This window comes from Gopherus flavomarginatus, chromosome 2, assembly GCF_025201925.1.
Source record: "Gopherus flavomarginatus isolate rGopFla2 chromosome 2, rGopFla2.mat.asm, whole genome shotgun sequence".
Taxonomy (NCBI): Eukaryota; Metazoa; Chordata; order Testudines; family Testudinidae; genus Gopherus; species Gopherus flavomarginatus.
This window is the reverse complement of record NC_066618.1, coordinates 68,227,537-68,371,715: the sequence shown is the minus strand read 5'-3', so window position 1 is coordinate 68,371,715 and position 144,179 is coordinate 68,227,537. Positions and strand designations below refer to the sequence as shown.

Genomic DNA, 144,179 nt, shown 5'->3' with positions numbered 1-144,179 from the left:
ACCCAGTACGAGTGGTTCCTGTAGGGACTCTTGGTCAGGAGGTACGTCAGGGTCCAGGAGGACCTGAGGGTCCGGTGCCTGAGGAGATTGATCTGTGCCTGCTGGAGGGGGGCGGCTAACAGTGGCCTCTGGTGCGCGATGTTCCGACGGGGCGGAACATGATGGTACCGTGGGTTCGCCTTGGGCCTGGTGATATGCCCAAGGCGTCCAAAAGGACCACTGATGAGGACCTTGGTCTGGACCTTGAGCCTCATGGAGAACATGGCTGTGTCTCTGAATCGGCATAGGCGGCACTATCAGCGTGCGATGACTCAGATGTGTGCTGCCATGGCGGGGCGGACACCGTTTGAGGATGAGCCCCGTCTCTGGGATACTGCATTTTGTGCCGCATCAGAGAGCGGAACCGGGATCCGTACCGGTACCGAGTGTGTGATCGGGACCTGCGACCGGGGCTGTGCTGGGAGGTCGACCGGGATCTTGACGCCCTATGATGAGAGCGGCTGTGGTGCCAGGAGCTGGACCAGTGCCTGGAGTATCAGTCTGGAGTATCAGTCTGGTGAGCGGGATCTCGAGTGGTGCCTCGAGTACGAACGGTACCGAAGAGGAGATCGGTACCGGGACTGCGAGCGGCGCCTGGATCTAGAGCGGTGACGAGATTGAGAACATTGGCGGGACCTCAATCTTGAGTGCTGTCTGCCTGTGGTGCCAATGGAAGGTGGTCTTACCATGGAAGGCTTGCCTGTCGATTGAATAACCCTCACCGGGGGTTGAGGCAGGGCGGGCTCCGTTAACGCAATCAGTTCCCTCGCCATAGCAAATGTCTCTGGTGTAGTGGGAACGATAAGCTCTACCGAGGCATGTGCTGGGGAGCTGTCATACACCGGACTTGACGGCTCTTGCACGGCTGGAATCAATGGTGTGGAGATTGTCGGTGCCTTGGCAGTTACTAGTGCTGGGCGGCTTGACTTAGATTGCCGCTCAGACTGCGGTGCAGATAGTGGGGTCACAGGAGCTTTGAGCTTTTTGGCACGCACGGAGAGGGAGCGGTGCCGGGCCGGTTTCTGGGCCGGTGATGGCTGGTGCTGAGATGTCTTCGCGGTGCTGGCGCTCTCTGGTGCCAATGAGGCACTTCTTCCCGGCGCAGACTGTCCAGCAGCCGGTGCCGAAGGTGGAGGAGCGAGGGCTGCCTCCATTAGGAGCTGCTTAAGGCGAATGGCTTGAACGAGATGCAGATCCGGCACTTGTCTGCAAGGTGGGATTCTCCCAAGCACTTGAGGCAGGATTCGTGAGGGTCTCCCATGGGCATCGGCAGGCTGAGCACAGTTGGAAACCAGGTGAGCCAGGCATGGGCCTGGGCAGCGGGTGAGGGGAAGGGCTAATCCCCAACCCTCTGAACTATATACACTAACTACGTTTACGAAAATCTATTAACTAGAACTATAGAGAATAAACTATATACACAATAAGTATTAGAATGAGTGAAAAGCTAGGGAGGTGGAGATCAGCTAAGCTGCGCTCCACTGTTCCAACGACTGACACGGCCGGTAAGAAGGAACTGAGGAGCAGACGGGTCAGCAGGAGTATATATTCGGTGCCATAGCGGCGCCACACCAGGGGGCGCCCAGCTGACCCACCGAGTGTTGCTAGGGTAAAACTCTTCCGACTGACGTGCACGCGGCGCACACACACCTAATTGGAATGGATATGAGCAACACATCTCGAAAAACAACAGTTACAAAGGTGAGTAACCGTCTTTTTTGTCATAGCAGAGCATCACTTTCAGTATATGATGCTTTCCTTTGGCCTCTTTTCTGCCCCTCACGTTTTTACCAAATTTATGGTCATGGGGATTAGGTATCTCAGAAAGGAATCCACATCTTCTCATACCTGGATGATTAGTTACCGAGGGGAAGTCTTTTCCCCCGTTGACATTGTACTGTGTTTGCTCGGCCATCTGGGTCTAATCCTGAACACTGGAAAGTCAACTTTGGTTCCCACTCAGAAAAGTGAGTTCTTTGGGACCCTAATAGACTCTGTTTGAGAACACTTTTCTTGATCAACCATTTTCAGTCAATTTGGCGCCATTGGCTCAGTTTGCAGCTTGGATATATCTGAGACTTTTGGGCCATATGTCTGCTTGCATGCCGGTGGTCCAGTTTGCAAGGTATCCAAACTGGTCTGTAGATATCTCCAATGGGATTTCAATTTGCCATACAATAGAGTAGTACCCTTTTCTGTTTATGTATTCGTGTACCTTGAAGAGGGCACATGAGTCCCATCAGTGGCCCCAGCACAGTTTGGAAACCCCATTCTCTAACATCCATTCACAGATCCTGCTCTTTAGTAGTTGAAAACATCCTGTCTTCCAGCAGAAAGGACTCCACCAGTCTGCTAAATGGAAGAGGATATCTGAGCATTCAAGAATCATTTTGCTTCTTCAGAAGCACCACTGCTGCCTTCTTGGACTTCTGCCTTGTCTTGAAGGCATTCAGACCTTTTCCTCAGCCTGTTCAGAGTACACCTGGCAGCCAGCTCCACCCATCATCCTTTGGCCACACTGTTTTCTCTCATCTGACAGTGCTTCGGTTTCCCAAGGCTCTCTTCCACATCATTCCACCAGTCAGGGAAACTCTGCCCTCCTGGGACCTTCTTTTGAGCCCTTGGTACCAGATATCAACTGGACACAGAACTTGCTTATATATGCCAGATATGTTCATCATAAGATCATTTAATGCTCTTCCAGATGTGGCTGTGTTTAGCTTAAATAAGGTATTTTACATAAGTGCCACCTAGTGGCAAACAGTATAATACAGTTGAGCATTCTGTTACATTTGGCGACCTGTTCATTGTACTGTTCTATGAAGACTTTATTCCTAGTGGCCATAACCTCAGCCGGAAAATTAGGAGAGGTTTGGTTCCTTATGACAGCACCACCATATATCGTATTCCACAAGGACAAAGTGTGTTTAAAACCTCACACAACATTTTTACCCAAAGTGGTTTCTGACTTGCATCTTAACCAGCTGAGATCCACCAATTTGCCTTCTTTCCCAAGCCTCACATTACCTGGGGAAAGGCTTAACTCCCCACGTGTTGGACGTTGTCAGTTATCTTTCCTACTATCCGAACAAAACAAAATTGTTTTTAGGAACTCTCCTAGATTGTTCCCAGCATTTTCCAGCAGAATGAAGGGTCAACCTATCTCTACGCAAAGACTGTTAAAATGGGTCTTGGACGATATTTAAAGCCACACTATGCAGAGGCCTATTTAGACTCAGTTGGCCTCATTAAGATCCATTGTACCAGAGCTCAAGAAAGAACGGTTACTTACCCTACAATATCTGTAGTTCTTTGAGATATTGTCTACATATATTCTATGATCCATCCTTCTTCCCCACTACTGCAGAGTCCCTGCCTATTTGGATTCAATATGAGTGAAGGAACTGGAAAGTGGTAGCAGCCACCCTGCTTTTTATGCCCTCTGCTATGGGGCACCAGAGGACATATGGGGTGTAAGCTTGGCCCCAGTGGAAAGTGCTGTTCATAAAGATTCTGCTCTCATGTTAATGGGGTGCATGTGTGTCAGAAGTGGAATGTATGTGGACAACATATCTCAAAGAATCACTGTTACTGTAGGGTACGTAACCATTTTTTCATCTATACACAAAGTACTGCACCCAGCCAGGCATCACATCTTCCACACAGAGTTCTCTGAGTTGCCGTCAGCATATTGCTACCTAGAGGTATTAGAATAATAGGCACATGACTTCCTTTGGTAGGAGCAATGAAGAAATTTAATAATCAGCCAGCAGATGGGGCTTTAAGCTAACAAAAACCTAATATAGTAACTTTGGAAACTTAATATTCTGTTTTCCTAATAGGACTCTAGAGCGACTGCCTTTCATAATATGAATCTTGCAGCACAGTGTGCTGCAACTCTTGAGCTAGTCTGACTCTTTTTATTAAAAGTACAGAAATATCAGTTTAGCTTTGTGAAATGAGTTGTCTTTCATTACCGTTCCTAAGGTCCAAATGATCACACCACAATAGATATTTTTAGCAATGTAAACTGAAAGGCATAGGATCTGTTCTTGTTGTCTCCTCCTTTACTAGGTGGAGTTAGGATTTAAATGGATAAGAATGTTGTTCGACTCTTCAGAATTTTCACTAGTTCCTCTGGTCCATTCATATGAGCAGGTAGAGGTCTGATACTGACATGTGCCCACTCATTTAAAGTGCAATGAGCTGTTGCTAAATGTGTCAGATATAGGGCCTGATATTGAGAAGTGCTAAGTCTTTGCAACTGAAGCCAATGGGAGCTGCACATGTCCAGCATCTCACAAGATCAGTCCCCTATGCCCTGACTTGATTGGGGGATTGCCCAGCTGAGGATCAGGGATTTTTTCAGTGTTTCAGCTTCTATGGCTGATTCTACACTAAAAAATTTCTTCTGAAATATTCATTCTGGAATTAACACTGTCCAATGACAAAGTCCATTTCTTAGAAAAATAATTAATTATGTAGTTATTGTAAATAACTTTGACCATGTAAGCTTCAAAAAAAAAAAAACCTTAAGGTTCATTTATACATATGTATACCTTGCTGATTATGAATTTAAATGTGCACCATTCACAGTAAACAAAAATACAGCAGTCTTGCTAATCCATGCATTTGATACCACACAAGATACCAGCAGTTTCTTTCCATTTCTTAGTAAATACTTAATGCCGGAGAAGTATTGTGAGGCCTGTATTTCTAAGATAGCATTATAGAATAATTACTACAATATTATGAAGTACTGTCAAAGTGAATGACACTCTTCAGATAAATGAACAAAGTACACTTCTGATGAATCCTTCATTTGCTTGCTTGATAATTCACAAAATTCAGTAAATTGTAATAGTAGGGGAAAATCCTTTAAAATTCCCAAGGTAAACTGTTTGTTTTATTCTATAGGTCAATGATAGTTGTTTATGAACAAATTGTTTTCTACTGCTTCCAGTATTTTGAAAGGTCATACTGTTTACAGCATAAAGATCTGATACCAGATCTTTATAAAAGGAAAGTAATTCCATATATGATCCTGAAGGAGGCCCTATATCGTGTGTGTGTGTGTACGTACACAAAATGCCATTTGCAAATAGTGTATATTATATGTACACATCATATATAAGGCATTCTCCAGGGATCCTGCATGGGATTTAAATTTTTGTAACAAATATGCTTTTTATAACCTGAACATCTTGTGTCGTTTGTAATTTCATGTTTAGGGCCCTACCAAATTAATGGCCTTGAAAATGCATCACGGACGGTGAAATCTGGTGTGTGCCGCCCCTTTCCTCTTCCTTCTCCTGCCCCCCACCCCATGAGATCTGTATAGTATAGGGTAAAATCACACAAAAGACCAGATTTCATGGGGAAGACCAGTGTTTCTCAAATTGTGTCCTGGCCCAAAAAGGAGTTGCAGAAGAGTCCCAAGGTTGTTTTAGGGGGGTCATGGTGTTGCCACCTTTACTTTTGCACTGCCTTCAGAACTGGGCAGCTGGAGAGTGGTGACTATTAGCAGGGTGCCCAGCTCTGAAGGCAACACCGCACCAGTAGCAGTGTAGAAGTAAGGGTGGCAATACCATACCATGCTACCCTTACTTCTGTGCTGCTGCTTGCAGAACTGGGCCCTCAGTCAGCAGCTGCCACTCTTCGGCTGCCCAGCTGTGAAGGCAACGCTGCCACCAGCAGCAGTGCAGAAGTAAGGGTAGTAGTATTGCAACCCCTTCTACAGTAACCTTGCAACCTCCCCACAACTCCTTTTTGGGACAGGACGCCTACAATTACAACACTGAAATTTCAGATTTAAATACCTGAAATCATGAAATTTATTGTTTTTAAAATCCTAAAACTGTGAAATTGACCAAAATGAACCATGAATTTGGTAGGGCCCTATTCGTGTTGCTTAGTTATCATGTGATACATTGACTAGTGTCTTGATGCCCTATGGAATATCAGGCATCCTTAAGTTTGTGTGATGCATGCTGCCCTCTAGTGCCTGATCCACATAGTACAAAACTATAAGGCTGCTACTGGACATGTTTTTTTTAGGGTAACTCAACACTGCAGTTGGGAGGTAGGACTGCAACAGTGTTGACATATACAAGCTAGCTTTGACCTAGATCAAAGTTAGCTTGAATAACAATATCCATGAAACCACAGAAGTGGCATGATGTCGCTGTTTTGGAAGAAGAGGATTTATTTCTTCCTTGTCCTCTAAAGCCAGCCTGTGTGGCTGCCACGTGTGGTAGAGGAGTGTGAATTCTGAACACTCCAACAATGCTCTCTCCCACAAGCAGATCCTTAGCTAGAGCTGGCTCTCGGAGAATGACCATTCCATTTCACAGCAACTTTTGCGGTGTTGGAATTTGCAATTCTCATTGAAACAAAAATCTTTCAAACATCTTTGCAAAAAACAGTATTGTGTCAAAATATCCATTTTTGTTTGAAATCTGAGCTTTAATTGGGGAAGGGACATGTGCGTGTCTGTCCATTGACCCCATCTGAGTGGCTAGAGCACTTATGGGAGACGCAGCTTTGAGTCCCTGTTCTAAATCGAGCAGAACAGGAAATTGAACTTGTCTCCCACTCTCAGGCCAGTGTCCTAACCATAGGCATCTCTCTCTCTTTCTTCCCATCCTCCATTTCTCTCCCTGCACCCCCACATTTGTTGAAATCTGTCAGAACTGATATTTCCTTTTAGCTTGACAATTCTTTTTGTCAGAAATGTTCCATCCAGCTCTGTCTTTAGCACTGTGGAGTGCACTCTGTGTGCAGGGGAAAGAATGAGCCCCATCCCTTTTGTGTACATAGGGGAAATCTGAACAGACAGTAGGGCTACTACCTAGCCCTATAATTTTGCCTATGTTATCTGCTATTTTATATATACTGCCTATATGATCCAATTGCATTTTAGGCGCTTCACAGATATAACAGTTCAGTTATGGCAACAGGGACTGAAATTCTCACAAGCTTAAAAACAGATCAAACAAAATCAATTACAGTGCTAAGGGCAAACTTCTTACCAAGTTCTATACCCTTTTAAAGAGGAGCCAAAAATATAGCCCATGGCACTCATCACGTTAGGGGAACAGGTGTTCTAAAAATTTGGAGCAGGAAGGACACTTAGATGAGATGTACCATTTGTGTCCCCAATCCCACAGAGCAAAGGTAGGGTGCAGAAACTTGAACAACAACTTACAGTAGAAACCCACCCATTAAGGGCTTTGGAAATCAAAACTAAAATATTAACTACATTTATATGCCAAAAAGCAGCTGATGCAGAAAGTAAAGCCGCTGCTATGTAGAATCCATTTTTGCCATTTCCAGAAGAGAGGAAATGTACAATGTCTGTTCCAAAACAAAGTAAAATTGCGTATCTTCATCTCAAAGCCCTAGATTGCATCTAATTCTACTGAAAATATTTTCTTTTTTTCTTTACATTTCTAAAACACAGAAAATCTGTTCTGTATTGTTATTCCATGTGCCTTCGTATAGAAATTAATCACTTAAAAAACGGAGGTCAAAGCCACCCTAACTCTATTTTACTATAAATATACAGTATTTCTATCTGCCTTGGGGTTTATGCTGCTACCTATTACTGTAGTATCTACCATATAAAATCAGTTTCAATAGAATCATAGAACTGGAAGGGACCTTGAGAAGACATCTAGTCCAGTCCCCTGCACTCAAGGCAGGACTAAGTATTATCTAGACCAGTGGTCCCCAACCTTTTTGTGGCCAGTAGCATATTCATATTTTCAGAAGAGTGGTGGGCGCCAACAATTTTTCAAGGCTTATTTTGTATTTGTACATTAAATAATACAAAAAAATCATATTTAATATTACATAATATATGAATCCATAAGATAAAAAGGGTAATTTTACATGTAAAAGGTATTAATTAAATTATTCGGCAATTACTCTTTCATCTTACCATGTGACTTTGCACTTTTTTATCTACCTGTAAGAAAAGTTAAGGAGTTTTTACAAAATAAATATCATAAACAGTTTTCATCTTACTTGTTTTAAAAAAGTAAAATATATTTGGACCAGCAGTTCAACATTTATTATTCTTTCTTTAACATAGAATGAAGCCTGGAGCCCCGGAGTTCTCTGTCCGCTGCCAGGGGCGGGACCACAGCTTCTCTCCGGCTTCGAAGCCGTAGCCCGACGCCTGCCGGGGACAGAGAACACTGGCGCCTGCAGCCCTGGAGAAAAGCCGTGGCCCTGCGCCTGCCATTGACAGAGAACTCCGGGGCTGCAGGTTGCAGGCACCAGTGTTCTCTGTCCCTGGCAGGCATGGGGCCCGCCTAGTGCCCAGCAGGGGAGAGAAGCTGTGGCCCCGCGCCTGCTGGGGACAGAGTACTCTGGGGCTGCAGGCTGCGGGCGCTGGCATTCTCTGTCCCTGGCAGGCACAGGGCTACGGCTTCTCTCCGGCTTCTCCGGGGCTACAGGCACCGATGTTCTCAGTCCCCAGCAGGCGCCGGGCCGCGGCTTCTCTCCGGCTTAAGCCGTGGCCCCGCGCCTGCCTTGACCGAGAACACCGGTGCCCGCAGCCTGCAGCCCCAGAGTTCTCTGTCCCAGGCAGGCGCAGGGCTGCGGTTTCTCTCCGGCTTAAGCCGTGGCCCTGCACCTGCTGAGGACCAAGAACACCGGTGCCCACAGCCTGCAGTCCCGGAGAGAAGCCAAAGCCCCGCCCCTGCCAGGGACAGAGAACTGTGCCCGCAGCCTGCAGCCCTGGAGAAGCCGCAGCCTCATGCCTGCCAGGGACAGAGAACACTGGTGCCTGCAGCTCCGGAGTTTTCTGTCCCCAGCAGGTGCTGAGCCACGGCTTCTCTCCCCTGCTGGGCACTAAGCGGGCGCACATAAATGCTCTGGCAGGCGCCATGGCGCCTGCGGGCACAGCGTCGGGGACTACTGATCTAGATGGTCACTGACATGCGTTTGTCCAACCTGCTCTTAAAACTCCCCAGTGATAGAGATTCCACAACCTCCCTGGGCAATTTATTCTAGTGCTTAACCACCCTGACAGGAAGTTTTTTCCTAATGTCCAACCTAAACTGTCCTTGCTGCATTTTAAGCCTATTGCTTCTTGTCCTAGCCTCAGAGGTTAGTGAAGTTCCTTCTGGACTTCATACAATCTCTGGCACTTCTTTTTTAAGACTTCTGGGGATGGGAGTTTTGTTTTGGTGTTTTAAAATACTTTTAATTTGTTGCTGACTGCAGCTGGTGTTTTGTCATCTGTACTGGACAGTCTCCTTAAGGAGTTGCCAACATACTGTTTATGTACTGCTTTAATTATATCTATTTAGAAACAGATATAAAGTGGTGCAACCCCCTAGTGTGAATACAGTTATATCAATTGTCATGGTATAATTCCCCACTCCGAACCTTAGCGTCCAAAAGATGGGGTACCGGCATGAATTCCTCTAAGCTCAGTTACCAGCTCAGAACCTGTAGCGCTGCCACCAACCAGGAATTCCAGTGTCTGGTACACTCTGGTCCCCCCAAAACCTTGCCTGGGGACCCCCAAGACCCAGACCCTCTGGATCTTAACACAAGGAAAGTAAACCCTTTCCCTCACCGTTGCCTCTCCCAGACTTCCCCTCCCTGGGTTACCCTGGAAGATCACTGTGATTCAAACTCCTTGAATCTTAAAAAAGAGAGGAAAATTCACCTTCCCCCCTCCTTCTCTCTCCCCCTCCCAGACTCTCCCTGAGAGAGAAAGTAATTCTAACACAGAGAGAAATTAACCTCTCTCTCCCCCTTCCCTCCTTTCTCCCCACCAATTCCCTGGTGAATCCAGACCCAGTCCCCTGGGGTCTCACCAGAATAAAAAAAACAATCAGGTTCTTAAACAAGAAAAGCTTTCAATTAAAGAAAGTAAAAATTATCTTTGTAAATTTAAGATGGAATATGTCACAGGGTCTTTCAGCTATAGACACTGGGAATACCCTCCCAGCCTAAGTATACAAGTACAAATTAAAATCCTTTCAGCAAAATACAAATGTGAACTCCTTCCAGCCAAACACACATTTGCAAATAAAGAAAACAAACATAAGCCTAACTCGTCTTACATACCTAGTACTTACAATTCAGAGCACATCAGAGCCTGTATCAGAGAGATTGGAGAGAAACCTGATTGCATGTCTGGTCCTTCTGAGCCCCCAGAGTGAATAACAACCAAAAACTAACAGCACACACAAAAACTCCCCTCCCTCAAGATTTGAAAGTATTCTGTCTCCTGATTGGTCCTCTAGTCAGGTGCCAGCCAGGCTCACTGAACTTGTTAACCCTTTACAGTCAAAAGAGACATGAAGTACTCCTGTTCTATTAACCCTTAACCATCTGTTTATGACACCAGTATATAAGTGTTTATGTCGCTAGAGCTTATTCCCCCTCAATTCACAGAAATAAGCTTTATCTTTGTAAGCATATGTGTACTGATAAACTCTGTCCCCCCAAGTGGGCTATACCATTTTAACCAAGAATGGCACCTCATCATGTTAGGCACTGCACAAACACAGAGTAGTAGATGGTCCTTGTCCCAAACAACTTACTGTCTAAAAGACAAGGTAGACATAGTGCAAGAATAGGGGTATAACACACAAATGGTACAAAATCTGTGCATAAACATCTTAATATTTTGTCCTGTTATGATATAAACAATCTGAAACTTATTGCCAGCTTTTATGTGTTCTGAGCAGAAGCAGTGGAAAGAATGGAGTCAGACATTTTTAATGGTGGTAGTTCAGAGGTTCATCACATATTTTTAGTGATTCTTTCTCTAGCCTCTAATACTCATGGTACTTACGTTTTACTTCTGGATTTATTTTCAATCCATGGGCTCTTCCCCCACCCCTTAGAATTTTTCACTATTTTCAGGTCGCTCAGTCTAAGCAACTCCTCTCATCAGAAGCCTGTAGTGCATTTTAGCATCACTTTTTGGGGGGTAAGATTGGATGGCCTCATCCAAGAAATCTAGTTCTTTCTATTAAATGCCTATACTTGCAACAAATTGAAAAACTGTCAGAAATACTGTCTGGACTTAATTATGACTGGAAGTGCCCTTTGCTATTCGTTTTCTTTGGAAATATCCTTCTTTGGGAATCACTGATGGGTCTTTGGCCTCGGAAGACTTATGCAGTCACTAAGTAGGGCCCCTGTCCACATATCCTCCCCAGCTTACTAGTTACAAGACTGTAGCCCCACTTACGGAGGGAGAGGCAAAGTCCTGTGTGTCTTCATTTGCACAGGATCTCACAATTTGAGGAAGAATTTATTTTTAGATACCATGAGCATTAAAAATGTTACTGATTATTAAAGCAAGACTATCAACATTATAAATCTGATGTATAAAATAGAACTAGTATGTTACCAATTTTGTTCATGGCTTTCTGGGACCCTCAATTTTCACTTCTTGATACAGCCTTTCTAATGACCTTTGCCTAGTCATTTAACCATCCTGTACCTTACTTTCTTCTATGAGTGCTTGCTCAGATTGATTCCAAGTAGGTGTGTGCGTGCTGCGTGCACTGTCGCCGGAAGGTTTTTCCCCTTGCAACACCCGTCAGGTCGGCTCAGGTGCCCTCTGGAGTCGCGCCTTCATGGCTCTGCATCTAGGGCCCTGCCGACCCACCGTCTCTTCAGTTCCTTCTTACCGCCAGTGATGGTTGTTGGAGCATTCTCTTCTTTTGTTTTCAAGGTATGAGAACTCCTCTGCATCAGACTCGGAGGTGGAGTCCTATGTCTAGGAGGAGCCAACACTGAGCATAGTGACATCCCCAGAGACTGGAAATGGCACAATCCTTTCCCCTTGAGCCATGGCCAGCGTAGTGGCAGATGCTAGTGCAGTGGCCCTTTTGGACCCTGTGGGCATACCACCAATCACAGGGGTCCTTTTCAGAGCAATCCCTCTCTGTCGCATCAGATGGACGAGCCCCGTCAAGGACCAGAGAGCTCTCTCATAGTGCCACTACCGGCACCGCGGTTGGCACCGCAACCAGAACTGCAGATGACACCAGCGTCAACACTGCAGTAGGCACAGAGATGGGCACTGACACCGATTACTAGGTGCACATCAAGGAAGTGGTGGAGCAAGAAGGCCCCTTACCAGCCTGGGCCTCTTCATCATCCTCACTCAATGAGGCAGTAGCAGAAACATCTTCAGCACCTGCCCCACTGGATAGTAGAGCCCACCTGGAGTTCCTAAGAAGGGGGCACAGACTCTGGGTATCCAGATGGAGGAGGTCACTGAGGTGTCGAACCCTATGGTGGACATATTATCCCCTACAGGCCCCACCAGGGTGGCACTCCCTTTTATTAAATCAATTCAGGAGACCGCTAAGACCCTGTGGCAGACACCAGTGCCTCTGACTCCCAGAGCAAAAGGGGTTGAAAGAAAATATGTTGTGCCATCAAAGGGGTATGAATATCTGCTTATGCACCCACTACTGGACTTGGTGGTGATGGCAGCTGTTAATGAGCAGGAGAGACAGGGGCAGCAGGGCCCCACTCCTGGGCAAAGGATGTGAAGAAGCTGGATCTCTTCAGGAGGAAAGTGTACTCTACCAGAGGGCTCCAGCTTTGTATTCTGAACCAGCAGGTGATCTCAATTGCTATAACTTTAAATCCTGGGATGCAATGTCAAATTTAAGCACTTTGTGCCGGCAGACTCCAAGTCTGAGTTCTCTGCTTTGGTTGATGAGGGCAAGGTGGTGGTGAGGACCTCATTGCAGGCCTCGCTGGACTCGGCGGACTTAGCAACCCGCACCATATCTTCGGGGATTGTGATGCGTGATAGCTCCTGACTTCAGGCCTCCCAGAGGAGGTTCAACAGGCTATTCACGATTTCCTATTCAAGGACTCCACTTTGTTTTCAGAAAAAATGGTCTCAAAGCTGCATAGCTTAAAAGACTCTTGAGCCACTTTAAAATCTCTGGGGTTGCACACACCCGCCACCCAGCACAAGCATTTTAAGCCTCAGCCTATGCCACGCCAGTATCAGGGCACTCTAGGCAGAACTTCAGTAGAAGAAGGGGCAGAAACTATTGGGATTGCCAATCTCAACCCCCTAACAACCAGGGGTTGGTGTCATCAAGACAACCCCCAGGTCCCAGGCAGGCTTTTTGAAAATGGCCCAGAGGTGATGCACCAGCCCGAATCCTGGATCTGTTACTACTGTGACAGACCCAAACCAGTGGGGTACAGGAGTCTGGTAGAGGTCAAATATACTGGTCACTGGATGAGTAGTTTTCTGTTCCCTGAGTGATCAGAGCAGGGGCTGCACTAGAGTAATCAGGAACCTGCTAGAACCAATTAAGGCAGACAGGCTGATTAGAACACCTGCAGCCAATCAAGGCAGGCTAATCAAGGCACCTGGGTTTAAAAAGGAGCTCACTCCAGTCAGGCCAGAGGGAGCCAGAGGAGAGGAAGTGCGTGTGAGGAGCTGGGAGCAAGAGGCGCAAGGAGCTGAGAGTGAGAGGGTGTGCTGCTGGAGGACTAAGGAGTACAGGCGTTATCAGACACCAGGAGGAAGGTCCTGTGGTGAGGATCAAGAAGGTGGTTGGAGGAGGCCATGGGGAAGTAGCCCAGGGAGTTGTAACTGTCATGCAGCTGTTACAGGAGGCACTATAGACAGCTGCAATCCACAGGACCCTGGGCTGGAACCCGGAGTAGAGAGCAGGCCCGGGTTCCCCTCAAACCTCCCAACTCCTGATCAGACAGAGGAGGAGTTGACCCAGACTGTGGGGAAGAGCACTGAGGTGAGAAAATCTGCCAATAAGTGCAGGACCCACCAAGGTAGAGGAGGAACTTTGTCATACTACCCTTTTTGGACTGTCTATCCCATTTCTACCATGTGTGGTCCCAAATTACCTCAGACCGTTGGGTACTACGCACGGTAGAACTGGGATATTCCCTCCAATTCAATTCAACCCCTCCCTTCCACCTCCCTTCCCCGTCCCTCTTCAGGGACCCCTCTCATGAGCAACTCCTAATAAAGGAGGTGCAAATCCACCTATTGGCAGGAACAGTAGAGGAGGTTCCACAGGAACTAAGGGGCAGGGGGTTTTACTCCTAGTACTTCCTCATACTGAAAGCCAAAGGGGTCTCAGACCCATCCTAGACCTGTGCAATCTCAACAGGTTCATGGAGAAACTGAAGTTCCGTATGATCTCTTTGGCCACCATCATCGTGTCCCTGGATCGAGGGGATTGGTATACTGCCATCTACTTGAAAGACACATACGTATACATTTCCATAATCCCACCCCACAGAAGGTTTCTAAGATTCCCAGTGGGGCACACTCACTACCAATTTTCAGTCCTCCCCTTCGGCCTGTCTTCGGCTCCTCAGGTATTCCCAAACGCGTGTCAATCGTAGCCGCCTTCCTGAGGAAAAGGCAGTTACTGATATTCCAGTACTTCGATGACTGGTCAAGGGCTGTTCCAAGACGCAAGTGGAACAACAGGTCAAATTGATAAGGTCCACATTCGACAGTGGGTCTCTTGGTGAGCTCAAATGCTCAGATCCCATTAGGGAGGTTCTCCTTGGCAGTAGGAAATCATCCATCAGGGCTACCTAGTTAGCCAGGTGGAAGAGATTCTCAACCTGGTGTTCCTACAGCCATACCTCTGACATAATCATCAATACCCTTTATCTTGGACTACCTGCTACATTTAAAGCAGCAGGGCTTGTCGTTCTTGTCACCTGGCCCCCATTTTGGCATTCCACGCAGGAGACGCAGGCTGCTCGGTCTTCACTAACCCAGTGATGCGGTGTTTTCTTGAAGGACTGGATAGGTTATACCCACAGGTTCAGCAACTGACCTTGGCTTGGGACCTTAATCTGGTTCTTTCAAGGCTGATGAGGCCTTCAGTTGAGCTCTTAGCAACATGCTCAGTGCTCTACCTGTCATGGAAGGTGGCTTTCCTGGTCACTGTAACTTCAGCTAGAAGGGTGTCTGCGCTCAAGGCCCTCACATCTGAACCTCCTTATTCCTTCTTTTACAAGGATAAGGTGCAGCCTCGGCCACACTTGACCTTTCTTCCTAAGGTCATCTCACATTTTCATGCCAAGCAAGACATTTTTCTCCCAGTTTTTTTCCTGAAGCCTCACACTAATGGCTGAGAGCAGAAGCTCTACTCCCTGGATGCTCGGTGGTCATTGGCTTTTTATATTGAACGAACAAAGCAGTTTCGTAAATTGAATCAGCTGTTTGTCATGGTGGTGGACAGGATCAAGGGCCTTCCCTGTATCCTCCCAAAGGATAGAATTGTGGATCACATCTTGTATCCAGTCATGCTATGATCTAGCAATGATACCTGCCCCTGTGCTGATGGCACATTCCACTAGCGCACAGGCCTCCTCGGCGGCTTTCCTGGCCCAGGTCCCAATCCAGGAGATCTGTAGAGCGGCAACGTGGTCCTCAGTCGACACTTTCACTTCTCATGCCATTACCCAGCATGCTGGGGACAATGCAGCATTCAGCAGAGCACTGCTTCAGTGAGTGATTCCATGAACTCCGATCCCACCGCTTAGGTGAGACTTGGGAGTGACCTAATTGGAATTGACATGAGCAAGCACTCAAAGAATAACTCGGTTAATAAAACTGGGATCTTTCAGCTTGGAAAAGAGATGACTAAGGAGAGATATGATAGAGGTCTATAAAATCATGACTGGTGTGAAGAAAGTAAATATGGAAGTGTTATTTACTCCTTGTAACACAAGAACTAGGGATCACCAAATGAAATTAAGAGGCAGCAGGTTTAAAACAAATAAAAGGAAGTATTTTTTCACACAACTCCTTGCTAGAGGATGTTGTGAAGGCCAAGACTATAACAGGGTTCAAAAACGAACTATGGCTGTTCCATCAATGGTTGTTAGCCAGGATGGGCAGGGATGGTGTCCCTAGCCTTGTTTGCCAGAAGCCAGGAATGGGCGACAGGGGATGGATCACTTGATGATAACCTGTTTCGTTTGTTCCCTCTGGGGCACCTGGCATTGGCCACTGTCAGAAGACAGGATACTGGGCTAGATGGACTTTTGGTCTGACCCAGTACGGTCGTTCTTGTGTCACATCATAGAATGAAATGTACATGTACGGGAGGTGAATTGCCATGCATTGTCATTATGAATGATGTGACCGCTTATGAAATGTTGGGGGGCAGGGGCTGTGGATTGTCATGCATTGTAGTTGTGAATGACATGACTGTTTATGACAGAAGAGTGGACGGCGAGTGGCAAAGACTGTACATTTACATTTATGGCTTGACGTAGAGAAATGTATTGAGTAAAAGTATTTGCATACTACTTCCAAGTTATCCCTTATCATGTGTTTACCTTTTATTATTTGAAATACAAATTATATGAAGTGATGCAGTGATGGCAATGAAATTTCTTAATAAAATAGAAATCTTTGTTTTTGAACATATATTAGAAAAGCACAATATTAAACCATTGTCAGGCAGGCCAGCTACCATTAGCACACCAGCAAAAAATCAACTCTAAACTTTTAACATGAATAAAGTTCATGTAAAATGCAAACATTGAAACCAGTTCCAAACAATAAATCCCTACCGTTGCATGTCCCCTGGCCTCTCATTCTCCTTTCTGGGCCTTTCATATTTAATGTTCACTTGGCACTGCCTCAGGGGGTGGCAATGTTCACAGGAGTGCAGGCCTGCAAGGGAGATGGGGGGTCAGCATGGGGCTGATAGCTACATGGGATAGATTTGCCCTGGCTAGCTGCTCTTAAGTCCCAAGTGCATGGGTCTGCCAACCATGAAATTGTCCAATGTGGTTGTGGTCTGCATCACATGGTACTACAGAGGGAATTCAGGACATGCTGGTGGCCATAAGCCTAAGCAGTTTGTTTGTTTTTTTTCATATTGTGGCAGTTTCACCAAGCATCAGATTTCTCTTTTGAGAAAAATGTTGCTCTCAGTCCTCTTTCCCACTTACAAGCAGGGCTGGGTTTACAATAGCGACATGGAGCCAGGCCCATGCTCAGAAGGGGCCCCAGCCTGCTCTGCTTGGACTGTGCCCTGAGACCACACCAGCACGTTGGCTTCCCCTTCCCCCCCCCCCCCGACTTGCTCCTCTCAACCCGCCCGCTCACTGGCTGAGGGCTCCTCTCTGCCCCCTGGCCCCACCTGCCGGCTTTTCTTTGCCTCCTGACCGGACCCCAGTGCACCTCTGGCTCCAGGCAGTCTTTGCTTCCCACCACTTGTGCGGCCCCATCTGTGTCCCTGGAGCTGAGCCGCCTGGGACTGGTGCAGAAGCCTGGTCAGTCTCGGCCAGTTGGGAGGTGGGGTACAGTGCGTGTGTGGGTGGCGTGGTTGGTTGGGCTTCTCCAGGCAAGTGGGTCCTGAGGGAACATGGACGGGGCAGGCCCTGGCCTGGCTGATCGCGCCACTTCCAAGGAGCCAGAGCGATTCCCCGACCTGGGACCAGCCCTGGCTGCACTGGCAGCTCAGCCGAGCACATACATTCACTTCTTAGCAGGGCCACTGTGTGCAGCCAGGAAGCAGGGAGTGGGGGAGTGGGTCTCTGGAGAGCCTGGGGGGTGCTGTTGGACTGTGAGTTGGTGGGGAAGATCTCTGTGTGTGGGGGTTCTGTGGGAGGTGCTGGGCAGTTGGGCTGTGGGCAGGGGGTCACTGGGCAGGGGTGGTGTGCCAGGTGCTGTGCATTTGTGGCAGGGTCTGGGGAGTTCTGGGCATAGCAGGTCCAGGAAGGCTCTGGCCATAGAGAATTGGAGGGGTATTCCGGTGTTGGGCGGGGTGGGGGATGTGTGACATGGCATGGTCCCACCCCTGAGGGGAAGCAGCATGCTGGCAGCATAGGGCCAGTTTGTAAATAGTGCCCTCGCACTGGGCTGGGTGGAGCGGGGCCCCCTCTGACATGCCATGCCCCTGGCCTGCCCCTCACTCTGGGGACCAACCCCCCCGCACCATGTGCCATTGTCCCCATGGAGGCCCACAAATATATTTGGTGTCGGGCCCACAAAAGGTTAATCCAGCCCTCCTTACAAGATGGGCTTTTCTTAGTGTCCTAAATTTGTTCTAGACTCACCTCCATGGGGCAGTGTTTGTGTTCTCTGTTTGCATACCACCTAGCACCATGGAACCCTGGTCCATGACTCGGTTTCCTAGGACCTACAGTAGTATACATAATAATCTTTATGTCGGTTTTGCTTTGCCTATCAAAGTGGTTTTCAGACTAAGGCCGTATACCTCTTGTGGGTCACAGAGTACTTTCAGGTGCATAGTTATTTCTGCCACAAAGCTTGAAGCCTCTGTCTTTTGTTCATTATAACTCAGTCCAGGACTCTTTCTAGCATCTCCAGAGATTTTTGTGAAAAAATTGGAACTTCTTTGCATTGGATTGTTGATGTTGACATTGACTTCCATAGGGCCAGGAGTGCAAAGGTGGGTTAAAGCAGTTCATTAGGTCACTGTTGGAAAGGAGCTGAGCCAGTGAGGCTAGACAGCTTAGTTTTAATGTTCGCCCTCAGTTTTCAAAGTAGCTAGCAGCTCCTAGTATAAAAAAAATTTATATATAGTGGCTGGCAAAACTATGGTCTGGTCTGTAGGCTTGAAAAAGATGATCCAGTGGAAATTTTAAAAGAAATTAGAAAACAAACAGTTTTTTTTTCCTTTTCTCAAGTAAAAATTGCTTCATGGCAGGAATGGAGTACAGCAGTGTATTCTGGACTCATTTTGGTTGGATACCTTCTCTTTTTGGCTGGAGTCCCTTCCTCTGACAGAGGAAATATTTGCATAGCAATAGCCCCTAATCGCTTTGAAACAAGGTATTTTTCAAGTTAAATCTGTGATGTGCAGTTCACCAATCCTGTGGCATCAGCAACCCACTGCCTAGCACCCAGGACCTGGGTTCTGGAGCCATTCATGACCTGACTTGCTTATTATGCTACTGGGAAAGCTGTACTTTCACTCCTTGCCCACAAATTCTTCCCCATATGCTTTAACATCAGTATCAGAAAAACAGCCTAATTACACGGCCCCCTGATGTGACTGCGTGCTGCTTTCTCACGCAGTCAGAAAGCCAGACAAGCCATTGAGTGGGGGGGAATGATAAGGTACAGAAAGAGGGAGAGAGAGGAAAAACACTGCAAATAATAAAGGGAAAACTCCAAGGAAAGAGCGAGAATAAGGAAGGAGAGAGAAGAAGAGCAGAAGGAAGGAGAAAGAGGAGGGACTGAAAGACAAGGTAAAGCTACTGGAAAGCTTACACAAAAATGTATGGTAGGTGGTTGCTTTATAGTTAAGAGTAGGTAAGAAGCATTTTATACTATTGATGTTGTCTTTAATCTTCTGTGTTTGTCCCTCTGCTTTAATCTTTTCTCTATTTTGTGCATCTTCTTTACACAATATACTTTAGAATAATATTTATGTTTACATCTCACACCTTTTTACCCTTAATTAGCCCACTCTGTGGACTGTGCATTGAGAGCTTGTATGCAGTAAAAAAGCTGTGCCGCTCTCCACTAACAATGGTTATATTCCGTAGCACCTGACAGAAAAGTGGTAGGAGGACAGTTCAGTCTAGAGTTGTAAGTGTGACTAGGGGTATGTCTACACTACAGGATCATTCCAATTTTACATAAACTGATTTTGTAAAACAGATTGTATAAAGTCAAGTGCATGCGGCCCCACAAAGCACAATAATTCGGTGGTTCAGGTACCGAGGCTAGCGTCGATTTCTGGAGCATTGCACTGTGGGTAGCTATCCTGTAGCTATCCCATAGTTCCCACAGTCTCCCCCACCCATTGGAATTCTGGGTTGAGATCCCAATGCTTGATGGTGCAAAAACAGTGTCGTGGGTGATTCTGGGTAAATGTCATCACTCATTCCTTCCTCTGTGAAAGCAACGGCAGACAATCATTTCGTGCCCTTTTTCCCTGGATTGCCCTGGCAGACGCCATAGCATGGCAACCATGGAGCCCGTTTTGCCTTTTGTCACTGTCACCGTATGTGTACTGGATGTTGCTGACAGAGGCGATACTGCAGTGCTACAGAGCAGCATTCATTTGCCTTTGCAAGGTAGCAGAGACGGTTACCATCCCTATTGTACCATCTGCCACGCCATTGTAAACTGGCAATGAGATGACGGTTAGTCGTTCTGTACCGTCTGCTGCTGTCATGGGTGCTCCTGGCTGGCCTTCGCTGAGGTTGGCTGGGAGCGCAAAGACAAAAATGGGAATGACTCTCCGGGTCATTCCCTCCTTTATATTTTGTCTAAAAATAGAGTCAGTCCTGCCTAGAATATGGGGCAAGTGTACTAGAGAACCAGTGTACCAGAGAACCAGAGAGCACAGCCGCTCCATGTCAGATCTCGCAGAAATGATGAGTTGCATGCCATTCTAGGGGGTGCCCCTGCAACAACCCCACCCGTTGCTTCCCTCCTCCCCCAACCCTCCTGGGCTACCATTGCAGTGTCCCCCCATTTGTGTGATGAAGTAATAAAGAATGCAGGAATAAGAAACACTGACTTTTTAGTGAGATAAAATGAGGGGGAGGCAGCCTCCAGCTGCTGTGATAGTCCAGGCAGGACATTAAATGGTGGCGGGGGAGATGAGCCCAGCCTCCTGCTGCTATGATAGTCCAGGCAGTACAGAATCTTTTCTTTAGACATGGAAGTGGGGGGCTGATGGAGCTCAGCCCCCAAGTGCTATGATGAAGACGGTTACCAGCCATTTTGTACCATCTGCCAGGAATGACCAGGAGTCATTCCTATTTTTACTCAGGCGCTCCCGGCCGACCTCACCGAGGCCAGCCAGGAGCACTCACAGGATGATGAGGACAGCTATCAGTCATTTTGTACTGTACCATCTGCCACCGGGGAGGGGAGGGAAGAGGATGCTGCTGTTCAGTGCCGCAGCACCGCGTTTACCAGCAGCATGCAGTAGATATACGGTGACATTGAAAAAAGTCAAGAAACGATTTTTTCCCTTTTCTTTCATGGGGGGGAGGAGGGTAAATTGACAAGATATACCCTGAACCACCCCGGACAATGTGTTTGACCCTACAAGCATTGGGACCTCAGCCAAGAATTCAAATGCTTTTTGGAGACTGCGGGGACTGTGGGATAGCTGGAGTCCTCAGTACTCCCTCCCTCCCTCCATGAGCATCCATTTGATTCTTTGGCTTTCCGTTACGCTTGTCACACAGCACTGTGCTGTGGACTCTGTCTATCACAGCCTGGAGATTTTTTCGAATGCTTTCTCATTTCGTCTTCTGTAAGGGAGCTGTGATAGAACAGATTTGTCTCCCCATACAGCGATCAGATCCAGTATCTCCTGTATGGTACATGCAGGAGCTCTTTTTGGATTTGGGACTGCATCACCACCCGTGCTGATCAGAGCTCCATGCTAGGCAAACAGGAAATGAAATTCAAAAGTTCGTGGGGCTTTTTCTGTCTACCTGGCCCATGCATCCGAGTTCAGATTGCTTTCCAGAGTGGTCACAATGGTGCACTGTGGGATACTGCCTGGAAGCCAATACTGTCGATTTGCGGCCACACTAACCCTAATTCGACATGGCAATACCGATTTCAGCGCTACTCCTCTCGGCGGGGAGGAGTACAGAAATCGGTTTAAAGAGCCCTCTATATCGATATAAAGGGCCTCGTTGTGTGGATGGGTGCAGAGTTAAATCGGTTTAATGCTGATAAATTCGGTTTAAACACGTAGTGTAGACCAGGACTAGATCTCATGTATGCACATTACCAGCCTTAAATACTTTTAGTATTCTGCAGTCATGGTCACAATATTGCAGCTTTCAGTACTGTTACTGCAGTGTTTTTCTATTAATACACAATAGATTTTGTTTTTAATAATGGCAACTGGATTCCTACACTTTACTTATAGTCTCCTCTCTTACCTGTTGAGGCACAATGTGCCTCTAAGAAACCACAAAGAGCATCGCAGGGAGGAAGGCATTTGTAAGCCTGGGTTGCAAAAAGACTTCCAATGACATTAAGGGTTAAAGTGGGGCAGTGCACTTGAAAGTGTGCAATAGTGTAGTTGAGGGTAATTTGAGTAAAGAGAGTTTACCGACTTCTCTGGAGGAATATAGAGTTTAGTTCAGGTACATTTAATCACTTATTTTTTTTGACGATTACACCACTGGTTGTGTGTCTCGAAGGTGAGACTAAACTAATAATGGGAGAAGTTCGAGACTTAGGCAAAGGCATTGGGCTTCATTGTGAGAGAAGTAGGGTGGCTAAGGAGAGCAGGGTTTGAGGATGAGGGTTTGAGGAAGCAGCAGTTCTAGAGCTCATCAACGGGAGCAGGGGGTGCGTGTGATGAGGGGGAAGTTCTAGGCTGGCCAAGGGGAGCAGGATTTCAGTTTGATGATGATGGGGCAGTTCTGAACAGGCTGAGGGGAGCAGGGTTTCAGTGTGATGATAGATGAGCAATTCTAGACTGGCCAAAGGGAGTGGGGCTTCGGTGTCCCTTTCAACCCTGATATCCTATGATTCTAATGAGGAGGCAGTTCTAGAGCTGGCTATGGGAAGCAGGGTTTGGGTGTGATGATGGGGAGAGCAGTTCTAGACTGGTTAAGGGGAGCAGGGTTTGAGTGTGCTGAGGGGGAGGGCCATTCTAGAGCAGGCCAAGAGGAGTGCGGTTTGGGGAAGGTAGTTCTAGACTAGACAAGGAGAGTGGGGTTTGAGTGTGATGATGGGGAGGGCAGTTCTAGAGCGGGGTATGGGTGTGATGTTGGGGAGGATAGTTCTAGAGTGGGTCAAGGGGAGTGCAGTGTGGGTGTGATGATTAGGAGGGCAGTTCTAGAGTGGGCCAAGGGGAGTAGGCTTTGGGTGTGATGATGGGGAGGCAGTTCTAGACTGGTCAAGGCAAGCGGGGCTTGGGTGTGATGATGGGGCAGCAGTTCTAGAGCGGGGTTTGGGTGTGATGATCATGAGGGCAGTTTTAGAGTGGGCCAAGGGGAGCAGAATTTGGGTGTGATGATGGGGAGGGCAGTTCTAGAGTGGCCAAGGGGAGTGGGGTTTGAGTGTGATGATGGGGAGGGCAGTTCTAGAGTGGGGTTTGAGTGTGATGATGGAGAGGCAGTTCTACAGTAGGCCAAAGGGAGCAGAGTTGGATTGTGATGATGGGGAGGGCAGTTCCAGACTGGCCACGGCGAGCAGGGTTTGGGTGTGATGATGGGGAGGGCAGTTCTAAAGTGGCCCCGGGGATGGGGTTTGGGTGTGATGATGGGGAGGGCAGTTCTAGACTGGCCAAGGGGAGCGGGGTTTGGGTGTGATGATCGGGAGGGCAGTTCTAGAGTGGCCAAGGGGAGCGGGGTTTGGGTGCGGTGACGGGGAGGCAGTTCTAGACTGGCCAAGGGGAGCGGGGTTTGGGTGCGGTGACGGGGAGGGCAGTTCTAGAGTGGCCCCAGGGAGCGGGGTTTGGGTGTGATGATCGGGAGGGCAGTTCTAGAGTGGCCAAGGGGAGCGGGGTTTGGGTGTGGTGATGGGGAGGCAGTTCTAGACTGGCCAAGGGGAGCGGGGTTTGGGTGCGGTGACGGGGAGGGCAGTTCTAGACTGGCCATGGGGAGCGGGGTTTGGGTGCGGTGACGGGGAGGCAGTTCTAGACTGGCCAAGGGGAGCAGGGTTTGGGTGTGATGATCGGGAGGGCAGTTCTAGAGTGGCCAAGAGGAGCGGGGTTTGGGTGTGGTGATGGGGAGACAGTTCTAGACTGGCCAAGGGGAGCGGGGTTTGGGTGCGGTGATAGGGAGGCAGTTCTAGAGTGGCCCCGGGGAGCGGGCAGTTCTAGGCCTGGTAGGTGGGTGGTGCCTTTCACAGGCAGGGGTGCCGAGGGAGGGCAGGAGCCGCTCTCCTACGCCCCGCGGCCCGTGCGCTCTGGCGCGCGGCTGCGGAGCGGAGCAGCGTGTGCCGCCGGCTTGAGAGGAAGAGGAAGTGCTACGGCTGCGGCTCGGGCTCTGAGCGGAGCTGCCTGTCCCCGCCGAGGCGCCTCCCAGTCCCAGAAGCGCTGCCTCCCCCGGGCAGCGGCCGCCCGTTGGTCTCCGGTCCCCACCTCCCCGGCCGGGCTGCGCGGCACAAACTTTCTGCCCTGCTATAAGCCGGGCTGCGAGCGGCGGCAACAGCATGTCCCTGCCCGGGCGCTGAGCGCGGGAGGTGGAGCGAGCCAGCCAGCCAGCGAGAGGAGCCCGCCCTAGGTAAGGGATCCGCTACCTCCGCCCGCCGGGCACCTTTCACCCCCGCGGGGCTCCGGCTGGCTCCAAGCCCTGCTCGCCCGGCAGACCTGCCTGGGTCTCCCGCCGCCCCCAGGACGTAGGTGCGAGGGCGCGGGGCGCGGCAGGCACCGCCCCAGCCATCGCCAGGGCTGGGGAATGCGCTGCGGCTGGGCAGGAGGGGAGCCCGCTCTTCTGTCCTGCAGCTCCTGGGGCAGTGGGGAGCAGCCCCTCGGGGCAGCGGCGCTCAGGCTTTTCCTGTGCGTCTTCTTGAAGTTTGACAAAGGATCCCCGGGCACCCGCCTCTTCTGAACGGGGAGCTGAGTTATAGGCGGCAGCAATGGGATAACGGGGTTTTACTGCGTGTTGTTTTAATGCGCCGCTGGATGCCCTCAGTTCCCCAGGGCACTTCTGGGGTTGGGGTGGGTTATGAACTGTAGCTGGGCAGAAAAAGACCAGCTTTCCCTTTGTTTCCGTGTTGTTCCAGGGCCTGATCCAAAGCCCGGTGAAGACAGCTGGGCTTTCCAAAGACTTTCATGGGCTTTGGATCAGGCCCCACATAAATAGCCAGGCACATGCCTTGATTCATCTCTGACAAGCAGCTCTGTACACCTTAATGGTGATGTTGGGACTAAACTGGCAGCTCATTCAAAATACTCTTAGCTGAAAACTGACACGTTAGTTCATGGCTAACTCTTCTGATTCTTTGATGCTGTGTGTCCTTGATTTCAGGACATTGCAGTTATACCCCTAGGGCTGCTAATTAAGGTCATGGTTACCACCTTGGTGGAGATGTTGTCTCCAGAACTTAATATATATGATAAGGGCCGAATTGAGGAAGGAATTAGAGAATTTTTTTTCCATTAGGTAATAACAATGACCAAAACCATGTACATAATCTAAGCTCTGTAGTACAGCTTCACTCTGGTTTCAGACAGAGGAAGATGCTATTGCATGATGCCTGAGGACCAGTGTGGTAATGGCTTGTTAGTCTTTCTGGCTTGAAATTCCTCAGAAATTAATTGAGACTCAAGAACAGTGACACACTGATGTGATATGGTTCACAGAGATCATGGATATCAGTGACATTTTGGCAATGTAGGACAACAGTTATTATATGTGTGTGTACAGGAATGTGTTTACATGTGTGTGAATATGAACTTGGTTAATCTAGAAAATGGGAATGATGTACTTTTTTTCTAGCATTGTTTAATCTGCATTCTTGTAAGAGCTATGAGTTTCTCTGCTTGTCATTGTCCCAGTAACCCAGTAATACTCTTGGAAAAGGGGAACTGGATGAGGTGGTACGGAATGAGAATTGAATGAGCTCATCTGTAATGTTTGCAACTTGGCCAAAGGCTTCCTGTAGGGCTTAGTATGCTCTTCCTATTGCACTCATAGCGTTGGTGGGGAAAACAAGTGGAACTAGAGGCTGCTGTATGGCAGTACAATGCACCAACTAAGCCAAGCCACCAAGCTGGACTGATAGATGTGTTTTATCCTAAAAATTATTTATTGGGAGTAAAACTGTAAATATTCCATGTTTCCAAACTGATATTTTATCTGTTTAAAATAAACTGCCAGTTGTTTATTTGGAACGGCAGTAGTACTCAGTTAACTTTTTTTGACTTAACAGAAAAATAATTAACATTGCTAAGACATAAATGATCTTTAATTTACAAGGGGAAAATGTTGTTAATCTTTTACATTTCCTTTATAGTGCTTCTAATCTATTAGTTTCAGTTTTTGCAATTAGTAATAAATTATGTGAATAATGTTTTTTTTCACAATACCAGTGGTCGCATTTATGACTTTATTTAAGTCTACCTTCCCTGCGTTTTTAGAGGAACATTTAACTGGGCCTCATAAATTTGTTACATCAGGCATGGGGTTTTCCACTCCTTGAACATTGGTATTCCCCTGGACTGAGAGTGAAAATGTAGTGCAGAGCAAGTATGTATAAATATTACTAAATACTTACAGCAGCCCTGAGTTGTGCTGGGAAACATAAATAATTTGCTCCTTCAAATCATTTGAAAACCTAAGTTACATAAACTTGTAGTTCTCAACCATGGGTACATGTACCCCTGGGGGGAATGCAGAGGTCTTCCAGGGGGTACATCAACTCATCAAGGTATTTGCCTACTTTTACAACAGGCTACATAAAAGCACTAGCAAAGTCAGTACAGACAATGACTTGTTTATACTTCTCTATATATTATACATTGAAATGTAAGTACAATATTTATATTCCAACTGATTTATTTTATAATTATATGGTAAAAATGACAAAGTAAGCAATTTTTCAGTAATAGTGTGCTGTGACACTTTTGTATTTCTGTGTCTCATTTTGTAAGCAATTTTAAGTGAGGTGAAACTTGAGGTTACTCAAGACAACTCAAACTCTTGAAAAGGATACAGTAGTCTGGAACAGTTGAGTGCCACTGACTAAACAACCATTGTCTACCTGTGTGTAACAAAGTGATGTCACCTACTATTCTTTTATATTTACATACAAAGTTATATGTAAACACACATAAAACACATGTAGATAGTTCAGGACAGTTTCACTTTTTTCATGGCAAAGGAAGTCCTTAAAACTCCTACAAAGTGTGTGAGAGATTACAAAGTGTGAAAGAAGGATGAATTCAAATGCTTTGTGAGAGCTTGGCAGGAGTCAACTGTCCCTTCTGTATGCCCACTTTCAGCATAATGAGCTCCCTGCTTTTGTTGGTTGTTTCCAAAATCTGGTGCTGTCCATCATCTTCCCCAGTCTTGGTTTTCTCCCTGGTACTTCTTGCCCCCATTGTCACTCTTCTGCTTCACACTGAACCACTTTTGTTTAACTGTGGTGGAGGGAGGACTGAGCTTTCAAGCAACTCCTGTCCTCAGGATTTAGCTTAAAAAGGCTGAGTGGGTTTGGGGCTGAGAACTTCTTTATGTTTCTGCAGTCAGTGTAGGGAGGAGGGAGCTGAGGCCGTGCCCATCTGCCCTAGACTGGCAGTAACTGAGCTAAGCGAAAACTTCTGCAGAGCAAAGCTGCTTTCACCAATTCCCTCCATAAGAGCCATTCTGTAACTGAGTAACATACTTGGGGAGGAGCTTTGATGCTTCCTTCTCCAGTGATGTATTAGGCCAATGGCTGGCCAAAGCACTGAGCAGAGTCAGAGCCAAAACCCTTTTCAGTATTGAGTCCATCAGTTCAGGGGTGGCTCTAGGAATTCTGCCGCCCCAAGCATGGCAGGCAGGCTGCCTTCCGCGGCTTGCCTCCCCAAGCACGTGCTTGGCTTGCTGGGGCCTGGAGCTGCCCCTGCATGAGTTGATCCTCTCCAAAATGGGAGGATTAAAGTTGTGGGAGCTTTAAAAAATGTGTGATCCCCTGACTGCCTAGCAAATCTAAAGCCCTATAGTTATTTTTTAAAAAGCCTTCCAGCGTCCCTGTAAGGTAGGTAAATATTGTCCTTGTCTTACGGAACGGGAAACTGAGGCAGTAGGCAGTTGTGACTTATTCAAAGTCAGAGAGCAGGTCACAGAGAGACCTGTAAATAGAAAGAATTGTCCTGGCTCCTAGCCCTTACAATTGCCACTAAAAACACAGTCTTCCAAAATGTTGTGAAACAAACTTTCAAGAGATTTTATTAAAAGATGTATTTCTTACAACTCTAAGAAACCATGAAAAGTCTTCATTTCTAATATTTAGCAATCTTCATTAGATTTTGCCATTAAAAAATCATTAAATAATTCTAGAAACATGAAGCTGTTGTATTGATAATTAAGATGCAGTCTCAATGAAACACAGTTGTTTGAAAACTTAGAACAGACAAATATTTACTATTCTCATTTTCATGTTAAATGTAATGGGTTGAAAAATAATAATTTTTCCCCTTATACTAACAAGTAAATAAGGATCAATAATCAAATTCGTCATGTTGAATTGTGAATAAGAGCATGTTGTTACTTTAAAATTAACTCTCTCTTAAAAAGCTGGTGTAATGGAAATTGTAGAAAATTTGAAAAACGCTCTTAAAAATTCTAGTGATTTATAGATATCCAGGTTTTTAAAAATCTTTTTCTATTACTAAGAATTTTCATGTGAATGCAGGTTCTTTTATTTTTTAATAATTTGTTTCTTCTGTCACCACACTTGAATCATCATCATTTCCATAGCAATTGATTATGCTGTCACTGTGGAACCCATTTCTGTTGCTTATTTATCCTTTTAACTCCAGAGAAAAGATCCTGTTTTCATACCCTTACCCCAGGCATTTAAAAAATATCTAATTAAAAGAAAGGTGGAACTTCCTGTCTCAGAGATTAGATATGGGTTATGGCATCTTTCACCATTAGGTCATTAATTGAAGTTAGGTGATTAATTGAAGTTAATTGAAAGTTATAGCCATTGGGTAAATAATTATTCAGTGCATCAGTATGAAAATAGTTGGTGGTCTCAATGCAGTCCCACATGCAAAGGGGTCCACATCTTAAAACTCACCATTCTCAGCAGAGACCCCACCATCTGGGAGGGGATAGCTCAGTGGTCTGAGCATTGGCCTGCTAAACCCAGCCTAGTGAGTTCAATCCTTGAGGGGGCTATTTTGGGATCTAGGGTAAAAAACTGGGGATTAGTCCTGCTTTGAGCAAGGGGTTGGACTAGATGACTTCTCTTCCTGAGGTCCTTTCTAACCCTGATATTCTATGATCTGTATGAGCACGAAGACACAAAGGATTGTTGTCTCAAAATTGGATAGAGAAACGTTGCTGGGGAAGCTTGTGTTGCTATACTGTTCTGTGGTAAGCAGAGGCTTTAATTCTCTAGGGCTGTCAAGCTAAGTCAGAAAAAACATAAAATTGAACAACATTTTTAGTAATTTCTCACAAGTCATCACCGAGCCTTTAAAGACTTCCTCCTGCATCCCTACTCATATGAGGAATCCTATGGATTTCACAGGGACTCCTCACATGAAGAAGGGCTGCAGGCCCTGAACTAGTAATACTAACAACTTACATAGCAGTTTTCACCCAGAGCACTTTATAAACATTTGCATACTTATTAGGGTTGCTGTTTCGCCGGGAGTCTCTCGGAATAAAGGCTACTGAAGACAAACCAGGAGATTTTTAGGCACTAAAAGTCTGGCAGTGCAGAGAAACTAAGGAAGGCTCCCTGCCTGCCTTGGCTCTGTGCTGCTCCTGAAAGCCGCCAGCACGTTCCTGCAGCCCCTGGGAGGGTCAGAGGGCTCAGCGCGCTGCCCCTGCCCCGAGTGCCGCCTCCGCAGCTCCCATTGGCCGGGAACTGCACAGAGCTCCCTGCCCCACCCTCTCCCCTGCCCTCCAGGAGCCGCAGGAACATGCGCTGACTCCAGAGCATCCTTTGGCTGGGAACTGCAGCCAGTGGGAACTGCAGTGACGGTGCCTGCTGGCAGAGGCAGTGCGCAGAGACCCTCTGCCCCCCTCGCTTAGGAGCTGCTGCCAGAGGGATGTTTCAGTTGCTTTTGGGAGCCACCCGTGGTAAGCACTGCCCCCTAACCCCCTTCCGCACCCCTTCCACCTCTCTCTCACACTCCCTCTGCCCCACCCCCCAGCCCACAGCTTGCACTCTCTCCCGCACCCTAACCCCCTGCCCCAGCCCGGTGAAAGTGAGTGAGGGTGGAGGAGGGCGAGTGACTGAGGGAAGGGGGCTGGAGTGAGTGGGGGGCAGGGCCTCAGAGAAGGGGCAGGGAAGGGGCATGGCCTTGGGGAAAGGGCAGGGCACTGGTGTTTGGGTTTGTGCAATTAGACAGTTGGCAACCCTAATACTTATACACACTCTACATAGAGATTATCTCATCCACCACTGAAATATAGCCAAATATTGATTTGCTTGATAAGACTTCTTGCGGCCTTTGGTCCTGATTCAGCAAGGAACTTAAGCATATGGTTAAAGTAATCCTGTTAAAGTCAGTTGGACTTCTCTCATGCTTAAAGGTAAGCATATGCTTTAAGTACCTTATCAAATCAGTACCTTAAAGTATAGGCTGCTTTGTCACATTGTTTTAACATATTGTTTTCTTTGTGCTAGCCATATTACCAAGATCCTTTGTTGTACTGTGAATGGATGTAGCTAAAGAAGCAAAGCAAAGGAATTCTTATTTGTAAAAGGAAGCATAGTTATTACATAACTCTGTTAAATATTTTTGGCTACTAAACATTTTTGCAATGTTGATTTTCATCATTGATCGCAGACTGTATGATGTCTAAAATAGAAAAACACATTAGCAGTGCCTAGCTTTTAATTCACTAAGTAAAATATCTAACTCCAGCTTTATAGAAATGATTTAAAATAATGAAGTTTGTTTAATTCTGCCAAAATAAACAGAGAAGCATTATTTTTTCCATAGGGTAAGTGGCAAAACACTTAAAGCTTGGCACAACATATAACACACATTTGTGTAACGTTTCTCTGGACACTTTCATACTGAAGCAACAAATCTTCTTTTTAGCACATGTTGATTTCTGTTTCCAATTTGTGTTAGGCTATCAGTAGTGTTCAGCCAGCTTTCATTCTGTTCTAAAGCTGACTTCCTAAGGTAACTATTATTTCCCGTAGCTTACCCTGAAAAAGACAGGAGGGATAGGATGAATACAGGATTTTTATCTAAAATCCCATAAAAGCTGAAACATTTAGTTACAGATACATATTTTTTTTTCATTTAAATACAGATCTAGTGATAATTTTAATATTAGGACAGATCTTGCAGTTGGATAGGTATAGCTGTATTTTCCTATAGCAGTCATAGATATATAAAATAATTGTTGCTTTATATATATGTTGACTGCTTAATAACATTATATTGCATTTTATATCACTGGCTATAACTGAATGTGTCCTTCAGAGTATATTACAGGTACATTACATTTTCAGCTTTCAATAAAATAATAGTACACCTGGTAATTTTATCTTTAAAAAAGTGAGTCAGCCATGATAAATATGGATTGTTTAGTATCTGAACATTTATTAAATTATGCTGTTTTTTAAAGGTCTATGGATAGTGTATTTTTAAAAATAAATATAAATCATAGAAACTTTGACACTGGCATATGAAATAGAAAAATGAGTGCTGTTATTTTTTTCTTCCCCTTTCCCCTACCTCTCTGAATCAGCAGCTGTTGAAATGGGTTGTGGACTAAACAAATTAGAGAAGCGTGATGAAAAACGGCCTGGTAATATCTATTCAACTTTGAAGAGGCCCCAGGTAGAAACCAAGATAGATGTTTCCTATGAGTATCGTTTCCTGGAGTTCACAACTCTGAATGATGGTAAGTACAAAAGTCTTTTTCTTTTCATTTATTTTTGATGACACCGAGAAGCCAATCAATTCATCAATTCACAATGCTTTTAATTAGTGTAGTACATGTGAGTATTTATATATTTTTTAAAAGTCTTGTTTAATCTCTTTGGCCTCAAATAACTTTAATACATGCAGTCACAATGATCTTGATGATTTTACCATCTTGACAATATCGTACTCAACGTTTTTTTTCTACCATAGATTTTAAACTAATGCATAAAATATAGCTATTCAGATTTTAGAAGGGATTCCTTATATTCAGTGTATTTGATATGAAAGGATATGTCTAGATTCCTTTACGTTTGCACATTATCCAGATTTCATTTGGTAAAGTGATTCAGAGCTGCAATGTTGGACAGTTTTCCACTGTTTCCCCCTCCCACTGTCACTCTCGATCACTGTTTTTAGAGGTTGAATTCAGCGTTGTCCCTTTATTGTCCTGTCATTCATAACCCTCAGGCTGTGACTATTGTCTATGGGCTGTGTTGTTACATTCGGCCTGGAAAAATGGAAAATGGCAGAAGCCCACTTTAAAAAAAAAACAGCTGAAAGGCACTGAGCCTTGTAGTTTCAGTATGTCTCTTAACTTTGTCCAGCAATGAGCCTCTTCCTTTCAACAGTATGCCAAATAGTCCACATCTTAATCTGACAACTGCTCATGAATATTCCATTTATTTTCTCTTGTGTTGACATCTATGAACCTAGAAGCTCTTCCAGCAATGCCAGGCTGCAGTCATCCATGCCTTTTGTTATTTTAAGATTAGACTACCGTAGTACAGTCTACATTGGGCTAAACCTTAAACTTCTTTGGAACCTGAAGTTGGTGCAGAAGGCTGTGGCCCACTTTTTAACATATGACAACTGGAATCTGCATTGGCTGTCTGTTGGTTTCCAAACAGAGTTTAAAATCATGGTTCTGCCCTATAAAGTGCTAAATGACTAGGGACCTGTCTATTTGAGAGATTACTTCTTTCCTGGTGCAACTTTGTCAGTGTAGATGCTCAAGCTGGAAGTCACTTATGGGAGACAGAGCATTGCTGGCAAAATGTTCTCCTTGAGAACCTCTTGATTTTAGAATTCACTTTTCATCGAAAATAGCATGAATTGTTTAACCTTTAGGGCATAAGAATGGCCAGGCTGAGTCAGATAAGTGGTCTTTCTAGCCCAATATTCTGTCTTCTGACAGTGGCCAATGCCAGATGCTTCAGAGAGAAGGAACAGGACAGGGCAGTTATCAAATGATCCATCCCCAGTCGTCCAGTCCCAGCTTGTGGCAGTCAGACATTTAAGGACTCCCAGTGCATGGGATTGCATCTGTGATCGTCTTGATTAACTGCCATTGATCAACCTATCCTCCATGCTGCAAAGCCCTTCTTTTTGGCCAGACATTGGGAGAAAGCTGAGAATTTGGAGGGAGTGGTTGAGTAGGAATGTGGATTTGAGGGAAATGGAGTTTGGGGATGTGAGGTACAGAAATTTTGACTTTGTGGACTAGTTCCTTTTGTTGGAGAAGGGTTGTTGAATTTTTACAGCTGTTTCTGTCTTAATCGGAATGAGTTTCTAGTTATTTGTCAAGAACATCAGGAGGCTGGGATAGGCATTCTTTTTATATTTGTGTGTTGAAATTGAAGTAAATAAATACAAAACTAAGGCAAATAGCTCATTTTGAAATTCTGAGAGCCTTCATGTCTGTTCTTTGATTTTCTAAGCAATCTTACTGTGATATATTGCATACTGTGGAGCTAGTGGAAATGAATTAATATTGAGGACGTTTGTTTATTTATAGTCTTTTCTGTGTCACTCATCACCACCATATCTGAGTGCCTCAGAATCTTTACTGAATGTATCCTCCAAACCAGTGCTTAAATTCTCCCCAAGTATTTTCTGGAGCCCTGAGGCTTGGGGTTTCAGCCTAGCTGGGTGCACTGGGGCTCTCGTGGGCTTGAAAATATTTACTGGAGCTCTGCTCCGGATGGCTCCAGCTGAATTTAAGCTCTGAATTTAACACTCTGAGGTTTAGAGATGTTGTTATCCTCACTTTACAGATGGGGAACTGAGGCACAGAATGATGATGCGACTTGCAAATAGCCACACAGGAACTCTGTCACAGAACTCAGATTCCCTGCATCCTGGTTAAGTGTCTTAGCCACAAAACCATCCATCCTCCTATACCTGGTCCCTTGATTAGCAGGTTCATACGCTAGGTTTTGTGTGTAAAAGTCCTGAAACAAGAGATATACAAGAATGTCCATGGGTCTGTCTGCAGGATCAGTCCCTTTATAAACACGCTGCTGTAAAGCCTGGATCCAAAAGAGGACGTTAGAAATTGATTTAGTTTTGTATATTGTTTAACTGATTCGTATCTTATGTGTGTGTTTGTATGGTAATGAATTCCTTAGTGTAACAGCTAGCATCTTTATCGTAAAAGAGAGAAAAATTAAAAAAAGCAAAGAGTTTAAGGTTAGAAAAAGAGAACTCTTGAGTTACATCCATCCCCACTCTTTTATCTGTATTGTCTTTTTAAGATTATATTTCCAGTTCTTTACTCATAGTGTGCAAATTAAAGTACATGAATGTCTTTGTAGAACTGGGATCTTAGATTATAATCTATTCAGAGAATGGACCTATCTTTCTGTATATATTTAAAATGTGTGACACACTATTGGACATGAGACAAGTAACATTTTTGGTGTTCAATTATATTTTTCAAACAACAGTTGTTTCAGATTTATTGAAGTCAATGTTTTTTTTTTAATCAAAACACACCATTATGGTATAGATGAGCCTTTTATGAGGTCATATTTTATGTCGTAAAATCAAAAGTTAAGTGAACCTTTACTATTGAAATATACTTAAATTAGTATCACATTTCAGTTATTGTCTTGACAAGGTACTTAGTTTAACTGATCACAATGTCACTGGGGGGAATCTAATTGTATTCATAGCTGGGACTTGGAAACCTAATGCACTGAAAAAGATGCAAATTTTCATCAACAAATTTCTATTTTCTGCAGGATATAGCATTTGCTATTTACTTCATTGATTACCTTCCCTTTCTACCAGTGATTTTGATATTATATTAAACAGTTGCTTGTGCCTGGTCTCTGCCTTCTGTTTCCTTTCACCATTCATTTTAAAAATTGTATTAGAGTATGTGGCTGTACATTTTAAAAAATACTGCATTTGCAGGTGTTATTATTTGATTTAAGACTGGTAAAAGCAATTTTTTTCCAATTTGAAGTTATTTAATTACCTGCTTTCATTTTGTAAGCAGAGGTGTTTAAAGGAGATCAGCATTCTAGTTTTGTATTTCCACTTGACCAGATAGGTTACCACCATTTTGTTCTTTAGAGTGATTAAATGAAGTTAGCATGGTAAAATATTATTAGTTCAGAGATCTTTGTGCATTGGCTACAATGAGAGCATGCACCATATGTAAAACACAGATAAATTAGAAAAGAACTTACTTCTTATAAAACTGGCTTCCTAGCAGATAAATATGGAAAGATAAAATCCACAGATTGAGAGCAGTAAAATGGGAAGGAGAAGGGGATGATGGATTTAGGGTGACCAGACAGGAAGAGTGAAAAATCAGGAAAGGGGATGGGGGTAATAGACACCTATATAAGACACAGCCCCAGATATCGGGACTGGCCCAGAAAATCGGGACATCTGGTCACCCTAGATGGATTACTTGTCTGAAAATTTTTATCGCTCAATATCTTAGTTTAAATCTTGTATTGCTGTAGGCCCTGATCCTGCAAACACTTATATGTGGGCTTAGCTTTGTTCATGCATATAGTCACATTGATTTCAATTGGACTACATTCATGTGAAAAATTAAGCACGTGTTTGCAGGATCAGGGCATTACTCCCTCTCCAGTAATAAAATCACAATCAAATATGAAAGCAAATATTCTACTTTTTGTCTTCTGATAAGCACATCAGCATTTCCTTCAAATGAATTACAGTTGCTCAAAGCAATCTGCAGTAAAATTGCTCACCACTGTAGGTCAAAGCAAAACCCAATTATCAGACTACAGCAATGCATAAAATGTTTTCTCCAAGGCATAGAAAACAATTTTTATATGTAATATGACATAAAAAGAACATTAAACATGTGAGTATTATATGCTGCAGATTTATTGCTTTTATTAAAAATAATTGTTCTAATTGGTATAACTGATAGGTAGAACTTCAGATTTCTTTACCCTGTTTGGCTTTTAACTAAAGTTTTAATAGCTTGGGAAAGCATATCAACTACATTCTAGTTTTTAAATAGAAACTTGCTTCCCATACTTTTTGTGTATATAGCTGTATTATGATAGACTCAAAAAATTGTTTTTTTAGACATACTTAGTTTCTTGTTTGCAGTCTCATATCTCTTGACAAGGTATATTTTACTTATGATATATGCTAAGTATTCCAACAGCATGTTGCTTAGATGATTTCATCATTTTACCTTTTCTTGTAAAACAAAATGTTAAACAATAATATTTTTCATTTATATAGTACTTTTTGTCCAAGGATCTCCAAACACCTTATAAACATCAATTAATAAATTACCTCAACATCCTAATGAGGTAGAGAAAGATTACTCTCATGTAACAGATGAGGAAACTGAGGCACATAGAACTTGAGTGCCGTATCTAAAGTTATATGTGTGGCAGAGCTAAGAATAGAATCTTAACCTGATATCCAGTTCTGTATTTTACCTACCTGGCCACGGTCTTGCCCAAATGCATGTTCATCAATGGATCTAAAGTAAGGAGTAGGTCAGACTGACTTTATTACTAAGTATGCTACAAAATTTCGGTACTGAGGTCTTATTAATAACATGCATATGCACTGAAATTTTTAAAATAGCCATCAGTCTTGCCTGTGCAAGACCAAACTGCTCTGGGGAAATACCATATTGTAACAGGATCCCCAACAGGGTAGTTTTTTGTAGGGTAGATGAAAACCTAGCTATTATTTGATGGTTTCTTGTGAACTTACCAATTGCTGATAAAGAACACATGTAAATATGCAGTTCATGAATATACACTTATGGTGTATGTAAGCTTATGGTGTATATATTAGAGATCAGTGTTTTGATGCTTTGCAAAGCACTTACTGCCTGTCTGTGGAGAGCTTTCTGGTCACATAGGTCTAAGTCTTCTCCTGGTTTCCATCTGCTAAATCATGATACAAGATGCTAAAAATACAGTGAGGGGGAGATTTTCAGAAGTTCCTAAGGAAGTTAGTGTCCAGCTTCCATTGAGAGTGAATTGATCCCTTAAGTGCTTTTTTTTTATACAATCCCAGTCTAAATACTTCACTAATATCTTCAAGGTAGGCAATAGTTGTAGTTGCCACAGAGATGTTAAAAAATTACAAATGGGAGAGGTGGTCTGTGTGAGGAGGTCTGCAAGACAATCTTTCTGTTGAGATCTGTGTTATGAAAAAAAATGGGAATGCCTGGTTCCCAGGTGCTACAGCATTTATAACATATTGACTTAATTAACCTTAAAAATAGATAGCAATATGCAGGTAGAACTCTCCATTCTTACCCTTTCTGATTTGTTTCTTTGTATTTACAGTAAGAACTGAGCCTCTTTTAAAGCTGTAGCTGAACTATTTTTCTTTCTTAAGATTGATCTCTGTTTCCCATAATGGAAAAGCAGTTAAAAATCTATCTGCGAAGAAAGGTTTGTATTTCTAAGAAACCTTCTCATCCTGTTAACAATTCAAGTACTGCATCCAATCTCCTTCTTTGCTTTTACAGAGTCTGTTGCCTCCACTTTTATAATTTTTTTCGATCTGCATGAGGGTTACATGCTCCTGATGTTGTTCAGAATCAAGGAATTGGTCTTATCAGCTGCCAAGTGCAAAGGCTTTGTTTCTGATCGAGTGGTGAAAATTCCTCAGAGCTACAAGCCAAAAGGGCCTGATCCTGTTTCTATTTAAATCAGTGGCAAGATTTCCACTGATTTAAATTGGAGTAGAATCAGGCCCCAGAGTTGCTTGTAATTTGTTATGGATTAAATAATGAAACCATAATGGCTTCATGAAGGAACCCTGAGGTAAAATGTTAGGGGATTTTCCATAATTTTTAACTGCATATTTAGAGAAAATATCCATTAACTTGTGTCAAGTAACAGAACATACAAAATATATGCAACACTTAATTTTAATGGAGAAGTTCTGCATAGTTTATTTTGAGAACAATAGTTGATCTTTGACTGGAAATTTGTGGAACCGTGGCATGATGGATGGAGGGTTAAAATCAATTAATATTGAGTGGTGACAGCCTCCCTGCTGAGAGAAAACAGGAAATCTTGGTGTCACTTAGCTCTTGACTAAGAAGTCACTTTTCTTAATCGTACTGAAAAGAAAACCCTGGGGAAATATAACTCATTTCTTTTTAGTTTGCATTGTAAGCCCACCAACTACAGGGGAAGTAAAAACCTCTCCATAAGAAAAACAACTTGGACCTTTAACTGTTATACATGACAGGCCCATGAGGAAAAAGCATAATTGCTTTTGAGTGTATGGGTCAACAGTTTAGTCTTGAGTCATAGGCTGAATGTGGTTTGGGGTCATCATGCTGATGCCAGATTTTTTTACTATAACAGAAAGGCATAGGATCAAAATAATTCTACCTATAACACTCTATATACATACAGCCACAGTCAAGCAACTAGAGATATAGGAATAGTAAGCAAAAAATATTTTTTTACTCCATTGACAAATAAGGAACTCTACCATTTTAGCAAGAAAAGGGAAGTATTTAAGTGACTCTGCAGTCATTTTGGAAAACTTCCTGTTGACTTCTCTGAGTTCTGCTTATGTACGTGTAACCCACGCACCTCCTGGGTGTGGTGTTCTGTCCCATCTAGTGGCACCGAAAGGAGGGGGGGGAGAGAGAGAGAGAGAGAGAGTGTGTGTGTGTGTGTTTTAAATGAGTCTGCTCTACAGCATTCAGTAAGAGCGAGCTGGCTTTTAGCTCATGCTGTAAAGACTCATGCACTAAGCTCCACGGATCACAGTTCAATCCTGCCCACGGACGACCAGAATCTGTCAGCGAAACGTAAGGACCACAGCATTGGGTACACAGGCAGTTGTAGTGTTATGGTTAAAAGAAAAGTGGCTTCTTCAATGCAATACAAGACATCTGTGGTTTCAAATCCTGTCTTCCTCTAACATAGTGTGTAGTTTTGAGATACCCCCCCCCGAGGTTATTGGGCAGTATAAAGCCTGTTTTGAACCCATAAATGGAAAAAGCTACATTAAATTACAATAAAAACTGAAACATGAGATGAGAATTTTCTTTAGTGAATTTAAATGTTGCTACCATCTCCCATTGTGTCTGGAAATTGCAAGATAGCCACTTGTGGGCCTGATTCTGCAAATTAGTGGGATTTTTGCCTGAGTAAAGAGTATAGGATTGGACACTATAATTTATATTAAGAAGACCAGATTTTTATTTTTATATATATATGTTTAATGGTCATACTTAGTCTGAAGTGTTGACTCCACATTTGATTTAACAGAGGTACTAATTTTTCAGACTTTCTTATTATTACTTGTTTTTTCTTCCCTTTTAGATATTTTAGGTTATTAGATAATTAGATATTGTAATGTATTTAGGAAGTCTGATAAATGTACATGAAAAGTCTGATATAACTCTGTAAATCAAGTGTTTTGACATATATTTGCTATTTATTAAGATATTGAATAAATAAAAGTGAATGGAGTTACTTCGATATTTGATTTGATTTTGTAGATCATGAGAATTTAAAACCAGTTGTGGGCACTAAATTTGCAAAATGTGGCTTCTATTCAAGATGGCCACTACTTCCATTACTTTGAATGTGACTGCAACCACTAGTGTTGCCAGGCATCTAGTTTTCGACTGGAATGCCCAGTCGAAAAGGGACTCTGGTGGCTCTGATCAGCACTGCCAACCGGGCCTTAAAAGTTCTGTCAATGGTGCTGTGGGGCTAAGGCAGGCTAATCTCTACCTGTCCCGGCACTGCACTGTGCCCTGGAAGGGGCAAGCAGGTCTGGCTCCTAGGCGGGGGCCACAGGGTTCCATGTGCTGCCCCCACCCTGAACACTAGCTCTGCACTCCAATTGGCTGGGAACTACAGCCAATGGGAGATGGAGGGGGCGGTGCCTGTGGGCGAGAGCAGTGTGCAGAGCTTCCTGGCCCTCCCACCTAGGAGCCGGACCTGCTGCTGGCCGCTTCCAGGGTGCAGCACAGCACAGAGCCAGGAGACATAGGGAGTAGCTTGATTTAGACGGTTGAGGTAAGCCCATGCCCCAGCCCTGAGCCCCCCCAAACCCGCCATCCCCGGCCCCACCCCAGAGCCTACACCCCCAGCAGGAGCCCTGACCCACCCCGCACCCGAACCCCATGCACCAGCCCAGAGCTCTCTCCCACACCCTGAACCCTCATCCCTGGCCCCGCTCCAGAGCCCACACCCCCAGCCCAGAGCCCGTACTCCTTCCTGCACCCCAACGCCCTGCCCCAACCCACAGCCCTCTCCCACACTCCGAATCTCTTGGCCCCACCCCCCAGCTTGGAGTACCCTCCTGCACCCCAAACTCCTCGTACCCTGCCCCACCCCGCGAGCCCACACCCCCAGTCAGAGCCCTCACCCCCCCACACACCCTAACCCCATGCCCCAGCCTAGTGAAAGTGAGAGAGGGAGAGCGAGCCACCAAGGGAGGGGAAATGTAGTGAGCAGGGGCAGGGCCTCAGAGAAGGGATGGGGCAGGGGCCGGGGCCTCAGGGAAGGGGCGGTGCTAGGGTGTTTGGTTTTGTGCAGTTAGGAAATTGGCAACCCTAGCAACCGCAGGCTGCCTTCGGTCAAGAAGGTCATGATTTCTCTACAACATTGGCATGTGGAAGTGAGGCTGCCCTTGTAACAATAATTGCCATTGGCCATTGCTTCCAATGGGATTGCAGCCTAGCTGCACACCAGAAGGTACTTGCCTCCTGGGTTTTGTGGTTAGGAGAGTGTATGGAGAAAGTGTGTGGCGATAGGAGAATATAATGGTAGAACAGAGACTGTGGGAAGAACAGGGAAATGTTGAGAACAGGAGGACACTGAAGGAGCGACAGGAGTCGGGGGTGTTATAGATGGAGAACATGAGAGGAAAGGAAGGTATAATAATGTGGCCACATGAATATAGGGAGCAAGTAGGAGACAGTAGGGCATAAGGAAAAACAAGGAGAAGTGAGTGAGGCAGAGAAGGAAGAGAGGAGTGGGCAGTGCTGGGGCTAGGCATTAAGCAGACTAAGCAATTGTTTAGGGCCGTGAGCAGCTCAAGGCAGCCCTTTATTCACTTTTATAGTATGTGTTGTGTGGGCCCCCACAGTATTCCGGCCTAGGGCCCCCAATGGGCTAGTACTTCCTCCAGGGAGCAGGTGACAAGATAGTGATGAGCATTCAGAGAGAATGGCAGCTACCGTCCTACAAGAGTTAAGGAGAGGTTAAGTAGACTTCTGCTCCAGACTGTCAGCAGTGAGGCGCATGGTCTTGTTTGTGTGTTCAAGGTTGAATTTTGAATTGAAATGATCACTCAAAAAATTAGAGGTATATGGCTCAAAAATCAGGACAGACCAAAACCCCCTGCAATGTATTATTTATTTTTTTAATCTTATCATTTTTAAGTTGATCGCATGAATTTTGGGGGAAGGAGGAGTTGATTTATGACTTATGAATGTTTGAAGTTTGCAGTGGAGAGTAAAAAGGAATTGCAGCACATGATCCAGGGAAAATATTTTACTAGAAGGGATTAAATATCGTTGTTTTCTATTTTTAATGTATAATGTGTACAGGTGCAGCTGGACCTAAGGCCCTCCCGCCATCACAGCCAACTGGTATGACCAACTTTTGTAAAATGTTGAGCATGGCTGTTGTGTTTAGAAGTAAGGTATTGTACTGAAGCTGCAAGCTCAAGGCATTCTAACCAGTAGTTAATAAAGCCTCTTTACCTAGTATAATCATGCCTTTCTGTATAGTTAAAATAAATAAATAAAAAAAATAATGCACATATTAGCTGTAGATTTTTCTTGAAAGAAACAGTTTCTTTGAGGGAGAAAAATTCTCATTAAGTCTTTGCTATGAACTGCAGCTCTTGATCAATGCACTAAAGACAAGCTTGACAGTCATCAGGTGCGTTAAAAATGGCAGAAATTCTACCCATCTCTCTTAAACAGTCACTGCGTAAAAGAATTCATCTCAACTCTGAAATACAGACCCTTTACATGGTATGTGATTCATAAAAAATTCAAAACATCAAAGACGTGAGGAGTCCTAAAGATGCCATGTGTTTTGAAATGAAATGATAAAAGCCTTAATCTGAAAGGGAATGAGGTACGAGGTTTACAAATTAAATAGAAAGAGTTTTGAAAAAGTTAGAGATGAGTCAAGACATGGTTACTCATGAAATACAAATAAACACCAATCTGCTGTTGTTATTCTATGGTTGCTAAGCCCTGTATTGGTTCTCTTTTATTTAAACAATTATTTCCTGAATTTCTGAACAACTGACACAAGAATTGACAAATAGTGCTAAATTGCACGGGTTAATTCACCACCACTTATTGTAAAATTTATTAAAAAGCAAAAAATTAGCATCTACTTGAATCAAACAACACAAAACAAAAGAATGAAAAGAGAGACCGACAGAGTAAATGGTCTTTTGTTAAGTTATTGTTGTATAAAGTTTGGAACAGTGTCAGAATCTTTTTTGTTTTGTTTTTGTTATTTATTTACTTAGGAATGCTAAGCTCAGATGCAGCATCTGTCTTTCTCTGTGGTCCTGCTTCTATCCGATTTTTTCCAGCTGGGTCGACTGCCTTGATGAAGCCTTTCATATGATCAAATAGATAAAATTGTACATATTCTGCAGGATTATTTTCATTGTTCTTCACCACATGTGCACTGAATAAAATACTTTATAATTGTCAGACTTTTGTTATCAAGCTGCACCCTTACAATATTTGTCAGTTTTTTGTTTTTGTTTTAGTAAATTTTTTGGGGGAGAAATGATCTGCTCAGCAGCTGATATTTCCAGGAAAAGCCTTTCCAAAACCAATGGTAGAAGCTCAAGCTGCCTTTCCTTTGAGTTTGGTTAATTGTTCAAAAGGCATTATTCCTAACCATGTAGGAAAATTTCTCTACTTATGAAATTCCATTATTGGGCAATGGGAGACCTAATACTACTTAGAATCTGGTAGTTTTATAAACACATTGGGAACAATTCTCCATTCCAGCTGATATGCACTCAGCACAGGAATGGAGAGGAAGAAAGGTGGCTTTTAAGCCACCTCTGCACCCTCTGGGTTGTGGGACCTTGGTGAGATGCTTCTTGGCCCCCAGTGGAATTTAGAGCAGCTTTACAGCTGCTCTTAACTTGTGCCTGGGTATCTTGTGGCCTGCTAAGGATTGTGAACAACCAAGACTAACCAGCGCACAGTGTCACTTCTGCCATGCATTCCATGCTGGTGGCTGGTATTAGGTTGTTGCATTGCTTCTGCCACTGGCTCGGGAGACCCCTTATGCTGGGGTATCCTGCTGCCTTTAAAGCCTCTTTAACGTGTTCATTGGAGGGGACTGAGCATCTGACCTATTTAAAAAAAAAAAAGATGCTATGCAGGAGGTGGGATTATAAAACTAATTTCAATGCCACTAATTGTCGTAAAGGATGGTAAGAGGCTGAACATTTCCGGGCGTGAGGAAGAGGTTTATATCTTGTTAAGATGGGCTGCATGATGCTTCATATTTACCCTCTTCATAGTGCAGTAGAATCCTCTCCCTGTTAGATAGGACATCTGTTATGTCTTTATTATGTGCATTTATTACTTTCGGATAAGATTATTTTACCTCCAGTAACTGATTCTTTGGCAGCTTTGAAAGCAAGATGTTTCTGGTACTTGCATTTTTATTTCCACGAAGTATTTTTACACGTAGCACTGTTTTGGAAAGGATCACGTGAACTCTTGACTGTACAAAGCAATGATGGTAAACTTCTGTTTTCTTATCAGATATTTTGGGGGAATGCTCTATTATTCTTAGCAGGCATAATTATGAAAAATAGTACAGATCTCTGTTTTTGATCTGTCAGCAATGGCCTCTTGTTTGTTTTTGCAGTTCAGTTCTATTCTCTGGTGCTGGAGTTTGTTACCATGCTCCTATGACCCATATTTAGGGTTTACGAGGTGGTTTTCCAATAGACTTGCAAACAACTAATATAACTCTGTGAGAATTATTCACACACAAAGGAAACTGGCCACATTTTTGTGCAGAAGGGGAGTAGAAGTTCAACTGCTGGAGGGCAACAGCAAGGTTTGAGTTAAAGGAAAAAAAAAAGGCATTTTTTTTTTGGCAACAAAAATTTATTTTTCCTTAGTGAATCTATCACCCTTGCTCTGGCTGGCGTGCCTAAAAAAACCCAAAATGGTACTCTTGGGAAGTACTTTGCTAATATTTAATGCCTTTCCCATTATTCTCTGGCTCCCTAACAGGTTCTCCTGCCTACTTAGATGTGATGTGATGTGTTGGTGGTGACATATCTCTCTCAGCTGCCAATGCTGGGCCACAGCCTCTGCCCCTATTGTCATTTTCAGTGTACTATAAAAACCTTATTCCTGATAAATGCACTGCTAAAGATAAAGAGAAAAATTCTGGAGACCTTTCTGCATGAATTAGAGGTGCAGGCTTTGACAAAGGATTTAGTTGTGTAGTAAGCTTTTTTTTTTTAGTAACAATTTGTGGGAAAAGCGCTATATAAAATAGTAGGAGGCATCATAAAGGCTTTGTTTGTTTCAACATAGCATAAGTAATTTACTAATAAGTTACATAATATCTAGTCTTAAAAGGTTGGCACATTTAGGGTTGCCAGTTTTGGTTGGATGTGTTCCTGGGAGTTTCATCACCTGACATGTTTGATTAAGATTAATCTGTAATTAAATTCCTGGAGACACCAGGACAATCCTGGAGGCTTGGCAACGTTAGCACATTCAAGAACATGTGTTTCTAATGCAGCTACTGTTCATTATGGATGTAGCCTACCCCTGCCATGATTCCAAAGAAATAATTACATAGTTTTAGTCCTAAATATGTTGAATCTATTCTTTCTCCTCTAGCTTGATCTTTTCTGGAATTAATTTATTTGAGTTTGTGCTGCCATTATAAAAATCCTGGACTGAGTTTCTCCCTCTACTTTTACATGCCAAGCCTATCAGAGACTGCTGAGAGAGTGGCATGGTAGGCATCATTACCACTGTATGTTTTTGCCTGTCCCTGCACAGGCCTACCTCTGTGTGAGTACATCCTGGGAGTCAGTTAGGGCTCCATGAGGATTTGTAGATTGAAGGAGCTGGATGACGGGAGCAGCCATTTCACGACAAGTTTTCCTGCAAATATCAGATCAGCCTTAACTCCCATTGGGTTACTTCCTCCTGTGCTGCTATGTAGCTACAGGGAAGATTACAATTAGCAGCTAACTGCTGGGGTTAAGAGGCAGTCACAGCCACTGTGTAAAGATGGTGGGCCTCCGCAGACCAAGATCAGCTGACAGAGTGGAAGTAAACCCTGCTCCTCTGACACAACAATACGAAGGAAACTCCGGGATGAAACTCAAACCCTGCCCCAATAAGGCCGGGGTGTTCCCATATATGGAAGAATGCACCCATTAATAATACAGCTAGCCAGAAAAAGGGATGGAGATAAAGGGGAAATTGCAAACAAAACTTTTTTTCATTGGTTTTTCATCACAACTTTCCAACCAGCTGGAATTACTAAAAAAGAAGAAAAATCTAACTTATGTTTCACCTTTTCATGCTGTTTTGTTCTCTTATTTTGCATTTCACTCTATGTGGAAAATTGTCTGAAACTAGATAGGGCAGTTTAACTTTGTTTATCTACTTGGTATTCTGGTTCACGTGTACAAGGCCATGGTATTGTTTGTGTTCACATCACTGCAAGGGAATTTTAAAAAAAAAAACCAAAACACTGCCAACCTTAGTTTTCTCTGAATATAATCGCCTCCCCCTATGAACATGTTCATATTACATATCATCAAGACTCATGCCCTCTTCCTTTTGTAAACAAAATCTAATTTGGGGGGCAAAGTCCAGTCCACAGTGTCTTTAAATAAAACTGGATTCTTAGTTGTACAATGCAGAATGCATGCTCTGTCTAAATACTGCTGACTGCATAACCTATGACTATTTCATATCTCTACTAAAGCTGAAACAAGGCAATTTACTTTTATGAGAAATCATAAAAGGTAGCCCTAATAAAAGAATTCGATTTGAAAGCACAGCAGAAAATTATACTTTGAATAACATGTTTTCAATCAAATGAAAAATGTGAATAAATCTTGAAATAAAGAGAAGAAAGTTACCTAAAAATTTAAATATTTTAAACGAAGTAAAATAAAAAGATGAAAATGACTGCTGTGTCTTATTTGATCTAACTGAAGTACTAAATGGTTGGTAAGTCTCATTGCCTGTACAGAAGAAAGAATGCTATAAATACATGCAATTGAGAAACAAGAACATTCGAAACAGGGACATGAATTGGTAGTAGTAATAGGATTGGATAAAAAAATCTAAATTAAAAAAATATCCTAAAGTTAGCGCACAGTACCAGTATCATCCTATGTAATTTTCTAAATTGCACTGAAGATAACAATAAAAAGAGAAGGGAAAATGTATATGAAACTGTGTAGATTTAATGTGAAAGGAAACATAAACCAGCAGGTAACATTTGTATGAAACCCTCAAACATGTATGCAGCCATTTGTCCCTTTTTCTCTATGTTGCACCTTGCAGTATGTATAAAATATATAGGCACCATGAGCCAAGAGGATTGTGGTTTCCCTGGAGGCTGCCAATCCTCTGTTGCATAAGTTGGCTTGTGGAACAGAGACTGTGTTGATAAATCCAAATCCCTTTTCCAAGGGTGAGTGGATGTGCTGTTGAAGAATTTAGACCTTTATATTGGAGCGTGCATTAATTTAATGCATAGGCCAAGCCTTGGCCTCAATTTTCATTTTAAGTGTACATGAAAACTGTAATACCAATAAATGTACTTTCTAAAGGTGAAGGCTCAAATCCTGTTTACTCAATCAAAACTGCTGTCGACTTCACTCTCTTGTCTTCCCCTTTTTCATGAATTATTTGAAATTCTCTTGTTACCTTTTGGAAACTGCCCCTGAAGCTTCAGTGAGATTTCTATGCACTAATTATCTTGTGAATATGGAAAAACCTCATAATATAATGCGTATAACCTACTTTTTTCCTCTATGCTTGATTAAGAAAAAACAATAATCCCAAAATTATTCTCTGTTGGTTTGGATGGAAATTTGTAGGCTGAGGCAGTGTTCTTTGTACCTTTTTAGCTCATCAAACAGTTACCAGATAGCAAATTTTAATGACAGTGGGGTTCAGTGATAATACATAAGAGGTTCTCAAAAAATTCCATTTTTAGGAGATTTCTCATTTACTGTAGATTGCAATAAAATGAACAAGGTTTGTATAGCTTGCTATTTATTTAAAGCTGTAGTATGTGTATACTTGGTACAAAGATGCTTGTGATATTGTAAACATCTGTCTGGGGCCAAACTTGGTTAATTTAGATTTGGCAAAGATTCTCAGTTTGTTTCTCTATTGTTTCACTAGCATTAGAATGTGGAGTAAAAACTTGCCTGAGTGTGAAATGCCCGTATAAAAAGAAGTGAATATTAAAAAGAACAGAAAATTTCCCAAGAGTGCATATTTAATGTCTGAAACTCATTGCCATAAATTGTTGTTGAGGCCAAGATCTTAGAAAGATTAAAAAGGATTGCATAAAATATAATAATAAATAAATGGTATGTATATGAACAAGAACATTCACAGATATATTAGCAAGAGAATATGAAATAATAAGATGTATCAAACTTCTCATGTCAAAGCACCACAAATTACCTGATTTTGGAAGAAACTTCTCCAGATGGTAAGTTATTTCATAATTGTTGGGTTTCTTGAATCTTACTTTAAAGCACATGTAATGACTAGTGGCTATAATAGGATGTGACTAGTTGGATTACTGTTGTGAGCCAATTATGGCAATTCCTAGATTCCTTTCTAAAGATGTTGATATCTTGAAATTAATGGGGTATATTGGCTGAAGCTGGGCCTCGGTAGCTTTAAGTAACGTGACCATCACTCACCCCATAACTCAGCCACTTACCCACTTTTTCCAGTTTATGTGGATCAGGCCTGGTCCACACTGTAGCGTTAAATCGATTTAAACAGCGTTAAATCAATTTAACGCTGTACCCGTCCACACTACAAGGCGCTTTAAATCGATTTTAAGGGCTCTTAAAATCGATTTCTGTACTCCTCTCCAACGAGAGGAGTAACCCTAAAATCGATATTACTATATCGATTTAGGGTTAGTGTGGATGGAAATCGAAGTTATTGGTCTCATTCTTTTACTGAGCTACCCAGAGTGCACCGCTCTGGAAATCGATGGTAGCCTAGGACCATGGACGCACACCACCGAATTAATGTGCCCTAGTGTGGATGCGTAAAATCGATTTTATAAAACTAGTTTTATAAAACTGGTTTTAATAATTTTGATTTTATGCTGTAGTGTAGACATGGCCTCATATTTGTACATTCGGATGGAATGTTATAATTTTGAACAAGGCATGTAAATAATCTTTCTGCCTCCACATGTCTGGTTCTGTAGTACTTATGTGAGGAAAAACTCCCTATCAACTTGGTCAATGGCAGCAAATCATCCCCTCATGCAGACTGTTATGTGGGAAGGGACATAACCGCTAAGTTCTCTCCACAGAGCTTCCTATGAATTCAACTATTGGAGGGAGGAGGCTAGGCTCTTCCCGTGTTGCAGAATCCTGCAGGGCCGTCTCAACTGAAGTTTTATGCTCCTGCAACTGGTCTGGGCCACCCCCATTCTTCCAAGTTCATGGGTCATAAAAGTTAAATGCAGTTCAGTTCAGGCAAAAGATGTGAAAGCAACAGCTTTTTCAGTAGTGGAAATGGTTGTATGTTGGTAGGCTGGGCTGAATTAATCCTATCCCCTATCCCATGACGGGTCCAAAGAAGTTTGATTTAGTGTTCATTGTTGGAGGTAGTTTCGTGATAGAATGCTGTACACAGGGTAGAGTGTACATAAAAAAAACCCACTGATTTTTTTTCCCAGAAGCCCGTTGTCCTCAGGGCTTTGGGGCAGAGCCCAGAGCTGGAGTGCAGAGCTCCAGAGGAGTGGAGCTGCAAGTTTTTGCCTGGAGTTGGAGCGAAGCCGCAGCACAGCTCCAAAGCCCTGGTTGTCCTCCCCCTTTTTGCTTCTCCCTTAGCCCTGCTCTGGTCTATTAGACTTGCCTACACTTTGCACTCCTGCTTTATCTGTGCCTCTGCCAGCATCAGATGAAGGTGTGTCATACTGGCATAACTGGTGGGACATGTAGATTGAACAGATGCTGTCTGACAGGTTGTGGATAGTTGCAGGAAGAGCATCAGATGAATTCCGTAGTTTCTCTTAAAAAACTAAAACAAGCCCAGACAGTGTTCAGTCTCACATTTTTAATATTCTTTGGAGACGCTACTATGTCCCCCATAAACTCATCCTGCTGGACAGAGACTGTAAGAATAGGAGCTAGGGAGAGAAAATCTCTTATGCAAAAATTGTACAATTTTATAAGGCAACTTCCATACCACTGAGAGTACATATATTCTTCTGTCTTATCTAATTAAATTTTGATGGGTAATTGGAACACTTTCTAGATTTGACTGATAATGATATCTCTGTTATTTCCTGGAGGTAACAGAAGAATAAATATATATTTATTTTTGTGTTCTTTATACTTAGTTCTTGCCTTCCTGAGATACTATGATTTTGCCTTTTAATGCGTTTGTTTAATTTTAACATTTATTAGATATTGTCATAAAAGTAAGCACGAAGAGCGTATTGAACATTCCCTCTTGTTTAAATTCCAGATTTCTCTTGCATATTCATCACTGTTTTCTTTGATGGGAATATGTAATATACTTCACTTCAAAGTCAAAAGAAAAACTTCAGAGAATGTCACTTAACATAATAAATCAAGAAACAGCATGAAATATTAACAAGCAGTCTCTTGCCTGACTATGATGGAGCCTGAACTCTGCTTTGAGATTATTTTGCTTGGAGGTTCTTTAGAATTTTGGAATCTCCATGCTCCCCATTCTCATTTTTTAAAAATAATAATAATTAATAAGTCAATAATGTAGGTTTAATTAAATATTACTTTAAAACCATTGGGCTCAGCTCATAACAAGTTGCATTTTAATATTAATGCCTCAAATGAATAAATCCAAGCAGCATAGTGTCAGAGACATCTTATTTTCTTCTGTAAGTCTAATTAGTTTAGCATTTCAATCAGGGATGTTTATCTTGCTTTCAGTTCAAGAATTCTTAGGACATTTTATTATTATTATTTTATTATTTTACAATGCTGTCCAGACACAAATACTCATGGGAAATGTGTTTACTGCTTTGTGTTTTCTCCAAGTTGTACTAACAATGTTATCATTACTTACCGATGAAGGAAATTCCTTGGTATATTGTGATTCTTTGATCACACTTTCATTGCTGTTGACAAGAACCTATTTGCAGCCTTAATAAGGAAATGTTTTTTAACACTTAAGAAAGAACCAACTTGATTGTATGGCAAACCAATGCACACTATTTATGGTTGTGCCAAAGCAAGTTTAGCTCTGTCATATGTAACATAGGATAAAACTTTGTTTGCAATGGGCAACTGTTTATTTCCTTTTGCTTAGAAATAGCATTTAGAGCTTGATCTTACATTTATTATATCAATGACAAACCTCTTGTTGGCTTTAATCGTGCAGAATCACGGCCTAAGAGAGTACCAATATTCTGATCATGTTCAAATATTACCTTCTTGACCACTACTCTTCAGAATAAATAATTAGACTTATTCAGGGGTGAAAGTAATTTAAAGGGCTTATCAGTACGCCGGAGTCCTGAGTGGGTGGGGGCTCAACTGGAAGAGGCGGGACCTTTCAAGATTTAAAGGTCCTGGGACTCTGGCTATGGCTGGGAGCCCCAGGGCCTTTAAATTACCCCAGAGCTACCAGCTGCAGAGGCGGCTGGGAGCCCCAGGGCTCAAGGGCGAATTAAAGGGCTGGGGCTCTGGCCGCCACGGAGCTCCAGGCCCTTTAAATCACCACAGGAGCCCTGCTGCCGCTACCCTGGGACGGCAGGGCTCGGGCTAGGGTTGGGATAGCGGTGGCAGGGGTCAGGCAGCGATTTAAAGGGCCAGAGGCTCTGGATGCTGCGGGGAGCCCTGGGCCCTTTAAATCCCCGCTGGAGCCTAGCTCCTGGGGCTCCGGTAGCTGGTCTCGGGCAGCGATTTAAAGGGCCTGGTGCTCCTGCCACTGCGGGGAGGCCCGGGCCCTTTAAATTGCCTTCGGAGCCCTGCCGCTGTTGGGGTAGCAGTGTCAGGGCTCAGATGGCAATTTAAAGGGCCAGAGGCTCCAGCTACTGCTGGGAGCCCCGGGCCTTTTAAAGCGCCGTTGAAGCTCCAGCAGCGGGGCTCGGGACTTATTGAAGGTTAATTGTTGGAAGGAATGGTGACGGTGACCTCTTTAAGTGTTCAAATCCAACTGTTAAATTAACCAGTGAAAAATGCATAGTGCTTGCATTACAATAGCTTTTAAATTTCTGATTTATAAGAGGGAAAATTGACCCTTTCAGGCCTATGCTGTATCATTACACCATGCTATTACTGCTGGGAAGGTCAATGCTTTATCATAGTGGTTTTCAACCTTTTTTCATTTGCAGACCCATACAAAATTTCAAATGGAGGTGTGGACCCCTTTGGAAAATTTAGACATAGTCTGCAGACCCATGGGGATCTGCAGACCACAGGTCGAAGACCCCTCTTCTATGGTAATGACAACCTTTTGCTGACCCCTTAAACATAGTTTGCGACCCCCCATGGGTCTGCGGCCCACAGGCTGAAAACCATTGCTCTATCACTAAGGGCTATATACTCCACATCTGAATCCCACAGAACGATGCTAGGGCCTGTGTGAAGTGGAAGTGAGGCTCTGTGAGTTGTTCCTTCATGTAGCTGCCAGTGTCCTGTCTGCAGAAACCCTATGTGGTTGTTGGGCAAAATAAGGGGGAATAGCTAGGGAACAATGAGGAGAAGTAAGGGAGTAGTGAGCCTCATGTTTCCCCTCCTAATGTGGCCTCATGTTTTCATTAAAAAAAAAATGCTGCTCAGAGCCTATTAGCTCCTCCTTGCAGCTCTGTGTACACCCTTCTCCACACAGAAAGGTCACTGAACACAACTGAATAAATGACTGTGTAGCAAGAGATCTTGCCAGGGCTGGGGTGGTTGAGAGGAACATAGAGGATGACCCTATCAGCATCTTCTCAGGGATCGGTGGTGTGTGGTCCTTAGTAACTTGTGTGTCCACACTTTCTGCCCCACCTACATTGCCACTAGCATTGTGGTGCAAGGGAGGATACAGTGATGCTACTCACCCTCCCTTACAGCAGTTTTTCATGGAAGTGTTCCACTCTTCTGCATTTATACACAGGAGGGGAACTTAAGAGTCTAGAGTAGAAATCCCTGTGGGGAGAGACAACATGGCCCCCTTCACTAAATGGAGAACTGAAACAGTGACAAGTAAAAGCCTCTTTGAAAATTCTTTAAAAGCATGTCCTAGTCAATATTTATCTATCTAATGCATTGCAAGTAATTACTGGAATTTTCCTTTAAAACCAAGCTGGGCAGGTTTTGCTGTCAGACTGAAACTGATTTGGCTCAGGAAAAAAACCCTGTAATTTTCTTTTCCTGATCTGAATAAAGATTTTCAAGATTCTTTTCCTGAAATGTGGGCTTTTCTGCAAAGAGCAGTTTCTTCCCCAATTCTACAAAAAGAACAGGAGTACTTGTGGCACCTTAGAGACTAACAAATTTATTACAGCATAAGCTTTCGTGAGCTACAGCTCACTTCTTCGGATGCATAGAATGGAACACACAGACAGGAGATATTTATACATACAGAACATGAAAAGGTGGAAGTATGCATACCAACAGGAAGAGTCTAATCAATTGAGATGAGCTACCCCCAATTCTAGCATCTTCAACCTGTGCTGACTTCATGTGTACTACAGACAGTTAAAAGGCCATAATTTCAGCAGCTCTAATAAAATGCATCCTCAAAACTTGTGAATAATTACCTGTCAAACTTCCTACTTGTTCATACAAATTAGAGCTGGTCGGATACCAACTTTCTATTTTATGGGAAATTCTGAAATTTGAATTTTTGTTTGTTGCTTTGATCTGAAACAGAGCAAAACAGAAAGCCAAAATTTTGAAACTTCCTGTGGAACAAATATTCTTCAAAATTTCTAATCAGAACCACAGAAACATTTCTTTTCAATAATGTTGAATCGTTTTCATAATGTCAATGGCTTATGATATTTAAATATATATTATATAAATAAAATAGTTGAAACAAAATGAATCAAATTAATAAACTAGACATGTTTTTATGTTGTTGAAACAAAATCTAAACAGTAATAGATTTTGTCTAGTCAACATTTTTGTTGAAATTGGTACATTTTTAGATTTTGATGAAACTGCCTTTTCTGTCAGAAGACTGTTCTGTCAAAAAAACACAAACTTTTTTTTGTATTTATTGCAAATAAAGATTTTTTGTACGTGCCCATGGAAATGCCTTCAAGTATTCAATATGGTACTTTAGAATCCTGTTTAGAACTTGGACTGAAGGAAACTAAAGCCTGTTTTTTATTAATATTTATTTAAATTAAGCAAAAATGGGTGTTTTAGAAAGGAGTAAATATTAAATAAAAGTACCGGTTCTCATTGCTAACTTAATGTCATGTTTCCTCTGAGAATCTACATACAGAGGATAGATAATTACATGGAAGAGTCATTCACCACATCTTCCTATTCTGTCTATACAACTGGTGGGTTGCTAAAAGAGGCAGTGAATATAGCCAGGAATTCACACATAGAACCAGGGTTTTTGAGTAAAAATGTCAGAAACCCTGTGAGAATAGGGCTGATTTATTCATCATCCATGCCTGTGCTCAGCTGTAAACCCCCTTCTCCTAGCACTGACCTCACTGCTGCTCTCTGGATGTGCCACCATTAGCTTCCTTCCAGCAGATGTGCAGTTGTGACTCTGTGAGTGAACGTCACAGGATGCAACAGAGCAAGCTGATGCTGACTTAGACTCCAATCCTGCAATTAGCTCCTTCTAGATGCAGGGGTCTGCCTGCTCCATTGTAAAACCCTGCAGAATGTCCACTAATGTGGCATGGCACACTGCAGCTTTACTGCCATACTAGTTGAGCATTGCCTTTATTTGTTTTCATCTTATGCACCAAATGTGCACCATGTTTTAACCATGTGTTGCTACAGACTGCTTGCCTTTGCACCACATAGCGGGGAAGATATATTTATATTCTGCATATACATATTTCTTTTTAAATATGCATTTTTGCCTTATGTCATAAAAAATTCTAAATAGACCATTTTATATTGCATCACACTGCAAACTGTGCAGCCATGTAGATCTTTTGGAATTTGATAATAATTGCCTAACGATGAGGAGGATTCCTGCTGGCACGAAAACTTATGTACCAGGGAACACAAGTGAGTTAAAATGAGTCTAAAAGTAAATATTGATTTTATGCAACAATTTTATCAGCAGTGCCTCTGTCATCACAGGGTAAATTAGCCTCTAGCAGCTGTGGGTGACTGTGGCCAAAGGCTAAAAAGCTTAATCAGAGAAATATGTTAAAAGTTAACGCTCCAAAGTCACATTAAGTAAAAATATAAATAAATAAATAGATTTTTAAAAGAAAAATCTCGTAACATAGGTTATTAAAGTTTATAGTGAAGCACTATGCCCATTCTCCTTTTTTAATTTAAGTGGCAGTACTCAGAAGTTGAGGCTCTAAATTTCACTTTTCTTAAAAATGTTATAGTCTGGTTGAGGGACTTCCTCTAGTTTTCTAGCTATCTTAAAAAATACTCCTCTAGTGCAGAGAGATTAAATAAATACAACTTTAGTGGATAACTAACTATTGCTCTTCCCAGGGCTATGTTGAGTTCCATGATTATGTCATTGCACAAGTAGAAAGAAAACCAAAAGTGTAATGTTTACTTTAGCTGTGTTAGAAACATAAGGTATGGAGGGGGGACATTATTCCTTGTCAAATGGGAAAGGTTAAAATTCACAGGAAGACATATTAAGTCAAACCAACCTAATAGCTTTCTTTGACAGGGTAACAAGTCTCGTGGATAAGGGGCAGGTGGTAGATGTGGTATATCTTGACTCTAGTAATGCTTTTGATACTGTCTCACATAACCTCGTAAACAAACTAGGGAAATGTAACCTAGATGGAGCTACTAGAAAGTTGGTGCATAACTAGTTGGAAAACCATTCCCAGAGAGTAGTTATCAGTGATTTACTGACAGGGCATACCAAGTGGGGTTCCGCAGGGATCGGTTCTGTATTCATTTCTGTTCAATATCTTCATCAATGATTTAGATCAGGGGTTCTCAAACTGGAGGTCGGGACCCCTCAGGGGGTCATGAGGTTATTATATGGGAAGATGTGAGCTGTCAGCCTCCACTCCAAACCCTGCTTTGCATCCAGCCTTTATAATGGTTTTTAATATATTAAAAAGTGTTTTTAATTTATAAGGGAAGGTCGCACTTAGAGGCTTGCTGTGTGAAAGGGGTCACTAGTACAGAAGTTTGAGAACTGCTGATTTAGATAATGGCTAAGGTTAAGATTCTGTTATGGGTATTTTTAGTAAAAGTCAGGGACAGATGGTAGGCAATAAACAAAAATTTACGGAAGCCCACAACCTATCCCTGATTTTTACTATGGCTACCCTGAGAGGAGGTCAAACAGAGCGCTGCAGGGGCTTGCAGCTGCTCCAGCTCCGCCCCTGCTCCTGTGGTAGGGGCTGACCCATCCCCGGCCACTGCTCCAGCATCCCTGGGGCTGGCTGCTGTTCCAGTGGCCCTGGAGCTGACTGCCAGCCAGATGTTCCAGAGGCCACTGCTCCGAGGCGGGCTGCTGCTGCTCTGGTGGCCCCAAGACTGGCTGCCAGCAGCTGCAACAATGGACCCGAAGCTGACCACCAGCCACTGTTTCGGTGGCTGTTGCTCTGGCAACCCCAAGACTAACAGCTTCTCCAGCCCTACCCCAGAAGAAATGTTAGAGGTCCCAGAAAGTCACGGAATTCATGACCTCTGTGACAGAATCGTATCCTTAATAATGGCACAGAGAGTACACTTATAACGTTTGCAGATGATAACAAGCTGGGAGGGGTTGCAAGTGCTTGAGAGAAGAGGATTAAAATTCAAAATGAACTGGACAAACTGGAGAAATGGTCTGAAGTAAATAGGATGAAATTCAATAAGGACAAATGCAAAGTACTGCACTTAGGAAGGAACAATCAGTTGCACACATACAAAATGGAAAATGGCTGCCTAAGAAGGAGTACTGCTGGAAGGGATCTGGGGTTCATAGCAGATCACAAGCTAAATATGAGTCAACAGTGTACACTGGTGCTGAAAAAGCAAACATTGTTCTGGGATGTACTAGCAGGAGTGTTGTAAGCAAGAAGTAATTCTTCCGCTCTACTCCATGCTGATTAGGCCTCAACTGGAGTATTGTGTCCAGTTCTGGGTGCCACATTTCAGGAAAGATACGGACAAATTGGAAAAAGTCCAGAGAAGAGCAGCTAAAACGATTGAAGGTCTAGAAAACATGACTTTATGAGGGAAGACTGAAAAATTGGGTTTGTTTGGTCTGGAAAAGAGAAGACTGAGAGGGGACATGATAAAAGTTTTCAGATACATAAAAGGTTGTTACAAGAAGGAGGGAGAAAATTTCTTCTCCTTAACCTCTGATGATAGGACAAGAAGCTTAAATTGCTGCAAGTGTGGCTTTGGTTGGACATTAGGAAAAAATTCCTGTTAAAGTAGTTAAGCACTGGAATAAATTGTCTAGGGAGGTTGTGTAATCAGGACTGGCCTAGAATACTTAGTCATGACATGAGTATAGGGGACTGGACTAGAAGACCTCTCGACATTCCTTCTAGTCCTACAATTCTATGAATCTATGATTCTATGATTATGTTCAGATTTTAAGATATTTGCATAATATGAAAGTTTAATATATTTATATGATTGTCATCTTAATCATGGGTGAGGACAACTGATGTATTATTTCACAGAATGTCCTTGTAATTCTTATTTGTGAAAGGTGTAGACTGCAGCTTCCCAGAGTTATCCAAGTCTAATTGTTTGATACAGGTGAAACAGCCCACTACGTTTGTAATATTATTCTCTCTTAATATCTGATGAAGGATGCATCTGCTTATCTCAATATAGACTCTAGCACAATTGCTAGAAATCATCTATGGCTTAATTCCAGGGGTTATGGAGTCCTTAATGGAACAGCAGTATTTATAAATGTTGGCCCAGAGCCCCCAAAAGACTTGTGTCTAACTGTCACATTAAGCTCCTAAATCCAACATTTAGGCACCAATATCATCAAAATCCCACTCACCTGCTGCCTAATTCTGTTTGTGCCTAAAGTCCCTTGGCACCTCAGTTTTCACCATTAAAGTTCCCTAGGCCAGCAATTCTCAAACTGTTGATCAGGACCCCAAAGTGGGTCACAACCCCTTTTTAATGGGGTCACCAGGGTTAGCTTAGACTTCCTGGGGCTGAAGCAGAAGCCCGAAACCCACCATCTGGGGCCAAAGCTGAAGCCCAGCAGCTTCAGTCGTGGGCATTGGGGCTCAGATTACAGGCCCCCTGCCTTAGGCTGAAGCCCTGGGGCTTTGGCTTTCCCCCCCCTCCCGCCCAAGGTGGTGGAGCGTGGGTTCCCCCTACGCCACCTCCAACCCGAGGTGATGAGACTCGGGCAGGCTCAGGCTTTGGTCCCCCCTGCTGGGGTCATGTAGTAATTTTTGTTGTCAGAAGGAGGTCATGGTGCAGTGAAGTTTGAGAACCCCTGCTCTAGGCAAAGCCTAAGTCTTTTTTGTGGATTTAGCTTATTGTTTTTTGGAACAGATTATCTTGTGGTTCAGGGACAAGACCCAGGATAGCCCTAAGTGAGTGAACACTGGGGAACTTTAGATCTCACCAGTGCCACTTTCTACGCAGACAGGAAGACAGTGCTACCAAAGTAAATATTCTCCGTATCTTTCCATGGCTTCTGGGAGGGTTGCTTTGGATAAGGCTGACAAATAAAAAGTAAAGAAGTCCAAATTATCCCCTCTGGTACAACAAGCAGAGGGGTCAGAGATACAGTGGGCTATCTCCTGTGGGATACTGGGGGAGTTGCAGTTTTATGGCATTATCTGCCCACCATAAGAACTTGTTAGAAGCCTCTGCAGGGGCTAGGCTTTGCAGGGTTTTGGGGAAGAAAGATACGGAACTAGATGCTAGTTGCTCTCTGTGCCTCCATTCCTTGTTACCCTTTCAGAGTTCTGTTTCAAATTCCAAGAGAAAGTTAATTAGGGTGACCAGATGCCATGATTTTATAGGGACAGTCCCGATATTCAGGGATTTTTCTTATATAGATGCCTATTACCCCCACCCCCTGTCTTGATTTTTCACACTTGCTCTCTGGTCACCCTAAAGTTAATGCTTTTGGAAGCAGTGTTGATTTCTGTGGATTCTCCTGCCCAGATGTTAGTTTGCAGCCAGGAAGGGTTCGCCAAATGGTATCCTTGTTCAAGAGAGAGCTGTGCTGTCAGAAGATGAAGCCACTAGAACAGCTCCAAGGAGTCTCCTAGCTGTAGCTGCCTCTTCATCTATGATTCTCAGCTTTTGCTCCCTTGTGGACCTCAGGATCTGTGAGGCTGGGAAGTTGCACCTCCACCTTGCACTGCCCCTCAGATGGGCCCGAGCACCTGAGGGGACAATCACCTTTAAATTTTTCACAATTCATCCTCTAGAATTCTGTGTCCATTTTGCCTCTCTGTGTTTCTCTGCAGGAGAGAGACAATCTGAGATCTCTCCTATTAGCAATATAGAATGTATGGGCTAATCCCGGAGTTGTACACCCCAGGAAATGCATGGCCCTTATGGATGTCAGTTGTTTCATGGGGGAATATTCTTTTCCTTCTCTAGGATCTGTAAGATACTGTTTAATCTGTTGGTAATGAGTATTGCTGGAAATACTTGCAGCTTCAATTATCAGCCAAGCAGTAACCTAATTTGCCTGGGAATCAGTTCCAAACACACCCCACACTTCTGTTTCTACTTTCAACTATAGCTGAATTGAAAAACACAGCATCTGTCATTTACAAGCTTCTCACATTCTTGTCTAAACCTAGACCGAATAAACAGAGCAATCACTGAGGTCGGGATGTGAAGTGTAACAATAAACTTGGGAATGTGGAGCAGAATTTGCAAAAATGTTAGTAGAGCTACAGTCACTTTAAAACCAAGATTGATACAATGGAAAAATCTGTTAAGAATGAATTGGACCTTTGGCAGGATACACAGGTTTGCCGTGTGTAATTACTGTAAATACTGGAATTGTGGAAAGGTTTGCTCTGCCACTGACCTGCTGTGTGTCCTTGGGTAAGACACTTCACTTCTAAGCTTCAGTTTCCCTGTCTTTAAAATATGGATAGATCATACTTTGTAAAATGCTTTGAGATCTACAGGTGAAAAATGCTATCTGTTATTAATATAATTACTTCTCCTGTACTCTGGGGCTCACAGTGAATAGTCATTGGAAGAAGTGGAAGGGAGAGCCCTCCAGAGGAGGTAGGCATTTTGAACAACACATAAGTAGAGTTTAGACACTTGGGCTTTTCCCTCCACTTTACTCCCTAGCAGGACCAATACAATTAACAGTGTGTTTGATTATTTATATTTATTATACATTATTTATTGGGTAGCTCTTTTTATGAACCCCAAGTGATTAGTGTGTTGTTATAGATCTTAGAGAGCTGAATTATCTGTCACCATATACATTTCTTAGGTTTCTCTCTTTATTTACAAATTAAACAACTGTGTCATATCGCCTTCAATCAAAAGCTTTATTATCCATGTCTGGAACACGTTCTTATGTGTTAAGAAAAAGTGTACATGGCATAGCTACCCTATTATTTAAATTATTCCTCACTATTATTGGTTTAGAATATTTATTAGTTTTTGATAACTTCTTTCATTATTCATAAAGGATACCCACACTATCTAATGAGAAATGCAATACAATAAATCTTTATTTTGCACAACTAGCATCTTTCAACAAATTCTATTCCAGAGCGATTTACAGCAAGGGTCCAGTCCTGTAGGGAGCTGAGCACTTCCTGCAAATGGCTGAGTGCTCTCAACTCCCGTTGATTTCAGTTGGTGTTGAAGGCACTTGGCACTTCACCTCACAAAACTAGACTCTTAGGTTATAGTTAGTTAAAAAAAATAAATGATAGCCAAGGGAGAGAGGAATTAAGCAGCAGACCCAGGGAGGAAAGATGTGTTTGCAAATAACACTTGAAAAAGTATGGAGAGTGGCGGAGGCAGATGCAGGAAGGTTGTTGTAAATGATCTACAGATTATCTTCTCAACTATGCAGGGCTACTGAGATAAGATAGGATCTACCAGACTGGATCAGACCCAAGGTCCATCTAGTACGGGATCCTGTTGGATAGTAGCCAGTACCAGGTGCTTCAGAGAAAGGGGTAGAATGTGCAGTAGGTAGAGTGGGGATGGGAAGATTATCCCTTTTATTATAACTGGATATTCTTTTTATTCTTCTGAATATCTGTTTTTTTAAATCTTGCTAGGATCTTGGTCTCAGTGGCATCATGTTGCAATGAGTTCTGCAGTCTGTGCATTGTGTGGGGAAAAGAGTGCTTCCTTCTATTATTTTTGAATTTGTCATCTTTTACATTCATTAATGAATTTCCCCTTGTTCTTGTGTTAGATTTTGACCTTTGGTGCTAATCATTATATTGGGATAGAATGATATCTCCTGAAACTTGGAATGGTGTCTGCTGCTACATGCTTACTAAGTGTTCCCTCCCCACACTATCCACCAAAAATCCAACACACTTTGTATTTTAATGTGATTCTGACCCTTTACATCTAATTGGACCAGTCATTTGTTCAGTAATTAAACCTTTAGCTTAGCAAGACAATCTGTTAAGAATTCTGGAATCAAGTAAACCTCAGTTAGCTACAGGTATATCAGCTGGAATGGTGCACATCAGTGTGAAGCATGCTTACCTCCAGAGAGGCTGGAATACAAAAAAAATAGTTTAATTTAGGATTATTGATCCATTTATTTTTTGTTTTTGTTTCCAGCTGAGCTACCAAGATCCTCTGCAATCAAGCTCTCTTCCTGGCGTGATCTTCCATCTCAGCTGCAAGAACTGTATCAGCAGGGTTTCATCTTGGCTGCTGTCCACCCTTTTGTGCAGCCAACTGATGAAAAAGAGAGGACTCCCCAAGAACAAATCTTCAGGGCTGTGCTCATCAAGAAAACAGAAAGGTAAAGCACTTCCAGTGAGCTGGGATAAAAATAGACAATGAGATTTCCTGCTGAGTTTTGACCTAGATCAGGAAATTATAGCAATGTCATTGCTAATGTTTGCTGTGCAAGGCTTGGATATTTATTTATAGGCTTGAATAGGTTTAACATGTTCTTCGTGTTTATAATCCATCTGCATTTTGTCAGCTAAGACAGAAAATAACAAGTTGAAATCTGCTTTATATTTTGGAATCTGTTATCATGAAAAAGCAAACAAACCCTGTGCCTAATAATTTGCTAAGACAGTCCATTTTTTGTTCTTTATTCTAATAATTTAGTGGATTAAATACAGCCAGAAAAATATTTACTTTGAAGAGGCATAAAGCCAGTGGATAACACAATTAATATGAAAATTGTAAAGTAACGTGCATTTTTATACTTTAGCTACAAACTTTACTCTTAAAACTATAAAAGTGCTTTTAATTTTCCAACCCAGTACAAGTCATTTTAAACCAACAGAACATGAGTCTGTTTGCTTTGTTCTGTGTTTTAAATTGTATTAAATATCTTTGTGTAATACATTCAGTGGCTGGGGATGAACACAATTCCTTCTGTTTTAATCTCCCAATTTAATAAAAATCAATAGATTTTTCTGCTTAATCATTCCAAAAAGAGAGAGAGAAATTGAGAATAAACATTCATAATAGTAGTAAAATTTTTAGTAAAGAGTTTTTAAAAATACATTTAGACTCCTAAACTTTAAGGCCAGGAGGGACCATCATGCTCATCTAGTCTGTCGTCTTGCATATTGCAGGCCACAGAACCTCACTAACCCACTGCTGTAGTAGGCCCATAACCTCTGCCTGAGTTACTGAAGTCCTCACATTTTGTATTTAAAGACTTCAAAGAGAATCCATTTAATGCTGGATTGATAGCCATGGGGACCAGAGTCTACTATTTGCAGTGCAATCTTCCCATATCACAAATGCTTCTCAGCACTGCTCTGACACAGTCTAGATTAAAGAACTGATGCTGAAGCTTGCAAGGATCATCCCCTGCCTAAAAACACTAAGCCTGCTATGGACGATGCTGAGCAATAGGTGGCTATGTGTCCATCTGGGCGACAAAGTCAGCTTGCCCTGGTTCCTCCACAATGGATTGTGGTTCCTCCACAATGGATTGCTCAGTACTTGCAGCGATGCTCTTCAATGCCTACATGAGTGACATACCACCAGGGAAGTCACTCAGATTTGTATATGCAGATGACTTTACTCTGGCGACACAAGCAACCACCTTCAATAACATCGTCGACCTTGAATGGGGACCTAAACACCATGGAGGAGTATCTCTGGAAATGGAGGCTCAGGCCAAACCCCCACAGAGCAACAGTCACTGCATTCCATCTTGATAATAGGAATGCTAAGCGCATTGTGAAAGTGACCTTCTGCAGCAACACTGTGCAACATGACCTCTCTCCAACTTATATGGGAGTGAAGCTGGAGTGCACGCTAGCCTTCCATAACTAGCTGAAGAAGGTAGCCACTGAGACGAAGACAAGGGTCAGCCTGGTCGAGAAACTGGCAAGCACAAGCTGAGGAGCATCAGTGCTGTGGACATCAGTGGCGGCCCTGTGTATTCTGTAGCTGAGTATTGTGCACTGGTATGAACAGAAGTAGCCACAGTCGACTTGTTGATGTCCAACTAAACACTTTAATGCGATGCATCACTGGAACCCTCAAGTTGACCCCAACACCCTGGCTGGCTGTGCTGTTGCACATTGCAGTGAATGGATGGGAATGCAATGCCCTAACCCTCTGGGAAGTCCAGCGAATCAAGAAAAACTAATGTCTCCTCAACCACTAGGACCTCAGTGATGTCCCTCACCACCGCTTGAAGTCATGCAAGCCCTTTTGGACCTATGCGCTTAACTTCCAGCAATGTGACTTCAACCCTGATGGAGCTTGGAAAGCCGAATGGAGTTCACAAGAAGTCACAAACACCTTGTGAAAGACCCGATGCAGGAGATCTCTGGCTTTGATCTTCCATGAAGCTTATAGGCAGCCCCAAACAGCATCCACATAAACCATGGCAGATGCGGACATTGATGCACAAATGGAAAATTAAAAACCCTCCAATGTGTGACTGCGAGCACCCCGAACAGACTGTGGAACATATAACAACATAATGGCTTCTTCAAAAATACAAAGGAAGCATCGCAGTGTTATACTCCTCTACTCCTGATTCAATTATCTGACTTAACCATCTACATGTAAAATTATAGTTGTTGTTCTACAGCTACATCAGCCATAAGAAGAAGCCCTACTATGCTGGAACAATTTCTAGGAATTAGAGGGTATTTCATTCTCCTTTGCCTATACTTGTCCTTATCTATTTCTGCTGAGGATTTAGACAAGGAGGCTAACTGTGGTTTGGATACTTGTTCAATAGAAATTGGAGTAAGACCACAGTCTCACTTCACACAGCCTACCAAATGATCATCAGACGATAGAGACTTGACATCCCTACCAACTACAGATAGGGCCAAATTTGAGACAGTGGCCTAAGGGAGAAAGGCTCCATTTTTCACTACCAATTACATATAGGCATTAAGTATCCCAGGTAGATTGACTTTTTAAAAGAATTGTCATTTTATACTGACTTGCTTTGGGGCTTGTCTACACTACCATCTGGATCGACGGGCAGTGATTGCTCCAGCGGGGGTCGATTTATCGTGTGATTGATCCACCACCGATCACTCTAGCATCGATTCTGATACTCCACCTCAACAAGAAGCGCAAGGGGAATCAATGGGAGAGCGTCTCCCGTCGGCACACCGCAGTGAAGACACTGCAGTAAGTAGATCTAAGTGTATCGACTTCAGCTACAAATAGATCGATCCCTCCTCTTCCTCCTCCCTCATAGACCAACCCTTCATTTTATAAATAAGGAACTTCATGCTGTTTTGCAACCTACCAGTGTTCTTGGCAAAGGGAGGTCACAGTTTTGTGACTGAGACATAGGATTGAGAATAAGGAGATGTGGGGTCTGTTCCTGACTCTTTCAGAGATGTCCTCAATAATATTGGGCAAGTCACTTGCCAGAGCTGTGCCTCAGTTTCTTCAGTTGCAAAATGGGTAGTAGTTCCCATGTGAGTAGCTCCCTTGAAGTTACTGGGACTACTTGCTTAAATTAAACACAAGCTTATGTGTTTTGTTGGGCTAAAAAGCTCAACGCCTTTGAGGATTTACCTGTAAAAGTGGGCTAGCGCGCATGTGCATGATATTATCTTACACTCAATGCGCTTGATTTGTCAGTGCCTTGCACCTTGTGTAGTAATTTACACCTGTGTGAAACTGAGCCAAATCTGAATTCTCTGCTCACTTGTACTGGGGACAGTGTTTTACACCCACTTTGCACATCTATGAATGAGTATACAAGATATAAGATATATTTGTTTGCATTCCCTTAACTCCCATCTCTCAGTTTGGTTCACTGAGTCTGAATGGGTCTAAGATGGTGTAATTTATGTGTTTAGGCAATGAAAAAGAGTATAGCAGGAAAAAAACCCTAACAGAAGGGTAAATTACACCAGTTTAGACTCCCTTTGAATCGTTTAGATGCGCCTCTGACTTTGGCCAAATGTGTGATGGTAGCTACTGCCACGGAACAAGGGGGAAATGCAAATTCTGAAGATCTCAAAGCAGAATGAAGAGAGATGGGCAGCTGACTGATCTCAGACAGCCGTGGCAAGGGACTGGGCAGAAGGCTATTTTGCGCAGTCTGTTCTACAGTCTAAATGGAATAACTGTGATTTTACATCACAGAAAAAAGGATTTCAAAGCTGTTTCAGAAAAATCATCCTTAGTAGAAGACATTTTATAAAATAAAATAAAGGACGTGATTAATTTGTGACCAAGTAATAAGATCAGTTAAGTATCTTTTAAGTTTGGCAAAGATCTGACATCTGACGCCTCTGTTAAATTAAACAATTGGATGGAAGTAGATGATTATGGTATTTTCTAAACACAGTATATCTAATGAGGGCTTATGTTTAGTGTTAGAAGATTGTAGGCAGTCCAGCTCTAAGCGTAAACTCATTGGCGAAGTCACCTACCTTTTGAACCAGAAATGGCCTCTTTCTGTTTTCTGTAATATCACCAAGAATGCACACAAGAGCTGTATTATGTACAAAAAAAATCTTTTAGGTTTCATGAGCTCTCAGCCTCACTATTCACTGCCATTCTGTATTGTGCATCTGAAAGATTGTAGGGCTTACTTATTTTTCTGATGCTTCTTATTAACACCAATTGTTTTGATGCTAATATTTAAACTTTCAGTTCTCTTACAGTGATCATTATCTGTCCTGTTTTTCTCCCACTTCCTTCCTTGCTTTCTGAAGATAGCATAAATCAAAGAGTTTTGTTAGTTTCTTTTCTTTATGCAGCACTATCAGTCAGGTATTTGTGTGTACCTAGACATCTAGTTGTACATTTTAATTAGTCTATATACTTCCATCAGCATTACTCCATTTTATTTCAGACTGATATTTTAACATGGTTGCTATTGACATACATTTCTAGAATTTTGTTTTTCATGGGATCACCCCTCCTTCTAGCCGTGTGCTAGCCGATGGTATGCCTAGTGGCCAGAGCAGGAGATGGTTGTCAAGGCATCTTCCTGATGCTTCCAGCAACTCACTGTAGTCTTCCTGTGCTTTAGCTTCCCCAGCTATAAAATGGGAATAATAATCCTTACCCCATCCTGTAAAGTACTGTGAGATCCATTGATAACAGTGCAATATAAGTGCAGTGTATTACTGCTGCTGCTGCGGCATTGTCTTTGTATTTTAATGTGCTCAGTGGGGACTTGCAATGTCATTGTATGGCTTTTTTTAACATTACCAGGACATTTCCATTAACTTACATATTTTTATTGACCCCGTTTGCTGACCTTATACAGTACCTGTGACAGAGCACAGGGAAACAGCAGCTGATCTAGCACTGTGGTCACTGCAGCTCCAATTAAACACTGCAGAACAAACTCTGTTAAGAAGAGCTGTACCTAGTTGGAGGATGAAGGAGACTTGGAAGGCTAATTAAGCCATTAGGCAAAGGATACAAAAAGGCACAGGAAGTAAGTAGGGAAGGGAATGGAGAGAGATAAGAGGGTGGTGGGAATCAACATTGTAAATAAACTGCACTGGGTGATTTACCAGCATGAAGATCTCTGAGCAGTTTGTGGACTTGAGCAGACGCAGGAGCGAGTGGGCCCTGCCACACATGGAGGCTTGTCTGGAATCTTAGCCAGTGCAAGGGTTTGGTGACCTATCTGATGGAGGAGGCCCTGCAATGGCTTGCAAAACAGCACGAATAAATGCAGAAGACTCTGCAAAGTTATGAACAATCCTATCACATGGAAAGGCAGGCTTTGTTTGCTTGGCAGGCAGAGCAGCAGAAAAGCCTGAAAGATTTCATAAGGGAATAAGCCAACATGCAGCAACAGCTCCTACAGAATGTGGTGAGTCCCATGGTGGTGGATGGTGCCTGGACACAGGGCCTGGGACTATGTAAGATGGGCCCTGAGAGATGATCCTGATGCATTCCTGTGCACTATTGAGAGAGTAGCTATGGGTGCAGGTTGGTATAAGGCAACCTGGGCCCTGATTCTGGCTCCCTATCTGTCAGGAGAAGCCCAAGCAGTATATATGGCTCTGAGTGAGGAGCAGGCCAGGAATTACGAGATGGTGAGGGCAGCCATCCTGGATCGGTTGGATCTGTCGATTGAGAAGTACTGCCAAAAGTGCAGATCAGCAAGTTGAACTGGAGGTTTATGGCCCTGGCCGGTCACCCAAAGGTTTATGGATTGGGCCACCTGATGGTTGAGACCAGAGTGGAAATAATGAATACTCTGGTATTAGAACAGTTCCTTCAGGGCCTCCCTAAGAAAGTACAAGTGTGGGTCAGTTGGCATCAACTAGATATGGTGGATGCGGCCGTGAAATTGACAGAGGAATACAGAGATAGACTTTTCCAAGAAAAAGGGACAAACCAGAAAAGAAGATCTAGAGCGTGGGAGGAAGACTGAAGAACCCACAGCAAGAAGAGGCATAGAGAGGATGAAGGAAGAACCCCAAGGAGCTCTGGCTGGGGCTCGACCCACTACATGCTATCAGTGCAGGGACACATAAAAAGGGACTGCCGTATACAGGGACTGCAGTTTTGCCGAGTTTTGTGGCTGGGTCAGAACTGGAAAGAAGAAACAAGGACAGAAACTGTCCACCATTTCGATAGTGGCGGGGAGGATATGGACTTGTGGATATGGCCTCAGGTTGCTCTCTTGTCTGGAGGGAGCTGGTGAAGTCTCACTGGATGGTTCCAGGAGCAGCTGTGGACATGGAATGTGTCCTTGGGGATAAGAGACACTGCCCTGTGGCCCAAGTGCTCCAGAGTGCCAGGGGAGGTTTAGTTGGAAACAGGTTGCGGTAGTGGAGGGACTATCCTATCCGGTTGTGTGGGGCACTAGTTGGAGCCCCATCCCAATTCGGAAAAAAGGTAGTATAAAGAATCCCAGGTTTGGGAAAGGGAAACCAGAAGGGAGAGAAAAGAATGAGCCCATAGGAGAAACAATAGAAACCCATAAACAACAAAGCCGAAGTCAGGAGGAAAGGAGACCCCCCCAGGAAATTGAAGGTGGGGGGATAGGAATTCAGGAAGGAGGTACAGGGGAAACAGACAGCACAAACTCCTTAGTAGAGGTTGAGAGACATATGGTGCCCCCTGCAACACAGCCCCAAGGAGAAGAAACCCAGGCACTGTTTGGAGGTTTGGGAGAATCTGAAACTCTGAGGGATCAGGGGATAAAGGGAGTAATCTTGATCCTCTGCCAGATACAAAGGGGGATAATGGGGGAGTAATTCCCCAGGGTGCCCTGATGTGAAGACTTGTGGGCTGAAATGGAGCTATGATGGGTCTGCTCCCCTGACAAAGTGTGATTTCTGTGGGTGGAGAATGTGCAGACCCCACAAAGTGACCCAGGTGATCACCCAGGGACAGAGAGAGACTCCCACAGGGTGAAACCTCTAGTAAGGGTGGGAGGACATGGAAAGAAGACTTACTGTCAGGTAACGGGGGAGGTGTGTGAGAGAGCTCTGGGCAACAGCAGCTGAGCCAGTGCTCTGGTCACTGCAGGTCCAGTTAAACACTGGAAGGAAGGAAGTTGGGAGGGGGGGAAGCAGACAGAGAGAGGGAGAGATTACTCTTCCCAGCTTGCCTCAGGAGCTGAAGGCTCCCTAAGACTGAGAGAGTAAGGCAGTATGATGTACAATGGTGGTGGGTATCAAGACTGTAAATAAACTGTACCAGGTGGACTTGAGCAGAGGCAGGAGCGAATGGTTCCCCTGCCACAATACCCATTTCAAGTGAATATGGAAATAGGGCTGCTTCTGCTTCTGGATGTATGTGAGAAAGAGCTATTCATAGCAGATAGTGCGAGCCATGTGCATCTTAAGGAAAGTTTTTCCCCTTAAAATGTTAACTTTGTTACAAAGACAACAGCTATTTTTCAATCAACATCAAAATTTACAACACATTATGGAGATTATTAATTATGATGGTGCATAAACAAATATAAGCATGTTAATTCTTTAGAAACAATATGGGTGATGGCAGGATGTCATGATTATGAAGGACTTGATTCAGTCTCATTAAAGTTAGTGGGAAGACCCTGTTTTGACTTTAATTTTTATCTTACTACTACTATATCCTTGTTAATATAGTAGCCTGAGTGTTCACACATTAATGAACTAGTGAGAGTTGGATTGGGACTCAAATGGAAAAGGACAAAATTAGCAGGGTAAAAAACTCTTATTTTAAGCTTCTCAAAGGGTATTGCAAAAAACTGTATGTTTATTTTTTTAACCGTTTTAATTAAAAGTAGTTGGCAGTGATCTAAGTAATGCTTTTTTCATATCTTGTTTTAATAATGACTTTGACTCTGACAGAGATGAATTCTGAGAATTTGGATCTTCAGAGGAGAGATTTATCAGTTAAACAAGATGTGCAAGGAGCAATGTGTGAATCCAGGCTCTTCAAGACGGGATTTCTTTTATGTAGGGGATGGGGAGGCAAACATAAGGTTTAGCCTAGAGTCTACTGATTCACACTTGAGAAAAGTTGATTCACACTGATTTACACTTGAAGAAAGTATGTGATAGCAGTAGAGCTTATTACAGTATGTTTCTCTTGGCAAATGGAACGTAGAGAATCAGTTCATTTCCAGTAAATAGAAGGCTCTGGCTAACCAGAATAAGAGTAATCGGTTAGATCTGTGAATGGTGCAGACAGAACAAAAGCTTAAATGAGGAGATTATTAGTGGTCCATTTGTGGGAACCAACTATTCCTCTTTGGTATTTTATTTTCTGACTCTTTCTTTAATATTTCATCTCAGATCTTTTGTTTAGGTATTTGGCACATTATTAATTCTGAGAATCTACTCCTTTTGTGGCAAACTTACGCCTAACAGAAGTCCCAACATTGGCCTTTGAATGAGTTGTCTGCATCAGCTCCATAGTGCTGGATTGCATTAGCTCAGGCCTGCACAACATACAGCCGCCCTGCAGAGGCTCACAGTGCGGCCCGCAGGGGGATTCTAAATCCTGCGCACATGACGCTCTGCGGGCAGCCCAGAGCCCTTTGAATCCCAGCCACGGCTGAGATTTAAAGGGCTCAGGGCTGCCCACAGCGATGGGGAGCCCCGAGCCCTTTAAATCTCAGCCGCGGCTGGGAATCAAAGGGCTCTGGGCTGCCCGCAGCCACGGGGAGCCCTGAGCCCTTTAAATCTCAGCTGTGGCCTGGAATCAAAGGGCTTTGGGCTGCCCACAGAGATTCCCAGCCACGGCTCCAGCGGATGGGCTGGGGCTGGGATTTAAAGGGCTCGGGCTCCCCTCAGTGGCAGGAGCTCTGGGTCCTTTAAATCCCTGCCCCAGCCCTGCCAAGCTTTAGGTTCCCCCAGCCGCTGGAGCCCCGGGCCCTTTAATTTGCCCCTGAGGGCTCCCAGCCACCTCCTCAGCTGGGAGCCCCTGGTTGATTTAAAATCAGATATCACCTCCCCACCCCCAACCTTCCTTTTTGGCCCACAGCTGTTTTGGTGGGGCGGTGCTGGGGAAGGAGGGTTTGTTTCTGTAGGGCTGGGCGGTGCTGGGGCAGGGTGTTTCTGCGGGGCTGGGGGGTTTCGGCTCTCAGCTGTTTTCTTTGGAGTAATGTGGCCCTCGCCACTTTACGAGTTGTGCAGGCCTGCATTAGCTTTTCCTTCCTGTTTTGCTCTCTCAGCTGCCTTTGCTGTGACACTCCTGTCTAGTGTGCTGTAGTTTCAAAATTGAATGTTAATTAAGATGTTTGCATTTCTCATCCTGACTAATATGTGCTAAAAAGAAAGCCACATTCTCTTCCGTTAGGAGATCTCTATACTAAGTTCATGGATAATTTGCTTAGAATAGTGCTTGTGTGTTCATGCGTACAGTAATAAATTGAGTTAGCTAAAAATAAATTGGATCCTGGCAAGGTCTTTTTTGCCATATTGCTGACAATCTTTGAGATTTATCTTATGCAGGTTTCAGCTGTAATCATTAAAATAATAATTAAGGAAAGAATTTCAGTGCAAATTTAGAATCAGTAGTTTTATTATTTGGGGGTAAATTTTCAAAGGAGAGCGCTGGGTTTATCTCAGAAACTTTACACTTGTTCTCCTTTTCTGTTAAAATAATGAAATCTGCTCTACAGTGACACTCTTGATGAGCTCATGCTGCTTCATTCTTCTTATTTCCCCACAATTCAAAACACAAATATTCACAATTTGAACAATACCAATTTTACGTACCTGCCAAGGAATCTGACAGAGAGTTCAAGGTGACTCATCAAAATAGCATAGCTTTAAATAAAAAAAGAATTATATCTATTGTATAACTTGCGATTTATTTTTAAAAAAATAACAAAATAGCACCAGATGAATCCAACTAACAGTGTTTTACGTGGTGTAATCAAGGCCCTGTATACACAGTGGCAGGCTAGACCTAAAGTCTGTGGCAAAGTCCATGGAATCTGTAGCAGACTTGAAATTTTGCTGTATCTTCATTTAAAAATGGAGGATTTCCATCCAACACATTACTGGCATGAAATCCCCAGTGGTGACAAAGTGGAGAGGCCATGGCTTATGTACTCAAAAACCCAGAATGCTGCTTACTGTTTTTGTTGCAAACTCTTCCAGTCTAATGTTCCAGCCACATTGGATTCTACGGGAACAAAGGACTGGAAAAATCTGGCTAGAAATCTGACATGCCATGAGAAGGTAGCAAATCACCAGAGAGCATTCCATAGGTGGAAAGAGCTTGAGATGAAACTAAGGTTAAAGGCCACCATAGATGATCAGCATCAAGAGAAGATTGCATCAGAGTCTCTTTACTAGCACAATGTTCTGAAAAGGCTCATTGCCATTGTGAGAACAGTGTTGACACATGATGACATATTGATGCGAGTGATTTAGGTGATGAACTGAAAGCCCTTTTTAAGATACATTTCAGCAGGATCAACTCCAAAGGCTGTCTTGGAATATATGTGCACAAATAAGATGACCACCCTCTTTCCAAATGCTTCTGTTCCTCTGTACATACTTCTAATACTTCCTGTAACAGTTGCCAGTGGAGAACACAGCTTCTCCAAGCTGAAATTAATAAAAACACATCTACACTTCACAATGACACAGGAGAGGCTAGTCGGCCTTGCAACCATCTCAACAGAACATGAGTTGGCCCAGACTGTGGACCTTCAGGAAGCAGTTCAAATCTTTGCAACCAAGAAGGCACAGAAAGCACCACTTGGATTATTCAAACAGATAAAAATGCCAGTGTTTACTATGCATACAAGAAAAGTTACATTTGCTGTTCAGGCGTTTGAAAGTTAAGTGTTAGTTAAAATTTTTGAACAAGGCATTTTAAGTTGTTAGTTCTCCTTCATTGGGGTAGGTAGCAGAGCAGTACCATGAGAGGAGTAGAACAGGAAGAAGGCAGAATTGAGACCTTTCAAAATTTTGGCCAAAAAGAGGGTGTGTGGGGGCATCATTTGAGCTTCCTGCCTCAGGTGCCAAAATGTCGTGGGCTGGCCCTGGCTTGAGCAGAATCCTCAGAGCTATCCACACATTAGGAAAAGTGTCCTTCATCTCTGCATAATGAATGAATTGGAGAACTTGGAGTGGAAAGTACTTCCTGTGTTGCAAAATGTGCCCTTACCAAGGCCCGTAACCCTTACGAATGGAAAAAGTCCTTTTGAAAGCAATGAGACTAATGCTGTGGCTAAACAGCAAAGTAGAAGAAGCAGTTAGAGGCAAAAAGGCATCCTTTAAAAATTGGAAGTTAAATCCTAATGAGAAAAATAGAAAGGAGCAATAAATTCTGGTAAATGAAGTGTAAAAATATAATTAGAAAGGCCAAAAAAGAATTTGAAGAACAGCTAGCCAAAGACTCAAAAAGTAATAGCAAAATATTTTTAAAGTATATCAGAAGCAAGAAGCCTGCTAAACTGCCAGTGGGGCCACTAGACAATCAAGATGCTGAAGGAGCACTCAAGGATGATAAGGCCACTGCAGAGAAACTAAATGAATTTTTTGCATCAGTCTCCACGGCTGAGGATGTGAGGGAAGTTCCCAAACCTGAACCATTCTTTTTAGGTGACAAATCTGAGAAACTGTTGCAAATTGAGGTGTTATTAGAGGAGGTTTTGGAACAAATTGATAAACTATACAGTAGGGTTGTCGATTAATCACAGTTAACTCACGCGATTAACTCCAAAAAATTAATTGCGATTAGAAAAAAATCACGATTAATCACAATTTTAATCACACTGTTAAATAATAGAATACCAATTGAAATTTATTAAATATTGTGGATGTTTTCTGCATTTTCATATATATTGTATTCTGTGTTGCAATTGAAATCAAAGTGGGTATTATTTTTTATTACAAATATTTGCACTGTAAAATTGATAAACAAAAAAGAAGTTTTTTTTCCGATTGACCTCATACAAGTACTGTAGTGCAATCTCTTTATCGTGAAAGTGCAATTTACAAATGTAGATTTTTTTTTGTTACATAACTGCACTCAAAAATAAAATAATGTAAAACTTCAGAGCCTGCAAGTCCACTCAGTTCTACTTTTTGTTCAGTCAATCGCTAAGACAAACTAGTTTGTTTACATTTACAGGAGATCATGCTGCCATCTTCTTATTTACAGTGTCACCAGCAAGTGAGAACAGGCATTTGCATGGGACTTTTGTAGCCAGATATGCTAAACATTCGTATCCCCCTTCATGCCTTGGTCATCATTCCAGAGGACATGCTTCCATGCTGATGATGCTCATTAAAATAATGCGTTAATTAAATTTGTGACTTAATTCCTTAGTAGAGAATTGTATGTACCTGGCACTATTTTACCTGCATTCTGCCATATATTTCATGTTATAGTAGTCTCAGATGATGACCCAGCACATGTTGTTCATTTTAAGAACACTTTCATCACAGATTTGACAAAATGCAAAGATGATACCAATGTGAGATTTCTAAAGATAGCTATAGCGTTCAACCCAGGGTTTAAGGATCTGAAGTGCCGTCCAAAATCTGAGAGGGACAAGGCGTGGAGCATGCTTTCAAAAGTCTTAAAAGAGCAACACTCTGATGCAAAAACTGCAGAACCAGAACCATTGAAAAAGAAAATCAGCCTTCTGCTAGTGGTATCTGACTCAGATAATGAAAATGAACATGCATCCATCCGCAATGCTTTGGATTGTTATTGAGTAGAACCCATCATCAGAATGGACGCATGTCTCCTGGAATGGTGGTTGAAGCATGATGGAGCATATGACTCTTTAGCGCATATGGCATGTAAATATCTTGCAATGCCAGCTACAACTGTGCCATGAGAAGGCCTGGTCTTACTTTCAGATAACATTGTAAATAAGAAGCAGGCAGCATTATCGCCTGCAAATGTAAACAAACATGTTTGTCTGAGTGATTGGCTGAACAAGAAGTAGGACTGAGTGGACTTGCGGTCTCTAAAATTTTAAATTGTTTTATTTTTGAAGGCAGTTTTTTTGTACATAATTCTACATCTGTAAGTTCAACTTTCATGATAAAGAGATTGCACTACAGTATTTGTAGGTGAATTGAAAAATGCTGCTACTTTTGTTTTTTTTTTTACAGTGTAAATACTTGTAATCAAAAATAAATATAAAGTGAGCACTGTGCATTTGGTATTCTGTGTTGTAATTGAACTCAATATATTTGAAAATGTAGAAAACACCCAAAAATATTTAAATAAATGGTATTCTGTTATTAAAAGTGCGATTAATTATGATGAATTTTTTTAATTGTTTGACAGCCCTGCTAAACAGTAATAAGTCATCAGGACCAGATGATATTCACTCAAGAGTTCTGAAGGAACTCAAATGTGAAATTGCAGAACTAGTAACTGTCATCTGTAACCTATCATTTAAATCAGGTTCTGTACCAAATGACTGCAGGATAGCTAATGTGACGTCAATTTTTATAAAGGACTCCAGAAGTGATCTCAACAATTACAAGCCGGTAAGCCTGACTTCAGTACCAGGCAAACTGGTTGAAACTATAGTAAAGAATAAAATTGTCAGACACATAGATGAACATAATTTCTTGGGGAAGAGTCAACATGGTTTTTGTAAAGGGAAATCATGCCTCACCAATCTACTAGAATTTTTTGAGGGGATCAGGAAGCATGTGGACAAGGGGGATCCAGTGGATATAGTGTACTTAGAATTTCAGAAAGTCTTTGACAAGGTACCTTGCCAAAGGCTCTTAAGCAAAGTAAACTGTCATGGGATAAGAGGGAAGATACTCTCATGGATTGGTAACTGTTAAAAGATAGGAAATTAAAGGTAGGAATAAATGGTGATTGTTCAGAATGGAAAGAGGTAAATAGTGGTGTCCCCCAGGGGTCTGTACTGGGACCAGTCCTATTCAACATATTCATAAGTGATCTGGAAAAAGGGGTAAACAGTGAGGTGGCAAAATTTGCAGATGATCCAAAACTACTCAAGATAGTTAAGTTCCAAACAGACTGCGAAGAGCTACCAAACCATCTCACAAAACTGGGTAACAAAATGGCAGATGAAATTCAGTGTTGATAAATGAGAAGTAATGCGCATTGGAAAACATAATCCCAACTATACATCTAAAATGATGGGGTCTAAATTAGCTCCTACTACTCAAGAAAGAGATCTTGGAGTCACATCCACTCAATGTGCAGCAGCAGTCAAAAAAAAATGAACAGAATGTTGGGAATCATTAAAAAAGGACAGATAATAAGACAGAAAATATCATACAGCCTCTATATAAATCCATGGTACGCCCACATCTTGAATACTGCATGCAGATGTGGTTGCCCCATCTCAAAAAATATATATTGGACTTGAAAAAGGTTCAAAAAAGGGCAACAAAAATGATTGGGGTATGAAATGGCTTCCATATGAGGTGAGATTGATAAGACTGGGACTCTTCAGCTTGGAAAAGAGATGACTAAGGGGGGAATATGATAGAGGTCTATAAAATCATGACTAGTGTGGAAAAAGTAAATATGGAAGTGTTATTTACCCTTTCTCATAACAGGAGAACTAGGGGGTCAACAAATGAAATTAATAGGCAGCAGGTTCTAAATAAACAAAAGGAAGTATTTTTTCACACAACGCACAATCAACTTGTGGAACTCCTTGTCAGAGGATGTTGTGAAGGCCAAGACTATAACAGGGTTAAAAAAAAGAACTAGATAAATTCATGGAGGATAGGTCCATCAATGGCTGTTAGCCACGATGGGCAGGGATGGTGTCCCTAACCTCTGTTTGTCAGAAACTGGGAATGGGCGATAGGGATTGGATCACTTGATGATTACCTGTTCTGTTCATTTCCTATGGGGCATCTGGCATTGGCCACTGTCGGAACACAGGCTACTGGGCTAGATGGACCTTTGGTCCTACCCAGTATGGCTGTTCTTATGTGAGAGTAAGAGCTGCAAAGCTGGGGTCTCTGTGTCTGTGTTTAACCATCTATAAAAGTGAGATATTAGTGACTACTTCAGAATGGTATTATGAGATTTATTTGATGATTGTAAGGTGCTTTAAAATCTATGGACGAAAAGTTTTATGTATTATTTATTTATTATGTTGTGTGGGCTGGAAAATATTTCTTGCCTCCTCCACAGTCCAAGAGGCACATGCATATTTCTGCCTCCCCAATATCATTCTGAAGACCCTAGCTGGGGCATGATACCTTGGGCAGATGAAGAGATTAGGCAGCCATTTAGGCATAACCCAGCCATCATTTGGGTATCGCTTCCCTCCTTAGGTAATACATAGGTCTCTGAAGCTGTGGGTTCACCTGAGCTATGAAACTGTGTTGGGTTCTGTGTAACATGTGCTGGAACCCAAGATTTGACTGAATGCTAGTTCTGCATGGAACCAAACTTTATTAAGAACAAGTATGTAAGGATTTTGAGGGATCTAATTTTAAAAGCTCTACTTGTGTTTTTCTGTCTCCTCAGATCTCTGGAAAGTGATGTTCACAGTGAAGGATACACACTGGAGCTAGAATGCTGCTCCTCCTTGGACCAACTCTCGGACAAAAAAAAGATACCAGATTTTATTGAGAAAGTAAGTGTAAGGAAAGCAACTTGAAAAGGCCACAACAGGCCTAATAACTTCTGCTAGTTGTGTCCATCAGGGCAAATAGCCACTGCAAGTTCATCTTTCCTCCTCCTCCTCCCTGTCTTCTGTATATTTCAAATATTAACAAGGCGTCAGTAAAGTTTGCTACTCTTTTATTATTCCAATATCTGGATAGCATCTTCTCATTATAGTGACTGGTGAATCAAGTCATTGACCATTCTGTTATGAGAAAATGACTTACTGTACCACAGGGTGATTGATCTCAAGTAGATGTTAATTAACTTGTTTTACCACTGTAAAATCTATCCATGCACTGTAATTGACTGTTTTGCACAGTCTCAGCTAAAATAATATATTTTCATCTTGGTGCCAATTGTTCGGAATTATTTGAGTTCAACACTTGGATAATACAGTAGAGGCTCATTATTTCCCAGAGTTGTCCTTGCGTAGAATTATTTTAAGCCAGATGTGTTCAAACTTTTTCAGTCAAGCTCCCCCCTTACCAGTAATGGAATCTGTCTGCGCCCTTCCCCCTTTACTGCACAGCCAAGGCTTCCTCAGCAGCAGAGCTTGGGCTGAAGGCAGAGCTGGGGCTGGGGAAGGAGCTGTGGCTAGAATCAGAGCTGGTCTGTGGGTGGAGAGGGAATGAGGACAGAGCCAGGCTGGGGGCAGTGAGGAGCTGAGGCTGGGGTTGGAACTGGTCTGGCAGCAGAGAGGGAATGAGGGTGGAGCTGGGCCTGGAGGCGGAGCAGGACTGGGGGCTGAATGGGGTTGGGGAGTATTTTTTTAAGCTATATTTCAGCATCAGGTAAAGTTAGGTAGATCAATCAAACCTTTTGCCACCCAGAAAAGTACTGGTTTCCACAAACTCCGATTCATGCTGAGGAATTTAAAGAGAATACTCTTAATTGTGATTTGTTGCCTTTTTCCTACTGCTTGTGGTATCATATAATTTAATTAATTTGTAAATTGATCAGATTAAATCCAGTTTAGTGAACACCATTTCATTATTCATGGTTCAAATTATACATCCTCTGTTACTGGGTCTTGAAATAAATTACTAAAAAGCAATGACAAAATATTTACATTTTAATTGTGGTGAGTAGTTAGGAAAGCTAAATATTAGCCCCATACTCCTCTGAAGTCCAAATCTAACGGGAGTGATTTCTGGGAATGTGTCTAACATTATGAAAGAGTAAACCCAAGAAAGGGTGACGGTTCATCTTGTAATATAGTTATGGTTATAAATTTTAGATACGGGCTCAAACCAAAATCTAAACACACTTTATTTTGGGAAAGTTTGGATCTGAATCTGAATGTTGTGGACTGCATGTATTGAAATTTTTCAGAAATAACTTCTGTTATTTTAGTCACACTTACGTAAACCTGAAATAATGCAGTGGTGAATCGGTCTCAATATGTTTAAATTCGTCCTTCAGTTCTATGAGCTGTGCTATATAGAAGCCTGATATGCTGTGACCTGCTACCACTAGTAGTAATATGTCAATGCACACAGTTCCAGTAAAGGAGTGTGGCTAATATGAAAGCAAAATGATGGTCAAGAGCCACACACCTGTGCATGCACAAATACACCATAAATAAAGAAGTTTTCATTTTCTAGAATGTTTGTTTTTTTTCCCATGCTATCTTCAGAGATCTTTCTGTTGCTTGAATTCACTTGATTATTGGATTATACAAATACCGTTTGGAAAGATAATCATTGACATTTTGATATATAAAAGTGTATATTTATTGTAGTATATATCATTCATTTTTGGAGATTATTTGATATAGTAAAATTTGAAGTTCTTTGAAAACATTACTATCAGGTGCATGTTGTCTCACCATCTGTATCTGATTAAAAACAATGTGAAAATCTCTACACTTTCATGTATAACTAGTCCAGGAGGGGGGGGGGAGAAAAATTACTTGATTGAGAGTAGGAATTAATTGTCATATTAACTAATTGAACAACAAAAATGTCCATTGCTTTTCAGGATGAAAAAAATAGATTTTTAAAACCAAATCAATAAAAAAAACCCCAAAAACAATAAGTTCTCATTCAAAGAAATTGGGATAAAAAATGTAACCAATTGATGGTGGGGTTTGTGACTGGTCACCTCTAGTGTGTCACCTGGAACTGGGGTACAGCTGAGCCCTCTCTTTTACCAATCTGAGTTCCCTCTCACACTGTGACATTGTGACAAGCTGCAAAGCCCTCCAAGCTTGCGCTCACACCAACATCCACTGGCAAGTGCCGTACCCAACTGTGTTCATAAGTGCTCTGGCCAGCCACTGCATGAACCAACAATAGAAAATCTACAGCCAAAATACCCCCCGCGCCCCAGCCTAGGACCCTGGAGCTGTACCATCCTACCCTCGTTAAAATTTGACCAGTATGAATTTATTACCCAATCTGCCCCTCCTTTGATGTGAAGAGGACGATGCACAAGCCCTTGTTAACTGAGCTGAGATTTTTCCCTAAACGCTTCACTGAAAAACAAACAGATTTATTAACTACAGAAAGATTTTAATTGATTATAAATAATAGCAAACAGATCAAAGTAGATTACCATAAGAAATAAAACAAAACCACAATATAAGCCTAATGTACTAGTTAGGATTTAAATCACTTAGGCCTGGGCTACACTAGCGGGGGGGTTTGAACTAAGATACTTCGTATTTAACTTCCACTTACCTGGCTGTCCTCACAGCGGCAAGTCGACTGCCGCGGCTCCCCCATTGACTCCGCTAGCTCCTCCTGCTGAGGTGGAGTGCGGGCGTCAATTAGCGGATCTATTTATCATGTCCAGACGAGACGTGATAAATCGATCCCCAATACATCAAACACTACCCGCTGATCTGGCGGGTAGTATAGACGTATCCTTAGATAGTATAAGCAGATTAGCTTTTGCATACAAAGGCAGGCTTCCTTCCTTCCTGCCAGGGACCAGCACTCTCCCCTGGTTCAGTCTTTTTTCCTCCAGACTTCCAGGTGTTGTGTTGTGGGGAGAGTGAGGTCCAGTCATGATGTCACTTCCCCCTTTATATCTTATTTCAACTTGCTGGAAAGCTCTTTTTCTGTGACCTAGGTCAAACAGTTCCCATTGTGTAGTGCTATCTCTGAGAGGTTTCTATTGTACACAGTTCCTGGGGTAATCCTTGTGCTTGTGCATATGTCCTCAATAAGCCATCAACATTGTTTGGCCTTTTTATTGTTTACCTGAAAGGCTGCTTGTGGGTGTTCTCAACCTCACATGTTTCAGTATCACATACATAGCCAAACTTCATAACTTAAAATACAATGATAGCACATACAAACTAATGAGATGTTAACGTCTAGCAGATCAAGACTTTTAGGATGATACCTCACAAGGCATACGTTGTATAAAACATTGCAAAATTATATGATGGTGAATATGGGGATGCCTGGGTGGCACAGGGTTGTTGGTTGTTTTAAAAAGAGAACACCACCAGTAATCTCCCCAAACCATGAAACACAATACAAACGATTTAATTTGTGATTATTGAATATTCAGATCCTCAGTCATGTGGATTCCTACTACCTTTTCAGTGACTTTTCTTGGAATGGAGATTTTTTTCCAGTAACTTAATTTCTCTATGAGTTTGATTATGCAATGCTGAACGAGGGTGATTAACCTTGACTTTGAGCAAAGGAACATCTTTGATAGTGTCTATCCTCAGTTAACTCTCAGCTTCACTCCAGACACTAGCCATCACATTGCACACAACTGGACTATTTGTTCCTGGAAAATGCAGGGGAAATTCTGCTTGGTATAGCCATAGGTCTTGAACAAACATTGGCAGTTATAAAAAGAAAAAAAACAAAAAAAAGTTTTGATCGATTAAAGAACAACAGGATATTTCACTTGAAAGACACTGAGACGTGATGTGAGCATATGTTCTCTTTACTTGAAAACAAAACAAGAAGCCCAAGAAAATCCTTCAATTCCATCTGTATTGTAGGTATAACTCATGTTAGGAATCCTCTATGATGGGACCTCCCTCTAGCCTCCCACTTTTCCTTATATTCTGATCTCCCATAAATGATCTAACATGGCTAGATATGTGAAGGAAGTGTTATGGAGACAAACATTGAAGGAAATGTTATGGAACCACATGGAGACAGAAGTGTATGGAAGGGGAAACTGGACTGATGTCTGTAGGAAAGAGAGAGTAATTTTCAAAATGTGTCAATATGTGAATACCAAGCTATGCAAAATAGATATGCTGCTCTCAGGACTTTTGCTTTACACGTCAATCTGCGATCCTCTTCTGTAGAAGTTCTATAACAAACATAGAGGATTCATACATTCCAGATCGATTCTGGAAAGGAGTGAAGCATTCATGGTTAGAAAGCAGTTGGTAGTTGTGATTCATTTTCTGCATCATTGTTGTTCTCCTCTTTGGCAGTAAAAAATTGCTGATATGCATCATTCTGCACCTTTGTCTCCTAGCCAAATAATGTTCTACTCTGTAGAAAGCTTTCAGTTTGATCCCACTGCAGAGGTTGGACAGCCTGCTTCTCTCTCCCTCAGCTTCTATGAACTCAGTATCCTTCACTGTTCCACTTGTGATTGGCCTGGGGAAGGCTGGACCCAAAATCACAATCTGAAACCCAGTGGTGGCCATCATCATCCTTGGATCTCTCCAACCACACCCAAGTCTTACTCCAATGCTCTGTCCACTTTCTCTGAGGTGTCCATAAGATGAGGCTTATTGTATTTAACTGGTCTTCAGCAGAATGAACACCATATACAACCTGATCATGGCTGTAACTCATGACATTAAACTCACTGTGTATCACTGAAATCTGGCTAGATGACTCTGGTGGACCTGTACTAACAGCTGGTGCCAAGGTGTAACCTTGTGATGCCTGACTCTAGGGGGGACAAGGAAGGAGTAGCAGCCATAGTTTTGCACTCTCCACAGTGGGCTAATTCAAGTGTGTTTGCATGGTGTGTGAATTCCAGGTTAAAGAGTAGCCATGTAATACTTGTATATAACCACACTCCTGTGGATTTCCTACTGGAGCTTATCAAGCCTGTTTTTAGCGTCCCCCTGTAGTCTTAGGCTACTTCAGTGACCACACAGATGACATCTCCACCACTGGCTCAAAATCTGTCCATGTTCAACATGGGTTTCTTCCCATTGATCTCCTGAGTAAATCATATAGCCAGACGCACCCTGGACCTGAACTTGACTGCTGGCTGTACTCATCTTCTACAAATGGAAGTGCTGAGCCAGGGCAGTGATAGTCCCCCCTCCGAGACAGTAGAACGCAATGAGATTCCAGGCAGTCTGGAGGAGGCATACCATACAACTGCCAGATGACTAGGACATTACAATCATCTGCTATCCATAGTCATTGATTTACTTAACCCCAGGAGTCAGCACCCCACCCAGGTCTCAATGGCTCAAAGGCAAGCTGAAACAGATGAAACAGGAGGGTAGGATAATGGACTATTGCTGGAGGAATGGCAGCTTTAAATCTGTGGGACAGGATCACAAGACAATTGTACATATCTTTGCCAGAATGATGTAGGAAAGCAAAGAAATCCTTCTCGTCCTCCATCATTGTCGCCGCATAGTTACAATAGTGGAGCAGTTCCAGAAGCACCTTTCTCCTTAAATCCATGAAAGGGCAGATAGATGGGGAAGACTGCAGTTGTGTCATAGGACAGGTGGGGCATTAGACAAGATACATGTGTATTAACTGGAGAGGAGGATAGGCTAAAGAGCTTCACTCTGTAGTATATTTAAAAACAACTTTGTTTTTAAGTAAAAAGTACTAACACTTTGATTTCTAATCAATTATTTATATATTCTACAAAAAAAACCACAAAAAATCTTTCAGACTGTTTTATTTGTTAGATGGCTAATCCTGATTTCATCCAGTTTTGGGTCCTTTTATTCCACATCTCTAATTCTTCATTGCTAGTACTCTGCTTTGGACTTAACCCGCTTTTCAGCGAAAAAAAATAGCTGGCCATGGCAATTTTTGGAGTCTATTAATGCTGTTGCTGGGCTAGTTGATGGTTTGCTGCATAGTGGTACAAAAAGCTCTTCCCTGCATTCTCTGAGTACATTGTCTCTGTCAAAGCTCAGTAGAAAAATATTTTGTAAGAAAATCAAAACATTATTCTATAGTTTAAACTGGCACTCTTGATGTGCTTTTTGTTTAGAAATTTATTACAGAGCCTATCAGATGATAGGCAGAGCAGGTGGAAATAAAAGGTGGAAAGGGAGAAGAATTTGGACCATGAGTATTGGTCGTAGGGGTTATTCTTCAAATGAATAAACAGTCTGAATGTACTTGAAAGGTTGGGAAATGACCCCTCTAGAATATCATTTATTACCCAGAGGGATTACTTATCTATATGTGATCTGAAACTCTTTCAAATCATTTCCATCCTTCAGAAGAAACTTCCCTTCGTTCTCAAGTGTATGTACAAGAGAACAATACATTTATTTCTGTAACACATTGTAATGAATACCATCTCAGACCAGCTTTGTTTTCTGCATGTTTTCAGTGCAGAGTGGTGCTTAATTTTTTTAAATGTGGGTTCCTGGTGTAGATATGATCTAGAAGCAAGGGTTAAAAGTGGACAGCAATGGCCCAGCTGTGTGCTGTCTGCTGCAATAATGGTATTTGTCGAAGTGTGTTTTGTTAACATTTTGAAAGAATATGTAAAACAAAGTATGGGGAAAAATCACATATACTGTATGTTAAGCAGTATAGTGTGAAGGGGAACAGCTGTTCTTGGTTAAACTTCTTTCAATGTGAGTTCTTTTGACTCAGCCATTTAACTCTGGTGATGAGATATAAGCTCGATGAATGTCACAAAACTATTTTCATGATGTTCCCAGGGGCCTTGATGTGCTTTTGGAATCCTTTGCCCCAGCAGATTTTGGGGCCATCCTCTTGACCAGGGTAAAAATAGTTGTTGTGAAATATACAGCGTATGTCTTCAGTGTTCCAGTAGTTGTCTGGAAAAAAAGAAAATATTTGGAAACAGTAGATCTGTTTGTATTCGGTATTGTCCTGAGGGAAGGTATGGGCAAATTGTTCAGTCTGTTGAACTGCAGCTTCTACTGTAGATACTAAATGGTTGTTAGGTGAAAGCAAGTATGGTTTAGGCTGATATTCTCAGGTTAAAAATAACGCTTAATTCCTTCAAATAACATCGTAGATCCCTAAAACTAAGACAACTTGTAATATCTAATTTATGTCCATTACACTTTGTGTTTTTCCCAGCTTGGATAATAAAGATACACTAAGTCAGTGTTTAGTATTGTGTCAGCTGACTATGAGTAAACCCAGCATAGAACACCGTTTGTCATGATATACACTGACCACTAAATCGTACTCAGCCAGCTGACATGGTTGTTGAAATCAATTTTCAAACTTGTATTTGCATAAATCTTTACTTGTTCCCTATTTATATTCACCCATTAGAAACTGTGTTTTTTAACAGTTGATTCAGATTCAAGGCGGTGTTCAGACTTCAGAGCTACAGTCACAAATCTGTAGCTTTATATCAAGCCATTAAGAAACCTCCAGCAGGTCACTGGTAAGATTTATCCAAAGTGACCTGTGGTTAAAGCGCATGCAGAGGTTGATGGGGACTGAGGAGAAGGATGCTTGAAGCCTGGAGAACATTCCAGGTATATACCAGTTTTAAAGAGTAAATCTTAGACAAAGTAAGGCTATGGCTAGGGTGAGGTGGGTTTTTTTGAAGTTCTAGCACCCATGCTAGCTCTGGGTTATAGTAGCCGCTAGAATTCTTATAATTATGTCAACACTACTCTTATGACACAGTGGTATATACACTTGTGGACAGTCTCCACTAGTGCTCTCACCACTGCTATCTCTAATGGAGCTTGCACTGGCGCTAGGACCATAAATTTCAGAAGAATCTTATTTCAGGCAAGATCACTGACAGCGTGGTTGGGCTCTATTGAGATGGATAAATCCCTGATCTCTGTTATTGTACCACAATCTTAACTTTCAACTCCTGTTACTATTGCAGTATCCAGTGCTTACTTAAGCAAATCTCCTTTGACTTCAGTGGAAGTTTTGCTTGACAGGATACTAAGTTATTTGGGGCCACTAAGGTTGGAGCCTTTGCTGAGCAAAAATTGCCATTCATACTAAATTGTTTGATAAGTTTGTGAAGTGAAAAATTCACAAACTTTCAGAGATCCTCATGCCACAAACCAAAGTCACACATTCATATCTGAGGGTATAATTTCAGTCCTAACATGAGATCGTCAGATTTGTTTTGATGTGGATGTAAGATGGAATGTAAAGTGAAATGTGCTTGTACACTGCCCCGCCAAGCCTTGTTTTTTAGTCCATTTCATCCCCATCAGAAATGTACCATATGTTGGACATCTGGAAAACCTGATATAGTATTTCAGATTAATAATATATAAAACTATTGAGCTGGTATCTCTTTGCCATTTGGTAAGTGTAACAGAACAGCATTATGTCCCTGCTCTCTGGAATCACAGAAACCTGCTCAGACTCTGCCGGTTGGATAGTCATATTTTGTAGTTTATGACCCCACCACCCACACCTTTATAGTCTAGCGCAGTAATGCTATTTACAGCATCCTCTGTACCTTCAGCCTTTTCCCTGGGGCCTGGCAGGAACAGAGGGTATTCCCCAAGAGCTCTATCAGCCTAAGCTCAGCTAACCCTGTTCATCTGCCCGGTGCTTCCTTCCTGTGCCTTTTTATCAATCCTCAACTGATGGACTAGTTAATCCTTTAGCTCACCTAGACAGCCAGCCTGGTTTGCCAATTACATTACATTCCCCAGTCAGACCTCCCTGGGGAAAGGAATTAGTGCCAGAGTGATCAGAGTGCTGGCTCACCTGCCCGTTCCCAGCTTGTGGGTGAGCTTGCGCCTGCCCACCCCCAGAACTCATTAGGTGCTAGCTCCCAGCACTCTGTCACTTTCTGCAACATAACATTCAGGATGCAAAAGTGTTGGAAGTATAAAGTTTAACACTGTTTCTGAATGGTTATAAAAGTAACTAAAAAAATCTTCCTTCATGCCATTGGCTGTGCTTAGCCTATTTTAAAATGAGGCTTAAAGCCTGGCTTATTGTTTCTGTTTAGGAAATGAGCATGGGGATAGCAGACTTACAGAAAATGTCCAAGACTAACTAAAAGCTGCTTTTAATTGTAAATATCTTTTTTTCAGAAACAAATACAGAAACCAAAAAAGGGGAGGTTTGGTATTTATGATAAAATATGCACCAATAAATCGCAATAAGGAATGATCCAGTTGTAATGCTGTAGCCTGGAACAGCATTTTGATACCAATTCCTGATATACAGTACATACTATTCTCCTTGCTCCCCACCAGCATGTACTCTTTGCCTCTAGACCTTTGAGGGTATATCAGTTATCAAAGTACATTTGTATGACTTGTGACAGGGACTTGAGAGATGACCATGGGCTCGCTTCTTTATGTGCATTAGGTGTATGATACCTGCTCTGAAGTTGTTATAAAAAATTATAAATATTTATTTTATTAACTGGGACAGCCTAGACTTGATTTTTTAAAATATCTTTTGACCAAATTTGACCAGCCCATTGTTTCTAGTGCAATGTATTTTCTAATCAGCAGCGCTAAGTAGCAACTTTCTGTCTCCGAACTTATTACTGGCCTAACCTAATGCACGTGGCTTTTGGAAAATTGATGGGTTGTTACTAGAGAGTGACTTTTTTCCTCTGTCCAAATGGAATTCTGCTTCATCTGTTCTCTGCAAATGTTTTCTGTTGTTTGTTTTGTGTTAGCAACAGTCCCCTTTAATTGGTTGCTACTACATTCACTGGGCACCTTATTCTAGCATGAATCATACACCAAACCAGTCTATAAAGCCTTAATGAAATAACCACTCAGTTGTAATGATTAGTTTCTCAAAAATTATTACCTAAGTCACCAGGGAGTCTCAACCTCAGAAACTCTGCCAGCTGTGATGAATTAGAGTATACTGGTGGCATTAGTACAATGTATATTTACTCTGAATGCATGCCAAGAAATTCCAGCTCCTGGCATCAAAAAGTTAAGAGAAGTTTAGAACACGGGTCTTGTTAAAATCAACTGTATTTGTGCTTGAAAGCCCTTTCCAAGAGATGGGCTTTCATTACTAAATTGTTCTGCTGTAATTTCCGTGCTTGTTGATTTAGATGAAATACTGTTCTGAACTTGAATGAAATGTTTGACCTGCAAATGTCAGCCTATGGGAGAAATTCTCAGACTATTATTGTGAACAATTAGAGAAACTGGCAAAAAAAAAAGAAAAAAGTATGCTACCCAGTGTTTCTATGTGTACTCTTTATGTTTCTGTATTGACAGCAGTGTCACCCATCCATTATACATCAGAGATTATTTTTTAGCAGTTCATAATGCAGTTATAAATATACAATCAAAAAAAAACTTGCCAGGTGATTTCATTTAAATAATTTGAAAAAAAAATTATAATTGTTCATTTATAAAACGAACAATGCCCCCAATTCCTAAAATGTGGATTTCTGTGATGGTTTTTGGTGCCTGTAACTCAAACAGATTATTTTTTGAAAATAGCATTTTGTAAATCAGCTATCCCACCATGAGATGTGATTTTACTACATCTTAAAAGCAAAGTTGGGATGGGTCTGTAATTAGATAGGAGATCTCCGAGGAAATCGCATGTGCCTCAGCAAGTAATTCAGTAGGCGGCACTCTGATCTATTTTCTTAGCATGATGTTTGGCCGCACTACACTGTGCTGCTGATAATGCCTTTTTTCAGCTGAGGCGTAAAACTAAAGTCCCAACCGCTTAGGAAATAATCCATGATGCTTTTCACAAGTGTTAGGAGGTGTTAGTCAAAGTGTCCTGGCCAAATTCCAACTTGGGTAATTACAGAAGAGATTTGATGAAGGTTTTGTTCCTGTTCCCACTTGAGTCCATGGGAGATTTGCCATTTACTTCACTGACAGCAATGGGTAAAGCTGTCGTTTTTTGTTTTGTTCTTCCTCAAGACACAATGCCATTTTTATGAAGCAAATTACATGGGCAGTATCAAATTCCAAAAACATATAGGTTGTGGCTACACATGAAACTTGCACCTGGTTAAACAGAACCTGTTTTAGAATTGATGTAATTAAATCAGTGCAAATCCATTAATATAAGACAGCTTTAAACTGATTTAAAATGTGTCTACGTAGGGATTTACACTGGTTGAACTAAACTGGTTTAAAAATTCTAGTTGAACAGGAATAAGTTGTGTATGTAGACCAGCCCATATTATAATGGCCCATATTAACTAAACAATGCTTTATAAGGTGCTAGAAATGTTTCTGTATGTATCCGAGGAATGAAACAAGAAATTTCTATACTTTTTTTTATCTTATTGGAGCTTCCCTTTGAAAAATTCCAAGAATTAAAGGCTAATTTGCGTATAACATGTTCAAAAACACAACAAATTTTAATAAAAGCTTCAGTCAATCTGCAGCATGTATTGTAGGGAAGTTTTTGTTATGTTGAGTTCATTCTGCAGCAGCATGCTGTACAGATGCAATTTCTGTGTTTTTATGCTTTTGTTTTTCTCATTTAGCAATAGAACATAACGTGAAAAGGACCTTTCACTGTTTGTGCTGTGGATTGGCACATAAAGACAACCAATTGTAATATTTGTCCAATCTGGAATACTTTCAGCACTAGCCTGCCAAAATGAAATAGTGTTCTTTTCATTCAGTTCAGCTTCTCTACATGTATTTCCCCCACGTTGATTCTAAATTGTGCATTTGCAGGGATATTTTCCTCAAAGGCTGGTATGTTGGAACAGATTTGATTTCCTTTATGATGCCTTGACGGGTTAAAAAAGTCTGCATTTCTTCAAAGAATTTTGCAGTTGGCTTACAAGCATTTTGTTCCATGTAGTCACACAGCTTCTGGGCACAACCTCTCATGGTGTTGGGGAGATTTATTTGTTTATTTATTTAGAGCTCTGTTCTTATAAGCATATTCTATGACTTCTAGTAAGTGCACTCTCTCATCATGCACGCAGAGAGTTTTCATTTAATCTGCCTCGTGCATCTTAAATATAAAACAGCAGCATGCTTTGCTACCCTTTTATTATTACATTTGACTTTTTGTGATGAAGAAAAGTTGCAGCTCTAGCATGTACGGCACTTTCTTTTCTTGTTTTAAGAGAGGTAACCATCCAAGCAGTTTTCATGGTAGAAAATAACAAGGAAGCATATTCCATCTTTTGATAACTTGCTGGGTGGCAATACTGAAGATTTGTCTTCAGTCTGCGAGAGAAGCTTGTACCTGACTGTCCTTACAGAAGCAGTTGTGAATGCTACTTTTGCATCTACAATCAGGTTATTTACATTTGTAAAATAATTTGTCCAAAAAAGTTTAGCAGATGTGCTGCACAAGTTACACGCACTTCAGTCAGCAGCACAAGTTTCAGGCTTTCCCCCAAGCGCTTGCTTATGTCCTGTCACCAACTCAAATACCTTTGGTAGGAAGCATCAAACTTCAGATTATCGTGTATTAGCACCCACACCAGCTCCAGTATATTGCTTATGAAGCTTAGCTTTTTGTTGCCGTCAGCTGCTTCCCAGTCATTGAAGCTGAAATTTGGCATTCATGGTTTCAGCCTCAAAAGAAGTGGGGGTTGGGGAAGTTGATGATTGTCTATTTTTAAAAACAACAACAGATACAATGAAACAGAACCTATGCTGCAAGTAGCTTGAACTCATAAACATTCTGATTTCAAAAAATAGTTTAAAATTTAAGCAATGAAGTTCAGTGGGTAATTGAAACTTAAAATAAGGGTGAGCATGGTAAACCTCAGTGACCTTATGTATATATAAGTTTGAGATATTTACATTTGAAAAATAATTGCTGTATAAATGCAGTAATAACTTTTCAAAATATGAGAGATTTCAGTAAATACTAGCTGTTTGAAAATGCGTTAATCCAATCATGGCACAGAGGTTGTAAGACTCCATGCAGATGGCTTAAGTTGATTAGTTCACTAGGCCGACAAAACCTACATTTCTCAAGGCTCTAGGTAGGGTTCTAAGAATAAAATCAAATTCTAAATAAAAACTGCCTCATTCTGGAAATACAAAATGTTAGGAGTTGATTCTTTGATTTGTGCCAAGAGTCAGCTCCTACATGTTTCTGTGGAGAGTGGGGAGGAAACATTATTGTAGTAAAATGATACATCTGCTGATGTATTATACCTTTCATTGCACTGCTAGGGTAACACTTTCACTATCCCTGCCTCATTGAAATTAATTAGATGCTTGCCCCACTGATTTTATTGGGACCATGTACAATGGAATTTGAAACAAGGCACTATATCCTGATTGCTGCTTTACTGCTGATTAGTTTATTTGTAAAGTGCCTTGAAATAAATTCTATATGGATTTTTTCAGTCTCTACAATATGGTTACAATCCTAGGTTGATCATGATGAGAATATCAATCCATCCTCAGTTCTCCTCTGTCCCTTCTGAAAACAAGAGCCATTTTCCAAGAACAGATATTTCTAAGAACAAACACCTTTTCTGGATGTGTTGAGATCTTATCCCATTGCTGCAGTACCTGTGAATGCTGCTGCAATTCAATGCACAGTGTGTGTTAGCCTGCTGTGGGGTGACAGCCAGTGTTCCAAGATCAGTAAATTATGTACTGTGCTCAAACCCTGTACTGTACCCTGTACTGTGCTCAAATCCTGGCAGCTGCCTACTAGTTAAATTACTATGATTATCTGAGCTGACATTCTACTATACAAATGCAGTTTAGATTAGCACTGGAAGAGGAAGAGACTTTGTAACACTTGCTAATAATGAGTGTATTACAAGTATTTGTAAAATTGCAACAAGGAGTCGGACACATTAGGCTATCATGAGGGCATCATATTGTTTGCATGCACTTGGATCAACTGAGCAAGCCAGTCACACACTGACTTTCTTCTAGCCCAATATAAATAACATACTTCAGTTTATTTATAGATACCGCTAATGCTGTCCGGCTTTCTTCTATTAAATAGACCACTGTAATAGCATTTTTACTTTCCTACTAATTGAGATGAGATTGCACTGTGGTAATTATCCCATTTTAGCAATGAGCCTCACTCCAGTCAGCAGTTCCTGTCCATCTGCAAACTCGTCCTGCTGACTGTCACCCTATTTCCTGGGGAACCATGCTTCAGTTCCTACTATCACACTCTTTAAAGGTTAATTAAACATGAAAAATCCCAATGGTTTGAAAGAGGAAGTTCTCTGTCTTGATCAGATGTCACCTGTAGGTTGTGTATATATTCAGCACAGTAATGTGATTTTCAGGAAATAGATGATTCATAAAAAATGTCTGTGGGTGAGGGCAAAATGCAGAAATGAGCTTCCTCTTTATTTTTTAGTGTTAAATAAAATTGTTAATATCGCAACCTTCTTCCCCACCCACCTCACTTCCCAGTGTGGTAGAACTAATGTGGTGGGTTCGCTGGATAATTTATTCTCTCACTTGCAATGGAAAAGCCTGAGCTGCTTTTATTTAGGTTCATATTAATCAGAACTGTAGAGAATAAGCAGTATGCTCTGATTCTGCTGGATTATTTGCCTTGAAAACACAGTATTAGCCTGAGGTTGAAGAGCTCCTATATTTTGAGGCCTTTTCTTTTTATAATTTGGGGTTTTGCTTAAATCAAAATAACTAAGAATATGCACCACAAACGCACTAGTCACTAGTGTCTTTCTTCTCCCAGGGGGGATTCTGATGCATGAATTAGCAGCCAGTCTCCTCTCTCCCTGACACTGGTGTTGGAAGTTTTTCCCCTAGCAGTACCCGTAGGGGAGCGCTCCTAGTGACCCCTGGAGTGGCGCCTCCATGGTGCGATATAAGGGGTGCTGTGCGCTTTCCCAACCCTCATTTCCTTCTTGTAGCCAGTGAAGGTGCTTTGGAACGGCTCTGCTCCAGCTTTGCTGTAGCTTGTCCCAGGGCCGCCCAGAGGATTCAGGGGGCCTGGGGCAAAGCAGTTTCGGGGGCCCCTTCCATATAAAAAATTGCAATACTTATATTCTCGTGGGGGCCCCTGCAGGGCCTGGGCAAATTGCCCCACTTGCTCCCCCCATGGGTGGCCCTGGGAAAAATAAACCTTCCGCATCTTGGCACAAACCCAGTTTTGAGAAAACTTCTTTACAAGGTATCACTGGTTCTCAGAATCAGCGAGTGCTAAAAGGCACTAAAGCTCATTAAAAGGATTGGACAAATATTTTCCGTCAAAACTTTTTTTGGATCGAAAACTAAGGGTTTTTAAAAAGCAGAAAAAATCATAGATAATGTCTGCTTTCCTTCAAAATTTGTTGTGGTTCTTTTTGATTGAAAAGCTGAAATTAGTCTGCCAAAACCTGAATATGGTTTGGGGTTTCAGAAGTGTGTGACCAAGTATTTGCTGCTTGCTGTGTTTGATTGTTTAAAGAAACAATAAAAAATTCTGCTTAAAAAAAATCCATAACTTTTGAACCACCTCAGCTTGTGACCAAACTCCTGAGCCCATACAGCCAGAGATTTTTCCAGGTTTTTGATACTCTGCTGACTTCCTTGACTCATATCTGTCTCCATAACTTTGGGTTCATTTAAGTTAGAACATAAGAACAGCCATACTGGGTCAAACCAAAGGTCCATCCAGCCCAGTATCCTGTCTGCCGACAATGGCCAATGCCAAGTGCCCCAGAGGGAGTGAACCTAACAGGTAATGATCAAGTGATCTCTCTCCTGCCATCCATCTCCACCCTCTGACAAACAGAGGCTAGGCACACCATTCCTTTCCCATCCTGGCTAATAGCCATTAATGGACTTAACCTCCATGCATTTATCTGTTTCCTAGAGACTGGCTCCGTGGGGTCTCTCACAAACTGGAGACGGTTACTGTAGGTTTGTCTTTAGTATAGCTTATGTACATACTCCATGAACTGAGCATTTGAGCTTATTCCAGAATCCGGGATGAGCCTATATTGTGAAAACTGACATGCTCAAAATAGCACATGCATGTGAATGGACACAGGGTGCTAAAATTAAATTAACCCAGGGGGTCTCAAACTATGGGTCAGGACCCCTCAGGGGGTCACAAGGTTATTACTCGGGGTCATGAGCTGTCAGCCTCCACCTCAAACCCCACTTTGCCTCCAGCATTTAAAATAGTGTTAAATATAAAAAGTGTTTTCAATTCATAAGGGGGGGGTCGCACTCAGAGGTTTGCTATGTGAAAGGGGTCACCAGGACAAAAGTTTGAGAACCACTGAATTAACCCCTCTGAAGCCTCAGGGAATGCAGGGGAGGGGGGGGTCTCCCTTGGTAGGGTTGGGAAGGAGGTAGGTGGTGTAGGATATTGCTCTTTTCATGTGATCCCTCCCCCAGTGGCTAATTTTAAATGAAGCTACCCTCCCCTGACATGAATCTCCCTGTGGCACTGAAATTAAATATAGACTATAATTTGACATTTGAGAAGTGAAAGGGGTGGTAGCCCTAATGGAAAAGCTGACAGCTTGGCTCTTCTGCAAGCCTCAAACTGCTGAATGAGGTTTAGGGTAGGGAAGGCTGTGCCTCCCAAACAGGCTGGCCCTGCCGCCTATCTGACCTCACCTACTTCCTGTCCCCCCAACTGCCTGCCCCCCTAGAATCCCCGACCTATCCTGCTCCTTGCGCCCTCACTGTCCCCCAGAGACCCCACCCTCACCACCCCAGGACCCCACCCCTGCTCCCTGTCCCCTGCCTGCCCCAACCTGTATCCACCCCGCCACTGAGTCCTGACAGACCCTGGAACGCCTACAGTTCAACGCCCCCATTCCCTGTCCCCTGACCACCCCCCGAACCTCTGACCCCTCCCTGTCCTCTGACTGTCCCCGGGACTCCCTGCCCTTATCCAACACCCTCCCCCCGGCCCTGGCACCGGCCCCTTACCCCCGGCTCCCCCATCACCCAGAGCCTCAGTGGGTCGTATCCAGCAGTGTCCCTGAACAGCTGTGCGGCATGGCTCTGGCGACGACTGAGCTTCTCCCCACTCAGAGCCACGCAGTAAGTGGGCGGGGCTGTGAGATCTAGTGGGGCCTGAGCTCGCAGCCCCGCCCCCTTACCATGCGGCTCTGAGCGGGGAGGAGCTCAGGCCCCGCCGGAGACATGCTGCACTGCTGTTCAGGAACACTCCTGGATGCACTGAGGCTCCGGATGAGGGGCAGAGGCTGGGTCGGGCCGGGGCCAGGGTGGGAGCCTCACCCGTTCTTTTGGGAGCCCCTGTGGAGCCCGGGGCCTGGGGCACATTGCCCCACTTGCCCCTCCCCCCCCCAGCAGCCCTGGCTTGTCCCCAGATCTCCTGTTCATTCAGTGTATGTGACCTGTAATAAGTACTCGATTAGCTTTAGTTTAGTTTAGCTAGTGCGCCCAGGCCAGGGCATGCCCCGTGCCAAGGGTTTTAAGTCATGCAACACTTGTAGGCGCCGATGCCAGTGAGTGATCCACATGCGGACTGTTTACGCTGTTTGGGTGAAACTTGTCTCAGCAATCGCTGCAAGATTTGCAAGTTGTTTAAGCCTTGCACCGAGAGAGGGAGACATTAGCTCCAGGATATCCTCATAGAGTCGGCGTTGACCCCCGACCCTGGGACACCACTCTGAGTCAGCACCGGGCACCGTGATGTCAGTGTGCAGCAACCCCCAGGCACCATCTACCAGTCGGCACCACTCCCTGTCCATGGGCCGTGCCAAGAAGGCTAAGAAGAGGCCTTCTCCACCGCGGCACCGAAGTAAGACCCGTGTTGGGCAGCCCTTGATCCCTATCGGCCTCCTGGCCTTTGACTCAAGTCGAGTGGAGTAGCCCAGCCCATTCGGAGCAAGCTTCCCCAGATGTCCAGATGCCCTCCACACTAGAGGCCCTGCAAGCAACCCAGGACATTATATCCATGCCAGTACTAGGAGCACCGCCAGTGTTGGCCCCGTGGTCCAGAGGCAAGCCACCGCTCGGATGTCCGCAGTTACTCCTGATTCGGTACCAGTCATGGTCGAAGGAACATTCCCGACACCGTTCGCCGCTCAGCGACCATTCCATGTGTAGTCCACGTGGGTTGCCGTCGACTCCCACCAGGTTGTCTGGCTAGGTTCCGTCTGACTGAGACTCCAAGCGCCGCTCTGCCTCGAGGAGCGAGCACTGACAGGACTGAGGCAGATGCCACTGAGGGTCCTCATCTCAGAGGGGCAATTGTAGCCAGTCGCAACACGAACGTCGACGCCGTTCTCGTTCATTGTCTTGCTCCAGGACCCCGCCACGGCACTGCTCCACAGCCCTGGGCATTAATTGCTTGGAAATTGCCGTCACGGATCCACCCATCGGAGCCGATCACCGAGCAGCTGTTAGCCGTCAATCGAGGGGTCAGGCCAGCCAGGCTGAACAGCCGACTCCACTAGTGCCAGAGCAGGTGCAGTAGCACTGGGCCCCGTGGCCGGCCAAATGGTACCAGTGGGCACCGTGGCCCCCAATGCAGCCCCTGGTGGGGGTTCACTCAGTGGCCGGAGCCTCAGAAGAGCCATCAGCCTCTCTCTCCAGGCCTCTGAGGAAAGAGTCGGTGGGACGTACATCCTCAGCACTGTGCCTGGAGACCGACCAGGTGGTGGACCCTCCGGTGCTGGTTGATACGCAAAGTATGGTTCAGGCCTCCTCGCCCTCCCCTGATGAGGCAATTACAGCCTCTCCTCCCTCTGTCCTGCTAAACCTAAATTTAAGCTGCAGCAAGCACCAGCCCAGGCCACCCACTCAAAATACAAGCCTGCTTATAAAAAGTCGCGGGACTATAAGAAACGCCTGCAGAGGCATTCTTGGCCTGCCCCCCAGTCTGGGTCCTCCAAGGGCAAACAGGCAGGGAAATGTCAGCTTTGACAGGACACCCGGGGGCTCCCTGCCAGTTCTCATCAGGGATCCACCCTCGATAAAGCTTCCCTTCTCCAACCGATTGTGTGCTTTCCTCCCAGAGTGGTCACAGCTGACCTCAGATCGATGGTTCCTCAACACCATCTCCTGGGGTTACACCCTCCAGTTTACCTCTACCCCACCCAACCACCCTCCGCCCCCATCCTTCCTGGGGGACTACTCTCACGAGGCTCTGCTTGAGCAGGAGGTGTGGCGGCTCCTTGGCCAAGGAGTGGTGAAAGTGTTGCCAGTGGAATTCAAACGCAAGGGCTACTACTCCCGCTATTTCCTTATCTTGAAGGCCAAAGGAGGGCTCAGCCCATCCTGGACCTGTGAGGCCTGAACCGGTACATGGTGAAGCTCAAGTTCCACATGGTCTTCCTGGACTCCATCATTCCCTCCGTGGATCCTGGGGACTGGAATGCCACCCTCAATCCTCAGGACGTATACTTCCACATTATGTATTTGAGGGGCACAGACGCTTCCTCCGTTTCATGGTTTGGCGGGAGCACTACCAATTTACAGTCCTGCCATTTAGCCTGTCCACTGCCCCCAGGGTATTTACAAAGTGTATGTTGGTGGTAGCAGCCTACCTAAGGCACCACAGGGTCCAGATCTTCCCCTATCTGGATGACTGGCTGGTCAAAGGCAGCTCCTGGTCGCAGGTGTGGAATCACATGGCGCTCCTCCTGTCCATGTGCGCCACTTTGGGCCTGTTGGTAAACGACACCAAGTCCACGTTAGTCCTGGTACAATGCATAGCGTTTATCAGGGCGGTCCTGGACGCCACGTTGGCCAGAGCCTTCCTCCCTCAGGACAGGATCAAGACCCTGAAAGGGCTCATTGATACGGTCAACAAGGTTTCCAGTGACAACAGCCAGAGCATGCCTCCAGCTCTTTGGTCACGTCGGCATGCACGTATGTGGTCTGCCACGCCAGACTCAGGATGAGGTCCCGTTCAGAGGCGGGCCCACGTCAATGGAATTGGTGTCCGAATCATCAGACCTGGGTGGGGAGCCCATGTGGGGGACGTTGAGACTCAAGGTCTGTGGTCTGTGCAGGACCTGGCCCTCCACATAAATGTCAAGGAGCTCAGGGAGATGAGGCCGGTGTGCATGGCTTTCTGCTCACACGTATACGTCAGGGTTCTCATGAACAACTCGGCCTCAATGTTTTACATCAACAGGCAAGGCGGGGCCCAATCCTCTGCCCTTTGCCAGGAAGCCCTCAGGCTGTGGGACTTCTGTATAGCCCACAACATTTGCTTACAGGCCTACCACCTACCAGATGCCCAGAATTCACAGGCGGATCGCTTGTGCAGGGCCTTCTCCTCTCAGCATGAGTGGTCTCTTCACCCAAGAGTGGGGAACTCCCCCAAGTGGACCTGTTTGCGACTCAGCAGCTAGACCGGTCTCGGAACTCAGGGCCCTGACTTCCGAGCCCCCGTACATGGTGTTCCGTAAGGATAAGGTCCAGCTCCGTCCCCGTGTGTTGTTCCTCCCAAAGGTGGTCTCTGTCTACCACATGGGTCAGGATATTTTCCTGCCGGTCCTCTGCCCCAAGCCCACCGTGTCCAGTGAGGAGTGCCGCCTCCACATGCTGGATGTGCGATGTGCTCTGGCTACCCGGAGCGGACAAAACTGTTCAGAAAGTTCTCACAACTGTTCATTGGCTCGGCCGAACACATGAAGGCTCGGCTGATCTCGACTCAGCGGCTCTCCAACTGAATCACATCGTGTATCCGTACCTGTTATGACCTGGTGGGAATCCCCCCACCATCAGTTGTGAGGGCACACTCAACTAAGGCGCAGGACATTTGAAGGGCTCCACATGGTCTTCAGTTCACACTTTCACCTTGCATTATGCGATCATCTCCGAAACCAAGGAGGACGCTGGGTTCAGCAGGGCTGAAGAATCTGTGAACTCTTACCCACCTCCAACAGATATAGCTTGGAATCACTTATTGTGGAATACACATAAGCAATCATTCAAAGAAGAAAAAACAGTTACCTTTTTCGTTAACTGGTGTTCTTCAAGATGTGTTGCTCATGTCGGAGTTGTCTGGCAAGAAGGAACTGAGGATGGGGGGAGGGCGCAGCGCCCCTTATACCGTGCCATGGAGGCGCCACTCCAGGGGTTGCTAGGGGTGCTCCCCTACGGGTACTGCTAGGGGGGAAACTTCCGACACTAGTGCACGTGGAGAGCACGCACATCTATTGTAGAATAGACATGAGCAACACATCTCAAAGAACTCTAGTTACGGAAATGGTAACTGTCTTTTCCCCTCTGTTCAGCACTGGTGAGGTCACTGGAGAATTGAGTCCAGTTTTGGGTCCCCCAATACAGAAAGGATGTGGACAAATTGGAGAGAGTCCAGCAGAGGGCAACAAAAATGATCAGGGAGCTGGAGCACTTGACTTACGAGGAGAGGCTGAGGGAACTGGGCTTGATCAGTCTGCAGAAGAGAGGAGGGGGAATTTGATAGTAGCCTTCAAATACCTGAAGAGGGGTTCCAAAACGGATTGAGTTCGGCTGTTCTCAGTGGTGGCAGATGACAGAACAAGGAGCAATGGTCTCAAGTTGCAGTGGGGGAGGTCTAGGTTGGATATTAGGAAACACAATTTCACTAGGAGGGTAGTGATGCACTGGAATGGGTTACCTAGAGAGGTGGTGGAATTTCCATCCGTAGAGGTTTTCAAAGCCTGATTTGACAAAGCCCTGGCTGGGATGATTTAATTGGTGTTGGTCTTGCTTTGAGCAGGGGGTTGGACTAGATGAGCTCCGGAGGTCTCTTCCAACCCTAATCTTCTATGATTCTGTGAATTATAAATTAATCTTAAATTTGATTATTCATTATGCTTCTTTCTTTATCCACACAGACATTTTTATTCCAAATGTATCTTTATCTCTAGAACTAGTTCAAATACTAAAATGGTACTACAATAACTTTGTTCTTTATACTCTCATCATGTGAAAGATTGCCATTTGTTCCTCAATTTAAAATAAGGGGCTAACAAAGATGTATATGTAGCCCAGGGAATTTGTGGGACTTTCACTTGCATACCCATCGAGTAAGCAGAGTACACAACATTCTGTTATGGAGCAGAATATGTAGTGTTGTTCAACTCCAAGTGTCTTTAACCTGGCACTATATAAAGCTTGGGTTAGGCAAAGCTACATCTGTTAATGTGTCATAAATAAAGCCTTTCAAACACAGATATTCATTCACAATGAAGAAATCCAATGTGCATATCATTGCACAGGCCTTTCTCTTTCTTTTTTGATTTTCAGATTTCACAGACAGTTGAAAGAACTTGTGTCATTCTGTTTCTCTAGAATTTAACATTTTATGTAAAGCTAATTATGAGAATTGCCTATCGTAGCAGATGAAATACTAAAATTACGTGCTAGTTCCCTTTAAGTGTGTTATTTTCAGAATATGTCTAGTCCTATAAGACAACTTGCAAATTAAAACATAATCTCCTTTGATTTGTAGATTCAAGATGCAGCAAGTCAAGGCTTGAAGTTTGTTGGAATTATATCTCAGTACAGTTCCCAGGTGAACTCCCAGGCCAGCACCGCAGTGGCACCCACCAGTAACAACTCTGCACAACCACAAGATGTCAAAAATACATCAAACTATTCAGAGGATCATGCTTCATTGGATAGCAAGAAAGCAGATGATGCTAATGGATGCAGTGCACCAGCCCCCAGTGAGGAAAATGCTGACCAGAGTGTAGAGCTCAGTGGGGATGTAAGAGGGGAAGAACCAGTTACTGAGCATCTGAGCTTAAACTCTGCAAGGGAGAATGGAGAACAGTTTCAAGGAGAGAGCCCGAGTGTTTCACGAAGACTCAGAGAAGCGACAGACAATCAAGAAGGGGTAGCACAAAGTGACACATCAGCATTGTGTATAGAATCACTTACTGGAAGTAAGTACTGTCGTGACCTCTGATATGAACAAGCAAGTTTTAAACTGCCCTTGTTATGTTCAGAGTATCTTGGAAGAGTGATTGTAGCACTGGAACAGGGAAAAGATGCACACTATGAACAATAAAACCTTTTAATCCACTTTTCAACTTGGCTGCACACTTCATAATAATTTAATCATAAGTTTTTAGGCATTCATAGGAGCAATAAAAGGTCAGGCGCAACTCCATTGTGACCAGTTAGGTTTATCCTTCTGTGCTATTTTAGTGGGGTTGTCGTTTGCAGGGGGCAGTTGTCGTCTCAGATTTGGGCTTTCGTCTTTAACTTATTTTTGCCTCTTTCTCACATGGAAAGTTCATATGCTTGCTGTTCATATGGGTTTGTTTGCTACTGCTCCCTGATTGTGGTACTGAAGTCCTCAGAGCTCCTGAGCTTGGTTGATTTCCATCTACTACTTCCCCATCTGAAAAGATGATAATGTGCCCGAAAAGGCTTTACAGTTCTCATTCACAAATGGGACAGTCCTCAAACCCTTTCAGTGTGTGTCAGCACCACTGTAGGTCATCAGATAGCAGAAAATAAACCAGCCCAAGAGTTCTGAGAACACAGAGGATCTAGACTCTCAGACAGGTGGAGACAATAGTTGCAGATCTGTAGTTAGGACAGGATCAGATAGCAGTAAGAGGGAAGGGGTAGTTATTCATGGTAAATGTTCATTCTCATTACACTTGATCATTTTCATCTTCTTATTCTTATGTGTGTGTTAGTGGAGGGTGGTTCATCATAAACTATTTTCCTGTGTCCGTTTTGTTGTCCTCTAGTTGCACATTCTACTTTATATGTGCCATTTTGCACCACTAAAAATATATCTTGGCAGGGAGATGCCACCAGACTCCCTATTTGATCTGTTTACTTCTGTGTGGGGTACTCAGTAGCTTCACCTGCAATTACAAATAAGACAGGGGTTAGAACAATTTAGAAACACACAGTGTCATTGGAGGAAGGTAATGTTTACTCTTACCTTTTCCCAAATGATTCTGAATTGAATCTCATGATTAACAATTAGACCTCATAATATTTTCCCTTTCTTGTCTAGCTTCTTATAAAACACTTTTTACACTAGTTTCTCATACTGTTTTGCTTAGTTACCCATTTGGTATTAATTATTACTTTATGTAATAAAATTCCATCTTAATTATTTTCACAACCATCATCTCCTTGGTTGTAGTTTATTCCCATGTCTTATATTTTACATAAGCGCATCCAAACTCTTTTGTTCCTCGTAGGATTCTGTATCTGACAGTGAGAGTGACTTCTTAGCCTCCTCCATAGAATATTGGCCTGATTGTTTGTATTTTTACATAACTTAAGTTTTGAGGGGGGGCTGAATCAAACTGGCCACCTTTTACTGTACTTTCTTCATTGTTTGTGGGACAGTAAAGCAGCCAGATTTATCCAAAGTATATCCCAAAGTGGTTGCATTTGTCTCTTATTAGAATAGTTTATCCGGATTTGTATTAGACCCTTATGCATCTCAGCATTGTATTTGCATTTGCAACTGCTTCTAAACAAGGGGTATATCCAGTTCAGCCAGGCAAATTACTCTCTCTTTCTTCAATAAGAGTACTTTTGAGAATACTCACATTCCATGTTTTATTTTCTCCTTAGCTTTACACTTTTCTGCACTGAATTGTATGAGCCTCTGACTGCATTTGACCATTCTTGTAGTCTGTGCAATGTATTATGAAGTTTATCCAGGTCATTGGGTACATAAAGTCAGGAAAAACCGATTCTAATCTGATTTCCTGAAGGGCACCACTTGTCTGTCTGCCACAAACGGTTTCCATTCCCTAATTCCAACTATCTTCGGACTCTGAGATAGCTCATCTATGCCCAGCTTGCTGACAATTGTACTGAAACTTTTAGTTGTGGAACTTATTTTAAGGCCTTCTGGAAACCCCCCAAAATTTCACCCCAGCTGCTGATTCACTAGACAAGATCTTCAGTCTCATTCTCTGCTGACCTTCTTTGTTTAACTTCTTTCTTTGAGTGCTTTCTGATTTGAGAGTACTTCTCAGCCAGTGTATGGGTTGAGTAATGCTTCTATTTTCCAAGAATGAGGATCTGAGAAGACAATTTTATGAAGTATCTCACCGGCAGCTGGATTTTTCCAAATATATTGTCCCCACCATATAGCTGATTTCTTTATTATTCTTGAGTGCCCGTGAGTTCTTTCAGTGCTTTCTTTTTCTTCCTTGGAAAATGAATTTCAGTCTTTGGCATCAATCCTTCATCTTCCCTTGTGAACACTGAATCCCTGCATAATTTTTGCATTGTCTCCCTTTTCTTTCACCAGACAGTCTCTGCTCTCTCTTGGACTTTTCTTCTCCTGAATTCATCTTTTTTAAATGATTGTAGTGTTTGTTATAGTTTGTGCAGTCTTCATTTTGTTATTTAATTTAGGGTATGTCTATACTGTTGCTGGATGTATAATTACCAGCTTCTGTAGACATGCCTGTGCTAGCTTTGATTGAGCTAATGTGCTAAAAACAGCAGAGTAGCCGTGGCGGCATGGGAGGCAGGATAGGCTGTCCACTCAAGAACTTATGTAGGGTCTTGGATGGAATTGTAGTCAGGCAGCTAGCTTGTGCTGCCACTGTAGCTACACTGCTCTTGTAGCACTCTGGCTTAATCAAAACTGATGTGTGTGTGTCCACCTGAGCTGGAAATTACATCTCCAGCTGCAATATAAAAGAACCCTTTGTGTTTCTCATTCTTACACTCTTACAATGTCATTTTTAGGCTAGCTGATCTGTGTCTTTGCCTAATTATTTTGTAGAGCCCACATGACTTTCTCTTTTTTTTATTACTCTTTGCATGTCTTTGTTTATCCACATTGACCTTTTTCTATTCCCATGTGTATATGTTGCCAAATATTCTATACAACTCACAGGCATACAGTACTTTCTCACAAAAAATTCTTCCAAGTGCTTTTCCCACTTGCCTTTGTTTTGTCACCTAGCTAATTCTCCCCTTATGTAGAAGTTGTTCTCTTGACTTTATTATCTGTATCTACTGCTACATTCCTGAGCCAACATGTTTATTTTTATACGTGTAAAGAGCTAATCCTCAGCTTAGCTACACAAATAGTAGTAGTAGTAGTAGTAGTAGTTGAACATTTCTCTTTTCTGGTTTTTTTTTCTTTACTGAATTCCTCACTTCTCATTTCTCTTGAAATTCAGAATCTTTGTCCTTTCTGCTTGTATACCTGTCAATAATTGAACCATTATTGACAGTGGCTTTCATCAAGGGGTCCTCCAAATCTGGATTGAAAATGATTTTAAGTGTACATGTAACCAGGATAAAATATTTTGAGTAACATTTCAGAAAATACCATGCTTTCTGAACTGTACTGAAGAGGATTTTGATCTTTTTACACTTTGCTGAAAATCGTCAACAATGGTCTATTTTCAAGTGTAGACAGGACTTTGGTATCAAGTTAGTTCTGATTACAAACCAGACCAGATTTTTCGTGCTGTTTGTTTGCCTACATTTACACTTTCACTCGTGTCATCAAGAGCCTGGACTAATGCCTGTTAAGGCCAATGAAAGAATCCAGTTAACCACAAATGTGTGTAAGATCAGACCTGCACAGCTCAAAACCAAATCAAAATAGCCTACCTCCCTACTTCCATTTATTTCCAAGTTTAAAAGTGTTGTAGTTATCCTATCCACAAAAAACCTTCTCCATTTATTTCTACCTTTAATAATCATGTCCTGGTTTATCTCCAGATAGTTAACATCTTTCCTGATTTATTTATGTTCTCTGTTTATATGATTTTTTGAGTATTGTACCCTTTTGAGTCACCTTATCATCAGTTTTTTCTTTCTAAACAAGTAGTGTGTAGTGAGTGAATTCCTGTTAACATTCCCTTGGTGGTGTTAGATTTGAGATATGTCCCTTCTCTGCATCTCCTTCCTCCAGGACCCATCATCTGTTGTTTCCCAACCTTCCTTTATATAGAGAGAGTATTGAGCTCTTCTCTGAGGTACAGTCTCTGTACTTGATTAAGCCTTCATTAGCTTTTCACTCTCCACCAAGCTTACTTCAACCAGGCTTTAGCTAAGTCATTGGCATTGTAATCCTACGAAACCCAGTTCCACCATCTTTGTTCACAGTAGTGACTTACTCTAAATTGTCCCTATTTGCTTTGTGTTCTTTTAGTTCCACGATGAGGCCTCCATGAGGAAAAACTATCAGAGTGACTGTATCATAGTAACACCTGAGATTAGAAGATATTACCTTTACAACATAATATGAGATAATTCCAAGTTGATGGGCTGCCTGAATGTTTTATTATTTTTATTCCCTTTGAAAAAACAATCAGTTCAATTGGGGTTGATTCCTGCTGTGTTTGAAATCAATGGGAGCTTTACCATTGACTTCACTAGGCCATTAATCGGGCCACTAATATGTAAAATAACAATATATGAATATTTTTAATTTTAGACGTTTTACTGTTAAATTAGTGTTTTTTCCTTCCTGGGAGTTTTGATTATCTCTTTAACTCCCATTTAACCCCAATATTGCAGATGTCTGTGGTGATTTTGTTGTCTACTGAGACTTACCTAATGATGAGATTAAATTAATCGCTCCTCAGGTGGGCTGGAAGCTACATCACACACACCAGTATCTAGCTAATGCCCTTATCTTTAGGGATCTTCACAATTCCACTTTTCCTTCCTATTCATCTGCTCATCTCTTACTGCTTTGCCTCTTCTCAGACCCATTTGGCCTCTATATTTGTTTGATCCACTGTGAATTCCTGATCTTGGCTCTCCCACTTGCCATTTCCATGCGCAGTGGAAGGTCATATCATTGGAAATGTTACTTGTCCTAAATTTGCAGTAAGATCTCAGATTTGAGCTATGTCCTTGATATCAGTTAGTAGCTATCTCCTTTGTGGCTCATACACAAAGGCAAACAAGTATACAATTTAGGTGAATTTGCTAATAATATATTCTACAACGATAAATTTTACTAGTAAAACTCATTTGTTTCTACTATGTTATTTATTTATGCTGTTCGACTCTCCCTCTGAGCAGGAGTTCCATATTACAACTAGTAAATATTTATATTATGATAAGGCCCCAGTCAGGATTTGGGACCCTGTTGTGCTGGGCATTGTATAAACACGTAAAGGAGATGACCCTTCTCTGAAGGGTTACAATAGAAAGACAAGCAGACAAAAGGGGAAGGATCTGATTATGATAGTTATAATAGGAAACAATAATTATAATATCACAATATGTTTATTATAGTCTTACAATTTAAAAACTTTTTTTTAGCAATGGAAATATTTGCTATCTTCAACAAGCCAAAGACCCAACAAAGATGCAGCCAGTACTATACTGTGATGATTCCTATGAAGATCTCCAGGAATGGGCAGACTGTCAACAGCTTAGAAGCAAATTGGCTGGAGCACATGACAGATCACTTCCGGAAAGGAGGCTTGCTGGTGAATGCCATCTTCAGCCTTGGAATGGTAAATGGTATGGAATTTACTGAAAGCACTACCCTGTGACTCTTTTTCCTTTTAAGGGGCTTACTGTAGTTGAAGAGAAGACATTTGGTGGGTGTTTTTAGGATAAGCCAAAGCAGATTTTATTTTTGATCAACCTATTTCAGCGATGGAAATAGCCAAGTACAGGAAATACTTTGGTGATTGAATGAGGAACCTTGAGATCATGCATTATATTTTATGTACATTGTAGAGATGCTTCTGCAATCACAGAAGTATGCAAACACAGATAGCATCAGTTTATTTACATGAGTCAGTTTTTGATCTTTAATCTTTGAAGTTTTAACAAAGAATAGTCTGGTTTTTTTTAACTACACTCTGGAATCACATACCATACATGCAGATTACTTGTAGATTTCACCCCCACAGCAGCTTGTGAAATAGTATCTCAACATTTTAAAGCAGTTGAAATAAACTAAGGGAGGCATTTCCTATAAACTGCTCTGCTGTACACTGCTTCTGGGTCTGAGTTTAGGTCACTGCAAAGACACTACTGATTGCATTTATCCATTATAATCAGTCTGTCTAGGTTCTTATGCAGCACCCATCACCTGAGTACTTCACAAAATTACAAAATGTACATATAAATCTCTCTTTTACTTTGCCTTCTCCAATCTGGAGTGTGTGATGGAGAAGTGAGGTGGTTCATTTGTTTTGTTGATGTTATAGTAAGAAGAGTAGATCAAAGAAATGAGTGGTTTTGTTCTGAAAATTAAGCATCATTGCCAGGATTTGAACTCTGCTCTCTTGGCTCCACAACCAGTACTTAGAATATAGTTGGCCACAATGCTTTACTTAAAATCAAGCCCTCAACCCTCTTACAGAGAGGGACAATATTGACTTAGATGTTCAGGACCCAGGAAGAATGGGAAGGAAAAGACGGGCCAAGGGAGGGAAAATATTAGGACAAAAAAAATATTCCAGTCATAGACAGCAAACTAACTTTCTTGGAAGAATATAGTAGTAGTCCTCTCATGACTAGAGAAATAAGGCCTGATCCTGTGACTGCTGAGTGTCTTTGCATTCTACTGACTTCTCTGAGTTTGCTTAGCCATTCCTCAGAGGTAATTCACTGGATAGAGTGTTGATTTGGGGGCACAAGGTTTGTGGCAAAGTGAGACAAGGACAGCTGCCAGAGGTTTTCTTCCTCTTTTGCTGCTGGCAAAAGTCTCTTGGCCAATGATAAAACACAAGAAGATTAATTTATCCTGTTAAAATTCAATTGGGAAATTAACAGTCACTCCTAATTTTTCATTCTGCAACAAATAGCAGCAAAGAGAAGGTCCAAAGTTCACATGATGGAATGCTTTCTCAGAGCTTCCTGTCAAGTCCTGTAATTGCTAGTTAACTTGCTTAGAAACAAATGGTCATTTATTTTGTGTATATAAAAATTGCAATTTATAAAGTATGAGTCACTGAGCCTGATCTGCCCAATTATGTCTGCTTTTTAATGCAAGTATTTATTCCTGGCCTCTCATCAGTGTACTGTTAAACACAGCATATGAAAATATTCTTTTGTTATTTAAACATTAAAAGTGCTTTTACATAATATTGCTCTGGGGGAGGTTCATGCACTCAGATACTATGTTGAAGAGTGCTTGGAAAATGCCTACACACAGCAGTGAAGAGAGATTAGAGGCTGAGTCTTAAATGTTGTTTATTTTCTGAACAATCTGAATAGTACAGTTAGTTTAGAATTGTGTAAAAATGGCCAGATCCAGAGTTAAGCTAGAGTAAAGATTGTAAACAGGCCATTAATTTGCAAAATTATTAGAATTTTATTATTATGAAAGCAAAAAGTTTGAAAATCAAGAAAAAAAGTATGGAAATAATGAATTTAGAATGTTGTTGACTCAACCTAAATGTCATGAGGCTTAGAAATAGTCAGTATGGTGCCAACAGCATCCTTAACTCTGCCGTTTATCCTTGATCACTTTCAATTCCGGGCCATAGACCTGCACTGTATAAACTGTGGCTAAACCCACTCAGTAGTAGACAGACGCCTGCCCTTCTACTGCCTTCATGGTAAAGGTCAAAGACTACAACATCTAGGTTTCCCTGTTTCTCCATGAGATGATAGCACTTGACTCTATCCATTTACTCTCCCAGTATTAGTCAGAAACCTCAGATTCCAAACACAGATCAGAAGTCAAATTTTCTATATTCATCCAGAACTAATGAGTTATGGGCCCTCCAGAGTCTAATTGCCCTTCTAAGATGGGCTTGAAATCCTCCTGTACCTGAGGAAGCTTGGAAGTGTAGCTGCAGGTTATGTCATTGGAGAACAAAAGACCATATTATTGTGATTCATATATAATATATAAAGATTTTCATGTGACAGCTAGTGCAATTCTTCCACCAGTAAGAAGAGGCTAGATGAAGGCAAATAGGGTCAGAGTTAAGCTTGGTGTTTGATACTTTAGATGAGTATTTCCAGATTTGATGATGTTTAAGTTTTTTGTTGATTTACAGTCCTCTAAATTATTAGTTTTCCTGCATTTGCTTGTTACCTTAACTCTGAATTTCCAACTTTTGGACTTTTAAAAAATATCTACAGTGTTTAAAAAAATAAAATGTTTGGGACATTACTGGTCACACTGGACGGTAGTCATTGCTAGTGTGACTGTACTGACCTCAGTGGAGTTGGCTCAGGGATGCATTTAGCCTGTTATTTTCCTATATAAGTAGCTAACATGGCTGGGATTCTTGTCACTTATGTGAGGGGTGTGTGTGTGTGTGTGTGTGTGTGTGTGTGTGTGTGTGTGTGTGTGTGTGTGTGTGTGTGTGTGTGTGTGTGTGTGTGTGTGTGTGTGTGTGTGTGTGTGAGAGAGAGAGAGAACTCAGCCAAAGGCTAACACACAGATCACACGCCAAGTAGAATTTATGCCAGTATGTTTCACTCAGTAGAAACAATAACAACATAAAGGTTAGCTTCAGAGATGAGGTGGCTTAATAGTTCAAAGACAGCTGCGGGAAAATTGTTGCCCACCAGTATAGCTGTCATGATATAATAAGAAATCTTTTTCCATACCCTTCTTTTAAATCACAAGCAAGAACATTACAGCAGCATTTTGCCAACAGACCTGCATCAAATATTTATACAGCCAAGTGAAAATAGCTTTTTGTGAACAATGGGGAAGAATCTTTACCTTAATAAAAAATGCAGTGATAACGGACCATTTGTTGGTAAAGGAGGGTGATTTAACCTTTGTATTCTGAGCCTTCACTCTGAGAAAGAATGAAGTTGCATGAGCTAAGAGGATGGAGAGGAAAATGACACCATGAACCAGACAAAATCGAAACGTGGTTTGTTTTAATAGCATGACCAGCTGTGTGGCCCAATGAACCGCTGCTAATGGAGATGGCCCAATGTTTGATTGCAACACAGGGCTTGCTAACTTAGTATTTGAGAATTAACTGGATGAGTGTAATACACTGACTTCCAAGAGATTAATCACGCTAATGAAGAGTTTATTGAAAGATGAGAAAAACACACAGGAATCAGGGAGATGTTGAACTGCTGGCATGGTAGATGGTGTAACTACTGCAGACTACTGTAGGAATTGTAAAAGAGAGTCTTGGCCTGCAAAGTTTTGGATGACTATTTTTCTAGACTTGAGACATGATGGTTCTGTCCCAGAACACACATTAGGGTATATACTTTGGGTATATCTACAATGTCAAGTTGAAGATGTAAATTCTAGCTCACAGTGACATACCCGCACTAGCTCTGATAAAGCTAGTGTGCTAAAAATAGAGTGTAGCTCAGTGCAGGCGACAGGATGGGCTAGCCAACCCAAGTACATAACTGTCCAAGATACTGGGAATGTGCTTGGGGTGTCTAGCCCCTCCTGCTGCCCATGCCACTCTGGCCACACTCTATTTTTAGTGCACTAGCTCGATCAGAGCTAGTGTGGGTATATCAACTTGAACTGGAATTTACAACTCCAGCTCAAAGTGTAGACGTACCTTTAAGTATCTTCATTAGGTGGAGCTCATAATATGCTCCGGGGACTCCTTGCACTCCTCCATTTCCCCTGCCCTCAAGCGTCCTGTGTGTCTCCTTTGCATTGCCCTTTATTTCAGGGACTCACTGCAACTCCCTCTTCTCTTTCCCACATGCCAGCAGTATCAAGAATCCCCCATTCCCACCTCACCCCATGGCAATAAGTCTGTGCCCGATACATTCTTCTTCCTCCCAGCTCCACTGCAGGATCTCCCATTCTCTACCAATGCCACATGCTCTTTGTGGATCCCCATCCCGGCCTCTATCCTCCTTTCACCACATACCGGGGCACCTCTTCTTCCCTAGGCACCCTTTCCCCACCATTATTATTTCTCTTCTTTCTGTGTGGGAGATAAGTCATTCAGGGTGTCAACATGTTAAATGCTATTGAGAGAGCAGGAAGAAATGAGATAGAGATATTGCTGTGCTATACGTTTTTGATGGGTTCTATCAACTGATGTTTTTGATCTATAGATAATTACAGAGTGCTGTGGCTCTGCTAAACAGATGCCAGGGGCTCTGTGTGTCCCCCATTTCTCCCCTTCCAGTTTTCTGATTTTCTCTCCCAAATCAATAGGGTTCTGCCCATTGATACCTGAAACATTCCCTGAAATTTTGGAATTAGTCAAAGGTGGGGTTCAGAAGCTATTGCATTATTGACGGCCAAGAAAATGCCATCAGGCTGAGCATATGCCCTTTCAAGCTCAGCCAACGATAGACTAATTCTCAAAGGGATGCATACTGTGCCTCAGGTGGCATGTGGCCAGGATTTATCACCGAATTTGGTCCGCTGGTTGGGTCATTAGCTTCCCTGGCTTGGGCTGGGTACTGATGGAGAGTGTGACATGAACACTGATCCAGGCCCCCTGCACTGTTTATTTACATATGTGAATGCTGTGAATTGTGCATGAGTAGATTAATATGCAGTGGAATGAGGCACACATGATGATTTCAGAGTGGGCTCAGACGTGTGTGCTGGTTTGTTTTGAACCCTCAAGCATGGGTTGGTGAGCAGGTGGAGGCTACAGTTATGCAGGCATATGAAAATGTATTTTATTGGATTTTTGTATAGACTAGAGTACACATAACCTTCACAAAGCATCTACTCCCACATATAACCTGTCTGTTGTATGATTTAGACCGGTGTATTCTTAGTTCATCTACAGCACTTTATTTCTTGGCTGTCCTTGCTATTATGATCGCTTGTTGGGCATCCTATCAGTTGAGGGGTGACCAGACCTGTTCCTTTTGACAGAAGAGGTTAATCTGTCTCTGTGGTTTCACAAACTTGTATCTTTTCAAAAACTTCAATCAAAAACACATACAACATTAACTCCATGTAAATCTGTTCCATGCCAAACTTATCAGACTGAGTCACAGATGTGGAAAATCCATTTCCAAAGTTTGAGAAGTGAAATAAATCCCTGCCGCAGGATTTTGGAGCTTTATTGCTGTGCATTCCAGTTTTACTTTTTTCCACTACTTTATATGGTTCTATTTATCCCTTAGTGCATTTATTCAGCTTCACTAAACCCCCTTCCTCTGTTTTTGGTACGACAATGTGGTAATCTGACTAGTGGCTCTCTTTTGATGCTGCTTCATTGCCTCTGATATTGTCTTCAGTTGGTGCTTTTTTGAATTTCAAGTAGTGTAACTGTTTATCTCTGGTGTTGTCGTCCCCCTCCCCCACGCAAAAAAGATTAGTGCTTTGTGCAAAGATGTTCTGCAGCTTGGCCCAGATAGAATAGACAAACTACTGCTCCCATTGCCAGGAAGACGCAATGAAATTAGGTTTTCCTAATATTTGCTCTGAGTTGTGGGGGCATACTTCTAGGTACAGGCAGATCTTTTCCTTATATATACCTTCCCTCTTCTGTCTCATTGCTAAAATAGAATAGTAATAAATAATATTGAAACCTTGCACGTACATAATGTTTTGTATCTATAGCTCTCAGAGCTTTTGCAAAAGCAAGCATTATTATCCCCATTTTACAGATGGAGTAAGTGAGAGGTTACGTGACTTGCCTAAAGTCAGAGAGTAAGTCAGACTGAGTCTGGGATGGAATCTCAGTCCTCGGATCTCTATCTTAAAAAATTAAAGTGCTTGTTTGAGCTTTGACATTCATTCTGTTGCTGGACGTAGATTTGGCATGTGCACTTCCTACATAAATTGGGTCATATTCAGCATCTAAACCTAAGTCCTACAAGTGCCATTTTTTAATGAAATATACAAGATACTCCCTGGCCAGCCATGTACATATAGTGAGCACTTGTCTGAGTCTCCACATTTTCTAACCTGTACCTCAGCTCCTTAGTCAGCTTGTTAGTTATTTATTAACAGCAATTTCCTTTCTTGTTTGAACAGAGTGATCCACTTGAGCCCAAAAAAGAGGTGCCTTTTGGACAGAGTCATTGCTTTGTAGTCCAATTTGTCTAGTTTGCAGTCCAGTGTTTTAAGGACAGCATGTACTGATCAAGCTTAGAATCAGAGAATCATGGAATATCAAGGTTGGAAGGGACCTCAGGAAGTCATCTAGTCCAACTCCCTGCTCAAAGCAGGACCAACCCAAATAAATCATCCCAGCCAGGGCTTTGTTAAGCCAGGCCTTAAAAACCTCTAAGGATGGAGATTCCACCACCTCCCTAGGTAACCCATTTCAGTGCTTCACCTTCCAATAAAATAGTTTTTCCTAATATCCAATCTAGAGCTCCCTCACTGCAACTTGACACCATTGCTCCTTGTTCTGTCATCTGCCACCACTGAGAACAGCCTAGCTCCATCCTCTTCGAACCCCCCTTCAGGTATTTGAAGGCTGCTATCAAATCCCCCCTCACTCTTCTCTCTGCAGACTAAATAAGCCCTGTTCTCTAAGCGTCTCCTTATAAGTCATGTGCCCCAGCCCCTAATCATTTTCATTGCCCTCTGCTGGATTCTCTTCAATTTGTCCATATCCTTTCTGTAGTGGGGGGCCCAAAACTGGACACAGTACTCCAGATGTGGCCTCACCAGTGCTGAATAGAGGGGAATAATCATTTCCCTTGATCTGCTGGCAATGGTCCAATTAATGCATCCCAATATGCCATTAGCCTTCTTGGCAACAAGGGCACACAGTTGACTCATATCCAGCTTCTCTTCCACTGGAATCTGCAGGTTCTTTTTGGCAGAACTGCTGCTTAGCCAGTCAGTACCCAGTCTGTAGCAGTGCATGGGATTCTTCTATCCTAAGTGCAGGACTCTGCGCTTGTCCTTGTTGAACCTCATCAGATTTCTTTTGGCCCAATTCTCCAATTTGTCTAGGTCACTCTGCACCCTGTTCCTATCCTCCAGCATATCTACCCCTCTCCCCCCGGCTTAGTGTCATTCGTGAACTTGTCGGTGCAATCCATCCCATCTTCCAGATCATTAATGAAGATGTTGAACAAAACTGACCCCAGGATCAACCCCTGGGGTACTCCACTTGATACCGCTGCCAACTAGACATCGAGCTGTTGATCATTACCCACTGAGCCAGACGATCTAGCCAGCTTTCTATCCACCTTATTTATAGTCCATTCATCCAATCCATACTTCTTTAACTTGCTGGCAAGAATACTGTGGGAGACCCTATCAAAAGCTTTGCTAAAGTCAAGGTATATCTTCTCCACCACTTTTCCCGTATCCACAGAGCCAGTTATCTCATCATAGAAGGCAATCAGGTTGGTCAGGCATGACTTGTCCTTGGTGAATCCATGCTGACTGTTGCTGATCACCTTCCTCTCTTCCAAGTGCTTCAAAATGGATTCCTTGAGGACCTGCTCCATGATTTTTCCGGGGCCAGGGTGAGGCTGACCGGTCTGTAGTTTCCTGGATTCCCCTTCTTCCCTTTTTTAATCAATCAACCCAGGCTTCTTGGGACCCCTTTTTTAATTCTAAAATGGATTGCAGAGAGGTCATTGGAGGTGTGGGGACAGAGGTAAGTGGGGAAAATGGCATGGTTCCTTGATGCTTTTGGTTTCCCAACAGAATCCTAAAAGAAACCACTAACAGAATGCTTACATATTTCTTCTTGAGGCCTAAGCTTACAAAAATAGCCTTCATTATTTTGGGTGTGAATAATTTGCACCTGCAGTTGCACTCATTTAGAGCCTAATGATTTAATTGAATCTTTAAAAAAAAAAGTAATTCAGCATGTAAATAGGTGCAATAACTGTTGCAAATGCCTACATCTGCAGTTCTTCCCCATGTAATTGTAGACACAGCTTGCAGTATTGAAGGCTTGCTAAAAACCTGGACTTTATATTTTACCATAGTAATCTGAACATGTGAGACATTTCCACGAAGTAATATCTTCAAAAGACATAGAGCCAGATTGTGCCTGGCTTCTGTCTAGAATGATGCACAAAAGGAGAAGAAGGTTCAGGAAGCCTCCCTCTGGCCCTCATACAGTGGCTGGGCACACTTTCGATGTGTTCTCCCTTGAAGGCAGCAGTGCTATCTTTCAAGCACCTCGTGAGTGGGAAGGAGGTGGGATCAGAGCAAAGCAGACTTGTGTGGAAAAGCAGATATGTCAGGGGTGCAGCATTGGGTGTGCTCCCTGCATGCCTGGGAGGTCTGGGGGGTACTGTGACGTCTGAGTCTCCTATTGAATGGCATGGCTCTTCATCACCTCCTTTGTGAGCCATGGGAAAAAAGCAGCAGTTCAGCCCATGGTTTTATCATTGGCCTTTAAAAGAAGGCCACTGCCTTTGTCCAAATGGGTTGTGAGCTCTGCATTCATGTTACTGTAATTGTTAAAGAAACGCTGTGTGGATAGTTTCTGTTCCCTCCAGGTAAATGTAGATGAATAAAGACCCCAACTAAAGGAAATGATAGAAGCCTTGACAAGGCACTAGATCAGGAGTGGCCAACCTGTTGCTCCGGAGCCACATGTGACTCATTCACAGGTTAATATGCGGCTCCTTACATAGGCACTGATTCCGGGGCTGGAGCTATAGATGCTAACTTTCCAATGTGCTGAGAGTGCTCACTGCTCAACCCCCTGCTCTTCCCCAAGCCCTGCCCCCACTCCACCCCTTTCCCCAAAGCCCCTGCCCCTTCCCCTGAGCCTTGCATGCCCTCGCTCCTGCCCCCTCCTCCCTCCCCCTCATAAGCCTTCTGCACATGTGAAACAGCTGATTGCGGGGATGGGTGGGATAGGCACTGATTGGTGGGGTGCTGCTGATGTATTACTGTGGCTCTTTGACAATGTACATTGGTAAATTCTGGCTCCTTCTCAGGCTCAGGTTGGTCACCCCTGCACTAGACAATAAATATAGGCATTGGCTCAAACTGAAAACGTCTTTTCCAGCTCTAATTTATATGGTTTACCAGCATTATTTCCAATAGCAAATATGACAACTTAAATCTTTTAATAACAGTTTACTGAACAAAATATGCCCATGAAGTCACTCTTCTATGGAAAATCCATCTCTAGGTTTGCTTTTCTTTGGATGTGTGTGATTTTCATTAGCTGTCATATCAGCTCTGTGTGATTTATTGGTTGGGCATATCTGGTTCCATTGCAAAACAACAGATCATGGCCATGTGCAGAAAATAATTTCATTAAAAATGAAAAGAAACTATGCTATAAAATGTCATTTTTGGGGAGGGAGAAAGGAGAGAACATGCGCAAGGTCCTTTATAATCAATCATCCAAAATAAATGTGTTATTTAGGAGCTATTTTAAGGCAGGCTGGCTGAAAACATGTTTTATTAAACAATGTAAAAATAATTCCCAGTACATTGTATCATATACAGGGTAATCTTTTGTGATTGCTTTTGAAATATATGTTGATTGTTTCATAATTTAGATTATTTATCTTACAAGGAACAGTAACTCAATTGCATCTTACAAAATAGCTACTTAATGGAGCACATACTGGAAAACACTGAAGAAAAGAATTGGTTAATGACTTCTACTTATGAGTACATGACTAAGGTCTGGGAGAACATGCTGCTAAAATTACTTACTAATGATCTATGAAAACCAAGAGAATGGCTGAACATGCAGTTATATATATGATTGAGAAGGAGTGGGAACAGTGGCCCTAGTGACCAAAATACGTTCATAATTCGTGCAATAGTTGTGAGCACATCTTTGCTCACACACAATCCTTAATTTGCATATGCTAATAGTTACTTTGTGCATGTAGATCAAGTAATTGCACCTACAAGTGCGTATGCGATTATATGACTTGTGTGGACAAGTGGATGTATTCGTCAATATTGTAAGCATATATAATGTGGACTTTCCAATGTGCTGGGGTGCTCACTGCTCAACCCCCTGCTCTTCCCCAAGCCCTGCCCCCTGTGAAAATTTGGCAATAAGTATTATGTTATTTGGTCTTCATCCATAAGCATGTAAGTATGTGTATAACTTTAAGCTTGTGAACAGTCTCATCAATTTGAGGCCTAATGTGGGCATATTTCATTTGGCATGTTCAAACTGAAGTAGTTATGTTTTTGAAAATAAACATATTAACACATAAATGATCATGAAACTTGCTCTTACAGAATCAAGGGTATTCTTTAAAACTACAAGATTAATTAGCCTCATTGACTTTATGGGGGTCTCCACCTGTGTCCTTTTTTATTAACATGCGGGGGGAAAAGCTCAGATTTTGATCATTAACAAAGTAAAATGCCTTGCTGTGTGTAAAGTGTCTACCATGCAGCTTACAGAAACCTCTTGTTTTAGCAGATTCCATGCAGGGCTTGATAGATGGAGTGTTTGTCTTTGAAGATCTTTCTACCGAAGACAGTAAGACTATACAGGGCTATGATGCTATTGTTGTGGAACAATGGACTGTCCTAGAAGTAAGTATATCATTTACTATAATTTGGTTTTCACCCTCACGGTATTGTAATATTTTTCTAAATCACAAGCTGGCAAGATGGTGTAGTAGACTTTCACATACTTCAGAAATACCACATGTGTTACTGAGGTAAAGGAAAGAGGGCTTGAAAACATAATATGGTAATATGGTAATAAGTGGGATGCCTACGTGGCTTGATAAGATATGTCTCCTGTGTTGTACATTGCAGTTCTCAGCTAAACTTTTGAGGGGCATGAATGTTGGTCACAGACAGAACTCAGGACCAAAAATATATGCCTCTGCTACGTGAACTATAAAGAGAATCTCCATCAGTTGTGATGGCAACATAATCACAAATGCTAGCTCAAGTTATAACATTACATTCATCATGGGGGTAGTGATACTAAAAAAAAATCTTAGATAGATATAGATGCCATGAGTGCACATCATAACTAGTAATATGCTTTGTAGTGACCTCTCTGGCCAACACAAAAAGAACTGACAAGGTATGAGTAGAGATGCATCTTTGGCCAGAATGCTGGTCAGCACTCACAGAGTTGAGTGTTCGCAGATTAAAGGAGAGAAATGGGAACAGAGTGCAGAAAAAACTAAGCATGCAGCATATCACCTGATTGCTATGAAGTCTCTAGAAAGACTCTTTGGATCAGGCCCAATGATGTGTATCTCCAGTTGCAGGCAAAACTAGTTCAACTAAACTGAGCTTCAGAATTCTTTGCATCTAAAATGAAACATCAAATGGAACAATGCATTTGTATTATTACCCACATTTTTACTTTAATTTGCTTTTTGAATATCTATTTCAGTGCTGCCAGAAAAAAATATTATGTATTTAAAAAGATAATGACTAAACTTCTAGTTTGCTATATGGAGTAAAAGGGTATAAAATCCTGAGAGAGGCTTAAACAAAGCATGGATTCACAAAAAGTATGCATAACAAAAAATGTTGGGCAACCACTGGTTTAAATATGTAAAAATCCACCCACCTAAAAGTTAAGCCCTACTGATTTTAGTGATTATCAAAGGATGACTTGTGACTCAGTGAAATATACTGGCCATACAGTAATGTTCAGTGATCTTATCAAAGAACAAGACAGGCATTCTGTTAAACAGCTAGTGGTGGGTCCTCTTGTGGCTAAATGTGTCTGAATAAATAATTTGTATCTTATGTTCACTCTTAATAGTTATAATCTTGAAAGTAAGTTAACAGGCTATTTTCTGCACATTTCTGGGCTAAATTGTGGTATTAAGACAGAGCCTTGCAAAAAGTGCCTGTGAGCCATTGCATCTTACAGAGGCATCCTATCTTAATTGTGCACTATGCCTCCAGGTGTTCTTAGGGAGTGCCCTTGCAGAAATTCTTACATAAGCTGCAGCATATGCTCCTTTCCAGGGTAAGGAGGGGAATACAGCCATGGCCTTGCCTACACTTTTCCAGTTTTCGGTGACTTCTGCTTGTAACAGTGCTACACAAAAGTAGTCCTCATACTCAGGAGTATGCAATAAAACTATGGTCAGCCCTTATGTGCTTATATAAGTGTAAGAGTTAGGGAGACAGGTTCTTTCTGACCTCCCCTGTCTTGCTTACCCACATAAGGGTTTACGTACAGTCCAGCCTGTCTGTGCTTTAAGAATGCATTTTAACACCAAGTTATTTCAACATTTATTTTTGAAAGAGCTTGATCATTTTCCTGATAAATATTCCAATTGTATAAATTGAATTGTGAAAGAGAGGATATATAAACAATTAAAACTCTTTGAAAGCTACAAAGCCTTTCTTGCTATAAACAGTGCTTTACTTTGGTTTTCCTAAATTTTAACTGTTTTGGGTGTTAAGTATCAGGCAACTCAGAGGAAACGATAAATATACTCATCCTGTGAATTTCCACAGGAAGCTTTGGTAGTCTTATTGATTTCTTTCAAGCTATAAGCCTTAAAACTATATATTTTCTTTCCTATTGGTGTGAAATAATATTTTAAACATTTATAGCATTTACTTCAGTTGGATTGTGGCAAGTGTATTCTCTTCTTATTGATTATATCACTTGATAGTTTATCTTGATAGATTTTTTGGGTTAGGTTTTCCTCATTGGCCGAGGCATGAGAATACTCCCCCCCAAACCATCTAAGACTTTTGAGAAGTGAAAATTGGAAGTGACTTCTGAAGGAGTGGAAACAATTCAAAATACTTTTTAAAAAAGGCAAGAATGAACACATTTCAGAGGCCAGTGGGCAAACAAGCAGAAATGAGTGACCTGAAAGAATGCCACGCATATCCATATTCAGGGTGTGCTGTTTTTTCAACCTTCACATTTTGCCTTTGTAATCATCTGTCAGACGTTAGTGGTTCTTCATAGAACATCTTTGGGATGGACTTTGGAGCCAATGCTAATTGAACAGTTTCTCCAAGTCTCTTGAGTACAAAAACATTTTCAGATATATTAATTTTTTTTTGCCTTTTCTAGGGCTATCTAATCCTTTTGAGCAAACACTTCATCAAAAGGCAGAGTAACATGGGCTCTTTGCATGCAGCATTATTTAGGATATAGAAGGATATCCAGGCATAACTGTAGTACACTAGGTGTTAAAATCATCAGTTCTCATATAGCAGGTAACATGCACATCAGATGGGGTACACACTGGGTGGGCCAAATTAATCCCTAGTGCAGTTCCCTTGACTTGGTTGTAAAATAGGTCATTAACTGGGTAGGATGTGGATTTGAATTGGGAGGATCTAGGAATATATAACTCAGGTGCCATGGTTAGATCATCATCTGATGTAACTTGAGAGATCAGGATGGCCTGGATGCTTCCTGGCAATCTTGCTCTTTATGTTTATGTGCTGATCCTAAGAAACTCTTACATCCAAACCAATTCAAGAAGACTGAGAACCAATGAATTTATCACGTAGCTAGAAAAGCATCTCAGAGGTTTGTTGGGAAGCCATGTAAGCTGGCTATCCATGACATCCTTTCCCTTAAGAGACTTAGCCCAGTATTCGTATTCCTATAATTCTTACTGTTTTCCACGGAGTCACCAACTGAGATTGGGGCCCTGCTGTGTTAGGCTCAAATGCATTAAGAGACAGTCCCAGCCCTGAAAAGCTTATAGCCTATATCAGTGGTGGGCAGCCCGCGGGCCGCACGTGGCACATCAGGGTAATCCGCTGGTGGGCTGCAAGACAGTTTGTTTATATTGACCATCCAGGGTTCGTCATTCCTGGCCAATGGGAGCTCTGGGAAGTGGATGATTAGGGCACTCCCCTGGTATGTGGAAGGATCCCAGTTCAAGTCTGCTTAATTCAGAGCAGGGAATTAAATCTGCCTCTCCTATGTTTCAGATGAGTGCCCTGACCACTGGGCTGTTGGCTATTCTGGAATGGATCTCTCTCTCTCTCTGATTTCTGCCAGAAAGTCCATCCTGGACCTGAAAAAGTTTTGTCAAAGCTAATATATTTCAGTGAATAAACATTTTCTGACCAGAAAAACAACATTTACTGAAAATTTCACAACCATTTCTAGTTAGAACCCAGGTGGTGGGCAACCTGTGGCCCGGCAGGGTAATCCGCTGGTGGGCTGCCACTGTTCTCTCCAGTAGACCAAACTGTCTCCTAGCCAGATGTTCTTAGAATTCACCTTTGTTCACAGACAAATGCAGGGAAATCAAGCAGCAGAGAGAAAGATTAGATCACAGCTGGAGAGAGAGGGACTTTAGGTTCAAGGATGACAGAACTCAGTGAGACGCAAAGGAGTTATCTGGAACCTTAATAAGCACGTTGCCTCTACTACAGATACACCAAAGAATCATCAGCAGAGTTTTCCAGAGCGGTGAAGTGTCTGGTTAATCCAGACTTTCTCATCTTTAGACAAGCTCATGGTTGGTGCATTATAGGTTATGTTCATCTTTTCTAAAATTCCATCCTGTTAGAACATGTCTGTCTTGCACCAGGAAGATGGAAGAAACATCCATGGACAGTCAGAAATTCGTGGATAAATTGACTCCCATTTTGGGCTTATATCAGACCTGCTTATCTTGACGCTTCAGAATTTTTGAGATGGAGTCAGAATTATATGTACATTTCAGAGTAATTTCTGGAGAGCTTATCCAACTTCCCTTATTTGTGTGCTCCTTCTGGGGATGAGAACTGGCTTATCAAATATGTTGTTTCTTTAACTGTGCTCCAATTTAAAAAAATCCAGCCGCAACTATAAAAGAAAAGATGCCATATATCTTTCAGTACCATCAATAATAAAGTAATAAATAAAAAGATAATAATACCCTTCTTTTATACAGTGCTTTGCATCAGCAGATCTCAAAGCACTTTACAAAGATCAGTGAATGTACTGAGACTAAATAAAAGGTAAACTTTTCCAATCATCATAAAGGCAAATGAGGGGGAATTGGCACGCCTCTCTACAGAGAAAATATTGCCTGTTTAATTGCTATTAAACAACAGTAATGCTTCCAAGTTTAATAGCAAGAACAAGCTGAACTCTCTGATGCACTTGGTATGTGTATAAAATGTCAGTTTGCAAGAGGATATAAAGCTTGCAGCTGTCACAGTATGCGGTCCACCAAGCAACCCACAGGATGTAATAGTTCTGAGTTTTTTAACTGTTTCCACTCAGACAGAACAGAACTCTGGTATCTGTGCAGATGACCAGAGCACACTTAATGACTAAATGTTTCCCTTGACCCTATTGCTTTAACCCTAAAAATGTCAGGCCACTTTATTTTCACTACAGTCTGTGAGCTCTAGCATTCAAACTTCTTTCATGGTTTTAATTCTGCTTGTGCAGGCAAATTTGGGTAGGCAGCTCTGATTAATCAAAGACTGGCTTCCCTTCTCCCCAACTCTAATGTGTCACCTTCTCTTTCCTGTACTCAAGAAACAGAACATGTTGACAAATTAACCAATATTTCATTAAAATGAAGTGCTATAAACAATTATTTCAAATATTTGCATTGTTTCTCACTACTGAGTAACATTCTTCTGAAAATATTTTCCTTGACTAAAGGCTATTTCCCCACTGTGCATCTTTAGCTCTCGCTTCAATATTTTTTTCTTCTATATCTGCAGCGTGTTGACTTGAATTAAACTATAAGCTCCCAGATATATTGTGATGTTGCAGTGTCTGGTAGAATGGAAGTAATGTGATATAGTATCAGCTATAAGTGTGATAAATGTTCATAATGTGGTACCTACTCCAATAGACAAAACAAAGTTATTTCTTTCAGCTCCCTGGGTTACAAGTTTCCTTAATTCAGTGCTCTTTCTGGAAATTTCTCTGGACATCTGGCCTTAATTTGGTTTTAAATCTGATCTACCTCAGATTCCAGTGAGTTTGGTGGACTTGATCTCCTCACTTTGTTACACTTGTCAGTCTATGGTCACGAGATAGACCCATGACTAGAATAGCAGGAGAGTTGAAGGTGATGAGTAATAAATTCAGTCCTATGAAAGGCCTGTACCACATAAAAGTATTCGCTCAGTGGGGAAAATATTGGCGGTTTGTCCTTGTTTTGCTCCTTTATTATGTATATACAGCTAAAAAGCTTGGGGAAGGGGATTGGGTTTTTTTAAAGGGTTTTTTTTTTTGTAATGTTTGTTTCTTATCTTAAAAATATAACAAAAGTGCCAGGTGTGATCTTCCCTTGGTTTTGCTGGAGGTCTTAGCTGGGGAATCTAGAAATGTGGATTCAGACCTTTTTCAGCCCTTGACTGTAGGGACAGGAATGTTAAAGTTCTAACAAAGACAGTATTTCTTCTGTCTACTGATAGGGGGCTTGAGTTAAATAGGTATTGCCAAAAGCAGACAAAATACAGAGTTTTAGACAGTCTTAATAATGATCACTTTCCCTCTCACTCATATTTTGTTTTGGTCTTTGTGATCTTGTCATAAACCTGTTAGTTCTCCATTCATCCATAGAGTCTTCAAGGAAAAATAGGGAAGGGTAGACGCAGAGTTGAATTTCCCATCTGGAAACAAGCAGGAAAAAAGCTCTTCTAGCCCTTCTTTATATTTCATAAAGAACCAAAAAGGCACAAATTCATTTCCATTCCCTCAGCAGGTCACCTTTAAGCCACGCAGTGGAGAGGGGAGTGAAGCAGCTGCACGGGGAATTGGATGCTGTGCATCCTCCTCCTCCAGACTAACTCTGAATAGACCAGGATGTTGGAGGAATCTTTTTAGGCAGGCCAGGGGATCCATGACTACATATCCAGTGGCCCCAACCCTGCATAGAGGAGGGCAATGGCTGCTTTTCCATCGACTGGAATAGTGATGGTGAAGGGTCTGCTCTTTAGCTCTGTGGACTACCTAAAGACAGGAGGGGTGGTAAATTTCATACTCGTGGAGTTGTCATCACAAGGGCTGATTACTTGGGCTTTGTCCAGGCAGGGGGACAAATTTCACCCTGGGTGACTTGCAGTGGAAAGCTGAATTGTCAACATTGAACAGCGTGTGCTATGAAGTGTGCCTGGCTATCATCAGAGATACCAGTTCCTGAACAATAAATGAGCTAATTTGTTCCCAAAAATTGTTGACTTACAGATAGTAGAACCAGTACCAAAGTAAAGCTATGTGAGAGTCTAGTAGAGTCTAATTAAACAGGTGTCACAAGAATGTAGCTGCTGAAATACACCAGATACATTCTATGGTCTAGATTAATTGGTTTTAAAAAAATATACTGATAAAAAATTGTTGGATTATATTTCTCATGCGTGATGGCCAAGAATGTGAAAGTTTCCCACAGTACTGGCTGTGAGAATTGCTATTGAAATGTTAGTTTAAAACATTTATTAAGACACTTTCTAGTGACGAATGAACTGTTTTGGTGTGTTAGCCGCACGCAGCCGTATTTACAGCTGAGCCTTTACTCATCCTCCACTGTGCAAATTGCATCTCTACATAAACATGCCTGTGCTTTCCAAGTGCAAACACCAAATGTGAGCACTTGAACAATCCTAATACGTGTGCATGTCTCGGGGTTAGAATCTGCATCCAAAAAACCCACTAGGAGAGGAGATTTACCATTGACATGCACACAGGTGTTAAGACTGTTCTGCAGCACACACAGTTTTGGACCTGTGACATTTGGGTGCATTTATGAGCCTGCAGTTTGGCCCATGCACAGTGGAGCTGGGGGATGAAGATGTACTTGACCCAGCAGAATTTTGCTCATCTTCGTTTAGCTAATCTGCAAATCCAGTAATTCTTACAAAATAACTTAAATTGTCATAGCAATGTGCTGTAGTGATTGTACTAAGGCATTGTTACTTTCTCAAAATATACAGTGCACACATACCATGAACTATCTGAACTACACCTGTCTAGAATAATGTGCAAGGCCTCCCTGTGATTTTGTTGTAGTTACTCACTGATGTCTGAATACTGCAAACTGATCTGCATGGGTAGATATCACTCATGCCAACTGGAAGTGTTATGGATGCAGGGGTTTGCCCAAGCTGATGAGTTTGCAGGACCTGAGTCTAATTTAGAAAGTCGGTAATCCACAGTGGACTTCCCTGTCAGTGCAAATTAGCAATGTTCTGTTGTGCTATGTACTGAAATTTAGGAAGATCCCAGTCTGAGAGGAGGATAGTTCAACTTTTATTTCTGTACCATACACAGACACATAACTTCTCTTTTGCTAACAATAAATATCTTTTTCAAGTAGATTAATAATATTATATGATTAACCCAAATGACTTTATGGGAAGAGTGCAAAAATAGAACAGAAATATCATTAACAACTCCATATTAGGGATTCTTTCACCTCATAATGCACAGAGTACATAAAACATTCCTTCACCAGCCTATTCTCAGCGAGCCAGACACATTTTTATTCCTTTCTCTTTTTCTGAGGTGCAAATCCTGCTCTCCCCATTTCCTCTTCCCATGGGCTATAGAGAGTCATAATTGCAGTGTGACTGGGGGCAGGTTATCCGAATCTGACACAGGGGTGTGCATTCCCTATATGTTTATGAGGCTTCTAGGTGCTATGGCAATACAAATAATAGATAAAAATAGTTGACAATCCATTTCCCCATGCAGAGACGCAGGGAACAATTACAATTTGTTTGTGTTTCTGCTCCCAATCCTGATTGCCAGGATTCCTCCTCCGCCTCCAAACCCTATCATTCTTTTCAGTACACAGCTCATCCAGATTTGCCTTAAGTACTTTATTAAGGCTTATTTAATGGGATGCTCCATCTTTTATTCCTTAATCTTGGTCTGTTTTGTGTCCACATTGCAAGAAAATATACATTAGGCAGGAACCAAAGCTGTCTCACTTGTAACTAAACTACATTTACTTAACTAAGAAAATTATTTTGACTGAATTTTTTTCAGTGGGACAAGAACTTAGCAGTCTTTTTGTTTTATGTTGCTCGGTGACTAAAATTGAAACAGCAGAAGAAAATGAATGTTATTAATACAGTATGTGGTATAGTTTGCCCTAGGTATTATCTTTACTCTTTTTAAAATCAGGTTTTAGGAATTTCTAATAGCTGAGACTATTGGGGAGTGGGGAAGAAATGTTGAAACCAAACAGCAAAACTATAAATAAAAATAAAATCTTATTATGTGCAGCAAATCAGGGAAAAAGCACAGCTCAATGTGATTTGGTTTTTTGACACTCAAGGTGTGATCAGAGATTACTTACCAACCACAGAAGAGTGGGAAGTGAGTTAATTACAATTTTGCTCCCTTTCACAGAATGAAATGTCTCCCAGTTTGATACAGGGTATTATTTGTGCACCTTCTTTTTCATTAGAGTTCTGTCATGTACTTTCTACTGCTTCTGTCTAACTAACCCTGAGCTTCAAAAAATCCTGATTACAGTAGTTTAATCTTATGCTCTTCTGTATTTGAACTTAATATAGCTACATTTAATATAAGAATATAAATTGCATTTACTATAAGATTAGGGACTGCTTTTTGGTGCATGGCAAGATTGTGCTAAAATTTAGTGTGCATTTAGATGCTTTTTGTTTTGGAAAGAACCGTAGTGGTGACACTTCGGCATGGTTCCACACTCAGGTTTATTATCAAGATGTGTATTCCCATGTGTCTTAGTCAGCTATGGTTCCTGGTGGAACACAAGTTCCACCTGTGATCCAATCATATATCATGGTTTCTTCTTGCCCTTCCATGTTCGTGTCTCTGTGGCTCTCTTGGTTCTAAAGCTGCTAGTGCTTATATTTGCCAGTGAGGAGTTTGAGCTCCACTTAAAAAAAAAAGTTACTTAAGGTGAAAAAAGGCTGCTGTCCTCTCCCCTACCTGCCACCTCTGAACAGAGCTAGTTGGGATGGGGCAGGAGGTGTGTGCCTGCAGATCACTGGCATGGTGACCTGGAGAGAGGTACTTTGGCTGATTCCACAGAGGCATTGGGTGACTTCCAGCAGAGCTGTTAAGGAGGGCCATGGAAGTGATTCTAGGGCCAGGTATGCACCTCTGCAGGGTGTGGAAATACTTTCTCATGGGTGCTAAAAACCCAGTTGACTGGTATTAGGAAAAAAGAGTGGATAGAAAGGTACCATGAGACTAACACAGAAAACAGAAGCCACCTTTAGAACAATTTCTATCCCCCCGTTTTTCCTAACCATTCCCCTTCAATTTTCTTACATACTTCAACCGTCTGAACTAATAAATGCTTTAATTTTGTTGAACCCTAACCTGTTCTTTTCTCTCTCTAAGCTTCTGTTGAGAAATATAACATCATCTGCTACAGGTGATGCATAGGTCTGACAAGTTAGACAGGTCAAAATCCCACAGGGATTCATTGTCTTGCTGCTGCGGGAGCCTGCTGAGAAAACTGGCTGTGGCAGGAGACAGCGCATTGCTGAAATGGTTCGGCTCCTGCAGCAGTCAAATGTGATTTGTGTTGTCGTGGTGCTCTTCCTGGTTGCCATAACTACTCTTGGATTTTGATATGTTTGTCACATTTCTCGATGAAACAGGAAGGCTCTCTTGGATAATCTTAGCCCTCAGGTGCTGAATCTGAAGTCTGAATTCTTCTTGCACCATCAGACATCGCTTAGGGCACAAACAAGGCTCCACCATCCTTGTCTGTTCTGAGCCACTCTTCGCGTGCCCTTTGTTGTTAAGTCCCAAAAGTTTTCCAACTCATGGTACTATGTGATAGAAGGATTTTTTTCAATCAGCTCCTTTTGTCTGTTCCTGCAGCTGCCCAGTGGCATGCCTGCCACAGCAAATGTTCTGGTTTTATTCTTTATACATGTCCTGGATATTGCCATCTTCTTTTCTGGATAACTCTAGAGATAAGGAGTTGTTGAGCTCCCTGACAAATCTTAGATTTTGTTATAAATTCATTTCAAAATACCTAGTATTTTCCTGAGGCATTTGCTTTCAAAGGCATTTGGACATCTGTCTGTACCTTTAATAGATTTTCTTCAGGCACTGGGCCATTTTCAAAACTGGAAAGAGGAAAAAGTCAGTTTGGCAGCTGGAGGGAGGGAGGACAAAGATGGTGGGGTTGGTGGAGTCTCTGATTTGTGTGGCTCTGAGGCTCCATAAACATGGCACTTCTGCCATCATGGTAGACTTGAAGTTCTGAGAAGCTTCTGAGGAAATGAGTCAGAAGCTAAGTTAGAATTTATCTTTTCTCTTAAAGGCATCTTCTTCCTTTCCTATACCTTCATGCTGTCTTATATAAGGTGATGCTGCCAATCCTTGCAAATATGTCTGACCTCTGTAAGTAGGTGTATCATCGTGAGCATTTGACAGCTTTTGTGAAGAAACCCAAAGCAAGGTTAATCCAATGTGTGCTTATGTGCATATTTTAGGATAGATTTTCAAATAATGGCTTTCCTTTAAATGGGTACAATTTTGCTCCTTCAGTTAGTTTCATATACAATTTAGGTCATGTAAGTGATTAATTACCGAACTATACCTGCCTTTCAGTTATATAGATATTTAAGTGTCCTAAATCGCATGCTCAAAAAGGAAAGCCCAATTAAAACTGATAATCAGGGCCTCTGTTTAAAATACTACAACAGGATATGAATTAGGTCTGTTCAAAAGATTGTTATTACAGTATGTATAGATTTTGATTTGAACTAGTTTAGTGAAGTAGAACCTTACTGATTGACATTGATGACTGGGAACACTGTGGTGCTTTACCCGGTTTTGAGAATTAACGAGAAAATGAACACACACACACACTCACTCACTCACAGCATCACAGAATGTATTTGTGCATTTATTTTGGCAAGCATAATTTGTACTGTCATGTAGTGTAATAGTATTTGTAGTGACAAGTGTATTTGCAATTTATGATAATACTTCAGTAAAATTGGTAACACTGAAGAGTAAATGTGCAATAGATTATTTTGTACGATTAGTGCTCCCTGTAGCAATCTTTACTGAGACTACTGTTTGTTCCTTTTGAGAGAATTATTGGGTTTATAGATTAGCAGAGGGAGAATTAGCAAGAGTCTATTGTACAGAATCTCTGAGTGAAGCTAGACTTTTACAGTGAAAGGTAATGTTTTGGTCTTGCCCATATATTTCCTGATTCAGAATAACAAATAGGTAATGTTTATTTGCCTGTGGTGACAAAAGGAATAAAACAAATTGTACTTATATTTTCTTTCTGCTGCTGGATGCAAATAACATGAGTTCATTTCCACCATAATACCATTTAACTCCCCATGAAATGCTTTGAAACCAGAGGGCCAAATTTATCTCTCAGCTCTGCTGGTGTAAAGCGGAAGTTAACTTGCTTGTCTTCAGGAGAGTTGTTCAGGATTTACACCAGCATAGTCAAGAGCAGAATCTGGACCACACAGTGTAATACATTTTTGTGCCACATGAATTCCTTTTTGTTTGCCAGGATGTAATTCTTTGTTTTTTTCAATGAAGATTGCAGGAGGCCACTTGTCCAAGGGAGCTCTGATAAAACAAAATGAATTAGCCCTATTTTTCTGATTCATCAGCTGTCACATGGTTGGTTTAGAGACCAAAAAGAAATTGCATATTTGCACTGTTTAAACAAATATATTTAACTCTTTAGCAAAAACTGGAGAATGATCCTACGTGTCTTGCGTTTTCAAATATTTTCCTTCCTGCTTTTCTTAACTTGCAGAAATGATCTAACTTTGTAAAGAAACAACACCACAAAACACCATTTTAAAAATTGTCACACATCAAGCGATAATCCTAACAGTTGATTTTTCTTCTCCAGGGAGTTGAAGTGCAGACAGATTATATTCCACTGTTGAACTCTCTTGCGATATATGGTTGGCAGCTGACTTGTGTGCTTCCTACTCCGATTGTAAAGACAAACAGGTACTGTGTGGGCACTACATTTTGGTTAAGGAAGCCTCTGTATCAGCATGATAGTTTGTGCTAACAGCTCCCCATTCTCCTAGCACATAGTTCCCTGCACATGTGCAGTAAACTATCCAGGAAAGCCACATTGCAGCTGCCACTGGGCCAGTCTGAGCATTTCTGTCCCCACCTCAGCCCTGCCACGAATCTTGCTGGGCAGGAAGGGGGTGAGGGTGCTGCCAGACTTGTATGTGGCGTGCCGGGTTGCAGGTGTAAGTTGTTAGCTCCATTTAAAAAATAAACTAACTAACTGTAGTCCCATTTGTAGAGTGGTGTGGCCTAGCAGTAGAAGCACATGTTGTCTTTCATCAGTAGCTATCAGAACAGTGTGTGTGATGTTACACATCATTTGCTGCAGTAGCTCAGCAAAAGTGGGTGAAATAACACTGATAGTACTGTAGTAGCCTTCAAGTGGAATTTCCTTTGTTGGTGTTTTTTCATCATTTTTATATCTACTTTTGCATCATAAGCATAATTATATTAATAGAAATGTAAATAGTTGTAAAACATTCTTAATGGAGACTGGCTAAAAATACAGGCATGTAACAGCAATTGATTCTTACTACTGCACATTCCAGAACTGCTATTCAAATAGGGGTCTTCATCAGTCATGAATAAAACAAATAGATCAATATGCCAAGTTGTTCTTTATTAAAGTGCCAATATTGTGCCCAGTGGTGTATGAGACACAGATAAAGACAGTTCCTATCCTTGAATTCTTACAGTCTATAAAGACCAAACATGCTGGGAAAAACCAGTGGAAGGAGTTATTCTAATCTAATGTTTTTCATACACTTTTGAATAAATCAGTGGATGAAAAATCACAAATAAGGATTTTTAATCCCCTTTTGTAACATTGTGCTTTGTCCTCCCTTCTTTCCACTCCTTTCTGTGAACCATTTTATTATTGCCTCCATAAAATGCTTCAGATTGGTCGTTAGTGCTGATTAATGCCCAGCCTGAGTGATGCAGGCATTTAGCTTTGCCTTGTGCTTCACTACACACCCGAGTTGTGCATTAATCAGTGCTATCACTATTGCTGAATCTGTCAGCTCTTATTGCTTAGCTAGGAAAAGCACACTGCAATGTGTAATTGACATTGTAGTGCACATAAAGATTATAGTGCGTGTCACATAGACTGATTTTTTTTTCAAAAACTTTATTCTGTGTTGACAGTTGAATTCTAAAACATTTGGCGGAAAAAAACATCAGCGATTGAACTGGGATTTTAGGTGCATCAAATTAGACATGAGCCTAAATTAGGCTGATGCTTCCCAGCAAATACCATTCTATCCATACACACTTGAGACAGTCAGATGTTTTGGTCATTTCTGGTGGTTCTCGTTTGCCCAGTTTAAGCAAATGACTGAGGTATTTCTTGTATTTTGAATCCTACTTTGTATGAGCTTGACTCATTTTCAGGATTATGTTTTACAGGGAGGGGAATTTAGCCACTAAGCAGATTGTCTTTCTTCAGAGACCCTCTCTACCCCAGAAAGCAAAGAAGAAAGAATCTAAGGTAAATGACCCTGAATTCCTGTGTACGTTTATCGTGGCAGTACTCTAATACTCGAAACTGCTGTGGAAAATCAATTAAAGATTTCTAATGGCTTAGAAGGTTTGCTGAATATTATCAGAACACTTTAGAACTCTGATGTGAACTATTAACGCGAGGAAATAACAAAATACTCAAAGGACATGAAAGGTTCTGTCCATTACTCTTCCTTCCATTGGAGGGAGCTAGAGACTATGTGGTCTACTAAAAACAGTAAACACAGTGAGGAATTGGAGTGGGATTTAGGAGATGTAGGCTCAGTTCCTAGCTGTGCCACAGACTTCCTATGTGATCTTGGGCAAGTCACTTTACATCTCTCTCTGCCCCTGTTCATGATTTGTACAATGGGGACCATAATATTTCCTTTCTCTCACCTTTTGTCTGCCTTATCCATTAAGATTGTAAACTTTTGGGGGCAGAGGACTGTCTCTTGCTATATTTTTGGACAGTCTAGTAGAGTGAGGCCTTAATCTCAGTTGGAACTTCTAGGTGCTTCTGTAATATAAATAAATACTAACATATGAGATTGGGAGAATATCACTAACCTATAAAAACAGGGGTAGGCAACCTCAGTGACACTCACACTGCCCAGGTCCTGGGCAGAGTCGGGAGGCTCTGCATTTTAATTTAATTTTAAATGAAGCTTCTTAAACATTTTAAAAACCTTATTTACTTTACATGCAACAATAGTTTAGTTATATATTATAAACTTATAGAAAGAGACCTTCTAAAAATGTTAAAATGTATTACCGGCACGCGAAACCTTAAATTAGAGTGAATAAATGAAGACTCTGCACACGACTTCTGAAAGGTTACCGACCCCCTGCTATAAAAAGTAACCAAACCAAGCTAGAGTTAATGGAGCATGCAGCTGACAGGTATCAGTGAATCTTCATTTTATTCCCACTTCCCTGAAGTGTTTCACTTCCCTTTATTAAATGAGCAGCAGGCAGAAAGCCTGGCCCAAACATGTCATACTTTAAAAGTTAGGAGAAAATACAGAGATTTTGTACAAGGCAAAAAATGGCAGATTGCCGACCAGCAGGTCTTGTTCACATGTGTTTCACCTTTCCTAACCTGCATGCAAGGGAGCCAAACAAGTGAAATATGAGGATGCAATATAACCCATCTAGTGAAAGCAAGCCATCAGAGGGTGAAGATGCTACTAGTGTTGCCTTCATTTTATTCCTGCTCTATTTACTGCAGCTACACTAACATTAGTTACCAATGCAATGCGATGACACCTTGAGACCTTTCAGAAGTTCAGCTCTTGCAGAATGTTGAGGCTGCTTATTAAAGTGGAGTTGGACATTAGGAGTAGAGCTGGCCAAATCACGGGATTTCCAGTTCACAGGAAATTTTGCAGTTTTAAAATTGGATTTCATTCTGAATGGGAAGTAATTCAGTTTGTTTTTTATTTACTATGAACCAGAAATCCCGCCCAAATTTGTTTCAGAATCACTGACATATGGAGTTTCCAAAGTGAAATCTGCTCCCCAGTCTCAGACAGCTACTGAGTGAAATTGACAGTCTTGTCAGTTTCATCACTATTACTAGCAGCATCAAAACTGATAAAGACTGTCAGTTTCACTGTGCTACTGCCGGGGCTCCCAGGGTCTACAGTTTCAGGGGTAGCCCCGCCACGTGGACCGCTTTTAACAGGATGATTTGTTGCCCAGGATAAGCTTTTTTATGGCTGTTGGGCATCCAGTAGGATGTTCTTGATCAATTACCAATTTTTGTTAACACTTCCCATTTTAAATTTATATTCCCAGTCAGTTATATGGACAATTAATTGCCTTATTCTTTGGAAAGTTGGCCCTCTTAAAGTTCCAAATAAACGTATTACGAGTTGGTGCCATATTCTGTTTGCACAAAGTAAATATAATCAGATCATGCTCACTAGTATCTAGGCAACCACTGATTTTTAGGCCAGCTGTTAAATCATCTTTGGCCATCAGAATGACATCCAGCATTGAGTTCCCTCACCCCATCACTTTGGTTTCAGGAATTTCTGTGTTAAGAAATCATCAGTTATTAATGTTTATAAACTTTAAGGACATTTTTTTACTGGTTACATGAGATGTCCAGCCAGTATCCCCCAGGCTGAAGTCACCCCGATAGTGCATTTTTTCCTTCTACCCTTTATGGACAGATGCCTAAGGAGCAGTTCATCCTGCTCACTTGTGGAACTTGGTGACCGGTAACACATGCCTTCCAGTAGCCCATCTTTGGTTTTACTAGTTAGAACTTTAATTTATAAGCTTTCAAGGTCCTGTGATTCTGAATCCTCTATGACTCAGTTTAACACTTCCCAAGGCTACCCACGATTGAGAGGCACCTCACTACCACCTGTGCTTAGCATGAAGAAGCCTTATCTGGGTCTGTTATGTGTCAACTCCTTGACTCCACCAGCCCTGGGCAACACAAGCACTCCTCTCTCAACCGAGGCAGGCACCACTGGCCCTCTGCTGGTCAGTGATGGGCACACTCCAACTGCCGAGCCCTCCAAGCGTCCCCCAGGAGTGTCTAGCCCTTGATCCATTGGACACTCACAGAGTTCACAGATTTGCTGCTCCCAAAGAAGCAGAGCACTCCAGCTTACCAGTTTCACCTCAGATCACAGTTCCATTTAACGTGCAGCACTTAGTCCTTGGCTACACTGGCGCTTTACAGCGCTGCAACTTTCTCGCTTAGGGGTGTGAAAAAACACACCCCTGAGTGCAGCAAGTTACAGCGCTGCAAAGTGCCAGTGTAAACAGTGCCTCAGTGCTGGGAGCACGGCTCCCAGCGCTGCAAGCTAATCCCCACGGGGAGGTGGAGAACCTGCAGCGCTGGGAGAGCTCTCTCCCAGTGCTGGCACTGCGACCACACTCACACTTCAAAGCGCTGCCGCGGCAGCGCTCCCATGGCAGCACTTTCGAGTTTCGAGTGTAGCCACGCCCTTAGATATATTTATAGGGAAAACACGCAAAAGTTTATTTAACGAAGAGAAGAGATTCAAATGATGGCAAATAGGAATATTGGAAACAAATAGTTACATATAAAATAATTTCATAACTTGCATTCTAGAACCTTGATTTATTGAACAAGTTACTTTCCTGTCTTGTATAGCAAAGCCCATCCCAAAGTCCTCCCAGTGTTTTATAGCCAGGCTCAGTTGCGATCTTCGGTTTGTGAAACAAGTCACACTGCCAGCTTGCCTCCTCAGTGAAAGGTGCAGAGGGGGTACCTGTGCCCCCCACATATACTCCAACAATTAATTCTCTTTACTCATAAACAGGATCCCCCTCCTGCTGTTTTATTTCTTCTTGTAAATTTCCTCTCTTGAAGATTTCACAATCCCTTGATTAGCATTTTGGCACCAGATGCAAATAGATCTGTGTTGTGCCATGGACAATACACAATGCCCAGACAGGGAGATAAGCATTAATTACATCCTGTCTGGAAGGAACCAGTCTGAGTCACATCATCTGGTTACCTGCGTTAAGGCCTAGGCTTTGAGAACATAACTCCTATTAAAGATACATAGCTCCTTAAATATTAACTGTACATGCATTTCAAAATGATTATGATAATCAGTGGACTACTGGCTATCCATAGAGATCTCACTTACCACCCTTTGGTGAATTATTATGTGCATACCTGACGCAGGGGATCCATATAAAACTCTGTGCATCTCCTGTGCCCTATGCCAGTTGGCATCAAGAGGTTCTTGGGTAACACTCCAGTCTCCTGTGTCTTCAATGTAAAGTGCTACCCCTTCCTCTTTTTCCCTCTATTTCTATGGAATACGCTGTAACCATCAGTTTTAATGTTCCAATCACATGAACCATCCCACAAGTTCTAGTAATACCAACCATATCATATTTCTTCTCAAATATGAGCATTTCCAACTCCTCTTGTTTGTAACTTAGGCCTCTAGCATCAGAATATAGATGATTAAAAATGTGTCCCTTACAAGACCCTTTGTACTTGGATTTGTCATATGCATGACACCATGTGGCTGGTTTACATATTTGGGTGTTGGCACCATGATTGCTCCATTAACACCCTCTGCCTTTCATGGTTAGTTTAAAGCCCTCTGAGATACCCTTGCTGGTCTGTCACCCAGGAGATTAGTACCATTTCTACCCCAATATTCCACAAAACCTTCTCCCCTACACCACTTACTTAACCAATTGTTCACTTCTGATATCCTCTTTCTTCTCTCACTTGAGGCATAGGAAGGATTCCCAGAGTCTGGATATTTCTCTCCTTCAGTTCCCTTCCTAGATCCTTGAAGTCTTCCAGGATCTCTGGAATAGTGCCAGATATAGTGTCATTGGCACCAATGTGGATCACCACCTAAAGAATCTCTCCTGTCAACTTCAGAATTTTGTTTATTCCTGTGGTGATGTCCCTTGTCTTTGCTCCTGGAAGGCAATAACAAATTGTCTTGCTGTCCTTCTAGCCCTTGGAGAATGTCCTTTCCATTCTCTTTAGCATGTAATCCCCATTCAGGATTGTCTTGCTCTCTGGCCAGTTGTGGATATGCTCTCTTGAACTTATCTGAGTCCATCTAGTTTGAGCTGGGCAACAGTTCTCAGCTCTTTTCTCTGCTGTCTATAGGTCCTTTGCTCCAATTGGCTCTTGCTGGTTGTTCTTTTCAGACGTCTTACTCAGCACGTAATAGTGACTTGATATATCCAGCTGTGAAGATGCCCTTTGGGTTCTCCTACCTCTGGTGGTGACAAATTTCCTATCTTCATTTCCTTGTCTGCTCTTGTCACCTGATTCTGTTACCTGTGGGATTTGCTGTAGTATTGACCAGAAAATCCTCCGTATCCCTGGTGCTTTGCAAGGTAGTCATCTGTTCCTCAAGACCACAAACCGTCACCTCCATCAGGGCTATTAGCTTGCACTTCATACAGACAAAGTCTCCTCTCTCTTCAGGCAGGAAGCAGAAGATGGCACATCCACTGCAGACCACTGATGACTATCAGACTAGCTGATGACTCTCTATCCTTGTTGTTGAGTCAAAACCGTACTTATAAAGCAAATCCCCCAAACTCCCTCCTGGAAACTCCACTATTAGCTGGTCACTGTCGCCACAGGTGAGATCAGCAAAGATGCTCAAGCTGGATCCCCCTTAATATAAATAAGAGTAAGCTGCTGGCATGGTGTCCTTTATACTGGAATTCACCTCTGCTACTTGGTTAGCCAGAGCTCAGATTTATTATTCTTCTAGGCATGCTGCAAAGCCTGTCTTTCTCAGGCTATTTAGGAGCAGCTGGGCTGAGGGTTGGGGTGGTTATCATCATGGGCAGTGCTTTTGTTTGCTTTGTGAGTTTTAACGAAGAGAATGGGAACCTATAATAGATATTGGTATAAATTCAAATAGATACATCCATAACTAATGAGTCAACGGTAGTGGCAGCTGCAAACCAACAAGTGTGACTGAAAAGATTATTTTTACACATACCATTGAAAAGGTGCATTCAAATTTTAAAAATGTCTATTGATAAGAGATTATTTACATGCAGGAAGTTTGAAATAAATGTAATACAAAAATACAAGTAATAAAATATGATGGTTTTCAGTCAAAGGTTCAAGAAAAATATGGGAGAGGTAAAATCATCCAAATTCATAGTAGTTCTATAAAAAAGCTGTCATTGTTATTCAGCTGCTGATAAACGCCTGACATAAACCACCTTACATTTGAATCAGTTGCTAAGCATTCTGAACAGCACAAAAGCATAGGCATTAAGATCTGATAGCTTTATTTAATTTTTTAAAACTTTTTTTGTAGATAAACACTTGGAGGGGGAAAATATGTGGTGCTGATAAGATTAAAATGAAATTGCAGTGGTGGAAACTAAATCCTTCATATGAACTAGTAAGGTGCTGTGCAATTCAGCCACCTGAGAAGAAAGGAAACATATAAGGAATTGTAAAAACTGTGCAGTAAGACAGCGATAACTGTACCTCTCATTGCTCCATCACAGGCTGCAGATTTAATCTAATTACTCATAAAGTTTATCTGCTGTTTCTTGAGACAAAATCAAGGCTCATTTCAGCAGAAATTAGGCTTCGTGGACATTAAACCCCGTAAAGGCTGACATTAGTTCAGAAGAAACTTTTTAACATTTTGGGCCTGATATGCAGCCTCTACTCACGGAAAACTTCAGATGATTTAAATGGGAATTGCGGGTGCTCAGCACCTCTGAAAATCAGGACACTTTTTTCAAGTGTCTAAATTTAGACACCCGAGTTAAAAAATTGTGGTGTTCTTTTTAATATATTTATATGCAAGATATGTTTAGTGAACAACATCTAGACTCAAAACATAAAAGAATATAGGCTAAATCTAGCTACTGCTAGGGGATTTTTTGCTCCCTCAGAGTTTGGCCAGCTGGAGCATTACTTCAGTGTTATGAAGTAAGGGTTTCAACCATGCCTCTGTATGCTAGCAAGCAATTGCATGTGCAATTAATTGTGGGTATAACATATGAGATTTACACAACTACCTTATCTGTGAGCACAACAGGATCACAAATGGCAGACTTTGTGCTCAGAGTTGTTTGTGGGCTTAAAACTGTAGGTGCAAAATGGAAGGCTGGTTTTCAAAACTTGGCTTGGTAAAGGCTTTTTCTCTAAGATATAGTTTTGGGTGGTCCTCTTGCATCAGATTGCTAAGGAGGGCAAAAGATTTGTGATCATGAGCTATCCTCTTGGTGGTCTCTGGTATAGACCTGTAGCACTGGGAAAATGACTTCTAGACTCTAGCTGGACAGCCAGATAAGGTCCACAGCCTCCTATATTTTATGTTGTATGGAAAGCATGGGTGCCAGAAGAACTGCAAATGTGTGAGGCAAAGCGTCCCTCACCAGCCCAACCTTCCAAGGGCCCTCAAGGGAGCCCTCCCCTCATCAACCTGACCCTCCTGGATTCCCTCCCTTATCTCCCGACTCCTTAGTTTACCCTCTCTGCTGGTGAGCCCTCAGGTGATGGGTTCGTCCCACTTCCTGGATCTGCCCAGTCCCCGATAGGAGCTGCTGCTGCGTTTTTCACAGCTGGCAGGTGAGGGTCCAGCTGTTCGCATGCAACACGATGCAGAGTGGAACCTGAGTGCTGGCATATTGGTGAGGCAATTTGTTTAAATGGTGAAGTAACTAACTACTTGAAAGTTTAGGCTGACTTTGCTTGGCAAGGTGAACTTTTCCCTCAGGGATGAGACAGATAAATCCTTTGTCCTCTGAGTAATTTTCAGACATTTATAAGCACATTACACCTATTAGGGGTCAGGAAGGGATTCTCTCCTCCCCACTGTTTCTTTATTCTTTTAATCCCTCTGAAGCATCAGAGATGGTCACAGCTGGACATGGGACACTGGATGGAGTTGGCCAATGCTCTTAGGTGCTTGGCCTGCTGGTTCTTGCTCAGGATCTAACTGATTGCCATATGTGGGGTCAGGAAGGAATTTTCCCATAGGTCTGATTTAATAGATTCATACATTTTAAGGCCAGAAGAGACCATTATGATTATCTGGTCTGGCCTCCTTTATACTACAGGTCACAGAACATCCCCAACATAATGCTGAGAGCATGTCTTTTAGAAGAACATCCATTCTTGATTAAAATAACTGTCAGTGATGGAGAATCCACCACAACCCCTTGGTACATTGTTCCAATGGTTAATTACTCTTGCCATTAAAAATTTACACCTTATTTCTAGTCTGAATTTGTCTAGCTCAAATTTCCATCATTGGATGTGTTATATCTTCCTCTGCCAGACAACTGAGCCCATTATGAAATATTTGTTTCTCATGTAGGTACTTATGGCTGTAATCAAGTCACCCCTTAATCTTCTCTTTGATAAACTGAATAGAATGAGCTCCTTGAGGCTATTACCATAAAGCCTGTTTTCTAACCATTTAATCATTCTTGTGGCTCTTTTTTGAACCCTTGCCAATTTATCAACATCCTTCTTGAATCGTGGGCATTAATACTGGACACAATATTATTCCTAAGGGAATTCTGTGCCAAAAAAATAAAAATTATGTGCACAATATTTTAAAATTCTACAAAATTCTGCAAGTTTTATTTGTCAATAAATAAATGTGGCTCCAGCATGGTAGTGGGGAGCACAGGTCACTGGCTGCATTGAGTTGGGAGATCACCCTGAAGCCTCCACCTCCCCCAGTACAGGGATTCAGCAGTGAGGCTGCACCTGACCCTGACACAGTGCAAGGGCTGGGCCTGCCCCAGAAACACCCTGGGTTCCTGCCTCTCTTGCCAGGTGTGGCTGGGCAGGCTCAGCCCAGCAGTATCCAAGTGTGGAGGGGCTTAATATGGGGGGATTCAGGTGTGGGGCAATCTGGGTGCGGGCATCACCGGGGGTGGGGTGATGGGGCTTGGCGTGGAGCCTGGGAGTGGGGGCTCAGTGGGGGGGTCTGGGTGCTGGGGGAGTGGGGCTTGATGGGTGGGGGTCCAGATGCATCTGGTTGGGGCTCAGTGGGGTTGGGGTCTGGGGGTGGGGGCCTTGTCAGAGGGGTCCAGCTGTATGGCAGTAGGGCTTGTCAGGGTGCGGGTTCGATAGGCTTGCTTAATGGGGGAACCCCAGCTGCTGCCAAGGGGTCACAGCATGTCAGGCTCCCACTTCCCCACGTGATTCCTTTTTCTTCTCCATTCCCCTCCCCCTGCCCTATTCCACCCCCCTTCCTTTCCCACTGCCTCTCCCCCCTATCTCCTTAGGCCCCTTCCCTCATTTCTCCCACCCCCTGTTACTGAGTCCCACCACGGGCACTCATTCCACAGGAAATAGGAAGGCTCCCCAAAAAACTGCACACATGGTCCCCCTCCACCTCCGCAGCGCAGCTTCCCTGACATTTTCTGCAGGAAAAAGCAAGAATTCTGTAGGGAGGGCTGTTTTCTGCAGGTACACAGAATCTCCCCAGGAGTAACAATATTCAAGCAGTGGGTGCACAAGTCTCAAATACAGATGTAAAGTAACCTCTCTGCTCTTACTCTTTCTTGAGATTCCCCTGTTTATCCATCCCAGAATTGCATTAGCTCTTTTGGCCACAGCATCACACTGAGAGCTCACATTCAGCTGATTATCCAGTGGTCTTGGGGGGTTTTCATCTTCCTTTGGAGCATGTGGTCCAAATTGCCTGCCAGGTTCATCTGGGTACCTCTCAATCAATTTCCTGCCCTTGCAGGGCCCTCGGTCTCTCCTATTCTTTGCCTGTGGCACACAGTACTCTCCTGAGGGCTATACCTTGAGCTAATTTCAGTTGTTGGGTTCAGTGTGCGAGTGATAGGTGGTTTTGGTGGCCTGTGATATATTGGAGGACAGACTAGACGATCTGGTGGTCCCTTCTGATTTTAATTCCATGACTATTGCATCAACGTTTCAAGAAACCATAGTTACTTTTATTGTTAGTCAAAATGTAGCCTTGAGCAGTAGTCAACATAGATCATCCAAAATGGTGGTCATGATGAGTCTTGTGATGTGCGTTGTAGGAGGTGGCCTTGTGCATTCTGCCCCAGAAACTTCTGTACAAACGGCTCAGGATGTTTTGCTACTTACTTGCACTGTTTATCACTTGGTCTTTTAAATGCTCAATGTTTAAAGCATTGTACTGTAAAATCACTTCTGGATTCTGCACTGTATGTATGGCTTAGCACAGGCAGATCAGATTATACATTTGGAACTTTTTAGTCCACAGACTGACTTGGAAAACTTCCTGAAAGTTTCAAAATGCTGGTTTAGTCTTGCAAATGCTGGTCCTGTGGGAACTGTGGGCTTCTGAAAAAGAAAACACTTTAGAGTTATTTTGTGGCACATTCCAAACAGTACATAGGATAGGAGTACAGAACTTTTCTGTATGATACACGATACTTGAATGATTTTCTTATAAAACTGTTCTTGCACAGCTCGTTCACATTTTGGTTTTATATCAATGTCTACATAGTGCACTTCTACATGCTTACACATATCTGAGAGAGAGGATAAATAGTCATAAAACAAGCAGTGGAATTGCACCTTAAAAGCTGAATTTATAAATTTTCTGAGTTGCTGTCTTCACACACTTGGTGAATGTGTGCGCTTGTGTTCTCAGTCAGGCTTTGTTACTTCTGCTACTAACTTGTTGAAAAACTGGACTAATACTCCAGGATCTCTTCCTCTGTTCGTCTACATTAGCACAGCTTTCCATTTTCTTGCTTTCAGAACAGTTTGGAATGTCTGCCAGGATGTTGTGGGTTATTACCTCAGCACTGAAATATCCTTCATCAAGAAACCGATTAGGCATACAAAGCAGTAGAGACAGAGAAAGGAACAGAAGCGTATCTACGTGTGTGTAATAGCTACAAACATAATTTTAAATAGTCTGGGTACTCATATACAATATACATTTTGAGGTTGGATCCTTTGACTAGATCAACCATTGAACTGAAGTTAAACCATTATTATTTCAGAAAGCAAATTTTTACTTGAGTTTTTATTTATGTTTAAAGTGACCTTTAACTTACAAATATTTTATTTATAGTTTCACTGGAGGTTCTCCAAAGAAGAGATGCACAACAAACAGACAAAGAAATCTAACAAGGCTAAACTAAGTTCGAGGGAGAAACAAACAGCAGAAGAAAAAAAGGAGTGTGAAGTTATAGAGAATAAAAGAAACTTAGGAGCACAATTGTCAACAATTGAAAATGTTGGGAACTGCAAACCAGTCTTGAATGAACAACTGGATAGTATCATAGACAAGACATCTGAGATGCATGAGGATAAAGCCATATCTATCCATGGCCATGAGGAATCAGAAGAAAAATGGCATCCAAGTCATGATACTGATAAAAAAGAAGTGGAAGTGTGCTTGAGTCACAATGATGCATCTGACAACTGTGAGAACCAGATAACGCATGAAGGAAGCTGTGTTCTAATAACTGACAGTGGGGATGGGGATAGTGGGGCTGGAGCCATAGATGCTTCCTGCAATTAATCACTTGCATCTCAAGATTACTGAAAGATTTGCAGATCTTTTGCCAAAGTAAAGGACAAGTTTTGCTAATCATCCTCACTAATTTAATCGCTTAATACAACTTTTAATTTGGCTTTGTAAATGCCCTATACAATTTTATTCTCTCCAATTAACATACACAGGCATCTTAAAGTTTCAACTAACTGTAAGGCCCACTTTTGCTCCGACATAAGTTAATGGCAAAATTTCCACTGACTTTACTGAGATTAGGACTGGCTTTACTGTCCTTAGTTTTAAAGGTAGAGATGAAATGTATTGTGATTACCAAGTTGGGAGTGAAAACGTAGTCAGGCTTGTTCTGTGACTCAAGAAAAACCGCTGATATTTAAACTGCTCTGTGCTCTCTTAACAAAAACAGGTTTGTATTCAGTATTTCATATTAGTTTAGGAGAAGCATTGGTGGTCAGTTTCCTTACGTAATAATTTTATCAAAGTATCATTGCTGAAACAATTATTGCACCATGTCGTTTTGTCATTGTTTTGTGTTGTCAAGAAAATGGTATTTAGGCTTACAGAGGCTGGGATTGGGAAGTTTGATAAAGTGGCTGTAGCTGTATTTATCTCCATAACATATCTATTCATTGATATTCTCTTGAATTTAGTTTTCTCTTGCAGATATATAAAGCAATAAACAGCCCACGAATATTGTAGGTACATAAGGGGAACCTGATGAGGAAACAAACCTCTTGATGAATGTGTGTTGTGTGTTAAGCAGGTGGCTCTAACATTATGCCTCCTATTCCCTATTCTCGTATTTTGATGTTCTGGATTTTTAGGTTGCTAATCAGCCCTTCGGCAGTGCTTGCTTGGGCTTCAAGAAATAGAAAAGAAAATGAAAACTGCATGTAAAATGTAACTCATTAATTGTACATATTCACTAATAGTGGATACACTCACCATCTGCTAGAACTGCTATTATGTGACTTTTCATCATTTATCAACTGGAGTAGTGTGTGTCACAAGAAAGATGTTTTTTTTTTTAATCAAATAGCTACCAGGCAAATGTCAGTGAAAGCTACTGAATGACCCTGAAGAATACAACCTGATGACTAAACCTTTCTTTTACAACAGATAACTATGTTTTTCAGCTGACATACAAACTTTATGATGTAAAATGGTCAACATTTTCATGTTTGGAGGTATATTAAAATTTTTACAGTAAAATGTACGTGTAACAATTTTTTTAGATATTTGAATATACTCAAACAGTTTTAGTCTGCTTAAAAATGTAACATGTAGTAGCTTTTATTTTCTTAATAAGCAATCCCTTAGAGTCCTGGTTTACAATTAGTTAAGCAGTCCTGTATGGTGTTTTTAAAAAATACCTTCTATTTTTCATTTTCTGTAAACAAAGTAACTCCATAAACAATAAAGTTTCTTGACACCTTAAATGACTGCTTCTTTGAGCAGCTAGTCCTGGAACCAACAAGAAGAGAGGCAATTCTTGATTTAGTCCTAAGTGGAGCACAGGATCTGGTCCAACAGGATATAGCTGAATATAGGTGAACTGCTTGGTAATAGTGGCCAAAACATAATAAAATTTAGCGCAAAGTGTTCTGTGGCACCTTATAGACTAACAGAAGTATTGGAGCATGAGCTTTCGTAGATGAATACCCACTTCGTCAGATGCATGTCGAAGTGAGTATTCACCCACGAAAGCTCACGCTCCAATATGTCTGTTAGTCTATAAGGTGTCACAGGACTCTTTGCTGCTTTTACAGATCCAGACTAACACGGCTACCCCTCTGATAATAAAATTTAATATCCCTTTGGGGCTGCAAGCCACCAAAGCAGCCCACCACAATAGCATTTAGTTTCAGAAAAGGAAACTACACAGAAATGAGGAAGTTCGTTAAATAGAAATTAAAAGGTACAGTGCCAAAAGTGAAATCCCTACAAGCTGCATGGAAACTTTTTAAAGACACCATAATAGAAGCTTGATTTAAATGTATACCCCAAATTAAAAAACATAGTAAGAGGACCAAAAAAGTGCCACCATGGCTAAACATCAAAGTAAAAGAAGCAGTTAGAGGCAAAAAGGCATCCTTTAAAAAGTAGAAATTAAATCCTACTGAGGAAAATAGAAAAAAGCATAAACTCTGGCAAGTTAAGTATAAAAATATAATTAGGAAGGCCAAAAAAGAATCTGAAGAACAGCTAGTCAAAGACTCAAAAAGAATAGCAAAACATTTTTTAAATACGTCAGAAGCAGGAAGCCTGCTAAACAACCAGTGGGCCACTGGACGATTGAGATGCTAAAGTAGCACTCAAGGAAAATAAAGCCATTACAGAGTAACTAAATGAATTATTTGCATCGATCTTCACAGCTGAGGATGTGAGGGAGATTCCTAAACCTGAACCATTCTTTTTAGATTGCAAATCTGAGGAACTGTCTCAGATTGAGATGTCATTAGAGGTGGTTTTGGAACAAATTGATAAACTAAACAGTAATAAGTCACCAAGAGCAGATGATACTCACCCAAGAGTTTGGAAGATTCTCAAATATGAAATTGGAGAACTAACAGCTGTGCTATGTAATTTAAAATTTAAATCAGCTTCTGTACCAGATGACTAGAAGTTAGTTAATGTGATGCCAATTTTTAAAAGCTCCAGAGGTGATCCCGGCAATTACAGGTCAGTAAGCCTAACTTCAGTACCAGGCAAATTGGTTGAAACTATAGTGAAGAACAGAATTATCAGATGCATAGATGAACACAATTTGTTGGGGAAGAGTCAACATGGTTTTAGTAAAGGAAAATCATGCTTCACCGATCTACTAGAATTCTTTGAGGGGATCAACAATCATGTGGATAAGGATGATTCAGTGGATATAGTGTACTTAGATTTTCAAAAAGACTTTGACAAGGTCCCTCACCAAATGCTCTTAAGTAAAAGTAAGATGGGAAGGTCCTCTTAACTAACTGGTTAAAAAATAGGAAACAAAAGGTAGGAATAAATGGTCAGT

The 144,179-nt window shown here is 42.2% G+C and overlaps 1 protein-coding gene across 4 annotated transcripts; it reads left to right on the top strand.

The window, feature by feature from the left end:
* Positions 1 to 24,006: 24,006 nt before the first annotated feature.
* On the top strand, positions 24,007 to 142,378 carry RFTN1 (raftlin, lipid raft linker 1). Of its 4 annotated transcripts, none has more exons than XM_050938411.1 (10): positions 24,007 to 24,249; positions 31,405 to 31,557; positions 61,011 to 61,197; positions 76,788 to 76,896; positions 99,404 to 99,839; positions 105,187 to 105,390; positions 116,142 to 116,260; positions 128,488 to 128,591; positions 130,071 to 130,152; positions 140,723 to 142,378. In XM_050938411.1, exons 2-10 carry the CDS (start codon positions 31,413 to 31,415, stop codon positions 141,173 to 141,175), a joined length of 1,839 nt encoding a protein of 612 aa, XP_050794368.1. In that variant the 5' UTR covers positions 24,007 to 24,249; positions 31,405 to 31,412; the 3' UTR covers positions 141,176 to 142,378. The 4 variants fall into 4 exon arrangements, with proteins under 4 accessions (XP_050794368.1, XP_050794369.1, XP_050794367.1 ...); XM_050938412.1 differs by having other exon boundaries at positions 31,402 to 31,557; XM_050938410.1 differs by lacking the exon at positions 24,007 to 24,249 and adding an exon at positions 30,160 to 30,225 and having other exon boundaries at positions 116,145 to 116,260.
* The last annotated feature ends 1,801 nt before the right edge of the window (positions 142,379 to 144,179 follow it).

Coding starts and splice junctions, on each gene's coding strand:
- RFTN1 (XM_050938409.1), top strand. Junction 61,198..76,787: donor CTCATCAAGAAAACAGAAAG/GTAAAGCACTTC, acceptor CTGTCTCCTCAG/ATCTCTGGAAAGTGATGTTC. Junction 130,153..140,722: donor CAAAGAAGAAAGAATCTAAG/GTAAATGACCCT, acceptor TTTTATTTATAG/TTTCACTGGAGGTTCTCCAA.